The sequence below is a fragment of the Schistocerca piceifrons genome, chromosome 1, assembly GCF_021461385.2.
Source record: "Schistocerca piceifrons isolate TAMUIC-IGC-003096 chromosome 1, iqSchPice1.1, whole genome shotgun sequence".
In the NCBI taxonomy this organism is placed as follows: Eukaryota; Metazoa; Arthropoda; class Insecta; order Orthoptera; family Acrididae; genus Schistocerca; species Schistocerca piceifrons.
The window spans coordinates 668,843,418-668,965,313 of NC_060138.1; the positions used below are offsets into that span (position 1 = coordinate 668,843,418).

The following is a 121,896-nucleotide window of genomic DNA, read 5'->3' on the forward strand; positions in this document are numbered from 1 at the left end:
GTGAATTCCATAATTGCAAAACAAGCTTACTAGCGAGAAGGAGGGGATACGTCGCTGATCTAAGTGAGAAGCGTGCATACGAGTCTCGTGGGGTGCTGGGACTGCCTCTAGTGGGGTCACAGCCTGAGTGCTACTCACCGACAGTGGCGCAAAGGCGCTAAGAGTTCGCGTAGTGAATCCCAGTAAACAAGTGCCTTTTACACAGATTACAACACACTGTAGAGGAACTGAGAACAGGGAGCAAAAATTATAAACACTTCTTCAGCAATGTTACTTTAAAAACAGTTACCCTTGGAGGCGATTGGTTACTTCATTTTAGAAGTCATTTGAAATGTTTAACTCCGAAACTTAATGCAGTGTCAAAAATACAGTGTCTGCGTCACGTGATACAGAAACACAAACATTCGGGGTGGGAAACTAGTAAGATAAAGACACGCCATTGCACAGATCTGCACTCTTTTGAAAATTTAGATACCAGGCGGTTGTTCCATGTTTTAGACTCCCTGTTTATGAAATTATTTTTCAAAATGTGGCGTTTTCTCACATTATAACCGAAAGCACATGTATCAGGAAAGCGAGTAAAGAAGCTATTTAAACATTTGTCTATGATTTATGCTGCTCTGAAAAGAACTTCCAAGTGAACAGATGTGAATGTTTGAAACAACTGGTATCCTCGAACGACGATTAGAAATATTAAATGAAATGGTTCTTAAAGGCGCCTCTTCATAGTTTGAGTAAATGTAAGTTAATGTCACAGTTTATCTCGTTAGCAGTGAACTCATTATCAGACGAAAAGTTAGTGCATTTCTAGAAACTTGTCCCTTCCCGAGACGCGTGGAAACAGAGGTCACACACAGTATGGGACGCTCGCCGCTCAGGCTGAGCTGAGATAGGAAGGATCCGGGAGACGTACTGCGCCTGCTCTCCCATCAGGCCTCACCATGCCAGCCGGGGCGAGGCGGCGGCTAATGGAGCTGTCCGAGATAGCAGAGCAACGACTGCAGGCACGTAGACAGCCTCCGCAGCTGCCCGGGACCGGCCTCACGCACTAATTCAACCCGCAGTGTCTGGGACTCTAAGTCTTGCCCTACTCGATGATAACGAAGGGGCTACACCCAAAGGAATTACTGCAGTGGTCAAATCTCCCTGGAAATCTCGTCACCAGACCGAGTCGGCTTTATTTAGGCTCCGTCGCGATGGAAGAGGACGCGGCAAGGGTTAAAATTAATTTGTTACAGAAACGATTTAATTTGTGTAAGTAGTGTTCAGTACTAAAAGTGGTACGGACTCCTGAAGAGGACACTAAGGAAGCATTTCTAATTTCGTCTGAAAGAACCACGACTTTTCTACAAGACAGCATTGCGTTTAACGCTCTACTTTTCTAATTTCCTTCGCCCTCACACTTCACTCTTACATCAAACCGGTCATCCTTGGCGAATTAAAACTACAAGATGCATAGTACGTGAGCTTTACATATCTCCATTCAGTAAAGTTAGTTTTATAAACGGTGTATTAAATTTTTTCCACCATTAAGTTCCTTTCGAATGTGATTAATGACATACTGAGAGAAATGCACGGCCGCGGCGCAGAATGATGGAGATCTGTAGAACTTGTTTGCTCAAGGAAAGATGGAGACATAATAGGGTACAGTTATTTCATGAAATGTAAGAGAAAACAGTTTTCTATTATTTCCCTGAATTACTTGTAGTGACTGCTGTGATAATTGCTCCAATTCCTTATTCTCGTCGAAGTGACCCGTATTTCTTCGCTCTTCCTTTGTCTGTACAGCACATGCAACAAGTCAGTTTTTTTTAAAAAGTGGGATAATTCGATAAACGTAAGGCAGTTTGACACCGAAAGGGCATGGCTCCCTGTAAGAGTATATACCACTGCACTATTCTTCCTCAAACAGACAAATTCCCTTAAATCTTTTCCTGCACACGGTGAACAAACGCGTTCTGCAATATCCGTCACCTGCGGGCCACTACCATCAGTTAGCAAGAAACGAAGAGAGCCTGAAGATCGATGTCTGTTGTAGTAAGATTAACTAGCACAGCGTGTTACGCACACCTGGCTCAGAAGAATTCGAACGAGGAGAGTTAATGTATCATCGACGTGAAGAGCACTGGAGATAATTCATTAGTTATGCTCGAAGAGGTCAAAGAAAAGCCACATAGTAATGGCATTCTTGTCTGTGAATTACTCATAGTTTGCCTTTAGTGGCTCTGTTGATCAACGGGACACAATACTCAGAACTGATGATAGGAATTTTAATCCGTCTCTCGCCCGTTTGACTTCACGATCGTAACTAATGCGCTATCGCGCACTGTAAAATACTCTCCTCAACTGCACGGCGTAGAGCTATATTATCGATCTGGATATAAGGAGTACAAGAGAGTGTTGCCCCTTAGCCTCTGAAGACTGAAGCCGTTTCTACATTTCATTTTGTGAACTGTACAGATGAAGGTTGGCTGACAAATAAAAGCAATTAACTAGAAATCTGTTAGCTGGAAGGACTTGTCTCCTTGTCCTAAATAGATTAATTCCAGATAAACATGATATAAACAAAAGATTGTGGACGATTTGTGTGTCTACTGACTAGGGACCTTCAAATGGGTTCAAATAGCTCTGAGCACTATGGGATTTAACATCTGTGGTCATCAGTCCCCTAGAACTTAGAACTACTTAAACCTAACTAACCGAAGGACATCACACACATCCATGCCCGAGGCAGGATTCGAACCTGCGACCATAGCGGTCACGCGGTTCTAAACTGAAGCGCCTAGAACCGCACGGCCACACCGGCCGGCCTAGGGACCTTCTATGTGAACTTGACATACATGACAAATGATTGTATTGTGTGTGTGTGTGTGTGTGTGTGTGTGTGTGTGTGAGTGTGACTGTGTTATGTGGAGAAAGGAGATAGAGTCCCTTTCGTTAGTGTTATGTATATGCTGATTTTGTGCCGTTTTAGAGCTTACGGTTTTAAAGGTTTTTTTTTTTTTTTTAGTCGTTAGTCTTCTGACTAGTTTGATGCGGTCGGCAACGAATTCATCTTTTGTATTAACCTCTTCCTTAGAGTGTAGAACTTGGGCTTTACGTCCTCAATTATTTATTAGATGTATTCAAAACAATGTTTTCCCCTTCAATTTTTAGTCTCTACAGATCCCTCTAATACGATGGAAGTTATTTCCTGATGTCTTAGCATATGTCTTATCATCCTGTCCCTTCTCCTTGTCAGCGTTCTCCATAATATGTTCCTTTCTTCGCCTGTTCTGCGCTGAATGTCATTTTTTATCAGTCTACATAATTTGTGACATCCTTCTACAAAACGACATCTCAGACGGTTCATTTCTTTGTTTGCCAGTTTTCCCATCAACCAAGATTCACTATCATATAATGCTGTGTGTCAAACGTACGTTCTCAGAAACTATCTCCTAAAATTATGGCCAAAACATTTTGATAGTAGACTGCTTTCGGGCGGGAATGCCATCTTTGCCTGTGCTATTGTTTTTTAATGTCCTCTTTCCTTCGTCCGTCTCTGTTATTCGTTTCCAAAGGTAGAACAATGTCTTCGTCTACCTTTTAGCCCCGAATTATGATATTAAATTTATCGCTACTCCCATTTCCGATTCTTATTATTTTCGTCTTTCTTCCGTTAATTTAACCTATTGCGCTGTCCATTCCACATAACAGGTTCCTCAATTGTTCTTTACTTTCCAGTGACATCACCGAATCACGTCATAGATATTCTTTCATCCTGAATTTTCATCCCACTCTAGAGCATTTGTTTTATTTCCATCATCGATTCTTAGATATATAGATCGAACAGTAGGACCGAAAGATTGCATCCTTGTCTTACACCCTTTCTAATCCGAGTTCTGCTTTGTTGGTTTTCTATTCTAATTGTTCACTCTTGGTTTCTTGTACATATTGTATATTATCCATCTTTCACTATAGCTTGTTTCTAGGTATCTTCAGAATTTCGAGCTTTTGGTACCGTTTTACATTGCCGAGCACATTTTGAAGATCGAGTAATCCTACGACCTGAATCTTGTTTTCATTGTCAAGCGCAACGTCCGAACTGGTTCTCTAAATCCTTTACTTTCCCGAAAGCCAAACGGATGGCCATCTAACAGATCCTCAGTTTTCTTCTGAAACATTTATTGGCGACGTCCGCCTTCATATCTGAGTAGTCAGCGCAGCAGAACGGTATTCGATGGGATGGACCAGGGTTCGGTTCCTGTCCGGATCGGAGATTTTCGCTGCTCGGGGACTGGGTTTTGTGTTTTCTTTATCATCATTTAACTCTCATCGACGCGGAAGTCGCCGACATGGCGTCATCTAAAAGGACATGCACCAGACTATAGGCCCTAGCCACACGCACATTTCATCAGTGATGCATTAAGTAAAGCTTCTAGATATACTGCCGGTAGGTTTATACAACGCTGACAGGTCAAACAAGTTTTATGTAGGACGCATGAAGTAGCCAGCCTATGGTCGTCACCTGTTCCTTAACAGAAGCGCAGTACAGCTGTAGCTACACTACTGGCCATTCAATTTGCTACACCACGAAGATGACGTGCTACAGACTCGAAATTTAACCGACAGGAAGAAGATGCTGTGACACGCAAACGATTAGCTTTTCAGAGCATTCACACAATGTTGGCGCCGGTGGCGACACCTACAACCTGATGACATGAGGAAAGTTTCCAACCGATTTCGCATTCACAAACAGCAGTTGACCGCCGTTGCCTGGTGAAACGTTGTTGTGATGCCTCGTGTAAGGAGGAGAAATGCGTACCATCACGTTTCCGACTTTGATAAAGGTCGGATTGTAGCCTATCGCGATTGCCGTTTATAGTGTCGCGACATCGCTGCTCGCGTTGGTCGAGATCCAATGACTGTTAGCAGAATATGGAATCGGTGGGTTCAGGAGGGTAATATGGAACGCTGTGCCGGATCCCAACGGCCTCGTATCACTAGCAGTCGAGATGACAGGCATCTTATCCGCATGGCTGTAACGGATCGTGCAGTCATGCCTCGTTCCCTGAGTCAACAGGTGGAGACGTTTGCATGACAACAACCATCTGCAGCAGCATGGACTATCAGCTCGAAGACCATGGCTGCGGTTACCCTTGACGCTGCATCACAGACAGGAGCGCCTCCGACGATGTACTCAACGACGAACCTGGGTGCGCGAATGGCGAAACGTCATTGTTTCGGATGAATCCAGGTTCTCTTTACAATTTCGTGATGGTCGAATCCGTCTTTGGCGTCATCGCGGTGAACGCACATTGGAAGCGTGTATTCGTCATCATACTGGCGTATCACCAGGCGTGATGGTATCGGGTGCCATTGGTTACACGTCTCGGTCACCTCTTGTTCACATTGACGGCTCTTTGAACAGTGGACGTTACATTTCAGATGTGTTACGACCCGTGGCTCTTCCCTTCATTCGATCCCTGCGAAACCCTACATTTCAGCAGGATAATGCACGACCGCATGATGCAGGTCCTGTACGGGCCTTTCTGGATACAGAAAATGTTCGACTGCTGTTCTGGCCAGCACATTCTCCAAATCTCTCACCAATTGAAAACGTCTGGTCAATGGTGGCCGAGCAACTGGCTCGTCACAATACGCCAGTCACTACTCTTCATGAACTGTGGTATCGTGTTCAAGCTGCATGGGCAGCTGTACCTGTACACGCCATCCAAGCTCTGTTTGACTCAATGCCCAGGCGCATCAAGGCCGTTATTATGGCCGGAGGTGGTTGTTGTGGGTACTGATTTCTCAGGATCTATGCACCCAAACTGCGTGAAAACGTAATCAAATATCAGTTCTAGTATAATATATTTGTCCAATGGATACCCGTTTGTCATCTGCATTTCTTCTTGGTGTAGCAATTTTAATGGCCAGTAGTGTATATTAGACCCACAGAGCTCCCGGATACTTACTTGTATGTTACGTGCGCCTCGCCTTTGGGAAGGTCGGGCTGAACTGATGTGCTGACTGGTTTGTGTTGCAGCAGTAGCGGCGAGCACAGGCCGGCCGGCGAGCGCCGGCGCGCCGCGATGGGCAAGTGGAGAGGGCGGTACGGGCGCGGCGCCGCGGGCGCCGGCGGCGGCGACGGCCTGGGGGGCGGCGTGGGCGGCCTCGACGTGCTGACGCCGCTGGACGCGTCCGCCGCGCTCAAGGGCGCCATCGGCCGCACCGCGGACCTCTGGCAGGACGAGCCCGCCGCGGGCAAGGGCGGCGCCAACGGCAGCGCGCCCGACCTGCCGCCCCCGCCACACAACGGCGCCGCCAACGGGCACGCCCTCAAGCCCGCCGCCGAGCCTCTGGTGAGTCCTTCCGGCTCCTACAATACCCAGACAGTAAGTTCCACTAGGACGTAGAAGGTAAGAAGAGAATGGTGCCTGGAAACACTGAAAAGTTCCTTTCGTCTGTCCATGTAGCTTCGGTAGCATCGCGCGAAGTGCCACTTGTGGATGCGGCCAGCATTCCCACTATTAAGCATGTGCAAATAACGCGATGTTCTGCTGCATGCATTTCCTCCCGAAGTTTATCTGTGGATCACGGTCAAACCTCTACACTTCCACGCTATTAAAACTAGTGTAAAATGAGTGTCGCCAGCTTCATTTTTGACCTACGAAACATAATCTAACTTTTCACTACTCTGAAGTCAATAATAAATTCCCTGTACCTACCTAACTACCCTCAAGAAAATTTCTAGATCCTACCTCTTGACTGGACTACTCTGAACTGCCAAAGCAAGGGGATACCTCCTAATATGGTGTCGGGTTTTCTTTTGCCCAGCATAGTGCAGCAACTCGACATGGTCTCTGAAAGAAATTTTGAGTCATGCTTCTAACAACCCTACCACAACAAAGGTCAAAAATTAATTATGATTGTAGTGTTGCTCACGCTGCTAAATATTGCATTTTCGGGCAACAACAAAGTTATATGATGTGGCAGGTGTCATTAGAGCACAGTTAATAAAGTCATTTCTTGAAATAATGGATAAAATAGGCACTCATCTTTTCGTATTTCCCACTCTGGTCTCGTTGTGAACTCATGCCTCAATCGTCGAAAATCTAGGTAGTGACGATTCCAAGCTCGGATGCAAAGAGGCCTAGGTGTTATTCTGCGATATTCAAAAGTTTTATAGATGTGTTTCATAAACCATTCTTGAAGATTAAACTTTTCCAAGTTAGGACAACAGTGATGTAAAAAAAAGTAATCAGCACTCCGAATTTAAGTTACACTTCTTTATTATTACTTTTGTTGCAATATCACGTAACTCATTCCAGAACATCACTTCACAATATAAAACATACTTGAAAATATCTTCCTCACTGTTAAAGTTCACATTTCATGAACTGACTACAATTTCCGTCTTTTTAACATGACGACCAAAGCTTGACTCTCTAATAACCGCTTACGCGCCCAAAAATCAGAGTTACAAGTACGTCAGTGATCACAGGGACAAAAGAAAGAATACACATAAGAATAATATCATTAAAATATATACATATCGATGAGTCGAAGTACCTTTACATTAATGAAATCAAATCTGAATGTTATCACAGAAATATGTTAACTATTTTACAGAAACACAGTAGAATATTGATGGTATCGAGAAGTTGAGGTGAGGTGCCGTAATGGTTACGTAATTCAAGTACCATTCCATGCTGTCCCTATAGCCGTTGATCATTGCGAACGTGTTCCTGGTGCAGGAATTTGTGCACGAACTGACCTCTCGATTATATCCCATAAATGTTCGATGGTATTCGTGTCGGGCGATGTGGATGGCTAGATCATTCGCTCGAACTTTCTGGAATGGTCTTCAATCAATTGCGATTGATTGTGGCACTGTGTGACACGGTGCACTGTCATCCATAAAACTTTCATCGTTGTTTGGGAACATATGATCACCAAGTAGTCGAACAGAACCATCTCCAGTCAATGATCGGTTCAGTTGGGTCAAAAAGCCTAGTCCATCTCATGTAAACACAGCCCACACCACTATGGAGCCACCACCAGCTTGCAAGGTGCCTTGTTGACAACTTGCCTCCATGTCTTCATGTGGCATGCGTCACATTCGAACGCTGCCATCAGCTCTTACCAACTGAAATCGGGACTCATCTGACCAGGACAACATTTTCCAGTCATCTACGGTCCCATCGATATAGTCGCGAGCCTAGGAGAGGCGCTACTGATGATGCCGTGCTGTTAGCAAAGGCACTGTCGTCGGTCTCTGCTGCCGTAGTCCATTAATACCAAATTTCGCCACACTGTCCTACCGAACACGTTCGTCGTATGTACAGCTCATATTGATTTCTGTGGTTACTTCACGCATTGTTGCTTGTCTGTTAGCAGTGACAACTCCACGCAAACACCGCTGCTCTCGGTCGTTATGTGAAAGCCGTTGGCCCCTGCCTTGTCCGTGGTGAGAGGCAGTGCTCTTGACAATGTGGATCTCGGAATACTGAATTCCCTAACGACTTACGAAATGGTATGTCCCATGCGTCTAGCTACAGCTGCCATTCCGCATTCTAAGGCTGTTAAATCAGGTCCGAATTCTTTTCACAAAATCACCTGAGTACAAATGACAGCTCCCCCAATGCACTGCCCTTTTATACCTTCTGTACGTGATATTACTTCCATCTGTATATGTGCATATCGCTATTCCATGATTTTTGTCGCCTCAGTGCATGTACACAGCTGACACTTTATACACTGTCCCCGGCCGACTCCTTAGCAACTTCCGCCGATAATCTCCATAAAAGCAAAAACAGGGTAACAGTTCAAAGTCACCTCTCCTGAAATGTCCACAGAAACAAATGGGATGGCTTCAATTAAACCTTGCCAAGTCCATCACCTTTAAGCTACACTATTTCGAGTTAGCTGCTGACTCAGAGACCCGCTGTGACACATCTGCCTCCCGAACTCTTTCTTGCCACTAAATCGCACCACTCGCCCAAAGAACAGGAATTGGCTCTATCAGAATCCGACGTCTGCGCTCGGGACGCCGTTTCAGTCTTGCAGGCTTCCTGAATTACAAAAATAACTTGTATCACCAATGATCACTCGCTACTGACATTAGAAATACACCTCTATAACCTGCAAGGTCTGCTGACCAACTTTGCATATCAGTTTCGCGAGCCCTAAGAAGTTGCAGTGTCCCGAACAGAATTCAGGCATTTCCATTAGCCATTTACTGCTCTCTACAAACGAGTGTTTAGCAAAGATGTGCTTTCTGTCAGGACGTTTCGAAGTTTATTTTAAACATGTGGTGCAGAGCACCAGTTATCGTAAGAAAGTTACCCTGCCTTGAAATCAGGACAGCAGGCCCAAACCCCACAACCCATTTAGCCCAGCTCATGCAAACATCGGAAACTAGCTCTGGCGTACATAGTTTCCAAGGACAGAACCCACTGACACGGCCAGGAAATTGTATGTTACAACATTTATTACAAAAGAGGAGTTAGTCGTTGAACTACTTCTTAACACATTCACCACAGAAAAAGTATCACCTTTTGTAGTTCTGGGCAATGTAAGTCAGCTACCTGGATTTACTGACGTCTGCATCTCTTTCCTGCTGCAAAAATATTGTACCCAAAGGACATTCTTCGGATTCAAAAAAAAAAATCGATGGGAACAGTTCTATACTGAATGATTTAGCTCAATAGGAACAAATTGTGGAAACGATCCCTGAGAGAATGAGGGGAAAAAGTCATATGGGCATGTGGTCGAAAATGCGTTCCAAGGAAGGTACACCCACTTAAGCTGGAGATAAAACATCTTTATTATTGTACGTTTCAATGAGTGAAGGACACAAGAGAGCACACATGGAAAGTGGGGATGTTGTGCATGTATTATTGGTCTACCTCAACATTCAAGAGAGCACTGAGTTCGATTACCATCATGTAGTAGCCACATTACTCTTCGTACAACCAACGGCACGTCTTCCAGTAGGAATGCAGGGTCTCCCGCCGAAAGTGCAGATGCGACGCATATCTGCACTTCCTGCGGGAGTAGCACCGGTTCCTATCAGATCATCGAAGTTTAGAGCTGTCGAGCTTGGCTAGCACTTAGAAGGGTGACCGTCATGGTCTGCCGAGAGCTTTTGGCAAATAGGGTGTACTCAACCCTTGTGAGACAGGTTGAGGAGCTACTTGACTGAGAAGTAGCGGCTCCGGTCACGAAAACTAACAACGGCCGGGAGAGTTGTGTGCTGACCACACGCACCTCCATATCCGTATCCAGCGACGCTTATCGGCTGAGGGTGACATAGCGGTCGATTGGTACCGTTGGGCCTTCCGAGATCTGTTCAAACAGAGTTTAGTTTCTTAATTTAGTTTTATCTTTCAATTACAGTTATACGGGGAATGATAACTACTGTAAATGATACTACTAACAGTCACCATTGGCAGGCTTGTGTTACAATGTTTATTTTTACTTTCTATCTGTGTATTTTATTTTAAAAAATCTCATTTGGATTATTTAGTTATGTACATTCTACAGTAGACCCATTAATACTAGTATATAGAATAATAATCGATTGTACTGGAACTAGTGCCAACGTTACTCCAAAACACTTCCTCCCTCATCATTACCATATCACATTTTCTTCCGGTGTTACAGGTTTGTCCATGGCAAATATTTTCATGTACAACATAAAAAGCTGCTAAAAACTTTATTATGCTGGAAATAGTTCAGGTCATCATTTAGCAGATTTTAAACTTTGGACGTGAATACCCCATGTCCATTATTGTAAAATATGTTACATAACGTGTGAAATATAGCATAAAGAAGGTTTTATGTACGAGAAGGATACGCTCTAGTCAGAATAGATCTGCTTGTCACAAATTTTTAACCAGATTTTCATGGCGCTTATAAAGACAGGTTTGCTGCGGTACTCCACCTTTCCCTGTCTCGTTGTGTTTACTCTCTTCGTCTGTACTACTCTAAACGTTGTCTACTACAATTTCTCACTTCTAGTACACCTTCTGTTGCGAGTTTATTACTTATCGATACCTTAGCAAATCCCATTAACATATATCTTACTTTGTTGAAGGTTTCGCATAAACTTGTTTGGACAGAGTAGGATATCAGAAGACTGGCTCCCGAGTCATCTACTGCTGGCCCACTTGCGCGACGATGACAAAATCGCTGCGAGTTAGTGGCACTCGATTGTTCGAATCTTGGGTTTGGCAAAAATTTTAATTTCCAAGAACATGAGCGCCAAGGGGAGTAAACGTGATGTACACTTGCTGTCCACTACAGTATGCACTAATTATTTGGGCCAAAATTAATATTCGTCTCCTGCGTCTCGTAAAACAGAAATAGAAGCGCGTCGAAGGAGATACTTCTGGCGGCTGTGATACTCTCTGGGAAAAGCAGGCTACGTGCTGGCACTGAGCCCTGCCGCCTGCCTGCCTGTCAGTTTGTCAGTTCCTTACTCACGCGTAGCAACACGCAACCCACACTCTCGTTGCACTCAACCACGCTGCTCACTTGTACATATAATGCAGCGCACGCATTTCAAACACAAAAACCGAACAAATGTCTCCCATTGTAAAGTGGTGCATCAGTTCACGAGCACACGAAGGTGTTAATAAATTCTCCACACAGATGCCAAAACAATTCTTAAAAAACTACTCTATTTACAAGGTACAAATCGATGAAGTCATCGTCGCATCGAGAAGCTAGTTCCACTTATTGTAGCGCCGACTCTGTTGCTGCACGCGCTTCGTCGTTCGACATGCACCACGGTGCCGTTGAGGTCGTTCGGCGCACGCCGCGGCTACTCTTTCTGCATAAAAGGGAAAAGCGAGCCTGGCAGCGGGCGCGCCTCCTGCTGGCGGCGTGACAGAACAGTAGCCGTGGGCACTTTCTGCACGCTGAGATCATGAGCCGTACAGCACACTCAGCCAGTGTGTGCAGCGGCGGCACGAAACGCCGTCCGCCTCACGAATCAGGAACGCGCCTCAAACGCGAATGCTTCGCTTAGCGTTCCCTGCTTGACAAACAGCTCGAGCATTACGTTGCTGTTCGCAACAGTACACACAAGAACACACAAAAATCTGAAGACCTGAATGCCAGAAACGGACAATTTCCATTTTCGTGAAACTAGGTTTCTGCATTGATTCGTGTACACGGGTACTGTCTATCGTCCAATGCATGAATTTTCAACAAATGTTACGTACATTGCCTGATAAAAAAAAAGTGAGCACCCGGAAGACAAGGTCAGACCTGAAAGGAACTTTCCACATGTACACACCATCGGCGGGTATGTACACTACTGGCCGTTAAAATTGCTACACCACGAAGATGACGTGCTACAGATGCGAAATTTAACCGACAGGAAGAAGATGCTGTGATATGCAAATGATTAGCTTTTCAGAGCATTCACACAAGGTTGGCGCCGGTGGCGACACCTACAACGTGCTGACATGAGGAAAGTTTCCAGCCGATTTCTCATACACAAACAGCAGTTGACCGCCGTTGCCTGGTGAAACGTTGTTGCGATGCCTCGTGTAAGGGGGAGAAATGCGTACCATCACGTTTCCGACTTTGATAAAGGTCGGATTGTAGCCTATCGCGATTGCCGTTTATCGTGTCGCGACATCGCTGCTCGCGTTGGTCGAATCCAATGACTGTTAGCAGAAAATGGAATCGGTGGGTTCAGGAGGGTAATACGGAACGCCGTACTGGACCCCAACGGCCTCGTATCACTAGCAGTCGAGATGACAGGCATCTTATCCGCACGGCTGTAAGGGATCGTACTGCCACGTCTCGATCCCTGAGTCAACAGATGGAGACGTTCGCAAGGCAACAACCATCTGCACGAACAGTTCGACGACGTTTGCAGCAGTATGGACTATCAGCTCGGAGACCGTGGCTGCGGTTACCCTTGACGTTGCATCACAGGAGCGGCTGCGATGGTGTACTCAACGACGAACCTGGGTACACGAATGGCAAAACGTCATTGTTTCGGATGAATCCAGGTTCTCTTTACAGTTTCGTGATGGTCGCATCCGTGTTTGGCGTCATCGCGGTCAACACATATTGGAAGCGTGTATTCGTCATCGCCATTCTGGCGTATCACCCGGCGTGGTGGTATGGGGTGCCATTGGTTACACGTCTCGGCCACCTCTTGTTCGCATTGACGGAACTTTGAACAGTGGACGTTACATTTCAGATGTATTACGATCCGTGGCTCTACCCTTATTCGATCCCTACGAACCCCTACATTTCAGCAGGATAATACACGACCCCATGTTCCAGGTCCTGTACGGGCCTTTCTGGATACAGAAAATGTTCGACTACTGCCCTGGCCAGCATATTCTCCAAATCTCTCACCAATTGAAAACGTCTGTTCAATGGTGGTCGAGCAATACGCCAGTCACTACTCTTGATGAACTATGGTATCGTATTGAAGCTGCACGGGCAGCTGTACCTGTACACGCCATCCAACCTCTGTTTGACTCAATGCCCAGGCGTATCAAGGCCGTTATTACGGCCAGAGGTGGTTGTTCTCGGTAGTGACTTCTGAGGATCTATGCACCCAGACTGCGTGAAAATGTAATCACATGTCAGTTCTAGTATAATATATGTGTCCAATTAATAACCGTTTATCATCAACATTTCCTCTTGGTGTAGCAATTTTAATGGCCAGTAGTGTAAATGCTGCTGCAATTTCTTGTGACAGGCGTAACGACCACCAGAGAGCATTGCAGTTGTTCTTGTTTAGTGTTTGTACTACGCCTGCTGTGATATAAAAGGGGTGTAACACTGCGTCAGATCCTGAGAGATGACTGTGAATGACACGGAGATGCCACATACTCGTGTGAGAGAGCGTTATCAACACCTGACATAATTTGAAAGAGAACACTTAGTGCGTGTCCATTTGACCGGCTGCCCGGATTGTGCAGTGTCCAGATTCAAGAGGCATCAGGAAGTGGCACTGTCCCGATGCTGGACTATTATGTGAGCTCGAGGGAGGAAATACTCGTCGTCAATGTTCCGGTCGAACACATCTGACCACCGGAAGGAAGGATAGCCATACTGTGCCCCCCGCACATTGTAAACTCCTCATATCTGCGCCTTTTGTCCGAAGGTCTCCCAGTAGCAGTCTATGATATCCCGCACTTTTGGTCGGAGACTAGGAGCAGTCGGACTTGGGATTACTGTCCCATGAGTAGTCTGACGTTAGCACAACACAGACGGCTGAATTTGGAATGGGAAAGCATGAATTGCTGAAGAAAAGCGTCGCATTGTGTTCAGCGATGAATCGCAGTTCCGCACTACCCTGGGTGACCATCATCGTCGAGTGTGGTGTCCATCTGGATAGAGATCCCATTTTTCCACCGTTTCTGGAAGCCACAGCGGTATTACCTCTGGCGTCATGGTGCGGGGAACCATCGGATATGACTTCAGGTCCCGGCTAATGAGGGAATTCTTACTGCATAACGGTACGTCACGAGCATCGTGCTTGACGTGGTTTGTGGAATAGCGGTTACACTTACACCACCTTACGTATTCGGTTTCCGACTGCTGGGAACTTTGTCTATGTTCCAGCACCTCGCGACATAACGCTGTAGAGTGGACTTTAATATCAGATCTAAATAGCCTCATGTCTTCAGTTTTAACTCCAGCGTATGGTGATTCTTTGCTTTCAGAGTGCTTTGCAATGACAATATGTGGAAACTGCAATCGCGATAAATATTTTTAATTACCATGTGCTGAATGACTTCATTCGATAATTCTGTAAAATCTTTGTGTCGTAACTTCGCTTTTAGTTATTATCTGATTCTTGCGCTCAAGTCTTCCACTGAAGTCTGTAACTTGCCGATCAGTTTGGTTGTAGAAATAGAAACTGTTGACAAGCACAGAGGATGATGTACCTCCGGTTTTTACCGAGACCGGCACGGATCCAGCGTATGGTAGAGTTTATGTTAGAATTTTAAATATTCGTGAAGGTATCTACACATTATATTTGGAGTATAAATTGTAGATTTCTATCCTTTTTCAGTGATCAACCTTTTTTGTTTATTATGCGACACGTAAAATATCAAATTTCTAAACATAATACCATATACACTTATCTAACACCATTACGTGTTTATAAAACCTTCAGCAGGGAACCTGGGAACAGGTCAAGTAAACTGATAGCTTCAATAAATTAAATGAATACGGGAAATGTGAACACACTATAGAGTTCTGACATAACGCTTGATTCTTCAGTCTGGAACCGTGCGACCGCTACGGTCGCAGGTTCGAATCCTGCCTCGGGCATGGATGTATGTGATGTCGTTAGGTTAGTTAGGTTTAATTAGTTCTAAGATCTAGGGGACTGATGACCACAGATGTTAAGTCCCATTGTGCTCAGAGTCATTTGAACCATTTGAACCATAACGCTTGATTATGGAAGCAAGGCTCAAGAAAAACAAAGACTTTTGTTGACCTCAAAACCGTCAATTGGTGCAAGATGTTTGATATCCGCGTAAAAAAATGCAACTTCAACGCTTTTACTGAAGGATTGGTAAACAGAAAAAAAAGTGGGAACAATAAGACTAGAGGCAGAGATGCAACCTCTCTCATCCTTTGTTTAGCGTATATATCGAAGAATCAATGTCCGCAGCTCGTGGTCGTGCGATAGCGTTCTCGCTTCCCACGCCAGGGTTCCCGGGTTCGATTCCCGGCGGGGTCAGGGATTTTCTCTGCCTCGTGATGACTGGGTGTTGTGTGATGTCCTTAGGTTAGTCAGGTTTAATTAGTTCTAAGATCTAGGGGACTGATGACCATAGATGTTAAGTCCCATAGTGCTCAGAGCCATTTGAACCATTTGAAGAATCAATAATGCAAAGAAACACTCCCACCCTACCCTTTCATTTCACTTACATAATAAATAAATAGACACGAACATAATTAAAACTACATATTACACATATGACAAACCACAAAAGAAGAGAATATTTTTCGATAAAGTGAAAGTTTAAACTAGTTGTTAAGTTGGCAACACTACTCACACACACACACACACACACACACACACACACACACACACACACACACAATACAAAGTGATACGTTTAGTCAGTAGTCTCAAAACAAACACTCGTGATGATATATTGTGTGGTATTTCACTTCATAAGATGTGTAAAGTTGCAAATCAACGTGAGATTAGGCAAAAACCATCGATGTCAAACAAAGGATTACCTTAAAATGGGCGAAGAGACGACACACTTCCTGATCTAGGACAAAATCAGAAAAAGGAAACAGCACGAAAAAAATCACACCTCAGCGTATTTTTTAACGAATTGTTTTTAGATCTGAAAAACAAATTAAAATTGTCAACAAATAAACACAGCAGTCCATGTCTATGTTTTATATCAGTAAAACGAAGGTGTATAGTGATATAAATACGGATTTTGTAGTAGCTGCGCAGGCGGATTTAAATACCTTTCATAATTGTAAAGCAGCAGCTTCTGACACATTGGCCACACAAAGGAAGAATGAAAGAAACAGAAGTTTCAGGAGAAGAGAAATTCGGGAGAATGTACAACTGAATCACACCATTGAATGGAAGTGAATCATAGGTAGCTGGAAAACTAAAAAATAAGAGACTCTAAGTTTTATACATGTGGTTTTACGGAAGAATGCTGAAAATTAAGTGAATTGGTAAAATTAGGGGTTTTCTACAGAATCGGCGAAGAAAGAAAAGTGAATAGAACACGAACTAGGGGAAGAGATGGAATGATAGTACGTGTGCTAAGACATCAGAAAAAACACCGAAGCGCCAAAGAAACTGGTATACGCATACGTATTCAAATACAGAGATATGTAAGCAGGCAGAGTAGGGCTTTACGGTCGGCAACGCCCATACAAGACAACAAGTGTCTAGCGCAGTTGTTAGATCAGTTATTGCTGCTACAATTGCAGGTTATCAAGATTTAAGTGAGTTTGAACTTGCTGTTGTGGTCAACGCACGAGCGATGGAGCACATCTCCGAGGTAGCGATGAAATGGGGATTTTCCCGTATGGCCATTTCACAAGTGGACCGTGAATATTAGGAATCCGGTAAAACATCAAATCTCCAACATCGTTGCTGCCGGAGAAGGATCCTACAAGAACGGGACCAACGACGATTGAAGAGAATCGTTCAACGTGACACCAGTGCAACCCTTCCGCAAATTGCTGCAGATTTCAATGGTGGGCCGTCAACAAGTGTTAGTGTCCAAGCCATTCAACGAAACATCATCGATATCGGCTTTCGGATCCGAAGGCTCGCTCGAGTACCCTTGATTACTGCAAGACACGAAGCTTTACGCCTCGCCTGGGCCCGTCAAAATCGACATTGGACTGTTGATGACTGGAAAAACGTTACCTGGTCCGATGAGTCTCGTTTCAAATTGTATCGAGCGGATGGACGTGTACGGGTATGGAGACAACCTCATGAATTCATGGACCCTGCATGCCAGCAGGGGACTGTTCAAGCTGGTGGAGGCTCTTTAACGGTGTAGGGCGTGTGCAGTTAGAGTTGTATGGGACACCTGGTACGTCTAGCTATGACTGACAGGTGACACGTACCTAAGCTTCCTCTCTCATCACCTGCATCCATTCATGTCCATTGTGCATTCCGACACGTCCAGAATTGCTACGGGAACGCTTCTCTGAGTTTAAACACTTCCGCTGGCCACGAAACTCCGCAGACACGAACATTATTGAGCATATCTGGAATGTCTTGCAACGTGCTGTTCAGAAAGGATTTACACCCCACCCCCCTCCACCCCCGTATTCTTAACGGATTTATGTACAGCCCTGCTGGATTCATGGTGTCAGTTCCCTCCAGCACTACTTCGGACATTAGTCGAGTCCATGCCACGTCGTGATGCGGCACTTTTGCATGCTCGCGGGGCCCTATTAGATAATAGGCAGGTATACCAGTTTCTTTGGTTCTTCAATGTAATTTCCGTGGTACTGCAGATGAGAAACTGTAGTGAAGAAACTGATTCAGACGATTCCTGTATCAATTGCCGCTAATAGACTATGGCTTACTAACATGGACCTCACCTCGGTCAATGCAAACAATCTCCATACGAGGATACCTCCTACTATCTTCCTGCATACGACCGGAGTGGCATGGCTGTTTACTGGATGTTGTTGTTATCCAGTCTTGAATTCTGATGTGATTTTCTGCTCTGTGGTTCGCCTGTCCGCTGTTAATATCTGCTTTAATCACCAGTCAATCCCTGTCAACGTTGCTGCTCGTGGGAGTTGGGTCTGACGTGACAGTTTCCCCCTGATCTACGTACTCATGGTGCACCATAGGCACCTGAAAATCTCAGTTGCTGCTCTACTTCAGGAAGGGAATGTGTGATACGATGGATAGCTTATCTTCGGCCGCGATCAGATGCAGTCTCTCCCTTACATAATAGCTACCTCTGAGTCGACTGCTCGTGGTGGTTGCTCCGGTAAGTGACGTATTTATCAAAAAACACAAACAGAGCGATATTTAGGACCTATAGATCGCTAGGCTGAACCTGTGGTGCGGGCCGTAACTGAGGAAATTTTTAATAAACCCACAAAAACAGCGTTCTGGAGCAGTTTTCCAGTTAAAAATGTAAAAGTAGCATTTTAGCTTTCTTATTTAACTGTATAACCGAACTAACATGTTTGTTGGGCAAATGTAAGAAAATAAAAGGAATCTAACGCCAAACAAATTTTACTAGATACATTCAATTCAAATGTCCGAAGGAACTTTGTATCGTAATTCGAAATAACACTGGCACTGCAATAATGTATTTATCCGCCGACACCGAGCAGCCGACACCGAGCAAGCGACTTACAAGTACGGGAATGTTCAGAATGGATGTACGAATACAGGTTGTAGACACGTGGCTGAGGACGTATGGAAGTTTTGGTCTGGCCCTAACTCGTGTTCGGACAGCTAAAAGGGAAGGTGACCGCTCGTGACACTCGGGAAATCCGGGTTCGAGTCCCTGTTCTGCAAAATTTTCAGTATTGTTATTCCATTATGCAGCTGATGGTAATCCATATTCGCAACTGCGAATACATTTCATGTATATCGTAGTGGATTGTGGGAATGCATCGGTATATGTTACGAACTGTAGGTAAAATAGCTTCTCTGTAGTCCGTTGTCCAGCAGTGAGGTGTCATTTTGGTGTGGTGTTGTCGATGTGCGGCTTGCACATCCTCCTTTCGGTTTGCAACCAGCTGTGATTAGGAAAGTAACGCCTAACATCGATCACATGTGTTCTTAAGGTGCGTCTTAAGATGGGTTTGGAGTTCTCGAAATAGACGATGTAATAAAGAAAAGTATTAAAACCACGCTCACAGCCAAAGGCTATTTTATTTGTAATTACAATTGCCAGTGTTGTTTCCCGGGGGTAGAAGGCGATGGGTCCACCACAATCCCCCCTGTTAGAGCATCGGCGACGAATGGCTGTGCTCCATCTGCAGTCATGCCAACAGCCAGGTTACGGGCTTGTGCACAGACCTTACTTTACGTTTAATCCAAATACAATGCTTTCTCAAACAGTCAGGCTTGAAACGAAAGTTTCAAATAATCATAATGACTAATATTTCTGCGCATCTAGGCGCTCAATCCGGAACCGCGGGACTGCTACGGTCGCAGGTTCGAATCCTGCCTCGGGCATGGATGTGTGTGATGTCCTTAGGTTAGTTAGGTTTAATTAGTTCTAAGTTCTAGGCGACTGATGACCTCAGAAGTTAAGTCGCATAGTGCTCAGAGCCATTTGAACCATTTCTGCGCATGCACTTTATACAACGAAGCTACTTATATCATCTACATTTCACGAAGTCATTTGTTTCCAATTATTACCGAGTGAGGTGGCGCTGTGGTTAGCATACTGGACTCGCATTCAAGAGGATGATGGTTCAAACCCGCGTCCGGCCATCCTGGTTTAGATTTTCCGTGATTTCCCCAAATTGCTTCAGGAAAATGTCGGGATGGTTCCTCTGAAAGGGCACGGCCGATTTTCTTCGCTAATCCGATGGGACTGATTACCTCGCTGTTTTGTCGCCTCCCCCAAACCAACCAACCAACCACCCAATTATTGTTTCCTGTTATACCTTAGGAGGTACACGACCATTGCTGCAATTTTTCGTACATCTGAACCATTACATGTGGCTATGCGCCAAAAGCATGAAGCTTGTCATAACGTCTGATACACGTGAAGAGTTTATTGCTACAGTGGGACGGAGCACAGTAGCCTTCTGCGACTCTAGATCCTTAAAGCCCACCGGAAGTGTTGTTTCTAGCATCACCACAAGCAATCTTTTCTTCTTTGATCGAAGCCGGAGGTGGAGGACGCGTGGGACTGGGGAGCGTGGGTGTGCGACAGACAACGGTACAAGTGTTGTGGGTAGCAGTGTGATGGCCTTCATGCCGTTATACTGCGAGCTCTGCGGATCTGCACACGTAGCGCAGCCTTTGTTTCCGTCGAACGTTAATGCGGGCGACATCATATAGTAGACACGCAGATACATTCTTTCGTTAGAGATTCACTTTATATCGCCTAGTCACCAAGCTTTAGGCACCATAGTTTGTGATGAATCGTTCTTGGCCTTTTTAAAGCAACCATCCCTTTATTTTCCTGAAGGAGCTCGGTGACACTCCGTAACAGCAAATTTTTTGTACCCGTACAAGGATTTGAATGCGGTTCCTTTCGAATATACGTCCAGCGCATAAACCGAGACGTCATCTCAACCCATGTAGATTTCTCCTGCTGCTCCGTGGACAGGCATCGACCATCTCGTAGATTGTTTCAGTGCTTATTATTCCCACATATATTTTGAGGAAATGATGTAAAACATACTACGTTACATTGTTGTGTTACTTAGAAACGGATTAGACATGAGAAGGGCTGGGTAGTAAATGAGATACAATTTCATTAATCATGGTCTATAAAGGATGAAAGATAGCATTTTTTTATCCAGCACTTTCACCAGAAGCTAATGTTTGGCCGTAGTAACACGGCGGTCGTCGGTTTCAAGTTTGTGAAGTCATGACAACTCCCCTTACTATATCTCCAACGTCTTCTTCATGTCTTGCTATCGTATTACTGGTGTTGGTTGGCGTAATATATTACAAAATCAGCGACTATGACAATTTTATAATACAATGACATTATAAAAACTTATTTTAAGAATTACAAACATTTTTCTGGGATCTACACTCACATGTAACCTTAATGCCAAGTACTTACTATTTTAAGAGTATTGAAATTCGTAAAGATGTGTGAATTTTTGAACTCTGTCATTTCATTTAGGACGTCGTTTTCAAGTTAGGGCCGTGGATGAACGTTTCCATTTCTTTCAAGATGGCCATTCTCCAGCTTTTCTCCAAAGTATCTGTTTACACTTATGTCAAATGTTTTTCTTTTTTTAATGCCACTGTAGCCTGATGATGAGAAATCACCTCGAAACATGTCGCCAAATAAATAATTTAGTAGTCAACAAATCTTGTGACTGGTAGCGGTATTTCTGAACCTTTTCATATTTTTGAAACAGTCACTGTCGATTAATGGTCAATATGGCTTCAAATTATGACCCTTATTGCTTCACGTACTGCATTGGACTAAAGATTTTGTGTGTTAAAATTAATTTCATATTCCTTCGCAGTAGTTATCAATATATATTTATGTGTTATCACAGTTTTAGAACTTTACAGCAAATTTTTTGTAAAAGTGTGTTGAACGTTTCCTTTCTGTTGTGGACCTTATCTTACGCATCATTTAAAGAGATATGCTATTCAATTCATAGAGTAGAAACACTGTCTACATCGTTCTGTATTTCCTTATAATATCAGACACCAATAATCTCCTGAATATAATGTGAGACACCAATAATCCCCTGTAGAATAGAATATCACAAGGGAACATACTGAGAGCGCTACCTGACCTCATCCGTTAAAACTGTTGATACATATTGAGAACAACTGCTATTCTATTACGCCCAATGTTACATTCGCCGCTCAGTCCGGAACCGCGCGACTGCTACGGTCGCAGGTTCGAATCCTGCCTCGGGCATGGATGTGTGTGATGTCCTTAGGTTAGTTAGGTTTAAGTAGTTCTAAGTTCTAGGGGACTGATAACCACAGATGTTAAGTCCCATAGTGCTCAGAGCCATTTTTGTTACATTCGCCGTCCAGTAAACGTATTGTTCAGAGCTTTCTTCGACTGTCTACGTCTAACGCTAATTACGTGTGACAGATATTACCGCTACTGATAAAGTTCTTTTATTTTATTATTTGCTCGGGAATTGCTCAAACCGTGGTGTGCAAATTTTTGATGTCAGTCATTTCATTACAGTTACCCAGAAATTGCATACTGCTATTCGTCACCGTACGTACCATGGATTTCAGCTGAGTCATACTCCGTCGATCCGTGCCCAGGACGACGAAAACACCTTCTGTAAGCTGACCATATCTACTACGTTTTTGATTTCATGCCGATTTCGCAAGAAGCTAGTTGAGTAATACACGCGAAGCCGCGCAGTTTTGTACTATCCCACTTCCGACAAAATACGACCACAGATGCTTGATTAGTATCTTGGCAGACTCTGAAATACGGCCCCGGACTCGGAATTTCGATCTATACATGGTGTGGTTCAGGCAAGGTCATTTTTCTCTTCTCAGTTTCTGAGTAGAGACAGATCAGAGAGCTTCTTTTATTTCCGTATACCTGCGTCACAGGATAGGTGCTCTTGCTTGTCTTATTTCAGCTGTCCACGAAGTTCTTTGCTTGCTTTTGCCATCTTCTCTCGTGCACCATATGGTACAGAGGGTTTATCTTTAGATATTAAATATTCTTTTCGAGTTTCTTACGGGCGCCATCAGAAAGTAATACAGATGGGAACCCTCAAGAGGGGTATACATATTAAAAGACATCCACATCCTCCGCGGGAACTGTGCCCTTGGCAGGTCTCTTTATCTTCCACGTAGCTTTGGGACCACAGATTACTGAGCCAGCAGTTACTAAACGAAGAAAATAATTCCAATAGTAAAGAGTTTGTTATGCATGCAGGTTAGCAATAATGATTAACCTTTATAGGGTCACATTCAAACGGACATATCGATTCCGCCCGAGAGGGATTTTCCCGGGTTTTTCACGCCAACAAATTCGCCCCTTGGTCGCAGTAGTAACGACACACGACATAAATACAGGCAATTGATCCCCCATGAGTGAAGTGCGTCGCCCGTCAGTTCGCGGGATGTTTCTCCTGTTCTGCTAAGGCTGCCAGACATATCAATTGGTATCCGTCTGCATACCACTTATTCAGCGTCTGACTTGTGTCCGGCCTTTAAATCTAGCAAATCTGACGCTCATTGTCAGCTGTCACTGAGTTTTTGGGCGACCAAACAACGAATCGCTGACCGAATCCGTCATAAGCCGGCCGTTTCTACCAGCGTGCTGAAAAGTAATGCCTCCGAATTTTTTATTCTGTTCCAATATCAATTGAGGTATTACATATCATGCATGTCACTCGTTGACTTTCTCGTTTCGTTGACGCAAGTTGCAACACTCCTGCCATTAGAGAACTCCGAATCGTGGCGTGTAACATGGCACTGTGTAGCCTAACATAACTATGCCGGTGCGAGAGAAACAGCGAGCTGCAATCGAGTTTCTAACCGCAGAACAGTTTGTCCACACGTGGAGCATCCGCTCCTTGAGCATGGCAATGCCAGACCACATAGGAGCGCTGCGACATCTACAATAATCCGACGCCTTGAGTTCACTGTCATCGATCATCCAACATACAGTCCCGACTTGGCCCCATCCGGTTTTCATCTGTTTCTAAAGCATAAAGAACACCTTCGAGGACTTCACTTTGATAGTGATGAAGTGGTGCAAGCAGAGGTGAGGTTTTGGCTCCGTCAACAATGTGAAACAATCAACAGTGACGCTATCAACAAATTGATATGTCGTTGGAGAAATGTGTTCGTCACTAGGGTGACTATGTTGAGAAATTAATATGTAGACGTGAAAAATAAACATGTAGAAGTTAGTAAAATTTTATTTGTTTAAAAAGCTTTAAGTTTTTTTTCACAGAGAAAATTCGGAGGTATTAGTTTTCGGCACGTCCTCGTATTCTGCTCAAACTTGTAACCAACTAACATCTTTCGTTGGCAGTTTTAATCTAAAGGGAAAGGGCGCACATTTTTCTTGCCAAAGAAACGACCTTTGTGTAACGCTTTATCGAGATTCGTCAACGGAAGGTTGGAGGTGTGTCCCGTCGCCTGCTGCGACTCACGGGAGGAGGGGGGGAGGGGTCATGGTATGGTTGCCCTCGGTGGGTGGTGCGGTCTGGCTCGTGCCCTTCCCACCTTTTGACTCTTCTTACTCTTTCACATCTGTCGTTGGTTTCCTGTCTCGTCGCTGTTCTCTTAGTATGTGACATTGCAAGACAATTCCACTGTCATCATTGTCAACGTGGCGCAAGTCAGATTTGTCCAAGCTAGGGGCAGTGTGACTCAGTCACACCATGCTTCCGCACAGAGAGACTATGCACCACAAAGAGCCGATGGGTTGGAATGTGGTACGATTATTCATGAGCCGTCAGTTTGTTTCTCCTGCCTCAAGAATGCCCTGTAAGTGTGCACGTTGGGAATGGCAGCGGGTTTCAACTGCAAGTGGAGGGTCGAGTCCCCAACTGCTATGCACCACTACGTCCTCAGAATCTCGAACATATGCAGCTAAATGATTTAGATGGAAGAATGCCCTTCCATTCCTGTCTTTGCGGATTTCTCAGAAACATTCAGCGTGAGGGCAGTTGTGGAAGGCTGTTACAGTTCACCGTAGCACAGTAGCGAGGTTTTGACGACGGCTAATGCAAAGATAAAAGATCGCCCACTTTTTTTACTGTAGTTGGCCGTAGATCGTTAATATCCTCTACAGCAACAGCGGAACGGCAGAAACGGACATTGAACAACAAGAGATCGTGATGGCCCTGGTGACACAAACAGCAAAAACAGAAAAAAACTGTGGTAATAATCAAAAGAAGACAGCAGATACTAGCGGCGGATGGCTGACTGCTGGAATAAATGAGCCAGCCACTCTGTAACATACTGATGTCTACCTTGGTGTCTCCTGGAGGTGACAATTTTTTTTCTAGCGCGCTTTCATAGAGACTGGTGAATCAAAACATTATGACCACCTCCTTGCTAGAGTGGTGGTCCATCTCTGGAACACAGTACAGCAGCAATTCTGCTTGGTATGGATTCAATAAGTCCTAGGTAGATTTCCGGAGGTATGTGGCATCAGAAGTCTACACGCTTTCACGTAGTCCCGTAAACTACAGGCCGATATTTTGTGGAGGCGGGGATGGTACTCGATATCGTTCCAGATCTGTTCTTTTGGGTTCGGATCAGGTAAAGTTGGTGGGTGATACATAAACGAGAGTTCACTATTATGCTCCTCAAACCACAGTAGCACGATTCTGGCCTTATGGCATAGATAGTTATCCTGCTGGAACATGCCATCCCCGTCGGGGAGTACATTAAGCATGAAGGCATGCAGCAGGTCCTCAATAATGTTCACGTAGTCTACAGCTATTATGGTTCTTTCGATTAATATCACAGGTCCAGTGGAGCCGAGATGATACGATCCCGTGGGACAAAATTGCCCCTACCACCGGTAGCGTCTGTGGCGCGGTGCATGTTTCGAGCAGTCATGCTCCTGGATAACGGCGTATCTAGACACGATCATCGATCAGCTATAAGAACAAACATGATCAGGTGACAGGTTTCCATTGATCCACTGCCCAGTGTCCATGATCCCGCGCCCAGTGCATTCGCAACTGACGATATGCATGCTCTCGTCTGTAGCACGATAACAGCTGACCAGCTTGCCGTTTCCGAAGTGTTAGTTTTCAGGCACTGGGCCATAACAATCTGCGCTTTGTAAAAGCGGTTTGTCTTTGGATTTCAACAATTGCGGCCCACATCGTCACTATTCGTCTCTGCTCCGCTTTTATACCTTCCTTGCCATATCGAGTGCATGCGAGGCCATCAGGCGACATTCAATCTTCAGTATTTGAAATGTAAACTTTTTCAATATTTCCGCATCTAACTAAATTCAAATTTCACGCAAGGCCTGTGTTTGTTAGTACCGCCATTTACTTTAGTTTTCATTTACTTTAGTTTTGAGCAGCATATCCTGTTAATTCCGCGATGTTGTGCTCAGTAGCACCTTCCTTACGGGCATGCTCGCCTTCCTGTAGAATGCACATTGTCCTTGTGTGGAGTGTTCCTCCTGGACGGGCTCTGCTCTCGTGCGCAGATGAGCGACGACGACGAGACGGCGCTGGCGGCGGGCGCGGGCGACGGAGCGGCCGAGACGGCGGGCGACGACCTGCGCTGCGGCATCGGGCCGTGCGCGCCGCGCTGGATGCAGATCTTCGCCTCCAAGCAGGCCTTCCTCGTCACCTTCTGCATCACGTGGGTGCTGCAGGGCATGTACTACACCTACTTCGTGAGCGTCATCACCACCATCGAGAAACTCTTCCAGATACAGTCCAAGACAACGGGCATCATCATGAGCGCGACCGAGATCGGACAGATCGGCTCGTCGCTGCTGCTCACCTACTACGGCGGCCAGGGCCACCGCCCCAAGTGGATCGCCTGGGGGATGGTGCTCTTTGCCGTCTCCTCCTTCACCTGCTCGCTGCCGCACTTCCTCTTCGGCGACAAGCTCATAGAGGCCAACGACAGGTGGGTGCGCGTTTGGTTTTTAGCTGTAGTATATTTGCATCTATTATAAGATGCAATCCACCTGACGGTTTGTCGTTTGTGATGGTGGTGGGTACGTCTGAAGAACTACTTCAGATAAGACTTCGCTTTCATCCGTTTTCCGACTGATTTGATGAAGTCCTCCACGATTTCCCCTTCTGTGCCAACCTCTTTCCCTCACCGTAGCACTTTCATCCAGCGTTACCGAGCGTAGAGGGACAGTGCTTAGCGGACTAGATTTGGATTCGGGAGGGGGGGGGGGTTCAAACCCCCATCCGGCGATATAGATTTAGGGCAATTACCCTAAATGGCTTAAGGCAATGTCGGGATGGTTCCTTTGAAAGGGCATGGCCGATTTCCTTCGCTGTCTTCATGTTAAGTAACTATTGACCTCCCTGTCGATGAGACGCTGAACTCTAATCTTCCTTCTTCCTTTTGCATCTAACGTCCTCAATTATTTGTTTGTGTTACTGTCTCTGTTTCCCCTAACAGTTTCATCTTCTATAGCTCGCGCAAGTACATCTACATTTACATCTACATCCATACCCCGCAAGCCACCTGACGGTGCGTGGCGGAGAGTACCTTGAGTACATCTATCGGTTCTCCCTTCTATTCCAGTCTCGTATTGTTCGTGGAAAGAAAGATTGTCGGAATGCCTCTGTGTGGGCTCTAATCTCTCTGATTTTATCCTCATGGCCCCTTCGCGAGATATACGTAGGAGGGAGCAATATACAGCTTGACTCCCAGGTGAAGGTATGTTCTCGAAACTTCAACAAAAGCCCGTGCCGAGCTACAGAGCGTCTCTCTTGCAGCGTCTTCCACTGGACATTATCTATCATCTCCGCAACGCTTTCGCGATTACTAAATGATCCTGAAACGAAGCGCGATGTTCACCGTTGGATCTTCTCTATCTCTTCTATCAACCCTATCTGGTATGGATGCCACACCGGTGGGCACTATTCAAGCAATGTTACCATGGAAGTTATTCCTCGATGTCGTAACACACAGCCGCACGGGGTAGCCGCTTGGTCTCAGGCATCTTGCCACGGTTTCCGCCGCTACCCCCATCGGAGGTTCGAGTCATCCCTCGGGCATGAGTGTGTGTATTGTCTTTAGCGTAAGTTAGTTTAAGTAGTGTGTAAGTCTAGGAACGGATGACCTCAGCAGTTTGGCCCCATAGGAACTTGCCACAAATTTCCAAAATTTCATAACACACGTCCTGTAACCATGCCAGTCCCACATCTTCCTCTACACACCGATTCTGTGCAGAACCTACTCATTTTTCATCTTTCCAGTCCACCTAATATTTAACATCCCTCTATAGCACCACATCTCAAACGCTTCGATTTCTTCTTTTCCGATCTCTACATAGTCCATGGTTCACTTCCGTACAATGCTGTACTCCAAACGTAGGTTCTCAAATATTTCTTCCTCAAATTAAAGCCGATGTTTGATGTCAATTTCTTTTGGCGAGGGATGTACTCTCTGCATGCACTGGCACGTTTTTAATGTCTTTCTTGCTTTGTCCGTCATGTGTTATTTTGCTTACATAGTAGCAGAATTTCTTCGCTTTATCTAGTTTGTGATCCCCAATTTGAATGGCAAGTTTGTTGCTAATCTCATTCCTCCTACTCCTCTTTACTTTTATCTTTCTTCTGTTTATTCTCAATCCATAGTGTTTCCTCGTTAGACTGTTCTTTCAGTTTAACAGGTCCTGCAATTGTTCCTCACTTTCTCTGAAGATAGCAATGTCATAGGCGAATATTATCATTGGTATCCTTTCACTTCGCATTTTAATCCCGTTCTTCAACCTTTCTTTTATTTCCGTGATTGTTCGATGTACACTATGGAACACGAGGGAAGAGAGACTATATTCCTGTTTTATATTCTTTCTAATCCGAAACTTCTTTCTTGACTTTCCATCCTTGTTTTTCCTTCTTGATTTTTGTACATTTTATATATATTTATTTCAATTTCACTATAGCTCATACATATTTTCCTGAGAATTTCGAACGTCTTCCATGCCTTTACGTTCTTGACAAATTCTATGAGCGTTTGAGCTCTAATTTCTCTGATTTTCTCGCAGTGTTCATTTGTAACTGCAAGAAGGGTAGAACCTTCTTCCGCATAATATTGTAGAGCCCAAACGTATTTCATCCGATCCAGTTGCGTTTCGAATGTTCAGCGGTTTTCGTTGATTTTCTACTCTGCGATCGCCTACTTCAAAAATGGTTCAAATGGCTCTGAGCACTATGGGACTTAACTTCTGAGGTCATCAGTCCCCTAGAACTATTTAAACCTAACTAGCCTAAGAACATCACACACATCCACGCCCGAGGCAGGATTCGAACCTGCGACCGTAGTGGCTCAAATGGCTCTGAGCACTATGGGACTCAACTGCTGAGGTCATTAGTCCCCTAGAACTTAGAACTAGTTAAACCTAACTAACCTAAGGACATCACAAACATCCATGCCCGAGGCAGGATTCGAACCTGCGACCGTAGCGGTCTTGCGGTTCCAGACTGCAGCGCCTTTAACCGCGCGGCCACTTCGGCCGGCTCGACCGTAGTGGCCGCGCGGCTCCAGATTGTAGCGCCTAGAACCGCTCGACCACACCGGCCAGCTCGTCTACTTCAATACATGCTATTCCGGCGTTGGTGCGATGATTGGAAGCAACCATATTACGATCTTCCACGGTTAAACAGCTTCGGAAGGTCCGAATTCAGTATTTCGACCATCTCTTTGCCATTTTCCGTATCTGTGCCACTATGGTCAATAAGTGGTTCAGAAGATGATTTCAGTCCGTTTACTGTCTTTACGTACGACTAATACTTCCTACGATATCTAGGCAGATCATTTGAGAAGATATTACTTTTGAATTCTCTGAATGCTTTTCTAAGTGTATTCGTTACATTCATTTCTTCTTCTTCCAGCTTTTGTCTATTGACTGAGCTTTGACTTTGCTTAAATCTGTGACTAAGCTCTATTTGCTTTCGTAGCTACTTCCAGACGTGGCTATTGAGCTACAGCGGTTTTTCCCCATCCCTTACAACTTTGCCCTTTACTTACTGGTCCACGGCTGATTTAGCGAAACACTGTCTGTCCAGCAGTATTACTTTTTAGATTAAAGAAGTACGTGAGATCTGGATCCCACATGATTTTTGAGCAAAACTTCAGCCCACTGCATTCTACAGTTGTCAGTTCAACTAAAGGCCTACGTATTACAACTACGAACAACTTAAACTGGAAGGATCGCATAGAAAATGTTGCGAGAAAATGAACCAAAGACTGCATTTTACTGGCAGAACACTTAGAAGATGCAACAGGTGTACTAAAGACACTACCTACACGACGCATGTCCGACCTTTTCTGGAATACTGCTGTGTAGTATGGGATCCGTACCAAATAGGATAGACGGAGGACATCAAAAAAATTCAAAGAAGGGCAAATCGTTTTGTGTTATCGCGAAATAGGGGAGAGAGAGTCACAAATATGATACACGAGTTGGGATGGCAATCGTTAAAACAAAGGCATTTTTCGTTGAGACGAGATCTTACCACGAAATCTGAATCACCAACTTTCTCCTCTGAATGCAAAAACATTTGTTGACGCCCACCCTACACGTGGTGAAATGGTCATCGTAATAAAATAACAGAAAGCGGAGCTCGGACAGAAAGATTTAAGTTTTTGTTTTTCCTATGCACTGTTCGAGAAGGGAAAGATAAAGAAATAGTCTGAAACTGCTTCGATAAACCCTCTGCCAGGCACTTAAGCGTGAATTTCAGACTGGCATGTAGGTGTAAATTCATTTCCGTGGGCTTTTGTATTAGTTTTCTTTCATACAGCAGAAGAACAGGTACACGCGGGTTATGACTAAAACATACTGACGAACGTTGCAGGTTTGTAGAATCTTGAGAAACAAACTGAGGATAGGAATCCATGTCCACAAACATAATTCGACGGCACTACAGGGAATGGAAGTCAAAGAGGGAAACGCCTGCCGCTGGCCACCCCTTGGGCAACAATGTGAGTTTGTAATGCCGATGGAACGCAGGGCGAACACATAGCAATGGACCTGACAGTACTCAGGCCGTCAGACAGCAGCTAACTATATCCACACCTGTCTTGACAACGCTGTAAAGAACGCTACGAGCAGTGAGGGCGGAGGCGTCAGTGTTGCAACTCTACGTTTGCTGCCGATGGGATGGCCTAACGGCAGACGTTCCCTCCCGTAACTTCAGCGCTCTGTGGCGTCGTAGAATTATGTTTACGGACACTGATTCCTATCCTCAGTTCGTTCCTCAAGACTCGCTCTACAACACTTCGACGACTGTCTGTATATTTTTGTTACATTCTGTATAAAGCATAAACATGTAGAGTTACAATGGAGAGGCTTCGGCAAGAAGTTTACACCTGAGTAGCTGCAGCGACTTGAGTGTGAAGATGTGGCATCTACAGAGTCTTTAGAGTACTTTCACAGAGATCATTCTTGGATGTGAATGTAGGACACGTACGAATAATAAGATGAGAAAGAACAGAGATGAGATTTCTAAAGATGGTAGCGGCCTAGAGATTATTGGATAAGAAGAGAAATGAAGGTGTTGGGATACGATTAAACACAGTTGACTTAAATAAGAAATAGTGAAGTAATGTGAATAAATCGAAAGAGCTTACAACAAGATTGCAAGAAACCAGAATACCAAAGACGATGCTGAACTATAAGCCAAAACGAGCAAGAACAAATATTTGTGCACGAAACAGAAGATGTTCAGAGTAAAATACCTAAGAGCAGAATACATCAGTGGCTTAATGCTTGTCGTTGTTGTTGTTGTTGTTGTTGGTGGTGGTGGTGGTGGTGGTGGTGGTGGTGGTGGTGGTGTCGGCGGCATTGTTTGATTAAATGTTCCACAGCCTGTTCATGTTCTTCATAGCCACAGGCGAATGAGCTGTCGAGTCCTCTTTTATTCTTGAGGGCTTCCTGCACCCACAGCCCTCAGTCTATTCCACACCAAATTCAACAGCCCCTGTTCATCTGGGTGGCGTCATTTTTGCTACGTGTTTAAATTATGTTTCGTATCCTAAAATACTGAACTAGATTTCTGGACTTATGCCATTTCCTAGAAAGGTCGTTTAGAAATTCATGGGTTGGGAGACCCAGCAGATGGTTAACGAGTTGATGCTGTGGCATTTATGTCACGTAATATCCCAGTCAAACTTACTGGCAGATTAAAACTGTGTGCCGGAGCGAGACTCGAACTTGGGACTTTTGCCTTTCGCGGGCAAGTGCTCTACCATCTTAGCTACCCGAGCACGACTCACACCCCGTCCTCACAGCTTTGCTTCTGCCAGTATCTCGTCTCCTACCTTCCAAACTTTTATAAAGTATTCTTTCTTTCGGGAAAATATCCTTCCTTTCGGGAGTGCTAGCCGGCCTGTGTGACCGATCGGTTCTAGGCGCTTCACTGTGGAACCGCGCGACCGCTACGGTCGCAGGTTCGAATCCTGCCTCGGGCATGGATGTGTGTGATGTCCTTAGGTTAGTTAGGTTTAGCTAGTTCTACGTTCCAGGGGACAGATGACCTCACATGTTAAGTCCCATAGTGCTCTGAGCCACTTGAGCCATTTCGGGAGTGCTAGTTGTGCAAGGTTCGCAGGAGAGTTTCTGTAAAGTTTGGAAGGTAGGGGACGAGATACTGGCAGATGTAAAGCTGTGGGGACGGGGCGTGTGGAGTCGTGCTTGGATAACTCAGATGGTAGAGCATTTGCCCGCGAAAGGCAAAATGTTCCGAGTTCGAGGCTCGGTCCGGCACACAGTTTTAATATGCCAGGAAGTTTCATATCAGCGCACACTCCGCTGCAGAGTGAAAATTTCATTCTAATTGCACAGTGGTTAGTGAAAAATTCAGCTGACAAGAACGGCCATATCCATATACAGGAGAGCTTCTGTGCGATTTTAACATAGGAGAAGCTGGCAGAGTTGAATCTCTTGAGGGCGTGTCGTGGGTTGTGCCTCGAGAGCTTGGACGGGAACATCATCTCCCACGAATTCTAAAGTTCCGTATAACGTTCCGAACCAGTACAAAGTTTTACTCTACCAGGAATTTAAAACTTAATATTTATTAAATAAGTCTAACACTCCGTGTTCTGTTGAGTAGTGAAAGATGCCTCAGTTCCTTCGTGCCGTCTCACGCGAGATATGTCAGTGCCTTCTGCACACCACATTAGACACTGACACCACGCCATGTCTTGTTACGAGGCCAGCGTTAGCGATAACCAATTCATTACCTACCCTATGACGCATCCGCTTGGCGGACTGTTGCAATTTCATCTTCATGCAAGGCGTCATCGAACTGCGGTACAGTAATAGAATCCAGTACGTTGTCCTCGATGGTGAGTGTTCATCGGAGGTGAGGGTATCATTTGGAGTGCCCCAGGGAAGTGTGGTAGGTCCGCTGTTGTTTTCTATCTACATAAATGATCTTTTGGATAGGGTGGATAGCAATGTGCGGCTGTTTGCTGATGATGCTGTGGTGCACGGGAAGGTGTCGTCGTTGAGTGACTGTAGGAGGATACAAGATGACTTGGACAGGATTTGTGATTGGTGTAAAGAATGGCGGCAGCAAACTCTAAATATAGATAAACGTAAATTAATTCAGATGAATAGGAAAAAGAATCCCGTAATGTTTGAATACTCCATTAGTAATGTAGCGCTTGACACAGTCACGTCGATTAAATATTTGGGCGTAACATTGCAGAGCGATATGAAGTGGGACAAGCATGTAATGGCAGTTGTGGGGGAGGCAGATAGTCGTCTTCGGTTCATTGGTAGAATTTTGGGAAGATGTGGTTCATCTGTAAAGGAGACCGCTTATAAAACACTAATGCGACCTATTCTTGAGTACTGCTCGAGCGCTTGGGATCCCTATCAGGTCGGATTGAGGGAGGACATAGAAGTAATTCAGAGTCAGGCTGCTAGATTTGTTACTGGTAGGTTTGATCATCACGCGAGTGTTACGGAAATGATTCAGGATCCGGGTGAGAGTCTCTAGAGGAAAGGAGGCATTCTTTTCGTGAATCACTACTGGGGAAATTTAGAGAACCAGCATTTGAGGCTGACTGCAGTACACTTTTACTGCCGCTAACTTGTACAGAGATTCAGGGAGAGCATAAGGGAGCAATTGACAGGAATGGGGGAAATAAATACAGTAGAAGAAGAATGGGTAGCTTTGAGGGATGAAGTAGTGAAGGCAGCACAGGATCAAGTAGGTAAAAAGACGAGGGCTAGTAGAAATCCTTGGGTAACAGAAGAAATATTGAATTTAATTGATGAAAGGAGAAAATATAAAAATGCAGTAAGTGAAACAGGCAAAAAGGAATACAAACGTCTCAAAAATGAGATCGACAGGAAGTGCAAAATGGCTAAGCAGGGATGGCTAGAGGACAAATGTAAGGATGTAGAGGCCTATCTCACTAGGGGTAAGATAGATACCGCCTACAGGAAAATTAAAGAGACCTTTGGAGATAAGAGAACGACTTGTATGAATGTCAAGAGCTCAGATGGAAACCCAGTTCTAAGCAAAGAAGGGAAAGCAGAAAGGTGGAAGGAGTATATAGAGGGTCTATACAAGGGCGATGTACTTGAGGACAATATTATGGAAATGGAAGAGGATGTAGATGAAGATGAAATGGGAGATATGATACTGCGTGAAGAGTTTGACAGAGCACTGAAAGACCTGAGTCGAAACAAGGCCCCCGGAGTAGACAATATTCCATTGGAACTACTGACGGCCGTGGGAGAGCCAGTCCTGACAAAACTCTACCATCTGGTGAGCAAGATGTATGAAACAGGCGAAATACCCTCAGACTTCAAGAAGAATATAATAATTCCAATCCCAAAGAAAGCAGGTGTTGACAGATGTGAAAATTACCGAACTATCAGCTTAATAAGTCACAGCTGCAAAATACTAACACGAATTCTTTACAGACGAATGGAAAAACTAGTAGAAGCCAACCTCGGGGAAGATCAGTTTGGATTCCGTAGAAACACTGGAACACGTGAGGCAATACTGACCTTACGACTTATCTTAGAAGAAAGATTAAGGAAAGGCAAACCTACGTTTCTAGCATTTGTAGACTTAAAGAAAGCTTTTGACAATGTTGACTGGAATACTCTCTTTCAAATTCTAAAGGTGGCGGGGGTAAAATACAGGGAGCGAAAGGCTATTTACAATTTGTACAGAAACCAGATGGCAGTTATAAGAGTCGAGGGACATGAAAGGGAAGCAGTGGTTGGGAAGGGAGTAAGACAGGGTTGTAGCCTCTCCCCGATGTTGTTCAATCTGTATATTGAGGAAGCAGTAAAGGAAACAAAAGAAAAATTCGGAGTAGGTATTAAAATTCATGGAGAAGAAATAAAAACTTTGAGGTTCGCCGATGACATTGTAATTCTGTCAGAGACAGCAAAGGACTTGGAGGAGCAGTTGAATGGAATGGACAGTGTCTTGAAAGGAGGATATAAGATGAACATCAACAAAAGCAAAACAAGGATAATGGAATGTAGTCTAATTAAGTCGGGTGATGCTGAGGGAATTAGATTAGGAAATGAGGCACTTAAAGTAGTAAAGGAGTTTTGCTATTTGGGGAGCAAAATAACTGATGATGGTCGAAGTAGAGAGGATATAAAATGTAGGCTGGCAATGGCAAGGAAAGCGTTTCTGAAGAAGAGAAATTTGTTAACATCCAGTATTGATTTAAGTGTCAGGAAGTCATTTCTGAAAGTATTCGTATGGAGTGTAGCCATGTATGGAAGTGAAACATGGACGATAAATAGTTTGGACAAGAAGAGAATAGAAGCTTTCGAAATGTGGTGCTACAGAAGAATGCTGAAGATTAGATGGGTAGATCACATAACTAATGAGGAAGTATTGAATAGGATTGGGGAGAAGAGAAGTTTGTGGCACAACTTGACCAGAAGAAGGGATCGGTTGGTAGGACATGTTCTGAGGCATCAAGGGCTCACCAATTTAGTATTGGAGGGCAGCGTGGAGGGTAAAAATCGTAGAGGGAGACCAAGAGATGAATACACTAAGCAGATTCAGAAGGATGTAGGTTGCAGTAGGTACTGGGAGATGAAAAAGCTTGCACAGGATAGAGTAGCATGGAGAGCTGCATCAAACCAGTCTCAGGACTGAAGACCACAACAACAACAACAACAACTTACATTTCGCGGAAAGACCACAAAGATAAGATAAGAGAGATTAGGGCTCGTACAGAGGCATATATTCAGTCACTTTTCCCTCGTTCTGTTTGGGAGTGGAACAGGGAGAGAAGATGCTAGGTGTGGTACGGGGTACCCTCCGCCACGCACCGTATGGCGGATTGCGGAGTATGTATGTAGATGTAGATGTAGGAAGGACATGTAGTCCACATAGCAATTCACTGGTCGTAAGTCTCAGGTTTAAAAACTGAAGCTATTTTTTATTCTTCGAGTAATTCGACAGTTGTTCTGCGCAACTGACAGGGCCCCGTGACACTTTTTCCACGAGGGAAAATTGTTTACCGGCACCTAGGATCGCTCTCGGATCCTCCGACACCCAATCATTCGCGTCGATCGCTCGTCGACAGTGGCATATTAGATGAGGATCGATTCGAGCTTGCGACGCTTCGGTTCCGCAGGCTGTTCGCGGGCGTGGCGTCGACGAGCGTGGGCGACTTCGGGCGCAACAGCAGCGCGTCGGGCGCGCCGGTCGAGGTGTTCACGCCCAACGTGTGCCGCGCGCCCGACGCGGACGCCAACACGACGCTGCCGTTCGGCTACGACGCCGGCGGCCACAACGCGTGGACGGCGCTGCTCGCCTCCTCGCCCGCCAACGTCACGGCGTGCGAGCCCGAGGAGCGCATCCAGTCCAAGCACACCACCATCGTGCTCGCCATCTTCTTCGTCAGCCTGCTCGGTGTCGGCATGGGGCAGACGGCCGTCTACACGCTCGGCATCCCCTACATCGACGACAACGTCGCCAGCAGAGAGTCGCCGCTCTATTTCGGTGAGTAGCCGGCGATTCTGTCCCTCACCACTGCTACCTGTGCTGTAGTTGTCCTCTAGGGACAGACGTTTCTGAATCTACATATTAACTCTATAAGTCACCGTGAAGTGCATGTCAGAAGACACTGCCCACTGTACCACTTGTTTGGACTTCTTCCTGTCGTATGGTTGCTTAAACGTTTCTCTGCTTACTGATACTGGTGTAACCTTGTTTTCATGATGCTTACGGGAGCGATGCGTAGTGGTAGTGGTGTATTCTTAAATTTCTTGCTTAAAGCTGGTTTTTGAAATTTTGTGCGAATACTTTCATGAGTTTTCCTCTATCGTCAAGTGTCTACCAGTCTTTTTCAGCTTCTCCGTGGCGCAGTCCAGTGGGTCAAACAAATCTTCGAACATTCGTTCTAACCTTATTTTTATACGTTCAGTGTCCATGTTGGTCTCACGCACTTCTTTGTATGCAAATACAAGGTCTAGTAAACAGGTCACAGTGGTCTCCCAAACAATCTGCTGACTAACTGCTAGTCGGAAGTCTACAGAAAATCTTTCCACCTCGCAATTCGTGGGAAGAAAAAGAATACTACTATTGTGGATATTAGATCATATAAGTCCCTATAACTCTCCACTGTGGCACTCCCGAAATTACATTTACATCCGACTATTTGGACCTATTGACATCTGAGTTAAAGACATACTCATCTTTCGTGTCTACTGCCCCATTTTCCTGATTCATTGTGGTTTCTTTACCGAATTTAAAAAGTAAACAGTCTATTATGATTCACAAAATGAGAAAGAAAAAAATGGTATTCTGGAACAACGAGAGTCATTTCGTACCTAATGCCCTGCACTTATTGTCTTGGAAACTACAACAGATACAGAAAGTACAACAACACCGTTAAACAGAGAACATATGATGTACAAACCGTCAGCTTTCCACATATCACCACCATTAGTTATCCCGTGCTCGCAAAAAAAAAAAAAAAAAAAATGAAGCAGCTGAGGCCACACACTGTCTTATAGCTCTGACGATAGCATCTGAGTCTCGAAAATGTCGATCACGTAGTCCATCTCGTAGGCCAGAAGAGGTGGAAATCTGAAGGTACTGAATCATAAGTGATCTGGTAGGACAGTCTAATCAAATTTGTCCTTGAGTTCCGCGGTTACAAATCCGTTGGGGAGCCTAGCGTTACCGTGTTGCAGTCCTTGACGTCGATGGGACGTTAAACACTGAAGTCCCCTAAACTCCTTCGTGTCGCAAGCGCTAGTTCTTCTTCTTCTCTGGTTCGAATCCTGCCTCGGACATGGATGTGGGTGATGCCATTACGTTAGTTAGGTTTAAGTCCCATAGTGCCCAGGGCCATTTGAACCATTTGAATCTTCTTATCTGACCTGACTCTCGAAATTCGTGCTTTCAACCCATTCCGTGGTGGCTTCTAGTATTCTCAATTTACAGTTTCCTTTTACTTTAAGACATTCAATAGAACCACATCCTGTCAATCCGAGAAGACCGCGCACGTAACTTTGCTTGGAGGTCGCGGTATCGAACTACTTAGTTGGAGAATTCCCAGATCTCCACTCCATAGTCTATGCTTTTGATTCAGACTCGTAGTGGTGACACCACGTCTCATCTCTAGTGATGCTGGTGTTGAGAAAATTGGCGCCTTCAGCTGGTCCTCACATATTTCCATTCGCTGAATTTTTTGGTCTTTCGTAAGCATCTGCGGGCCTGTAATCATGTCACACGTAAATTGTATATTTCGCATGTTACATAACCACACATCTGCATTTATTACCACACACAGACATTTCTGCCGTGAGAGTAGTAAAGTGCTGCTAGCTGTAGCTAATATACTTATCTCTTCTGCCATGTACTTGTTTCCTTAGACGTTAGTTTCTAATCTTACAGCTTCTGTGGCTGCATAAATTACTAAATGTTCATTTTATTGTTCCCGACATCCATACGGTATGCGTTTCTCCATTGCCATGACTGCAGCTGTGACTATTGCTTGTCGTGCTGCTGGGACGCATTGTAACTTAACTATGTGGTTTTCTCTTGGCAGCTATAACGATCGGCGTGCGCATCCTGGGCCCGGCGCTGGGGTTCATTCTGGGGTCGCTGTGCACGCGGCTGTACGCCAACCTGAGCGTCACGCCGCACATCAAGCCCACCGACCCGCGCTGGGTCGGCGCCTGGTGGCTCGGTGAGTGCAGCGCCACAGCGGCTGCGTCTGCTCCTCTGCTATTGTCCCGTCCGACCCGCCAACGCTGCGCAGGCGCTATCTAACAGTTCCAAAACTCCGCGGATTAAAACTTGTTTCTTCAGAGGTTCATATCCCGAGTTGTATTTGTGATAGAAAGGTAGGGTCAAGTATTTTGGATAACTCTTGTGCAAGAGACCATTTGTATACCCGACAGAAGGATCATCTTACTCTAACTATCCTACAGTACAGGGTCAACATCTGAATGTTACACATTTCCCCCATCTTAGGCAAATGGAGCAAATGAGTTGGTTCTTTTCGAATTAGATGTAGTCTACCACGCGCCTTAAGGGGCTTATGGAAGCACCATTTAGTTCAAGGGCGGTTCCTGAGAAACCTTCAAAAACGTGGTTTCGGGTACCGAAACAGCCTCGCGGATTTCACGACGACTATTCAAAGCAAATGGCTGTAATTTTTACGTTATATTCCTAAGATCCGATCTCGAACAACCTAGAAAATTTTCTTGGTATTTTTGTCCGTATTCGAGACACAGAGTTTCAATGCTACCCTACTTGTACACGTAAAATATGCCCGTACAATCTGGTGTGTTGCGGAAATGTAGTTTATAAAGTGACATAGCACGGAGAAATATGCTGTAAAGCGTCTCCGTTATCATCAGAAGGGTTGATGGCAGCCCATATTGTTGTTGTTGTTCTACTGAATGCCAAATTTTTGTGCACATAAAATCCAAATAGTTGGGCGTTATTTCAGTTTCACATAAGTAAACGATCAGATTTTTCCTGCCCTATACAGTTCTTTTCATATGACTTACTTGTCCCACTGTAGCAGACACAAGAAGGGAACCAGCGGAAAAGTGCTCCTATTGGAGTACAAAAAAGGCGAATATGCTCTTGTCTATTAAAGGCACTCCGTCTTCAGGCTGCAAGTGACCCATCGGGACCATCCGACCGCCGTGTTATCCTCACTGAGGATGCGGATAGGAGGAGCGTGTGGTCAGCACACCGCTCTCCCGGTCGTTATGATGGTTTTTTGTGACCGGAGCCGCTACTATTCGGTCGAGTAGCTCCTCAATTGGCATCGCGAGGCTGAGTGCAACCCGAAAAATAGCAACAGCGCATGGCTGCCCGGATGGTCACCCATCCAAATGCCGGCCACGGCCGACAATGCTTAACTTCGGTGATCTGACGGGAACCGGTGGGTTCACTGCGGCAAGACCGTTGCCTCTTGTCTATTAAAAGCCTGTCGGAAAAGTGGGGTACCAGCTGCCTCTTTCTGCCTTCCTCAGCATCTTTAAAAATGTTCCCAAAAATTTTTGCATGCGAACGTATCCGCGCTTTTTTATGTTGACAGAGGAGACAGCGGTAGTGGAAAAGATATGAAAAAGTGATAAATACTGGAAGTTAGTAGGCAGTGGTTGTGGTGTAGAAAGAGCGAAGAAGACAACTGCCGCGTGAGAGAAAGAGAGGAACACAGTGGCAATAGAACATAGTTGAGAGCGAAAGAACAGTGCTAGGAAAAGAATGAAGGAGACAGTGCCAGTGAGAAAGGAGTAAAGTAGAGGAGAAGTCGTAAGTGGGTGAGAGCCAGTGATAATAAGAGAGTCTCCGATAGTAATACCGAGGAAGGGAGAGTTAACGATACTGAAAAGAGATAGCAGCGGTGGGAAGGAATGAACGAGACAGAAGCACTAAGAGAGAAAGAGGGAGGCAGTGACGGCGAGAGGAGACAGTATTAATAGAACAGAATTAATGAGACGGTTGCTGTGAGATATTTGATAGTGGCAGTTAGAGAGAGACAAACATATAATGACAATGCGTTGCGTTGAATGAGTGAGATAGAACGGGCAAGTGGAAGTGGATGGGTATGAACGATTTACAGTGATGGACTAGTGGGTGTAAGCGAGTTAGTTAGGGGAGATTATGGGAGAGGTAAGCTGCATGTTAAAAAGAGCGCGAATATGTTCGTATTCCGAAATTTTTGGGAAAATTTTAAAGGTGCTGATGAAGGTAGAGTGAGACAGCTGGTACCTCACTTTTCAGCCAGAATCTTTTATGAAAATGGCGTACATTCATCTTTTTTGTGCTCCGACAGGAGCATTTTTTCGGTGGTTCATATTACGGTGATAATGTTGCTGAGGCCAAAATAATATTGATAGAGAAGTGGACGGCAGGAGAGATAGCGGGCATTCCCTGTAATGGGAATGCTTCTAATTTAACTCTTGAGTCTTTCCTGAAGACAGCATGTCCACATAACGAAAGACTTTCGCCGATGTGCCAGTGTCTTACGTGGAATAAACGCGTGCCGGCCGGAGTAGCAGACCGGTTCTAGGCGCTACAGTCTGGAACTGAGATACCGCTACGGTCGCAGGTTCGAATCCTGCCTCGGGCATGCATGTCTACATCTACATCTACATTTACACTCCGCAAACCACCCAACGGTGTGTGGCGGAGGGCACTTTACGTGCCACTGTCATTACCTCCCTTTCCCGTTCCAGTCGCGTATGGTTCGCGGGAAGAACGACTGCCGGAAACCCTCCGTGCGCGCTCGAATCTCTCTAATTTTACATTCGTGATCTCCTCAGGAGGTATAAGTAGGGGGAAGCAATATATTCGATACCTCATCCAGAAACGCACCCTCTCGAAACCTGGACAGCAAGCTACACCGCGATGTAGAGCGCCTCTCTTGCAGGGTCTGCCACTTGAGTTTGCTAAACATCTACGTAGCCCTATCACGCTTACCAAATAACCCTGTGACGAAAGGCGCCGCTCTTCTTTGGATCTTCTCTATCTCCTCCGCCAACCCGACCTGGTACGGATCCCACACTGATGAGCAATACTCAAGTATATGTCGAACGAGTGTTTTGTAACCCACCTTCTTTGTTGATGGACTACATTTTCTAAGGACTCTCCCAATGAATCTCAACCTGGTATCCGCCTTACCAACAATTCTAGAGGACTGATGACCTCAGAAGTTGAGTCCCATAGTGCTCAGAGCCAATACACGCGTACCGGAAGTACCTCGCTAGAACCCATAAAACGCTTTGTAGACCGTTAAGCAATGTCAGGTGACTCCTGCCATGCTGCACAGAGAGCGTTACTGTCACCTCCATGGTTTGAAAACGTCGCCGTCGCTCGTAGCCACGATGTCGTCACTTCTTATAAGATTTGACTAGAAGACGCACATACCTCAGCAAAACTGATGGCGATCTGGCCATCGGAGCCACATGATGGAGCGCGCAAACTTAACAGTCGCTCATACACTGATCTTCCCATAGGCCTAGCTGATAGGCGTCCAGTATGAACTCATCCGTTCAAAAAACATTTTCTGCAAACATTGCTACACGGCATTAATGTACACTCCTGGAAATTGAAATAAGAACACCGTGAATTCTTTGTCCCAGGAAGGGGAAACTTTATTGACACATTCCTGGGGTCAGATACATCACGTGATCACACTGACAGAACCACAGGCACATAGACACAGGCAACAGAGCATGCACAATGTTGGCACTAGTACAGTGTATATCCACCTTTCGCAGCAATGCAGGCTGCTATTCTCCCATGGAGATGATCGTAGAGATGCTGGATGTAGTCCTGTGGAACGGTTTGCCATGCCATTTCCACCTGGCGCCTCAGTTGGACCAGCGTTCGTGCTGGACGTGCAGACCGCGTGAGACGACGCTTCATCCAGTCCCAAACATGCTCAATGGGGGACAGATCCGGAGATCTTGCTGGCCAGGGTAGTTGACTTACACCTTCTAGAGCACGTTGGGTGGCACGGGATACATGCGGACGTGCATTGTCCTGTTGGAACAGCAAGTTCCCTTGCCGGTCTAGGAATGGTAGAACGATGGGTTCGATGACGGTTTGGATGTACCGTGCACTATTCAGTGTCCCCTCGACGATCACCAGTGGTGTACGGCCAGTGTAGGAGATCGCTCCCCACACCATGATGCCGGGTGTTGGCCCTGTGTGCCTCGGTCGTATGCAGTCCTGATTGTGGCGCTCACTTGCACGGCGCCAAACACGCATACGACCATCATTGGCACCAAGGCAGAAGCGACTCTCATCGCTGAAGACGACACGTCTCCATTCGTCCCTCCATTCACGCCTGTCGCGACACCACTGGAGGCGGGCTGCACGATGTTGGGGCGTGAGCGGAAGACGGCCTAACGGTGTGCGGGACCGTAGCCCAGCTTCATGGAGACGGTTGCGAATGGTCCTCGCCGATACCCCAGGAGCAACAGTGTCCCTAATTTGCTGGGAAGTGGCGGTGCGGTCCCCTACGGCACTGCGTAGGATCCGACGGTCTTGGCGTGCATCCGTGCGTCGCTGCGGTCCGGTCCCAGGTCGACGGGCACGTGCACCTTCCGCCGACCACTGGCGACAACATCGATGTACTGTGGAGACCTCACGCCCCACGTGTTGAGTAATTCGGCGGTACGTCCACCCGGCCTCCCGCATGCCCACTATACGCCCTCGCTCAAAGTCCGTCAACTGCACATACGGTTCACGTCCACGCTGTCGCGGCATGCTACCAGTGTTAAAGACTGCGATGGAGCTCCGTATGCCACGGCAAACTGGCTGACACTGACGGCGGCGGTGCACAAATGCTGCGCAGCTAGCGCCATTCGACGGCCAACACCGCGGTTCCTGGTGTGTCCGCTGTGCCGTGCGTGTGATCATTGCTTGTACAGCCCTCTCGCAGTGTCCGGAGCAAGTATGGTGGGTCTGACACACCGGTGTCAATGTGTTCTTTTTTCCATTTCCAGGAGTGTATTTAAACCAAAAAGCTGCTGTTATGTATATTTATTCGCGGACAACCAGTTCTGGTCAATCCGACAGCCTTCAAGTCCCGGACGAACGCTACATCAAGTTAAAGGATGTTTCGTTGATGTTACATTACATACACATGCATCTAAGCTACAAGATAGTCGAGTCCTTGTTGATGAAGCCTGTTCCAGTCTTCGATGGCGTCCCTCTTGACGTCGTCCAGTATGTGAGGATCGTTCCTGCAACAATGTACTGAAAGTTTCAGTTGGTTCAAAGTATTCTTAACACATTCGAGGCTGACCCCAGTCACTCGGGATGGGAAAGTTGGACTGCTGCCATTATCACATTTTTTCGAAAATCAAAGCGTTTTAACTCTGAACAAAATAAATGTGTATCGTGTTCCATTTAAAATGATGAAACTTCGTTTATGTAACCATAAAGATCTCATTATGAAACATTAAAATTAGCAGACAAATAAAACATTTCTACACAAAGATCTTGAACGTTATTTGCCTATTGAGTATGGTATGTTTTGTAACATTCAGGCGCACAAAGGGCTGCTTCACAAATTGGACACCACCAGGATTTTTCTCTTCGGCACTTTTTCCGTTTTGGATCTTATTGACATCAGAATACGCTTTGCAGACACGTGTTGGGTGCGTCTCTTTTTACGCTTTACTGAGTTGTTTTACGAATGCTTATTTATGCGATACAAACGCTTAACTACATGTTTGTCTTTTACGTATTACACCTACATGGATACTCTGCAAATCACATTTAAATGCCTGGCAGACGGTTCATCGAACCATCTTCACATTTCTCTATTATTCCAATCTCGTATAGAGCGCGGAAAGAATGAACACCTATATCTTTCTGTACGAGCTCTGATTTGCCGTATTTTATCCTGGTGATCGTTTCTCCCTATTTAGGTCGGTGCCAACAAAATATTTTCGCATTCGGAGGAGAAAGTTGGTGATTGGAATTTCGTGAGAAGATTCCGTCCAACGAAAAACACCTTTCTCTGTGTCACTCTCTCCCATATTTCGCGATAATACAAAACATGCTGCCTTTCTTTGAACTTTTTAAATGTATTCCGTCAGTCCTATGTGGAAAGGATCCCACATCGCGCAACAGTATTCTAAAAGAGGACGGACAAGCGTAGTGTAGGCAGTCTCCTTAGTAGGTCTGTTACATTTTCTAGTGTCCTGCCAATAAAACGCAGTCTTTGGTTAGCCTTCCTCACAACGTTTTCTATGTGTTCTTTCCAGTTTAAGTTGTTCGTAATTGTAATACCTAGGTATTTAGTTGAATTTACGGTTTTTAGATTAGACTGATTTATCGTGTAACCGAAGTTTATCGAGTTCCTTTTAGCACTTACCTAAGCATTCAACCAGACAAAAATCTGGATCAATATAAGAATCATCAAATTCCCATTCTGAAATGGAATCACCCATTTCTTCTTCCGGGACATTGAAAACATAGGAATCATCGAAACTTCCAATGGTGTAAATCTGTAGCGCATGAGCAGTGCGCCAACAAAGATACCGGTAGAAGACGAGAGAAGTATGGGAGTCAACACAGAGCAGAAACAGACAAAGCGCTTTTGTGGAGTACAGGTTTTCAGCATTCGAAAACTACGTGCTATGACAATGCAGAGACCCCGCGTTGTTCAATATAGATGGCATCTTATAGAGTGCAGGAGGCACAATGTTAGCTACGAACTTTTGCGCATACCACGTGCAAGACACGGGCGCTGTCCGTCTGAATAACTGACGCTGCGAGAGTACTACTCGGGTTTATTCCGCAATCTGTTAATCGGGTTCATGCCAACAGAAGCCGCAGGCCATTCCTGTGCTACTAATTCCTGCTTTCTGGAAGATGAGCACTAGCTAGGTGCGATCTTGTCAAACACATCGCCGAAATGTTGACTGTCAGGATGAACAGTAAGTTGAAGGATACTGCTCCGATACTACAGAGCCCTCAAAATGCCCTTGGTAGCGATGAGACGCAGACGACACATGACAAAAACACAACGGACCCACCTCCCAGTTGAAACAGTACGATTGCATAGCTGAGATGTGCACTGGTATCTAGTCGTCTTCAGACTCTTCTGCGAAGATCAGCAGGCGTTAGACAAATCCTACACTAGTCTGTGAACAGAAACCGATGCCATTAGTTCCAGGAGTTCACTGGCCCACCTTCTTTGCACCCATGCCAAACTGATTGTGAGAAGATGCCAATGTACTGTATGAGTCCAATGTACTGTATGAGTCGACACATCCCTCTGTTGCCTCTCTACGTTGCATTCTCCTCGGGCTACCTACGAACCATTATTTTTTTGGTGTAGCCGTGCTGTGGTATATTTTCAGCAATTTTCCATGAGCTATTGACTGTAGCTGTGGCATGCAGAAAGTGATTACATTTACTTCTAGTTACGCACAAGTTCATTGCGAAATACTGTGATGAATCGCAGTAGGCTTATACCAACAACGCCGTTCAGGCTGCCCTTCGGCGCAAGTTTTGTTTACAGCGGGTGTTCGAGGTAGTTTATGCGGTCAGCCGACTCGCGGAGGGATCGCTCCCAAGTCAGGGGCGGTAGGCGGTGGTTTGCGAGAGACCCGAGGCCGGGCAGGCTGTGCGCGTCGATTTGTTTTCCGGCACGTAGGCGCCATTACGGCGGTAATGATACGGCGGCGACGCGACGCCCGGCGCCGTAATTTGCGTGTGCGAGGCGGGCGTCGCGGCGACGTGACCGCCGCGTGGCTCCGCGGCCTCGCCTGCCTTATAGGGACCCGGCTGCGATTCCACGGCCACGCCGCTTTTTTCTGATACACAGACGGCGCACCACGTCTGACACGTAGCCTTGGTTACCAGCAGGTGAGACGCCGCAAAAGCCACGCCACGCTCCAGCCACCTCACTGTAACCATCGGGTACAGCATTCGTATGCAGGATAAGGCACAGTAGCTTACACGAGGACCTTGCGTTGTCATAGAGAATTTCGTTTGCATCTTTGTGGCGACGAACACGCTGAACTCGTTTCTTCAGTTTCCTGAGGGTAGCATAATACGCTTCACAGTTAATCGTTACACCATGAGGGAACAGAATAAACGCTTCATAGTCGCAGAAGACTGCCGCCATGACTTTATTGGCTTAGGGTGCGACCACTCCATGGACTGCCGTTTTCTTTCCAGTTCTAAGTGATGAATCCATGGTTTATCGCCTGTGACGACGTTCGACAAAAGCTGTCATTATCAGCCTCGTAACGCCGTGTCGGAAGTTCCATGCAGCTTTTCGCGGACGATGCTGTAGTATACAGAGAAGTTGCAGCATTAGAAAATTGCAGCGAAATGCAGGAAGATCTGCAGCGGTTAGGCACTTGGTGCAGGGAGTGGCAACTGACCCTTAACATAGACAAATGTAATGTATTGCGAATACATAGAAAGAAGGATTCTTTACTGTATGATTATATGATAGCGGAACAAACACTGGTAGCAGTTACTTCTGTAAAATATCTGGGAGTATGCGTGCGGAACGATTTGAAGTGGAATTATCATATAAAATTAATTGTTGGTAAGGCGGGTGCCAGGTTGAGATTCATTGGGAGAGTCCTTGGAAAATGTAGTCCATCAACAAAGGAGGTGGCTTACAAAACACTCGTTCGACCTATATTTGAGTCTTGCTCATCAGTGTGGGATCCGTACCAGGTCGGGTTGACAGAGGAGATAGAGAAGATCCAAAGAAGAGCGGCGCCTTTCGTCACAGGGTTATTTGGTAAGCGTGATAGCGTTACGGAGATGTTTAGCAAACTCAAGTGGCAGACTCTGCAAGAGAGGTGCTCTGCATTGCGGTGTAGCTTGCTGTCCAGGTTTCGAGAGGGTGCGTTTCTGGATGAGGTATCGAATATATTGCTTCCCCCTACTTATACCTCCTGAGGAGATCACGAATGTAAAATTAGAGAGATTCGAGCGCGCACGGAGGCTTTCGAGCAGTCGTTCTTCCCGCGAACCATACGCGACTGGAACAGGAAAGGGAGGTAATGGCAGTGGCACGTAAAGTGCCCTCCGCCACACACCGCTGGGTGGCTTGCGGAGTATAAATGCAGATGTAGATGTAGAAGCAACCGTGGACAGATGGTCCTTTGGTGCTCTTTATGATCTTCTCTTCGGAGGTGAGGAACCATGCGGGACACACCTTTTACAACTCCATCTGGTGGACGAGTGTGTCAGCACTACTAACAGAGACGTCCCAGCTGAGCAGCGAGGTGTTAGTCTGCGTCCTCGAATGAGAGTGTCTGCACGTTCCAACACTGCAGGATTCATAGCTGTGTGCGGCCGGCCGGCATGTGAGAAACTGAATGTGATCCGTCGGTCACCTCGAATGAGTGTGTCTGCACGTTCCAACATTATACATGGCACAACCATGTGTGGCAAGCCGGCACGCGAGAGATCGAACAGGTTTGCGCGATCTTGCGGACGCCTCGCTCAACGACTCAACGTGCTTTTATTGCTGCCAGGTCTCCGTAGACGTTCCGCAAGCGCCTATGAATATCTGTGATGCTCTCGTTTTCCGCTACAGGATAGTCGGTGACAGCCCTCTGCTTGGAATGCACCTCCGTTACAAAAGCCATTTTGAAGGCTACTTACAGCGCTGCCATCTATCGCAACTTCATGAAACTATACGGGCTGAAGCTGCAATATGCCAATACGCCCCACAACAAATTCCGCATTTTCAATCGAAATTGACCTAGAAGAAAACAGTGTTGCATTACTTATTGAACGCCTCTCGTACACTATCACAAATTGGAGGTGAATGTAGATAATATCAAGAACGATTACCAGAGTTAACTAGATGGCTTGACCGATCCATTAATTGTTTCGGCCAGCGTGCAAACTGTAAATACTAACGTATGATGACACAGCGTGGGCAGCTGCCACAGCACCGCTCCACGGAAGGAAAGCACTCTTACTCCTGCCCGATGTGCCGCTTTTTGATTATGCAGTCACGTGGTACAATTGTATCGAGGTCCCACCGCTTGGGCGTATTGTTCTCCCGTGATGCAGCCATTGTTCTGTCCCAGTGCCTCTTACTATCCCTCGATCTCATTTGCTACGACACAGTTTGTGCTTCGGCCGCTGACAGAACACGTTCGTCGAATACTCAAGTGTACGGATTCCTGCATACGAAACCTTGAAAAATGAAATTTTCCCGCCCACATCCAGTGGACACTAAGATCATTCGAGACGGAGAAGCAACATATACTGTAACTTAAAGAGATTCTGAAGTGTGATCGAGGCGCTGAAGCAGCAGTCCGTCTGTTCACTGTTAAAGTCCGACTTAGCCTATGGCTGCCGTCGTCTACTTGATAACAGGATACTTGAATCCAACCATCTTGTAGAGATCATGGCAAGGCGGATCCAAGCATGTTCCAGTGCACTGGACGGAGCAACATAGTACTGAATGTTACCTAGCATCAGACTTTGATTTCACCGATGTACAAAGATGTCAAACTGCCTTCACTTTTGTTGTTGTTTTTTATAGTAAAGTAATTATCTCAGTTTCATAAGTCTTGTTCTTTCAATCCCAGATGCCCTTGCATATAAACTCACACATGTTCACAGATACAAAAAGATCCAAAAGTTTTTTGAACACTTTGTTACATAAGGTGCGATAGTGAAGTAGCTATTTAAAATATATGGGATACTTTCTGTACGCATATCACTCACTCCAAACTGCCCTCCCGGCTAGCCGCGCGGTCTAACGCGCTGCTTTCCGAGTGGGAAGGCGTGCCGGTCTCCTTCCTCCGTACTCTTTATGTTTCATTGAAGCATTTCATTGGGTAGGTTGACAAGACCTATACTTTGACCTCTAAATTATATGAGTTTAGCAAAATGCTGTAACTTAGTACATTTTGTACATATTTTTGATTTCCTTTTGTTCCCGCATGAAAAGAAATTTCCCTTTTATTTATATTGAAGTGTGCATAGTCGTTTTACAATTCTTATTCAAAAACATATCCTTGTTGGTTAGTAGGCTTCCGTGAGACAGAAACCATGCGTATTAGAGGACCGTAGGTCTTCGAAGAAAGCGTTCTTGACCGATTTGGTTACGAATCGTTCCTCTAGTGAGTTTTTTCGGCAAGATAATTCGTCTTGTCACAGAATTCAAATTGCCCGCAAGTGACTGGAACAGCACAAGTAACACTTCAAAATGAAACTTCCTGGCAGATTAAAACTGTGTGCCCGACCGAGACTCGAACCCGAGTTCGAGTCTCGGTCGGGCACATAGTTTTAATCTGACAGGAAATTTCATATCAGCGCACACTCCGCTGCAGAGTGAAAATCTCATTCTGGAAACATCCCCCAGGTTGTGGCTAAACCATGTCTCCGCAATATCCTTTCTTTCAGGAGTGCTAGTTCTGCTAGGATCGCAGGAGAGCTTCTGTAAAGTTTGGAAGGTAGGAGACGAGGTACTGGCAGAAGTAAAGCTGTGAGTACCGGGTGTGAGTCGTGCTTCGGTAGCTCAGTTGGTAGAGCACTTGCCCGCGAAAAGCAAAGGTCCCGAGTTCGAGTCTCGGTCGGGCACACAGTTTTAATCTGACAAGAAATTTCATATCAGCGCACACTCCGCTGCAGAGTGAAAATCTCATTCTGAACACTTCAAAGTGCTACACTTCAATGGCCCTTGAATTCCTCAGATCCTGACCCACCGAAACATCTGTGAGACCACGCTCACTGTGTTAATTTCCAGCCGGGGACCCGTAATCTGTCGTGAGTAGTGCTGCACATAGCATGGCCCCAGATACCTGTGGAGACCTATCGTATATTGGCTGACACACTTCCAACTCGTGAATCTGCTGTACTTACTGCAAAAGAATTCCTTTAGGATACAAGCAAGTGGTCTTAATAACGTTACTTGATGTTCGCGTAATCGGCGTGTGAACACAAATAAAACCTACATTTCATTATCACGTTTGTTGACCTAACGCTCTGTAACATGTAAATACTCTAGTGGTAGTGTTACCCAGAAGTATTCGTCTCTTGTCATACATCAAAATTTTGGACACAAAGTGACAACCTCCAACCATGATACTGAATAAACTAAAGGAAAGCGTAATGAAACCTCAACTATACAGTATACTAACTTTATTCGCGGTCACAGCCAAATCCTACAGGTTACGATATTTTAGTCATCTTTCGCTTCTGCCGACTTTTTCTTAAACCACCTGTCACTGCCACCGAGTTTCATCCTTGTCCAGGCACACAACACACCCAGCCATCCCCACCTTTCATCTTTGAAAAAATAGTGTTTGCATTCTGGAAGTTACTAAAGTATCTAACGCTACTCCTATGCCATCTGTTGCTAGGCGATGCTACGACAAACGTAAATACGTAACTACACTAAGGTCACAAAAGTCATGGTACAACCACATGGGCCGGCCGGAGTGGCCGTGAGGTTCTAGGCGCTACAGTCTGGAACCGAGAAACCGATACGGTCGCAGGTTCGAATCCTGCCTCGGGCATGGATGTGTGTGATGTCCTTAGGTTAGTTAGGTTTAATTAGTTCTAAGTGCTAGGCGACTGATGACCTCAGAAGTTAAGTCGCATAGTGCTCAGAGCCATTTTTTACAACCATATGCACGTATACAGACGGCGGTAGAATCGCGTACGCTAGATATAAAGGGCCAGATCACTGACGGAACTGTCATTTGTACTCAGGTGATCATGTGGAAAGTTTTCCGACGGGATTATGGCTGCACGACGGGAGTTAACAGACTTTGAACTCGGAATGGTTGTTGGAGCTAGATGTATGGGACATTGCATTTCGGAAATCGTTAGGGAATTCACTATACTGAGGTCCGCAGTGTGAAGTATGTGCCGAAAAAGCCAAATTTGACGCAGTGCCTCTCACAACGGACAACGCAGTGGCTGACGCACTTCACTTAACGACTGAGAGCAGTGGTATTTGCAGAGAGTTGTTAGTGCTAACAGACAAGCAACACTGCGTGAAACAACTTCAGAAATAAATGTGGCGCGTACGACGAACTTATCCGTTAGAACAGTGGGGCGAAATTTGACATTAATGGGCTATGGCAGCAGACGACCGACGAGAATGCCTTTGCTAGCAGCACGACATCGCCTGCAGCGCCTCCCCTGAGCTCGTGGCAATATCATTTGGACCCTAGACGATCAAAAATCAGTGACCTGGTCAGACGAGTCCCGATTTCAGTTGGTAAGAGCTGATTGTAGGATTAGACGGTGGCGTAGACTTCATCAAGCTGTGAATACAAGTGTTTAAAAAGACACTGTGGAAACTGGTAGTGACTCCATAATGGCATGGGCTGTGTTTACGTGGAATGGACTGGGTCCTCTGGTCCGACCGAAATGATCATTGACTGGAAATGGTTATGTTCGGCTTCTTGGATACCACTTACAGCCACTCATGAACTTCGTGTTATGGGTAACAGTGCACACAGTTGTTCACGATTTTTTTGAAGAACATTCTGGACATTTCGAGGGAATGATTTGGCCACCCGGATCGCCAGACATGAATCTCATCGAACATTTATGGGACGTTAGCGAGAGGTCATTTCGTGCTCAAAATTCGGCAACGCTGTCGCAATTATGGACGGCCATAGAGGCAGTATGGCTCAATATTTCTGCAGGAGACTTCAAACGATTTGTTGCGTTCATGCCACGTCGAGTTGCTGCACTACGCCGACACGAGGTCCGACACGATATTAGGAGACACCCCATGACTTTAGTCACCTCACATTTACAATGTATGTTGGAAAGACAGAAATAAGTGAATCATTTGTATTATTTGATGGCTGAGAGTAAGATACATGACGTTTACTGATAAACACCAGCTAAGAAAACTGCGGCGGCCGCTGTGGCCGTGCGGTTCTAGGCGCTTCAGTCCACAACCGCGCTGCTGCTACGGTCGCAGGTTCGAATCCTGCCTCGGGCATGGATGTGTGTGATGTCATTACGTTAGTTAGGTTTAAGTAGTTCTAAGTCTAGGGGACTGATGACCTCGGATGTTAAGTCCCATAGTGCTCAGAGCCATTTGAACCATAAGAAAACAGCTTCGTTTTCATCCAGTCCTTCATTATTATTTACAGAGTTAGGTATACAATCCCTAAAATCTAAAGTTTTGTATTTTCTTAAATTTTACCGGTTACTCATGTGCGGGAATACCTTGCATAAACTTCCAAGCGCATTTTCAACTATTCCAAGGCCTAACATGCCTAACTGAAATGTTGTCGTATGTTCCCACAATCATCATACTAAAGCGTTGACGGTGAATTCTTCCAGATCTGAAAGCAATTGAAATTCACTATCCCTTGAAATGATGTTCTTGCCTGAAGTTGTCTTGTTCTGATAAAAAGATACATGGTGTCCGATGTAATGTACGATTAAAGTGCACAGACACTACTAGAATCAGACTCTTTTCATACAAAGAGCGACTTTTTACGTTAAGCGACATTCTACAATAGAGTCAATCTAAAATCTCTGCTTGTATTTTATGTTTCAGGGTTGGTATTTGTATCTTCAATGCTGATGCTCGCTTCACAAGCGATGTTTGCGTTTCCTAAAAGACTGAGTTCCGGAAGGCCAACGCCCCGATCACTACGCAGGGGCAAGAAGAACCCTAGCCTAAGAGGTACGAGCTACCATCTTATTATATAAGACGTTACAGATTTACGGGAATGTAACAATCGACTTCTTGCTTTTAATGAAATTTTTTGCTTACACTTAGAGGATGATTTTGTTAGCTAGATGAGGAGAAAGTATTTGACTAAAAATTTGCAGCTGGGCCTTCATAGTACTACCGTTCTTATCAAAGGATAGAACTAGTGCAGAAGGATCAGGTATTTATTGCTTTCTGAAAATCTGCCCTCTTGAGTGTCTAAAATAGGGCGTGCAATACATTCAAAACATTGAACGGTTTACAAAAATACTTCTTTTCTAAAATTCTTAGTTCTTATAAGCATTACTAAAGACAGTGACTGTATACAATATAACTGAACCATAAAAATCCTAGTTAATTAGGCATTATTTGAAATGGTCTCAAACCACTATGGTACGATTCTGGCCTTGTGACATGGGTAGTTGTTCTGCTGGAATATGCCAACGCTGTCGGGAAAGACATCAAACACGAAAGGTTGCAGGTGGTCGCAATAATTTTCACGTAGTCTGTTGTAATATCCTGGGATGCAGAACATTTGAAAAGAGAATGCAGAAATAATTTTCTGAATTTCAGTTGCCTGTGTCCAGTTACTTCCTCTGGACAATAATATTCATAGAGGCAAAAAATCGTTACGTCGGGAGCAATGGCAATACCTTTAAGAGCTATTATGTCTAGAATAAATCCTGGATGCCGTGGTAATGTCCATTTATTTCCAGGATTTTTATTGATGTCAATTTTCAATCTTTGTTTTCTTTATTTAGAGACATAAACCTATCGAATGCCTGCACAGTGTAATATGAATGGTGCTTCTTGTGTATGCTAGACAAGTGCCATTTTTATCTGTTGCGTATATAAAGCAATAACATGTTTTAATTAAAATGGCTGAAAGTTGTTAGTTTTGAGAAATATAAATAACCTCCGTGTCATTAAATAATCACATACGGTACTTAAAATGACTGTGATGGAAGTTATCTTCTCGTAATGTCGTACAGAATGTTCAATCTCCACATGTAGCTTTCGTTTTTATTCAAGGTAAGTTGGCTTGAGACTGCAGCTACACATTCACCCACTGTCGAAATGCAGACAACATAGGTTACAAAAGCATTTTTCTAAGTATATCCTGAATTCCTATAAAAGAGAGTTTTAACATAGTCAGCATACCAATACAAGAGAACACGACATGGACATAAAATAACGCAAGCTGAAAATCTACGCTGTTGTAAATATTCTGGAAAGCGACGATGAGTTGTTGGTTCGAAACTATGACACTCTATAGAAAGACAATAAAATTTGACTGGCTACTTCTTGTTTTCTACACATTTACAGGTATTTACACAACCAAAGACCAGTTTGTAGCCCAAAATACATAGTTTTACACAGTACAAGCATTCCGCTCACCACATGCTTGCCACCTCCATTGAAATGAAATGAAAAGCGTCGAAATCGCTATCAACCATTCAACTATACCACTAAAACTGATTGTTAAGAGATGTGAACATTGTTCATGGCGTAGTGTAATATTACGTAGTTTCGAGTGTGGCGTGTGACATGGCAGCATGAAGTAGTGAACGCCCACTAGGTCAGACTTCAGCTTTGTATTCCCTGTTTAGAAACGTGATCAATTCCAGAATCTACCTCATGCTATGCCAAATCCTAACCCTCCCCCCTTTGTGATCTTACTCTCTTCACAGGACCTTATCTGTAGGTGACATATTAAACCCAGTAGCCGTCATTTTGTCCAAAAATCAACGAAATCGATGTTACTATACTCCACTTGGGTAACAAGTTGCATCAGGTTGCCAGTGAGTCCCACGGCAGGTGACATGCCTGTGTTTATTGTTGCTACCACAATTATTATTCGCGCTAATCTAATATTAACTGCATACTTGAGTGTGTTGCACCTGCTTTGCAACTCATGTGGATGAAATACGAAGCGAAATCATACTCTGTCGTTGTACGCCGAAACGAGCTAGTGGCAGAGAGACGGTCGTTACGGTTTGGTCGCAGTGAAGGTCGCGAGCCATGAGGCTGCTTCCCCACAGGAAGTACGTTGAGGCAGGCACCTGTTTCCGGTAACACATGCACAACTACAAAGCTCTCGTTACTATTTGTATTCCAACACTGCGAAAATTTAAGGTTTCTGTACGTACTTTTCCCACAAATTTTCAACTGAGCACTGCACGTTCAGTTTGAAACGCACTATATTATTATTATTATTATTATTATTGGTGATGGCCTCCGGATATCATCCACTCAGCCAACTCCCATACACGACATTCTAAAAAATATAATAATTATTTTAGAAAATAACACATATCTAATAACGCAAAAACATACACATACGCACCTACAAAGTTGTAAATAAACTAAATATGAAAATTTTTAAAGTGTTTCTATGAGATAAAAAGGAACACTTCGCTACTGACGTTCTGAGATGCCGTTCAAACTACCGTGTGAAGAATATCGTTTTAGAGATGTTGCTGAAAACAGCGTCTGTTTGCGTTAATGCAGAAAAGACATATATGTGGTAATGGCATTGCTCGCGACCATCTGATTGGGCTGTATCTCCTCCCTAACGCGTTCGGTGGAGGATTTACCGTATCTTATTAAATGAAATACTACTAAAAATGGTGGAGTGAGGCAAACCTCGTATCCGCACCTGTAGTGAAGTAATTGTTTTTCGCAGCCACAGAAGATTTTCTTCCACCCGAAAATGTTTGTTTCGACACACTACACTTCAGTCAACTTCACTGTGGAATTTAAGGTGGCTGCGTAATGGATACCCTCGTACCAATCCAGATCAGTGAAATTATTTTTTAACTTGTTTTAGGATTCCCAAATAAAATGTGGGGCTGCCCCATAGTGTTGTGGAGCTACCTAACTGCATTCCTTCTCGATATGAGTGAAAGATGACAGCAGCACTAGGTAGCATACGTTCTTAACGATTCTTGCTGCGAACGGAATTCTACACTGTCTATGCATCTCAGTTTACGTTAAACTTTTACACGAATCATCGAAAAATAAGTATTTTTTTCGTTTCCTTTGAACAGCAAATGTGGCAGCCGTCCTGAATTTACTCATTTCAGTGAAATGTTAAGTTGCTTCCCCATAAGAACTTATCGCGGTCCTATATGTTCCCAAGTGTAACATTAGCGAATGTCAAGCGGTTGGGACAATCTAAATCTATATTCCGCATGCCAACTTGCGGTGTATACAGGAAGGTACAATCAGTCGTTTTGATTCGATTCCATATTATTTTGGCTGTAGAATGTGTTTAATAACAATCTCCTTCACATAACACAGTGGGCAGCAGACACTGCAACACGTAAAGATTTCTTTGGACGTCGTACGCCTGACTATCTTGACATTCGATTACAATGGTGTGATCTAGTGGCCGATTTATGAACCTATCTCCCTAAGAATTACAAAACCTGCATTTTTCATTTTTTGTCTCTTTTGTTTTACTGCATTGTTTCCGTCTAAACCTGAGTCGATCTGCAACAGCAGACTTAAATTAGGCTACACGTATACCTTTCGATGCAGTGAAACAGATTCCGTTATGCTGTTGAATATGAACTGAGCAAGGGCGTGCCGAGCGACGAGTAGGAGGGGCCAGCTGCTGAATAATCCCTTCATCCCCCCCCCTTTTCTGCCCTTAAAGAAGAACCAAACTCCCATCCTGTCCCGTCAGATAGGCCGAAGCATCAGTTCCCTTGTCAGTCTGAAGAAACTGGAGCGTGTCATGGGTCAAATGTAACCAGTAGCAAATGTAATCAGAGGCATTTGTCGTGAAACCTCAAGACCGCGAAACTAACATGAGTTTCCTCCTCCTCCTCCTGCCCCCCCCCCCCCGCCCCATCCCCCAAAGTTTGCCCTTGCGTACACTGTTCGTTGTCAATGAAATGAACGTGCATGATGGGTTAACAGTCTATGTCGAGCCGGAACACGTAGATGGACGTATGCATTTCGCAAACATTATTCTTATGATCGAGCCACCAGACACAGCGCTTCAAGGACCGATGCGAACCAACGGCGATATGCACTTTTTCATGAAACATTTTAATAGTCATGGGGGAGGGGAGGGGAGGGTACGAGGACGGGGAAGAAAGGAGAAAGCTCTGTGCGTAGACTTCAAAGGAAAAGGATCTGAGTGGCGCCAAATGACGCAAGTCCGTTTCCCTCATGCAGGGTAGCCATAGAATAAATCATCCTTACGTTTTGTGCAGCACAAAAAAAAGAATATTGAAAATATATTAGATGATGATCAATTTGGCTTTAGAAGATGTGAAGGCGCGAGAGAGGTAGTTCTGACGTTCCGCTTGATGACTAAAGCAAGACTTATGAAAAATGAAGGCACGTTCGAAGGATTTGTCGACCTAGAAAAGTTTTTCGACAGTGTAAAATGACTGTAAAACCAGTAAAAGCTGATACAAATTCTCGGTAAAATAGGAGTAAGTTATAGGGAAAGGGAAGTAATATACAGTAGGTACAAAAACGAAGAAAGACAAATAAGACAAGAAGACAAAGAACGAAGCGTTCTGAGTAAAATGAGTATAAGACAAAAATGCAGGCTCTCGCCGGTATTGTTCAATCTATACATCGAAAAAGCAATAACGGAAATAGAATTCAGAAATGAGATTAAAATTTACCGTGAGAGAACACTAGTTACAAGATTCGACTGTTGAATGGAATGAACAGTCTATTGGATACAGTATATGGACTGAGAGTAAACCGAAGAAAGATAAAAGTATTGAGGATTAGTAGAAATAAAATTAGCCGGTAAACTTAGCTTCAAAATTGGTGATAACGAAGTAGACTGAATAACGAAATTCTGCTATCTTGGAAGCAAAACAGATGACGAACGGAGCAAGGAGGATGTAAAAAGTAGATTCACACAGCCAAAGCTTGCACTCGTTGCCAAAAAAGGTCTACTAGTATCAAGCACCGGTCTTAATTAGAGGAAGAAATCTCTAAGAACGTGGGTTTGCTGCACAGCATTTTATAGTAATGAATGTTGGGGTGTGGGAAAACCGGAAAATAAGAGAATCACTGAATTTGAGATGTGACGTTATAAAAGGACGTTGAAAATTAGATAGTCTCATAAGTAAGAAATGAGAAGGTTCTCCTCAGAAACGGCAAGGAGAGGAATATGTGGAAAACAATGGTAAGAAGCAAGGACAGGATTATAGGTCGTGTTAAGGCATCAGGCAATAGCTTCCATGATACCTGAGGAAGCTGTAGAGGGTTAATACTGTAAGCGAAGACAAAGATTGCAATATATGCAATAAATAATGGAGGACGTTGGGGTGCAAGTGCTACTCTGAGATGAGGAGATTGACACAGGAGAAGAACAGGTGTAACTCGTGGCGGCCTGCATCAAACCACTTAGAACACTGACTTAAAAAGAGAGAGAGAGGGGTTTTTCTTATCTCTTGGGGTCCAGCAGAGAACTTCCGTGGTCAGCCTATTATCGTTCTACCCAACTCCATTTTATTTTCATTATAGGTATCATTTCGTCTTCCACTCCTGTAGATTGGCTGATCCGTGTACCTGTTTCCCTGTCTCTCATAGTAGGTACCAGTATACATTTTCCCATGTCTTTCTGAAGAACGCTCAAAGGTTTTAAGTGGTTTTCGCACTAAAGTACGTCTCCTGCCGTCAGTAAAAATCAGTGCTACGAGTTTATTGTAATATTTCCCCTTCAGACGTATCGCAAGCTTTGTTTTCAAATCTTACTTACTTTATCAGCAGCACTCCCGACGACTCCCCCCGTTTTTTGCTGGCCGTCCAGTCGCTTTCTCCAACTTCTACGTAGGACACCTCGTCAGCTGGTTCTGTCAGGTCATTATTAATTCGTACTACTCAGATGTAAATGGAAAGAACCCATGAAACAGCAGTCCGATATTTATCAAATGCTTTGGAGATGTTCATCAGACCTGTTAAAAGATTAACGTTTCATCCGATTCGGAACTGATGTCCACCATCAACATCAGTATGACGTGTGGTCCCTGAAATTAAATTGAGGAATTTCTTTCCATGCTTACATAATGAAGATCGCTGACTAGACGCTGGTATGAACATTACCCGTCCCCACGGCATGCCACACATGATGAATGGGTGACAATTCAGGAGGCAGAATAGGCCAGTCAGCGATCCGTACACACATCGAGGCATTTTCGGTGTGAATTACAGTGTCGTGTTTTATATTAACCCGCTGGAATATGCCATTTGGTGCCACGGTCATGAACGGTATGACAACGGGATTTACAGTTCTTCCCGTGTACTGAAGAGAAGTCAGGCTCCCTTCAACAACCAAATCAGTCCTGTTGTCCCGTCTAATAGCTTCCTACACCATGATTCCAGGAGTCAGTACAAGACAACTCGAAACCTCAACACAGCTTCCAATAATCTGTTCCCTGCTACGGTCGCAGGTTCGAATCCTGCCTCGGGCATGGATGTGTGTGATGTCCTTAGGTTAGTTAGGTTTAAGTAGTTCTAAGTTCTAGGGGACTGATGACCACAGATGTTAAGTCCCATAGTGCTCAGAGCCATTTGAACCAATCTGTTCCCGACGATTCGTGGTGTCTCTGCCCGTATTTAATTTCTTGTAATCTGCCTGCTCGTCAGAGCCAGTGAAACACTCCTACGATCATATCGTATTTCCGTGACTCCGTTTCGCCTGCAGTCAGTGCTCTACAGCCTTCTGTCTGTGCGATCTGTCGGCGTGATGCTCCCATGTCCCTCATGCCAATGATTCGGTCATTCTCAAAGCCCGAATGATGACTACGAGCTAAGCGTACGAGTTACGATCTCCACCTGTAAAGTCCCAGGAATGTTAAGACACACCCAATAGCCATCGAGAACTTGCAATTCATCTGAAGCAATGGCTTTTTTTCTGTTATGAAAATAAGCACGCATAAGCATGAAATTTTCATCGACATATTCTACAAGCATGGACATACCGGAGAAGCAGTTTGATAGAGTTCCCTGAAAGTGTCTATGGTGTAACACTTTCCACTTCCGTCAGCGAATTTTGTGTTCCATGTGTTCGTTGTTTATCATTTTAATATTACTAAAACTGATTTTCAGGTCTACCTTTAAGCTTGCTATGTTAAGTTCCATTCGTTGTTGTAGATTAGCTACACTAGAGACTAACATCACAATATAAACAGCAAAACTAAGGTGTTTCAGACATGTTCCATCAACACTAATTTGTTTTTCCCATTTTTAGACTCTGAAAACTTCCTCTACGATGTATGTGGTTAGGTGATGTGGCATATCCATGCTCGATTATTTCTTTCAAATCGTAATTCCTCACTATTTCGATTAAATCTAAAACAATCTAGTGCACTAGCGTATGTATTCCTCAACACACTGACGTAGGTCGAATATCTCTCGTCAGATGTACCCAGAAAATCAAAACGCCGTTTCAAAAATTGTGGTTTGTAATTTCACTTTTCACATACAGTTAATGAGGCAGGAGACGAGTTACAATCACGAAATGGTATTAGCAGAAGAATTGGACGTTCACTGCTCTCGACTTCAGGACTCCAAAGTTTCCTTTCCATGTCTTAACCGCCCCTTACCCCAATCTGACGCACATTTTCTATTCGTACAGAATCAAGATGTCATATCTAGTGTATAAAACTCATCATTCACACTTTGAAGTTGTTCACTTGTAATACGGTGTAGTTATAATTCCGAAAATACCATGCTAAGACTTTTTTCAATCGTCTTAATTAATTCCATGTCAGTGTCTTCCAGAAACTACGTCTGCTATCTTGCCCCACACTCGCCAAAATTTAAATTCTTTTCACTCTCTTTATGGGATTGATATATTATATTGAGCCTCAAGTATTAACTAGAGACAAAGATATTTCAATGACAGAGAGTTCAAAATGATTTTTTTCTTTTGTAAATATTATCGGTTTCGATGAAGATCACTTAATCTTCAGGCACATCAGTGTCAACAGAAATTTATCCATAGGTTCAATGACTCTAAAATTGCCATTTTGGTCAGTTCAGTTTGGAGACGTGTCACGCCACAAGCACTGAATTTTTTAGGTGACTCTGCGATCAGCCACGTAATGCTGCAATTGGCTAAACGAGAGGTTTAGTGGAACCACGGAAAATTATTTCTAGAAGTGTATGAGTGTTCTGTAAGGAATAAATAATCTGTATTCCAGATTCCAGGGGTCGGCGGGGGGGGCGGCGGCAAGAGGGTCTTAAGGTCATCTGTGGGCATAATACATTTTGTTATTAGGCCGTCATAAGAGCTAATGGTGGTTTACTGGTGATTACTTGTATCACACAAGAAGAAGCAATTGTCGTGTATTTGAATGTTTTGTAAGTGAAGTTTTGTCATAGATCCCCCCCTCCCCTCCCGCCCTCCTACCTCTATAGCCACTTTTAGTATCCCCATGAAACTCTTTCGCTTTTAATCTATACAGAAATGAGAGTATCTGTTCTACAGTCCGATTTGAATTTCATTTACAGTTAAATGATTGTCTTTAGTTTACTAGAATATTTTGAACATAGCTCAAATCCATAGCTGAGGCCTGAACGCAAGGTCGTCGGTCGATGACCGTCGTTGTAAGACAAACAAACAAACAAACAAATAAACACACACACAACGCGTACACGCGCGCGTTTAACAAATAATATTCACCTTTGCGAATAAACAAAACATTTTCGAATTAGGGGCCTGAACACGAAAAGTGCCCAGTGGTTGCGAATAAACAAAACATTTCCCAATTACGGGCCTGAACACGTAGCAGGTCTCGTGGACGCATCTGAAACATAACATAGGTCTAGCTATTAGTACCTCAAAGTCCAGTAATTTAAAATTTGAATAGCTTGAATGACTTCTCGTTAAGGAGAGTTTTCGCCCTATAAACAGAATATCCGCTGGACTGCGTAAACCGAGAGCAGCCACCAGTTAAAAGCAGACTGCGGGTCTAGACAGGCGCAACACCTGGCCCCGCCCTCGCAAGCAGTTTCCGGCTGCTGGTCGGCTCTGGCCCACATCTCGGCCAGGAAGCCTCCACCAAGGTCGTATAGCGCGACTGACCTTGGCCTTGAGCGACGCATCACGTGACCGGTTCGTCGACGAGCGTCAGGCAGCGCCGCGCCGCATCGAAAAGTGAAATCTGAGCGAGCGTGTTTCGTCGGCTGCCGGTTTCCGCCCCTCCACATTTCTAAACTGATCTACAATTTTACTGCATCGCTGGATTCCGTACAACTTATTTGACACGTGCTGCAATAACTTTCTTCACAAGAGCTGCTGACAGAAAAGGATAACTCAGCTTTCGTCAGTATTTTCAATAATAAAATCAAACACAAGTTATGGCTAGTTTATTAAACGTCACAAGGTTGCGAAACTAAGTTTCGAAACTGTGCTACCCATTGCGAAGCGCGGTGCGCAGAATCGCTGTCGAAACCAGAGTTTCGGCTAGTTCCAACTTCGGTGACACGAAACTAGTAGGTTGCATGTGATTTGAGGCTTGATGTCGTGCCGCTAGCATGTCAGCAACGTTAAATATGAAGTGGGAAACTGAGCGAATTATTCGCTTCATGGACGTGTATTCTATGCGTAGGTGTTTGTGGAGTTACAGTCATGTTGACTACAAAAATAAACAGCGATGTCTCACTGCACTTGATGCCGTCCTATGCGATCTGAACATTGGTGCATTAACAATATCTGAACTGCAGACTAAAACTCATTCCATTAGCAACACACACACGAATAAAAAATAAAAAATACGAGCCAAGTAAAACATCTGGATGCCGAACAATCCACATCTCCAAGACAAAACTTCAGTGGTTAGATTTATGCAGATTTCTTTGCAAGGAAGATTGTGTACAGGACGAAAAGCTACACAAATCTGGTAAGTTGAATTCTTTATTGAATATCAATTTCTCTGTCCTCACAAGAACACATCACATTCACAAATTGTCTTGACATCACAAAAAATTGGAACAAACTTCTAAATTGTTGAATTTGGGACAGTCAAATGAGAAAGAGACAGATGGTAAAAAGTAAGTAAACTGTATATTATTTCGAAAGTAATCCCCTTACCAACGTGTGGGCCCACCCACACGTTGCCAAAATTGTTTTGACTACACTGCAGAAGTTTCGCTGGAAGGCCCTTACACACCCTCCCATCTATGCGATTTCCATATTTTCGTAGCCCTGAAAAAGACATTCGTGACTGTCGATTTGCTTCGGATGAAGAGGTTCACTCTTGGGCACAGTCATGGTTCCATAGACAACCGCAAACATTTTTCCCGGTAGGTACCGACCATCTTGTCTCATAGTTGGGTTATATACTAATAGTTAAGGCGATTACGTTTGAAACAGTAAACAGTTTACTTATTTTCTCTCCATCTGTCTCGTTTTCATGACAATGTATTAAAGCATATTTGTCGCACTGTTAACTCCATTAAGAAGAAGCGTGAACTGTACTGGTGACATTCTCAGTTGTTTGAAATAACTTCTCGGATGTCACACAATAATTTCTTTCAGCACGGTCGCTGAGCAACCCGAGCTGACGTCTTTTTTCACTGTCCAACCACAAATCCAGCCACCCATAAGAACATAGGCAATGAACGCATATATGCCAGGGAGACTTAAATCATACCTTTTAATAATATAAGGAAAACAAAGCTGACTTGTGGCTAGCAGTAGGAAAAAACTAACCTATGTCACTATACGCTCACCTCGTTTCATGACGCTGTTTAACAACTGATTCATATGAGTACACAGAGACACACAGTGCACCAATACATTTGTGAAATATTATGCAGGTGGTGAAGTTGATTTGAGTGCACACACACACACACACACACACACACACACACACACACACACACACAGTGTGCAAATACATCATGCTGTATATATAGGGTGATTTCGCTAAATGGGGACAAATGGCATAGAACCATCCCCTAAGGAGCAAAAAAAGTCATAGAAGAGCGATCCAAGGAAGGTACGCCCACTTCAAGTTTGGTTATAACAGATCTTTGACAGTGTCGGTTTCGATTATTGAAAGCACACCAGGCAAGTGGGAATGTTGTGTTGGTATTAGCATTTTAGCTCCACGCTCAAGAGGGCAGTAATGTTGTCCATGAGGGCAGCACCCACACCCATCAGAACTACAGGGCATCCACTTCACTGCTGTTTCCGATCCAGGCGTCGTCTTACATGAGTGAATAATTGCGGACACGACTGTTGGTGACTAGAAAGATGTTGCCTGGTTGGACGAGTCTCGTTTCAAATTGTATCGATCAGATGGATGTGTACGGATATGGAGACAACCTCATGAATCCATGGACCTGCATGTCAGCAGAAGACTGTTCAAGTTGGTGGATGCTCTGTATTGGAGTGGGACGTCTATAATTGGAGTGATACGGGGTCCTTGATACGTCTAGATACAATTCTGGCAGGGGACATGTACATAAGCATCCTGTCTGATCATCTGCATCCATTCATGTCCATTGTGCAACTTCAGCAGGGCAAAGCGACACCCCACATGTCTGGAATTGCTACAGGGTTGCTCCAAGAACATTGTTCTGAGATTAAACACTTCTGCTAGCCACCAAACAGAAATCGTAAATATTAATGTGTGCAATGCACTTCCACAACTCAATAGCTATATTTTATTCACTTTAATGTATAATTCAAAATGAGCCATAAATGAAGTTTATGCAAGGCGTTTTAACCTCTGCAGACTCTTAAAATTTCATGCTATGATTTACTTAATTGTATGCAGCACAGCAGGTATGACAAATGACAAAAATAAATTCAACCTGTTATTGAGCAAAGATACCAGGCTGTAAGATATGAAAGAATCAATTTTTTCACCAAACAGAGTTTCTTAAAATTGGATGAAAAATATTTCACAGCAGCTGGCACATCAACTCGACATTTCTCCCATGCCTGCACTGCACGCTGCACAACAGGGCACCCTTTCATGTTGGATCACTTGAAATGTTCATGCAGTCCTATGGCACGCCACTTTCACATCAAATTGCTTAAATAAGACCAAGTGTCAGTCTATTGTGGACATGTGTTGTGTAGTGTATGAATGAGAGATGATAGTCCAATATACTAACTAGGTACAGCATGACATGCTCTTTACATGTGGACAGGCAAATGGAGAAGGGCGCTCAACTATTCGGTACAAGTATCCTCACTGATCAGTAACCACACCATATACTCTTTTAAAATGTTTTCTCATTCGTGTGAGACAGACTTGTAAACAAGAATGGCTAAGGATGAAAGTTGGAAGTGCGCATACCTTGGAAGAACAGGTGTTGAACATTTCAGAATATGACCCTGGTACCAGCAGCAGGCACGTGGCCCCACCAACATGGGGTAAGCCAGAAAACAGTGTCCACGACAACAGCCATTATCTGTATCACTTACAAAGCCTTATAACCTAAGGACTTGCCTCTATAGAAACAATTTTGTCATACAGGCCACGATGGTGCTGTGATTTCGGTCATCCACGCTATTCACAGATAAGGCTATCTTTACAAGAGGCAGTACTGCCACTTTCACAACACATGACTGTGGGCTACGGATAATCCCCATAGGTGGTGGCAGCAGACTGCTAGCACTGATTCAACTTCAATGTGTGGACAGGGATTATTGGAGATTGCCTCATGGGATCAGCCATCCTTCCACAGCACCTCATAGGCGAGGCACATCACAGGTGACCCTGTCTCCTCTACCAGAAATGTGCCTTTGGTGGTAAGAAGGATAATGCAGCAACTACATGACGATGCTACAGCTCACTTCTGCTTTTCCATACAGAAGTATCTCGACAACATCTAAGCTGGGTGACACACACACACACACACACACACACACAACCTGCCTTTTAGCTCTCTTTGAAAAACAAATCATATAGACAAATTTTGTACGAGGGAATGCTGAAAAGTAACGCCACCTAATTTTTTATGTGACATCTCTTAAAGGTTTTTAAATAACACAAACTTTATTAAAATCCTAACGCTTTAATATTCATGCCTACATATTTATTTCCCAATATAATCACCCTGGTACTGAACACATTTCTCCTAACAGGAGACCAATTTGTTGATACTATCAGTGCAGAAAGTCTGATTTTGTTGACAGTGCCACAGCCTCACCTCTGCTTTTAATGCTTCATCACTATCAAAGTGGTCCTCGAAAGTGTTCTTTACACTTTGGAAACAGATGAAAATCGAGTGGTGCCAAGTCGTGACTGTATGGAGGATGATCAATTACAGTGAACCCAAAGTATCAGACTGTTACAGATGTTGCAGCACTCGTGTATGGTATGGCATTGTCATGCTGAGGAAGAGGGTGCTCTATACATGGACAAACTTTTCAAACTCATGCTTTCAGTTTTTTGAGGGTCTTGCAGTACCTTGCAGAGTTTATGTTGATGCCTTTAGGCTGGAATTCCAACACCTTGAATATCCCAGTACACTTTGAGTATAACTTTGCCTGTTGATAGCATAGTCTTGAACTTTTTTTGTGTTGGAGATTCTTTGTGGCAGAACTCCACTGATGCTTGTTTTTGGGATCAAAATTGTGAACCCAGCTTTCATGACCTGTTACAATGTTGTTAAGAAATCCATCACCCTCTTGTTCAAAATGCAAAGGAAATTGCTGACAGATGTCCAATCTCCTCTGTTTCATGATAGGAGTGAGCGTTCAAGGCACCCAACATTTACAGTTTTCTGTACTGCAGTTCTGCAATGATGGCTTGTATAAGCTCTCGTGATACACAAATACCTGAGAGCTGCATTTGTGTTACCTGATGATTTTTTTCTGATGGGTTCATTAATATGATTCCAATAAGTCTCATAGGCTGCTGTACACAGTTGTCCACTCTTTGAAGTTAGCACTGCTGTTTCCTTCATTATGTGCACAAACAACCCAACATCACACATTACTGATATTTACACAATCACCACCATACACAGCTTTCATTCTTCTATGGATTTCAGTTGGAGGAACTTTTTGTACTTTTAGAAGCTTGATTACAGCACGCTCTTCCTCATGCACAGATATAGTTATGTTACACCCCATCAAGTTAAACACTGCAATTTGGAGCCCTCAAGCAGCAGAGGTTCACAACTAGTGTCACAAAAGTGGAAAAGTTAACTGTGAAATATAGGTGATATGTAATACCTCAACCAATACTGAGAACAGAAAAAAATTTGGAGGCATTACTTTTCAGCTTGTCCTCGTATAAAAGTTCATGGGGGAGCACTTTGTACACCCTTAGCCAGCCTAAAAGTATCTGGCACCTGATTCTGTGCAGTGTGTGAAAATTTTAGTTTGTAGATCTACAGACTCCACAATCTATGACTAATTTGCCACATTTTCCATCAAACTGATAACATTATTAGCTAGCATTATGTCATATGGATTATCAGCTTCATATCTGAACTTGTTAAATGCTTCAAGATGACACCTTATCACTTCATATGGGTCACAGCTCTTCACCAAGTAATTGAAACTGTCTACATCCATACAATGCAACTTCAGGTCTTCAAAATGGCATTTTGCAAACTCAAAATGAAAATGGTACATGTGAAGCTTAACAGATCCAATAAACACATATCAACATGAACATGGTTCATAAAATGTATAAATATTTGTCATCTCCAGAGTGACAAATTCTTCATGGAAGATGATAGCTTATTTAAAATTTGACTTGGCAATCACTTTTTTTGCCTCCCTATGACCATCAGACAACTAATTTAATGTTATGATGTTTTCTAATATTCTCCATCTTTTCAAAAATCACATTAATCATTAACTTACAATAATCTTTCTCTGGTACCAATGGTAAGGATGGTTTTTAACAGTGTTTAAATCTGTATACTCTTTCCACCAGAGGCTCTAACTGAAATGGATAATATAGGTAACTGTAATCAGTTCCATACTCAAATGAGACATTGCCAGAGGTTTCTATAATGTATAATGTCTCTCTTTTCACCTACCAGAGTTGTTGGCAGCTTGAGGAGGGAACTATGTTGCAGAACTTCACCTTGACATAGCGATAAATCACTGTGTTTGTCATACAGCTCGTATTAGGATATGGAGTCTACCTACAACAGAATCATTCACCACAACTGAAAAATCTTTCTCTAAATTTCAAATGAGTCAGCCATGAACCATCAAAACCCACCAATTTGTGAAAATTGCTGCTAAGCAAGGTATATAAATTGTTAATGTCCAAGTTATGCAAGGAAATTAAAATTTTGCAGCACATTGGTATTCCCACCCAACCAGCTAGTCAAGCAAGACAGTACAAGCATTGAAATCACATCAGAGGCAGCATGTGCTGGCAAATAGTGGAGCCAATGTCATCACGATCTGAGCTGCAAAAGTGTGACAGGGAATATGTCAGGCTGCTATATGGAGAGGAAGTGGCAACACTGAATAGGAGAGTGCCAAGGAAGTGCAATAAGCATGAAATCAGAAGCAGGTTGTAACATGCACAATGTCAAATTAGGTGAAAGATAGCGTCATCTTGTCAGCTTCCAGGGAAAGACATCAGTGAGGAAATATAATTGAGACTTTCATTACAGCAATACAGTGCAGAACACAAAATGGCATATGCTTTCGCGGGCCACATTTGGTATTGGCAAGCAGTGGTAGTCGTCAACATTAGCCTAACTAGATCATAATGTGACAGTGTGCAGCAGAATAAGTGAAGTAGGTTTGTTGTTTCATGAAAGCATGATAAGGACGTTGAGTAGTATGATTGTACCAGGACTACTTCCAAGTGGTTTGCACAATGAGGCTGTGTTGGTATAGAGTGTAATATTTTGATTGTATAATTGTAAATATGGCAAGGCCACTGTTAGATGGCTGTGGACTAGCAATAAGTTATTGTGTCTTTTGCTTACTTAATTTTCTGTTATTGCATCTTTCACTTATCTGCATTTTATTGTAGTCGATGTAGTAGTTGTAGTTCTGTGTGGTTGTGTTTCTGTGGGAGCCAAGTTTTGATTGTATTAGATAGTAGATAATTACAGTGAACCAGCAGACTGTCCTGATTTATTTCAGTGTGCCCTTCTAAAGTTATTAATCGTCAGAAGCTGGTTCATTCTTTTGTTTGATACCCACTGGCAAAGTTAAGCAGGGGTGGAAACGAGTTGCCCTTTTATTCTGGAGCCCTCTTTTGCAGTCATTTGAGATGCAAACAAAATTATTGTATTTATATAATGAATGGAGATATTTTAGCATAAGTCCTGTTGTGTATTATTTTTGCTCATTGTGAGATAAGCTTATTGTATTTCTGTTGAGTTGGCATATTGTTTCAGTCTCTTGTGTCAGTAGATTCCTGAAATTATTATTCTTGAAATTGAATTGGAGTTCAGAGACTTGATATCCAAGTAATATATTGTTCAATAATGGAACTATGAATTATAAGCCCATGCTTGCACAACCCCAGCCAGGCTCATTCCACCTTAATCCTTCACCACAAAGTACAGGATGTAATGTAAATGGATGGATGTTTTGTCTAACAATACATACATTTGTGGGTTATTTTCTTTGGTGTGTCTATGAACACATTGCAAAAGTCCAGCATGAGCCCCACACTCCAAAAACAGCAAGTTGACATCAGTTAAAATCTGGATTTCAGCACATGTGGTTTTGAGCATTGCATCCCACAATAGCCAAGATGTGGTGTAGTAGTTGGCAACATCTAGCATATGTGTTGCCAGGACTATACCCTGGAATTGTTCAGACACATTTGCAAGGAGGTGTATGTCTGTGTCAGTGTAAAGCCTTGCATATTCCCCTAAGTTAGGGATATTAAATTCCTGCCAGAAACACATTGTAGGCTCATAATCTGGATCTTTTATGTCATCACCTGTAAGTTTCCTGGGGAATGCATTTATATCAGTCAGTGTGGTTTTATACCAAACAATCCTTTTCTTTTCTTTCACAAGCTGCACATCCTGTTGACTAAACATGACAGGACTTGAACCGAGAACATTCTAGATTGATTGCACTACAGGACTCTCATGGAAATGACATAGATGGAGTCCCTAGGACAAGTCGTCATCTTGGCTATGGAAGTGAGCTAGGAGTGGTGGTGTAAATCTGGCAAAGCTGCATGACATCATATGGGTGGGGGGGAAGGGGATGTAAATCTGGCTACAGTGCATCCCTTCTCTCCCTCATCCACCACAGCAACAAGCCTTCCATAATCAATGGTAGCAACAACGCATTCCTGTATTTCATGTTATAGGCAATGTTTTGTAAAATGTATCCAATGGAAGTCAGTAGCTTGCTTGAATAAATGTTATAACTCACCTTTGAGTTACTGAGACACAGAAATAGAGTACGGTACTGTTTATTATGACAGAAGCTCAAAAGGATATAAATCTGCTTGGAAGAGCAGAGAGAAGGTACTAGGAGAAAAAGTTAAGATGGAAAAGCTGGTATAGGAAAGAATATCAGTCTTATCACTAGTCATGACAAGCAAAAGGGACAAGAGTACAACCTTCTGTAATTCATTATCTGCCTTCTGTTACATTTCTTTTCTGCTTGGTAATAACGAACCTCACTTATCATGATCTGAGAATTATTAGCAGTATTATTATTATTATTATTACTACTACTATTATTACTATTATTATTCATTTTGTGATTTACTTCTGGATGCTACCATTACTCACATTTCAGAGTTCATTATTAGAAACTTTGCACACCTTTATTTTTGTTTGAGCTTTCAGTTTTGATTTATTTGTGTAAGTTTGTCATTGTACTATTATGTTTTAGTAAAGAAGTTTCATCACAATTACATGACAATTTTTTATTTCATAGTTTTGTTTCACAAGTACCATAAATAACTTGGGCAAATATATGAACCATCACCACTGCATTATTTCATTTTGCATACAGACTTTCCAAAGGCTGTGAAGCGACTGCTGAAGAATGATATACTGATGTTCCGCACAGCAAGTAGTGTGCTGCATATTTTGCCAATTGCTGGTCTCTACACCTTTCTCCCAAAATATCTTGAGAGCCAGTTCAGGTTAGCAGCACATACTGCAAACATGATATCAGGTAGGAAAATGATTAAGGTCTCAACTATGAATACTATAGTAGAGTCAGAGAAAGAAGATCCCTGACAATTGCAAATGGGGGCATGGCTTTCTCGTGCACCTGTCTCAACCACAGCTATAACTACTGTTTTCAAATGCAGTCATTTGTGCTTTGCAGTTGAAAGCCAGCAACGGTGCTGCTAGATGTTTGGAATCTTCTTTCGACAAATCTATAATAGTGTTACACATTTGTTTACTTTACTAATTTCAGTTTGCTGTACAATATACTTAATACAACTTTGATTTTTTATGTGGTTTTCCAGTGTATTAGAATATTGTATACTTAACAGTGCAATATGTTTTAGGTCTTGGAGGAATCCTTGTGATGGGGCTTGGTATCATCATCAGCGGTGTTTTCATACTTCGCATAAAGCCCAATGCAAGGTTCGTTGCTGCTTGGATAGCATTCACAGCCATTGTTTATGCCATAGGTAGGTATTAAAACGAGTAATGAAACAAATATAGTAATAGCTTTTTCTCTGTTTTAAATGCACTGCTGAAATCAGACACATTAGATTTACCTAAACAGGTAATGCACACTCCAACACCAGACATCAGTAAAAGAGAAGCAGTAACACTTCTACATATCACGGTACTTAAAAAAAAATACTAAAATAACTTCTAGCTGTGATGGGCTCTTTCTACTCTCTGCCAACAAACCAGTTGATGTACTGCCACTGTTCACACCATGAACAGCATTGAAGGTTCAGCATAGTGAACATCAATTTCTTACATTTGTGTATAATAATGATTACTTGGTATCCATATGACCACCACCTGGTGTCATAGAGGGGCCTCAAGCTAGGATAATGGAACACCAAAATCCATAGTAATGAAAATAAGACCTTAAATACAGCTGAAAGACTCATATCTACTACATATACATACAGTAACAGCTATCACCCCATGATCCATTGGAAGATGATTGTATGAAGTTTTTAACAAAGATTTGTGGACAGTTGCACAGACTCATATTCAGCGTGCTTGATAAATTACACTATCTGATCAAAAGTATCCAGACACCCGTATGTGATACAGAACTGGCCACCCACTGTCACAAGGGGCAGACCTGCCAATATAGGAGACAGGAAGTATTGTGATGTCAGTAGAGACACACTAACAGCAGAATGAGTTGCTCAGGAGACTTCAGTGACTTTAAATGTGGACTAGTCATCAAATGTTACCTTAGCAATAAATCCCTTAGGGATGTTTCAACCCTTCTAAAGCTGTCTGCCTGCCGATGTGATTGTGAAATAGAAATTTGAAGGAATTGCCACAGCTAAATCAAGATTTCATGTTTTGACAGACAGGGAGTGTCAAGCATTTGTGGGGGTGGGAGTTATTAAAAGCCACATGAAATCAGTAGAAGGAATCACTTGTGAGTTTCAAAGTGCTACCGGCAGTTCACTTCACACAATTAATATGTGTCGGAAGTTAAAAAGAATGTGGTACAATGGTCCAGCAGCATACTTCTTTAGTCAGTGCCAAGCAACACTTAAGGTGGTGTAAATAGTGACACCACTGGACAGTTAATGACTGGAAAACCATGATTTGAAGAAATGAGTTGTGCTATACCCTGTAGTAATCCCATGAGATAGTTTGGGTTTGGCAAATAGCTGAAGAATGTTGCCTGAAATCATTTGTAGTGCCGACAGTAAAGTGTGGAGGAGGTGGTGTTACGCTATGGGATGTTTCTCGTAATTATGGTGGGTCCCATTATTGTGCTTAAGGAGATGCTACAAGTGGAAGGATACAAACAAATTGTGCTACATTGTGTACTACATACAGTAATGGAACAGTTCAGATACGTTGACTGTATCTGTCAGCATGACAATGCAATCTGTCATACAGTAGCATCTGTGATGCAGTAGTGTGCAGACAACACTACTCCTAAAATGAAATGGCATGCCCAAAGTCCCAATCTGAACCCAGTAGAACACTTTTGGAATGAGTTAGAATTGATTTTGCTCTAGAACTCAGCACCCAACATCAGTGTCTTCCCTAGTTTCAGCTTTTGAGGAAGAAAGGGTTGCCATTCTTCCACAGACATTGACATCTTATTGAAATTATCCCCATCAGAGTTCACCCATCATAAAGGTGAGTCATGGATTAATGTTGACCAACAGGTGTTGTGTGAAACTCAGTTCACTCTTTTGGTTCAAAAGATGCACATGGCAACCCAGGGAATGGCTCGAGTTGGTTACTTTTTCCTGATTTCCAGAAACTTTTTACAATAGTTCCACACTGCTATCTGGTACACAGATGAAGTTCTTATTAAATGTTAGGCCAGATATATGATTTGCTTGGAGGCCTACGTATCGAACATAACTTGGTTCATTGTTTTCAAAGGGTATCTCTTAGATATGAGTCTAGTGTGAGGAAGTGTTGTAAAACCAATACTGGTAATAATGTACATACATGATTTGTTAGATAATGTAAGTATCTGTCTAAGATTACTCTTGGAGTATGTATGTATATAAAAAGTGGTTGCATTAGAATAATGAAGTGATATTCTCACTAAAATAGAACTGCCTAAAAATAAGTTACCTGTCTATCTCATTCTCGAGTATCAGTGAAAGATGTGGAATCCTTAACAAGTTGGGTTGATTCAATAATTAAAAAAGATTAATATAGCTCCCTGTATCAGCTATAGTTTGTTTTGGGAATGTAGAAACATCTGAGAAATGTTCAGCAGTATCCAGTGGCAGATGCAATAGAAAAGAATTGCTCAGCATATTCTTAGAGTCATGCAATAAGATGCGTTAACAATCTTTTACTTCCTCCCTTATACAACTCATGTAATTATTATGCCTGAAAAATTGGATAAATTTGAGCATACCCAGCAGTGTGTCAACAGTCTCATTTATACAACTCATGTAATTATTATGCCTGTAAAATTAGAGAAATTTGAACATATCCAGCAGAGTGTCACAGTTGCTCTTCCTAACATGATATACATCCTATATATCTTTGGCAATAAAATGTATAGTAGCTCTCATAGTATTGATTTCTACTTCAAGTGTAAAAGCTACTTGACTGTTTCAGTAAAAAGCAAAGTCGTGTGACATGGTTGGCTGGGGGACACCAAGTGAAGGTTCAGCCACCTAATCTACATCTAGATCACTATTCTGCAATTCATATCCAAGTGCCCACTACTCCCACACTATTTCTCAACTGTTCCACTCTTGTACAGCAGTGGGAAAAATAACACCTAAATCTTATCACACAAGATGTGATGTGCCCTAATTTCCTACTATTATGGTTTCTCCCTATGTATACTACGCGACCAAAAGTATCTGGACACCTGGTGGAAAATGACTTAGAAGTTCATGGTGCCCCCCATCAGTAATGCTGGAATTCAGTATGGTGTTGGCCCACCTTTAGCCTCGATGACTGCTTCCACTCTCATAGGCATACATTCAGTCACCTGCTGGAAGGTTTCTTGGGGAATGGCAACCCATTCTTCACAGAGTGCTGCACTGAGGAGAGGTATTGATGTCGGTTGGTGAGGCCTGACATGAAGTCAGCATTCCAAAACATCCCAAAGGTGTTCTATATGATTCAGGTCAGGACTCTGTGCAGGACAGTCCATTTCAGGGATGTTATTGTCATGTAACCACTCTGCCACAGGTCGTGCATTATGAACAGATGCTGGCTCATGTTGAAAGATGCAGTCACTATCCCCAAATTGCTCTTCAACAGTGGGAAGCAAGAAGGTGCTTAAGACATCAACATAGTCCTGTGCTGTGACAGTGTCATGCAAAACAACAAGGGTTGCAACCCCCTCCAGGAGAAACACGACCACACCATAACACCACTATCTGCGAATTTTACTGTTGGCACCACACCCACTGGCAGATGATGTTCACCCAGCATTCACCACACCCATTCCCTGCCATCAGATTGCCACATTGTGATTCGTCACTCCAAACAACATTTTGGAATTCAGTATGGTGTTGGACCACCTTAGCCTGTCAAATCATCCAGTATTAGCAGTCCTTACACCAAGCATTACACCTTTGGCATTTACTGGCATGATGTGTGGCTTATGAGCAGCCATTCGACCATAAAACCCTATTTTTCTGACCTCCTGCTGAACTATCATAGTACTTGCAGTGGATACTGATGCAGTTTGCAATTCCTGTGTGATGGCCTGTATAGATGTCAGCCTATTACACATTGTGACCCTCTACAACTGTTGGCAGTCTCTGTCAGTCAACAGATGAGGCTGGCCTGTATGCTTTTGTGCTGTATGTGTCCTTTCATGTTGCCACTGCACTATCACATCAGAAACAGTGGACCTAGGGATGTTTAGGAATGTGGAAATCTTGTGCACGGATGTATGACACAAGTGACACCCAATCACCTGACCACGTTCAAAGTCCATGAGTTCTGTGGAGCACCCAATTCTGCTCTCTCATGATGTCTAATGACTACTGAGGTCGCTGATATGGGGTACCTGACAGTAGGTGGCATCACAAGGCACCTAATATAAAAACATGTTTTTGGTGGTGTCCAGAAACTTTTGATCACATAGTGTAGGTGGGAGTGAATAACATATTTTTAAATTCAGAGGAGACAGATGATGTTTGCAATTATTTGAAAAGATATCAAAGCACCTTTGCTTAAATGATTGCCACTCCAAATCACATATCATGCCTGTAGCACTGCCTCCCCTATTTTGCAACAGTACAAAACGAGCAGCCCTTATTTTAACATTTTTGTTGTCCTCCATCGATCTTGTCTGGTAGGATATCATACCACACAGAAACATTAGCAGGGGATAGAAAAGTGTAGCTGTCTTTGGTTTGCTTTCCTCGAAACATCTTCTGTGTGATGATTCTGCATTGGAAAGGTTTTCCCTAACTTTCTGCACACTGGTACCTTTCCTTCATGAAGTGTGAGAGCTAAATGGTCAATTAGCGATCATTAATAGATTTACCTGACAGAAACACAGTATCGATACAGATTTAGACTGTTCAAAAGGAGAGGAAATTCGCAAATGCGGTTAGTAATATATTGTCAGTATTACAAACATAGCAGCTCTTATTAGAGAAGCAAAACTCAATCTCTGATGTTATATTTCTGTATAATTAATTAACTGTAAGATGGAGAAATGAATTTCTTATACTTATAATTATATACATGTTATCTATTTCTTTTTATTTCTAACAGGTATGGGGATATTAATGTTTATTGGCTGTCCAATGGATGATTTTGCTGGACTTGAAATAGGAAGGTAAGAAGGAAAATTTAATGGTATCCTAAGTGTTAACATTTATCTATGAATGTGTTACAACAGAAATTTTGATTTGTATTTCTCAGACTAATATTTAATTTGGTTTGGTTTTGTTTGTCAAAGAAACAGAGTAACATTGGTAAATATTTCTCTCTTTACCAACAACAGTAAAAATGCTGTATGATTGATCATACTAATGCATGGTTGATAGTAGTCAAAATGTTAATAGCAGATGTTCTGTACTAGACCTGGTGGGGAGCAAATAAGCAACTTTATCTAACCAAACAAAGCAAGACTTCAGTTTAGAATACAGATGTACACTGGAGAGCCAAAGAAACTGGTACACGCTTCCTAATATTGTGTATGGCCCCTGTGAGCACACATAAGTGCCACAGCACAACACGGCATGTATTCTGCTAATGTCTGAAGTAGTTCTGGAGGGAACTATGAATCCTGCAGGGCTGTCAATAAATCTGTCAGTATATGAGGGGGTGGAGATCTCTTCTGAACAACATGTTGCAAGGCATTCCATATGTTCCCAGTAGTGTTCGAGTCTGGGGATTTTGGTGGTCAGTGGAAGTGTTTAAACTCAGAACAATGTTCCTGGAGCCACTATGTAGCATTTCTGGATGTGTGGGGTGTTGCATTGTCCTGCTGGAATTGCCCATGTCTGTCAGAATGCACAATAGACATGAATGGATGCAGGTGATCCGACAGGATTCTTACATATGTGTCACCCATCAGAGTCATATCTAGACATATCAGGGCTCTCATATCACTACAATCACTACAACTGCACATGCCTCAGACCATTACAGAGCCTCCACCAGCTTGAACAGTCCCCTGCCGACATGCAGAGTCCATGAGGTTGTCTCCATACCGGTTCATGTCCATCCACTCTATACAATTTGTAACGAGACTCATCTGATCAGGCAACATATTTCCAGTCATCATCAGTCCCATGTCACTGATGGCAGACCCAGGCGAAGCATAAGGCATTGTGTTGTGTGGTCATCAAGGGCACACAAGTGGGCCTTTGGCTCTGATGGCCCATATCAATGATGTTTTGTTGAATGGTTCATACGCTGACACTTGATGATGGCCCAGCATTGAAATCCGCAGCAATTTGCAGAAGGGTTGCACTTCTGTCATGTTGAATGATTCTCTTCAATTGTCATTGGTCCCACTCTTGACGGATCTTTTTCCGGCTGCAGCTATTGAGAGATTTGATATATTAGCAAATTCCTGATATTCACGGTACTCTCATGAAATGGGCGTATGGCAAAATCCCCACTTCAAGGCTCCCTCAGAGAGGTTGTGTCCCATCGCTCATGTGCCGACTATAACACCACGTTCAAACTCACTTAAATCTTGATAGCCCCCCATTGTAGCAGCAGTAATCACTCTAACAACTGTGCCGACACTTGTCTTACACAGGCATTGCCGACCGCAGTGCTGTATTCTGCCAGTTTACATATCCATATTTGAAGGCCCATGTCTATACCATTTTCTTTGGCACTTCAGTGTAGGAGTGATATGCTTTAACAAGACAGGGGATAGAAATTAGTAGTGAGTTTATAGAGATCAACATATTCTAAAATTAAAACAGCTACCCTAAGGAAAGATTTTGTGGAGACGGAAAAGAAATCAAATATACAGTGATCAAAATCATTGGAACTTTTGATCTTGTATGAGATGAAAAAAAACATGTATGTCAATTGGATGATCACATTTTCACACTGTAAACAGTCTGCCGGTATGCACTTGCTTGTTACTTGAATAGTCAGAACGTATGTGTGAGGTGTAAAAGCACGATAGATGAGAAATGTTTGTGTTACTTGCTGTTAGAAATTTTACAAACAGTGGAGACTTGAATTAAAGAAAAAAAAATTTGTGGAAATGCTAATATTAGAAAATTTACACATCATTAATAATGTAATCAACAATGAGAAAGTACATTCTGATCCAAAAAACAATGCATCACAAAGGAGTTATGCAAAATCGTCGTAAACTGCTATTCATTCACATATCAATGCAAAATACAAAATTGTATACTGATGGATGAATGTGTGACACTGCAGTGCAATTTCACTGCGTAGGTTGGAAGGATGATAAACAGGGGATACGTTGATACCAGGGCATAAACTATTCATGAATTTCATTCTGTGTAGTCAGTTGTGCAGTAACTATGCCTCGCAGGCAGGTGCATGAACAATGTGAGCAGATGTCAGCATTTGTGAGAGGGCATGGAGCTGGGCTCAAAGAAGATGGTTAGAGTAAGTGGCTAATTGTTCGACATATGAATAGGTGCACTGCCACTAATCAATGATGTTGGCAGCAATGGGTGAACCACAACTGAACACAGGTTCAAGAAGTAAGCAGTTGACCTAGAGAGACAACAGAATGAGGAGGCCAAAGAGTCATCAGAGATGCACTTTGAGTGTTAGATTTATCATTACTATCAACCCGACATGCAAATGGTGCTTCAATGACAAGGACCATTAATAGATGGCTCACAGAATAGGGGCTGAGCTCACCTCGTGCTGACCATCATTGACCTCTGTACACCAATGAGACCGTTGGCAGTGACGTTGAGCACATACAGCCTGAATCTTATTGACTGGAGTAGAATTGTCTCCAGTGATGAGTCCCACTTTGAACTGAGCCCCAATGACTGGCAAAGACGTGTATGTAGATGCCCCAGACAGCAGTGGGATAACAACCTGACTGTCCCCTGCCACAACACGGCCTGACAACTGGAGTGATGGTCTGGGTGCCATTACATTTCATAGCATGACACTTCTTTGGTTATCATCTGCGGCACCCTTACAGCACAGTGGTATGTCGATGATATTCTACACCATGTTTTGCTGCCCTTCGTGGCAAGCCATACTGGGCTTATGTTTCAGCAAGATAAGCCCACCCACACAAAGTGAGAGTTTCTACTGCTTGTCTTCATGCTTGCCAAACCATACTTTGGCTAGTAAGGTCACGCCCTCCAACCAGCTCAGGATTTTAATGATCTAATGCACCAATTGGACAGAATTTGGCATGATATTCCTAAGGAGGACATTCACTAATTCTATCAAGAAATGCTACGCCAAATAATTGATTCTGTAAGTGGAAGAAGTGGACCAACACATTATTGACTTGCTCAGTTTATGAAGCTCTTTCTTTTGAATAAATCATCCACATTTAATCATTTATTTGTCTGTACATGTAAATCTCATCCACCACTTTCCTTTCCATCCAGTCACTCAGTTAATATAACACTGGAACTACCATTCGTCTACCATGAATATATATTTTTGTTCTTGGAGAGCACCAGTTTGTCACAAGCACTTCACAGAAAACAACAAAAAAGCAATATTTTTTACAGTTGCATTATTTTTTGGCACCACTGGCTGATACACGTGCTACTCACCTACAATAATTTATGTTGCTCCTTTTTTTTTTGGCACTCTGTCATACAGTCATCCTGATTATTTTACATTGCATCAGCATCTTTTATCCAAGTGCCTGGCCAAAAGTACATCTACTTCACATACATAATCAATAACAGAGTGGGTCATCCTATCATCAAAAGATACAGATGTTTTTGCTATTCATACTTATAATATAAAAGCATAAAATTTAAGCACCTAATTTTAGTGGTTTAGAAGTTACCATAAAACAAATTGCAATAAAAGTTTTTATTTGGCCTGGATCAAGCAATGAGTCAACAATTGAGAAATTGCTGCACTCTTATTGTCAGTGAAGTACTCTTTCAAGAAGGATAATGTTTCAAGATGATGTTAAAACAAGAGTGAACTTGTTTTTAGCACCTCTATCCTTTAATTTGTGCCGATGTTTCCAATTCATAGCTCAAATTCTCATCTGGCCATCCACAATTAGTTTTTCTGTAGTTTTTATATATCAATAAAAGCAATTTACTGGATGATTCCTTTGAAAAGACCGCTACCAGTTTCCTCCCTTCCCCTTTTCCATTTTGAATGTGGGCTTCATCTCTAATGACTTCAATGTTGAGACTTTAAATGTCATCATCATGAATCGAGTCACATGTGAAATGTGAAAAATGAAAATGGTGGTAAGTACCACCAAATATCACAGGCCATCTCTTGTGAGGCATGCTAACAAAACTGAGAAAAAATCTTGGATTTTGTCATATTGTGGCTCAGCATCAGGGAAGATTGACCAACTCCTGAAGATACATAGCACTGAATCAGTCATCTTCCAGCAAAAATACTGTGAAGGATGATATGCCTCACAATGTGTACATTTATAAGATAAGTTGTGACTGTGGCTACTGTTACACTGGGCAAACAATGTCCACTGCAGAACAAGGTGAGTTAAAACGTGAGAGGTGTTTACACCTACACAATACCAATAAATCAACAGAACACAACTTTCTAAAGGGATACTGAATTATGTTTGACAACACCTCTGTCTTTACAAAGACAAATGATTTCTATGAAGCAACTTAAATTTAAGCCCTAGTAAACTATCTTTATAAAGACAGCAGCCTGTAAATTAGTACAGTGTGTAGCTCATTCAGGATGAAGCAGGCACATGTTAATACTGTCTTACTTTTGGGTATGGGCAGAGCGGCCTGTGACATTACAGCCAGCAGCCAAGCCATACAAGCACAATGTCTTCAGTGACACAGCCCTCAGTTACTACTTGTCAGTGGCTAAGGAGTCTCAGCAGAAACCTGCCAGAAATTAAACCACTTGGCAGGCTGGAAGCCTAGGGAAATTTTATTATCTTTCCTCCTTTGTAGGAGTTTAATCTTAGAGCAGTTATTGTTGGGTAGTACACACTGAATCAGATAATATTTCATCCAAGAAATACTTTACTATATCAACAAAACAATGTGTTCCAGAATGCTAAAAAAATTCTCACATCTAGAAGCAGCAGTCACATACAGTGGTGTTTCTTCAGTGAAGGTACCATTTATAAAAGATGATGGCAAACCATAAAAGTAGCAAAATAAGATAAGATTCTGCAATCCAGAAACAGCCTCATCAAATATGTTACTATAGTTGCCAACAGTTACATTTTTCTGTAATACTGCTCACATTCACAGCACTCTGCTCTTTCATGTTTTTTCTAATAATATTGGTGTTGTATGGACATAACCACAGGCAGCAATGTTTCTTTGTCTGTAGTTCCAGTTTACTTCCTGTTGCTGTCTCACAGTCAAGAGTTTCCTTATGACAGTATAAGACAAAAAAGAACATTTCTTCTTTCTGTTCACCATATTTGATACATCTGATCAAGATACCCATATACTCATAAGCAAATTTAAATTATAAGACTTACTCTTCAATGCCTCTGTTGTCTAGAGCAAGAGTGAAAAAATTCATGCTGTCTTAGGAGAAGATTAAATGCAAATTTTGTATGAAAATGCTCCAAAAAAATTCTACACCAGCATGAAGACATGCAAGTATCAGTGCCCCAGAATGAACTAATACATCTCTCAGGAATGTCAGCTTGTCTCACAGATTTTCAGAACACAATCTTGTGCTGGTTTGCAATACAAAAAATTTCAATATCAACCACCTAAAAGTAATAAGTGCATTATTGAAATAACTGTATAGAATCATTCTGCTTTCAGGACACCAAGCTTTAAGCCAGTTTGTGAAACAAATTGCAAGTGTGATGAAAGTAAATTCAGCCCTATTTGTGGAAATGATGGTCGGACCTATTTCTCAGCATGCCATGCTGGTTGCCAGAATTACACCAAAGATCAAGAAGAAAACATAAATTCAGTACGTATTACTCCTTCAATCTTCTAACTTCTACACAGACAATCATGAACGAATTATGCACATAATTGAAATTATATGAATATTTGTTTTATTGCTTCTTTGGAGTACCTATTGGAGTGTGATATGTTTTTGAACTTTACTCATTACAAGAAATTCTCAAGTCCACATTTATAGTACTATGTAAACAGTCTCCCTAATTGCAATGACTGTAGTTGTGTATACTAATTATATATCACAAATGTATTAAATTGCCCATTCAGCAATAAAGGAATATATATGTGATTAGGAGAGAAGAACTGAATAGACTCATATAATTACAGTATAATAAAAAAATCGTTTACGAAACTGGAGGGTCCTCCACCACATATAAAATAAATAGCTGTGATACCAAATTTAAGCCCATTTGTAAAAGAATCAAAAAGAAATGCAGAAACTGAATAAAATTCACAAATTATAGTTAATGAACTTAGAACACAGTAAGTGGCCACTGCTTTCAAGTAGTAAAGAGAATTAACAACAGGAAGAAATGGAATCCAACACAATTTCCTGTACTATGCTGATCATCAGCATATCTTATACCATCAGAGCATGATCAGTTGTGAACGTAGTTCTACCATATATCATTTTTGTTGTAATCACTGTACAGCTCTATTAGCATAACCATCAACTAGGTGTCCAGTCACATGCACAGCCACCCTAAACTCTGCGCACTCAGAAGCCCTGTTGTGTAGCACTGTTGGTCAGGACAGCACAGTAGACTTGTACAGCTGCTTTACAATGAATTAATTTTTATCCTGTGCCAGTCCTCTTTTGTACCATAATAACTTTTCTGAAACATACAGGTGGGAATGTCAACATGTCGTGTGGTCCTGTCAACATCCTCCCCTTCCAGCCACAACCCCCATTAATTCATGTTCTGCAGCTATTCAGTCTCATTTCCATGCCTCTGTACTGGCCACCAATGTTTTCACCTCATTTCTCATTCCCTTACATTTTGGTAGCTTTATACTTCTTGTGTCACACTACTTTATGTTCAGCTTTGCATCTTACTTTGTCATTCTTCGGCCTCACTTCTTTCCCTGAATCCTTTACCCTTCCATTTATTTTTATCTTTCCAGCACCCCACCTAAGATTACCAATCAAACTATTTGTGCTGTACTTTGTATATGTTTTCCCTGACACTAAGTTCAGTAGAGAAACAATCATCACAGTTTTCTATTATTAGATTAAAATTTACTTTGTATGGGAAGTAACTGATCATTTCATATCCTTTTCCAGGATTTTCTATTGTCATTAAAATGTTACACCACCTGATATTTGTTTTTATGTGACTGATGCCGTTTTGAACAGAATGCTAAGACTGTATCCCACTTGACAGAAAACATTGTTTGCCATTTACCAAATGTAACATTGCACTGATGGCAATTTTTTCGAGAGATTAAGATATCTTTTTGTCAATTACCTGTAGTGCACTGTGACACAGTTAGTCTCCATCTCTTAGAAAATGGTATATATTTAGCAAACAGTTTGCATTTCCCAGTACTTTTTAAACTGACAAAATTCTAAAAAATAAAAGCGATTGGCACAAAATTTAGTCGCAATGAATGTTTAGTGTATTCGTACAAGTAATGCATTTGAAAATATAAAGCTAAATTTTATTTCAACAGTATGGAAAGAATAGATTGCTACTAACCACATGAGGAGTTGTTGGGTTACAGAACTGAAAAAGAATGCTCGAAATATTCAGCATTCTGACTACGTCCTTCTTCAGATGTAGAAAACTCCAACACAATCATGCAAGCACAACTCACACACACACACACACACACACACACACACACACACACACACACACACACACAGTCATCATCACCTCTGGCCACTAAGGCCTGACTGCAGTTTATCTGGTGTGAGTGGCAGTCTAACTGGGGTTGGTAGTGGGGGTACAGAAGATGCATGGGGCTAAGATGGGAAGAGATAGTAGGGTAGGGGTGGAGCATGCAGGGACATAGTGGGGGTGGGATGAGCTGCTAGGTGCGGTGCCATGATTTGGGGGGGTAAGGCTCTGAGAGTGAAGTAGAGAAGGGTACATTGTCAGGATAGAAGGCATGTGTTAACTGAAAGACGGCCGAGTTGTGAGGGGAGTGCGGGGAGAGGAGGAAGCAAGCACTGGCCGGTGAGGGGCGAGGGGAGAGGAGCCGTTGGGGGCGGGGGGGGGGGGGAGGACAAGGCATGCCTACCAGTTGCAGTGCTGGCACTACAAATTGTGCGTCATGCTTACACGAAAGCAGACGAAAGGCTTGGAAGTAAAACTCGCTTTAAATGTTGTTCGTAAACAAAACTGAAATCGTCATGTACATTAAAATTAATCCCTAGTATGCGCTCACAAACCATTCATCTGATTGCAATGAAACGAGATTGCCAGTGCACAATGTCTGGATGTTCTAACAATGCATTCCTCTTGTTTTCCACCTTACACCATATGAATCCCATAGACAAAAGTACTTTTCTCAGCGAGACAATACTCCACTTCCAGCCTATTTTGTCGTGCAAAACTGGAAGCAGTGTTGGTAGGCTCGGCACAATCTTCCGCACTGAATAAAATTCCTTTATCGTGTCGCAAATGACACGCTGGTTGAAATCATCGATCATTACTTTGATTTCTCCACTTCTTTTCCTAAGTTCAAAGTGAGAGAAAGATTTATAAGAAAATGCCTTCTGCACTGCATGTATTTTTTTGAATTTGGAAATGTACTGTAATATGAATGTGTTTCGAAATAATACAAAAACCAGTTTCAATACAAAGCAATACGGTAGCAAGGAAAAATGAAATATAAAGTAATTTTGACGAAATAGGGGGCTCCTTCAAAGTGATCGCGAACAAAATATCTGAAATGGAAATTCACCTTTTCTTGCCACACGTTTGTGGTGATACGCCAAGATGATTCTTGGAAAACTGTTTGAATCTTCCAATGCTACGCATGCTTTGTCCTGTGTATGTAGCAGCTCTCACTGACGATTTGTAAATGGGGTGAAGCAATTTTTTCTGCTCCCTTTCCCTTTCGCTGCATTAAATCACATGCAATATAATTTTGTGAGCATCGCTATGTGATACTGGTTTCCTTCTAACCGTAGGCCTACCCGTAGGGGTTGTTGGCGACTCCCGAGATGGGCCAGTAACTGCCTCTTCACTCATTTTGATAATGTTTAGCACAACTGCACAATAAAAACACGCAGGACAGTACAGCGCAAAACAATAACGAAGCAGACGACAATGGCTACCTTGTACAACACAGTCAGCTATGTAATGTTGGCAGCAGTCAAAACTGCGTGCCTACCGAAGCCTCCCGAAGTTTACCGACTTCTACCGATTCAGGACTAGGGAGAGGTCTGCCATCTAAAAGTTCACACACTGTAATACCAAAGTGGCATCAGGGAAGGGGATAGGCAGGTGGAGAACAGAGACTAGCAAAGACTGAGGCCAAGGGGATTATAGCGATGAAGAATATGTTGCAAGGAGAGTTCCCACCTGTGCAGTTCAGACAAGCTAGTGTTGGTGGGAACTCTCACTGAAATGTGTCCTTCATGCTCAACAAACCCCTAGTCTCAACCTTTGCTGCTCCCTGTTCACCGCCTGCCTATATTCTTCCCTGCTCCACTCCAGATCTACACATTCCTTATATACCACCAACACATCTGCATAGGCCTTTACCCTTCTTTACTTCTCTCTTCTACCCCTTCCCCCTCAGCCAGCACAGCCTACCAAGGGCTGCACCTAGTAGCCCATCCTGTCCCCATCATTTTACAGCATGCTCCCATAGACAGCACTACTGTATTTTCCCATCCCTGCCCTGCTATCCCACTCCCTTCCCACCCCATAAATTTTCCAGACACCCACTACCCATCGCAGCTACATTGCTGCTCACCTCAGAAAGGTCACAATTGGGCCTTAGCATCAGGAGATAACAGCGGCCTCATATTGTGTGTGTGTGTGTGTGTGTTTGACTGAATGTGTTTTCTCTACATCTAAAGGACGACTTAATCCAAAAGCTGAATATTTCCAGCAGCCTATCTGCAACTAACACCACCTCTGTGTGGTAATTAGCAATCTACCCTTTCCATACTGTTGTTACTATATCTTGAATTTTCCATTGTTCAGTTTCATTGCATTGCTGACAGACTACATTATATCAGACTAAACTTTTAGGTATTTAAATGAGGTGGGCCAAATAACTTCCAAAAAGAAATAACTTTAAATGAGAAGAAATCGTAAATATGTCCTAGTGGGTTCACCTGTGAGGACATTTTTCTCTCTGGTTTATCTGACATAGTTCTTTTCCAATGATGCAAATATCACAAATGATCCCAACAATCAGGTGTCAGTTGAGAACTCTTGACTTAAAAATACGATTATTTTCTGAAAATGGCCTCCTCTCTGAAATTGTGAAACAACACCCTCGTTTCTTAACAGCAAGGAAGTGTAACATCATTGCATTGTCAGTATTTTCGGTAGTATGCATGTGCAGATAATTAAACTGTAGTACATTGGAATGACCGCTAGTCAGACACAAGCACAGTGCATGTAGTACCAGTGAGGTTGCTGTCCGCATGTAGAATGGAGAAGACTTGTCATCTATCTGAGTTTGACCAAGGGCAAATTGTGATGGTCCAGAGGCACGGCATGAGCATTTCGGAAATTGCACGACTTGTTGGGTGTTTGCCAGTGTTGTGGTGTCTTCATCACATGAAGGCAAAACCAAGGTGAAACCATGTCCAGACATCATGGGATTGGGCAGCAACCCCTCATTACAGATGTCAGATGTTGTAGGATGGGCAGGCTGGTAAAACAGGACAGGTAGTGAACTGTGGCAGAACTAACGTCAGACTTTAATGATGGCAGAGTACACATGTATCTGAACACAGTGCACTGAAAACTCCTAAGGAATGGCTTCCGCAGTTGGCGACCCATGCGTGTGCATATGTTAACACGAAGACATTGGCAATTACTACTGAAATATGCACGTGACCATCAGCACTACATGTTAGTGCAGTGACAGAGCATTGCATGGTCTTCATCATGCTGATGGGAGGCCACACATCTGTCACCTTTCAGGGAAAGAGCTCCTTGACACCTGTACTGCGGGACACACACAAGCTGGCAGAAGCTTCATTATGCTCTGGGGATCATTCACATGGGCATCCATGGGTCCAGTGCAACTTGTGAAAGGCAGCATGATGGCCAAGGAGTATCGTATACTGGTCATAGACCATGTACACCCCTTCATGACAATCATGTTTCCAGACAGCAGTGGCATTTTTCTAGATAATGTGCCTTGTCACCAGGGCAGGAGTGTGATTTGAGAAACACAGTAGCGAGTTCCAATTGATATGCCGACTCACCAGATATGAACCTAATTGAACACACCTGGGATGTGATTGAATGTGGCATCAGAGTTCATCAGCTCCCTTCCCAGAATTTATGATAATTAGGTGACTTGTGTGTGCAGATGTGGTGCCAACTCCCTCCAGCAACCTACCGAGGCCTTATTTCTTCCATGCCATAATGCGTTGCTGCTGTTAGTCATGTCCAAGCTGGACATACCAGCTATTATGCAGGTAGTCATAATTTCTGGCTGATCTGTGTAAATGTATTTTAGTCTCTTTCAAAGATGCTTGTCCCATTGTTACAGTTGATAGTTATAAGCACAGCAAATCTTCCTTTTGAACATTACCATCATATGGTGTGCTGCTCCTTTCAGTTGTCACTCTCCTGCCTGAAAGTTACTCTAGCCAGGATGGAGCTCAGTTTTACATTAATAAACAATTCACTTGAAGGGGTTACTGAAACTTACAATAATTCATTCCAGTTTTAATCCAGTAGTGAAGCCAGCACTAACATATGACCAAATCTTCCTCTGTTCTTGAAATATTTAATTTTATTGCCACAAAACATTGTGACAACTTATCTAGTACACTCCTGGAAATGGAAAAAAGAACACATTGACACCGGTGTGTCAGACCCACCATACTTGCTCCGGACACTGCGAGAGGGCTGTACAAGCAATGATCACACGCACAGCACAGCGGACACACCAGGAACCGCGGTGTTGGCCGTCGAATGGCGCTAGCTGCGCAGCATTTGTGCACCGCCGCCGTCAGTGTCAGCCAGTTTGCTGTGGCATACGGAGCTCCATCGCAGTCTTTAACACTGGTAGCATGCCACGGCAGCGTGGACGTGAACCGTATGTGCAGTTGACGGACTTTGAGCGAGGGCGTATAGTGGGCATGCGGGAGGCCGGGTGCACGTACCGCCGAATTGCTCAACACGTGGGGCGTGAGGTCTCCACAGTACATCGATGTTGTCGCCAGTGGTCGGCGGAAGGTGCACGTGCCCGTCGACCTGGGACCGGACCGCAGCGACGCACGGATGCACGCCAAGACCGTAGGATCCTACGCAGTGCCGTAGGGGACCGCACCGCCACTTCCCAGCAAATTAGGGACACTGTTGCTCCTGGGGTATCGGCGAGGACCATTCGCAACCGTATCCATGAAGCTGGGCTACGGTCCCGCACACCGTTAGGCCGTCTTCCGCTCACGCTCCAACATCGTGCAGCCCGCCTCCAGTGGTGTCGCGACAGGCATGAATGGAGGGACGAATGGAGACGTTTCCTCTTCAGCGATGAGAGTCGCTTCTGCCTTGGTGCCAATGATGGTCGTATGCGTATTTGGCGCCGTGCAGGTGAGCGCCACAATCAGGACTGCATACGACCGAGGCACACAGGGCCAACACCCGGCATCATGGTGTGAGGAGCGATCTCCTACACTGGCCGTACACCACTGGTGATCGTCGAGGGGACACTGAATAGTGCACGGTACATCCAAACCGTCATCGAACCCATCGTTCTACCATTCCTAGACCGGCAAGGGAACTTGCTGTTCCAACAGGACAATGCACGTCCGCATGTATCCCGTGCCACCCAACGTGCCCTAGAAGGTGTAAGTCAACTACCCTGGCCAGCAAGATCTCCGGATCTGTCCCCCATTGAGCATGTTTGGGACTGGATGAAGCGTCGTCTCAGGCGGTCTGCACGTCCAGCACGAACGCTGGTCCAACTGAGGCGCCAGGTGGAAATGGCATGGCAAGCCATTCCACAGGACTACATCCAGCATCTCTACGATCGTCTCCATGGGAGAATAGCAGCCTGCATTGCTGCGAAAGGTGGATATACACTGTACTAGTGCCGACATTGTGCATGCTCTGTTGCCTGTGTCTATGTGCCTGTGGTTCTGTCAGTGTGATCATGTGATGTATCTGACCCCAGGAATGTGTCAATAAAGTTTCCCCTTCCTGGGACAATGAATTCACGGTGTTCTTATTTCAATTTCCAGGAGTGTAATAGAAAAAACTCTGTCATGTATCAACATAGCATGAAAAACAATTAATTTTGGATAAATTCCTATAGAAGTATATGGTGTGTATCAGGCAGGGACATCTGTAGTCACATCTTTTGTCGAGTTGCAGAACTGTATACAGTTTTGTGTACTAAATCACTTCCCAACAGTAATTCTAACATCAGCATAATGAATGTGTAATTGACTGTACTTTTTGTACATAATGTTTTACCTCATATAGGAGCTATGAAATGAGATTCCAACTAAAAATATGGACTCAATTTCAACTTTCTCATTATTGATTTTTTAATACTGTAGGATCTAACAAAATCTTTCTCTCTTTCAGTTTACAGATTGTATCTGTATGAAGCCAGAGGGAGACAACTACACATTAGCTGAACAAGATGCTTTATCCATGGCACACATCGGTTATTGTGATTTGAAGTGTGACAAATTTATAGTTTATATATTGTTATTCTCAATTTTTGTATTCATACACTCTACCTCTGAAGTTGGTAGCATGTTACTTATCTTACGCTGTGTTGACCCAAGAGACAAAGCAATGGCCTTGGGCCTCATACAATTTGCCATTGGCCTATTTGGTAAGTACATTTCAGATAACAGACTAAGCATTTCTATTACATACTTGTACCTTATTATTCATAACACATTGCTTTCACAAAAACTTATTCAACTGCAAACTGAAATGTATATTTCCAATGAAATAATGGTTTAAATTGTGCAACATATATAAATATTCCATAAAAATTTGTGCCAATAACTCAAGGACACTTTACACGGTGATTACTGATCCTGGTGAACACCTAGTTCTTGAAACCTGCCATTCATTTCTTAGCAAGATAATTAATACAAGCCCAGATAAAGGAAATAGTGTAGAAAAGCTATCAGAGAAAGGAAATAATCATATGAAACAACAGGTTGAGACTAAAGAGAACCACAACAGCACTCTGACTGTATGCTCTCATAGCCTTGAATTGGAATTGTTAATGATCCCCCTTTGTGATCACACTACGATGGAAAAAACAAGCGAAAATGAGGGAAGGCTTGAAGATATACACAACAGCTCAGAAAAATGGCACCAAAATTTTTCTGAACTCTGTTATATACCAAATGTCAGTCATTTCCAGGTAGATTGTATTCTTTCCTCATTTTTGTTTATTCTTTATTCTCTCTTGTACCTCGCACATTACTCTTTATTCATTCCTGTTAGCCAAGTCTTAGCTGCTGTACTTTTGTTGATGAGTAAGTTTCTGTGCCTCTCTCTGTATGAACTGTGTCTTCATTTTTGACATTTGTGTTTGATTGTTGACTCTACTGTTTATTTTTGCTTCAGGTAATGTGCCGTGTCCTATAGTGTATGGAGCAGTCGTAGACTCTGCTTGCCTAGTTTGGGAAACAGCTTGTGGTGAAAATGGTGCATGTCGGTTGTATGATGCCAATATCTTCAGAATGTTTTATCATGGCAAGTATTTGTAACTCAGTTATTTCATACTTTTGCCACTGTTTCCTCCACATAATATGTTTAACTGTACTTCATGTACTGAAAAGTGTTGGCTGAAGACAGGTTAGTAAAGAGATTTATAGATTAATGGTTGACTTATCTGATATGTTTTTTGAAGATGGAAGCACTTATTTTTCCTACACATTTACCTACAGATACATGCTTCATTAATATGTTTTCCTTTTTTAAGTTTCTTCTACATATGAAGACTCATACAAAGTTAACAGAAATGATCAATCTGTGAACAGCTGTAAACAATGTATTTGATTTTTTTGCTAAATGCATTGTATTAGATTGTGAGATAGGGAAGTGAGTTGGATCAAATCAACTACAGTTAGTAACTGTTGATTTATCTGTTTGTAAGCACGTGCCTCTTTTATCATCAAAGTCCTGCTACAATTTTCATACATAAATCATACTCTTCATTCTCCATTTTCTTTTCAAGTGTGGTCATTGTTCACGTCTTCCCATTTCATTGCAATTTTACTAAACTAAGGATTAAACTATAATTGCAAAAAGGTGAACACAAAATGTTTAATGATAAATAATATGAGTGAAGACTGGAGATGTGGCTGATATGGCATACAGAAGAACATAAAATTATAAAATAATTCAGTAAACTGCTTTTGTTGATGCGAAGGTGGACTACTTGGTATAACTAGAAGTCATTGCGATATCGTGATCTGAAATATGTTGGTCTATTCAATCCTCTCTTCTAAGACATTTTGACAAGGGGGTTGAATTGAGGAGAATAGAGAGGGTGTGGGGAATTGTGAATATCTATGTTAACTCTGTAACAGTTTGAATTTGCAAGCCGGCTGGTGTGACCGAGTGGTTCTAGGTGCTACAGTCTGGAACCGCGCCACCGCTATGGTCGCAGGTTCGAATCCTGCCTTGGGCATGAATGTGTGTGATGTCCTTAGGTTAGTTAGGTTTAAGTAGTTCTAAGTTCTAGGGGAGTTATGGCCTCAGCAGTTGAGTCCCATAGTGCTCAGAGCCATTTGAATTTGCAATCTATAATTTTGCACATTATGGCTTGTTTAATTTATTATGTACTATGCAAAATTTTCAGTGTTTCTTGGATTTTGATAGTGTGGACAAATGAAGAAAGTAACAACTCACTTCCTGAATTTGTTTAGTTTTACTTTTCTGAATTTATTTATTCTCAGTCAAATGAAATCATTTCTGGTAATTTACAGACTGCAACAGAGAGACTGCCCATCGGGGCAGATTCTTTGTTACCATGTCAGTATGTCAAAATGGTTGTAATATTCAGTTTTTCATACAGACAGCACTGAAACTGCATTGTGTCATACACGTTTCCACACTACTTTTACTGTTCAGATTTTTCCTCTTGTTGTAAAGGTAGTGTTCCAAATTTGCTAGAAGTCAGTGTGAAGGGAATGACTTATCAGAAACAACATACATATTAGATACAGATGGATTACAACCAAGTGGGTAGTTTAATTATGCTGTATTTTCAGCAATATTTTGTGTATAGAAAATATATAACTTTATCACCATCTCTGAAAATTTTACATCAATTTCAGATGCAATCTGAAATGTGCTCATAGGATAAACTATTAAGAGTTTTATGTTAGGAATATTTTATTGTTAGGCAATCAGACAGTCCCTGACCAATTATAAACAGTTGCTATGTCTGAGACATATTAGTACTTGTCAGATGACAAAAATGGTTCCAAAATCAAACTGCTCTTCAACTGAAGTTAATATTGGCAGAAATCAGACCAACTAATTGCATTTCACTAATCACATGCGGGAACCCTTAAATATAGTGATCACAGCAGGGGAGAATGTGTCATTGGTAAGTTGTGAGGGAGAAAAGCCCAAGGTTCTGATAAATTCAACCATAGATACTCAAGTTCTTAAATTAAATATGTAATGTGACTCCATGTGAAAAGTGTTTAGATTAGATTAATTTTCATTCCAATTGATTCATAGTCAGGAGGTCCTCCAGGATGTAGAACATGTCAGAAAAACAATACTACATGACAAATATTTACAACTGAAACAAATAAGCTAATGTACCTTCCAAAGGTCCCAGGTGGAAAGATTGTCATTTTTAAAAAAATTAACACTATATGAAAGAATCATTTTACAAACACTCATTTACTAAGATTGCATTAATGCACTGAATTTGAAATTTAATTTTTTTTTATTTATAAGGTAATAAACATATAATAGAACTACTACAACACTTATTTACAATGAACACAGTGGTGCAGAAGTTATATATACACACACACACACACACACACACACACACACACACACACACACACACACACACAGAGTCACACATGCATAATTCACACACACATAGCCACTGTCATCTACAGACACTGAAACAACTGTCTCTGAGGTGAGCAGCAATCTTTGCTAGAGTTAGTACAAAATAGGAGTGGGTTGTGGAGGGGAATGGATAGCAGGGTAGTGGTGGACAAAAATGCTAGTGATGCCTATTGTAGTAGGCAGGTATGTGGTTGAGACACAACAGTCGACTGCTAGTTGCAGTGTTCAAAGGCTGTGATGAAGCAAAGGAGGGAGTGGGAGGGAAGTGGCAAAGAGGAGAGAGGTAGAGAGATGGAAAGGACTATGCTGGTGTGCTAGAAGGTATGTGTAGGCTAGATTGGGATCAGGGATGGGAAGAGGTAGGTGGAGGGCAAGGCTCAGGGACTAGTGAAGGTTGAGATTTGGAGTGTTGCAGGAACAAATGATGTAACACAGGGAGAGTTTCTCAGTAGAACCAACTGATTTGTGTATAAACAAAGATGCTGTAACTTACCAAATGAAAGCATTGGTATGTTGTATTGGTATGTAGATAGGAGACAATAAAAAACACAAACACACACACACACACACACACACATACACACACACACATTTTGAGCTTTCACAACCCAAGGTTGCTTCATCAGGAAAGAGGGAAGGAGAGGGAAAGACAAAAGGATGTGGGTTTTAAGGGAGAGGATAAAGAGTCATTCCAATCCTGGGAGTGGGAAGACTTACCTTAGGGGGAAAAAAGGACAGGTATACACCCACACACACACACACACACACACACACACACACACACACACACACACACAATATAACTTCTGCACAATTTCAGTGCAGTAATGTGTTCATTGTAAATAAGTGTGTGTGTGTGTGTGTGTGTGTGTGTGTGTGTGTGTGTGTGTGTTTGTGTGTGTAAGTACAATCTAACTTCTGCACCATTTCAGTGCAGTAACGTGTTCATTGTAAATAAGTAGTATAGTAGTTGTATTACACATTTATTACCTTATAAATAAATTTAAAAAATTTTTTTTTATTTCAAATTCAGTGCATTAGTATTTGTAAAATGATTCTTTCATACAGTGTTCGTTAAAAAATGACGATCATTCCACTTGGGAGCTCTGGAATGGTACATTAGCTTATTTGTTTGAGTTGTAAATATTTGTCATGTATTGTTGTTTTTCTGACATGTTCTACATCCTGGAGGACCTTCTCACTATGGATCAATTGGAATGAAAGTAAATCTAATCTAATCTAATCTAAGCAACACGTTACCGTCCCCAACCCCTACCCTGCTATCCCTCCCCCTCCCCATCCCAGTCTCCTCCTGACCCCACCACCCAGTTTGCTTCTCCCATCATGCACTGCACTCCTGCTTGCAGTATGGCCTTGGCTTGTGTGGTCATGTGTGTGTGTGTGGGGGGGGGGGGGGGGGAGGGGTCACTAACTGATAGTTGTATTGTTAATATCATGTTGTTGTTGTTCTTATTGTCGGTTATATGTCTCATTGATACTCCTTTAACTCTAAAATTATGTGTAATATGTGTTTACCAAAATGTACTAAATATATATAAATTCATCACAAACAGTACATGTTAAAAGAACATGTGAAAGAACAACACATAATTCAATGTTTTAATTTTCTACATATTATATAATATTAATTTTGTGTGTTTTAATTTTCAACATAATGTTAATTTTGTTTGTTTGATAGAAATTCTATCTCTGCTCTCTCTGTACACATTCACTCAATCATGGGATATCTTTTGACAATATTGCAAGGCATTGCAATGTTCATTCAGTCAACACTAGAAGGAATAACTATTTGCACTTGAATAACACTTGTACAGAAAGGCGTACGCTATTCAGCATGTTTCATTATCAATAGGCTTCCAGCAGAACTAAAAATAATAAAAAAAAAAAGAGTGATAAATCCACACCACACAAATTCAATTTGAAAGGTTTCCATGTGGAACACTCCTATTCTGTACGGTTGTTTCCCACTGTAGTTGAGACCATTTCTCTGTTGTGTGTTATTTATACATTTACTCTTTTACAAGTTTTTTCTGTGTTTTATTTATTCTTTCATTTATAAATTTTCTAATCAGCCATTGGTAAACTATGTACTGGTTCATTCCATGTCCAAGTAGCTGTGGGTCACATGATTCCATGAAACCCGACAGATAAATGGAAAAATATATATATGAGCATCTGATGCTCCATGGTGTACTGCCACTCAGTGTCATAGAGTCTCACTTCTCTCTGCAGAACAAATTAACCTTTATAAAATTAGAGCAGATGTTCTCCGACTCTTCTCCATGACCCATGACTAAGGTACAAGTACCAATGTGAATAATTCATGAATCTTATAACTTTTTCCCTTACAATGGAGATATAAAATTTGAGATTGGTTAAAGCCAACACAAATTGGGTGTTTTTGCCCTGATCATGAGCAATAAGCTAGCTACATTTTTATGTATTACAAGTTTTACTTCATTTCATTGGTTTATATGTATTTTAAATAAAAACCTTGTTCTTTTTAGTACAGTATGTTAGAGAATTTCGGCATTTATGCCAATTCGTACATTTAACTAAATGCATTAGAAGGATATTGTGTCAAGTTTCAACTACAGCTCTTAGGAATAATTCTCATTCACTGATGTTATTTTCTTCCAATTTTTGTTGCTTCCATATTTCTTGAAATTGTTGTAACTTTGGCCATTATTTTTCAGGAACAACTGGAGCAATTCTATTATGTGCCTTCTTCGTAGATGTCATTGTGTGGTACAAAGCGGGCTCTATAAATTTTGTTGAGGAACATGAGAGAGAGATGTCGAATCAAGAAGAAGAATTAAACCCGATGACAGGAAACCCCAGATCAGAAACAAGTGTCTGACAAATGCATTTGTGAGAGGATTGAGAAAGAACTTTCCAGAGTCTTCCCTCATCCCTCCATGCTCCATGATTGTTACTCAAGTGACTTCTTGCTTTAAAAACTGTGAAAAATGTTAACAGACTTGGGAAGTGGCTCTGCTAGCACTTCACCATTATATCGACTGATGACAATGGCAGGGATCTAACATTTGTTAGAACTTTTTTTCAATCTTTTAGTGACTAAAATTTATATTCAAATATTGTCATAAACTGTTAACTGATAATTTTATATTTAATTTGTGTACTGAATGTAGCAAAAGTGACTTATGTATATGTTTGATCATTGCCCCTTTGAGGCAATTTTTTATGAATGTTTTGGTACATTGCTTTTTGTAGCAATTTTAATTAGTTAATACAGATAAATATATATTTTATCTATCAAACATTGCCTATTGTGCAAATATAGTCAATGTTAGCATTTCCTTTGAAAATTTATTGAAATGGTAATCATTCCTATCTCATCAGATACTGATGGCTCAGATCACATACATTAAATTGCTACAATTTTGTAGAAATGAAGACTGCTACAAACATTTTGTAATTTTGAAATTAATCAATATTATGACCAAATAGTACAAAATAAACTGCATGATATTTTTTAAAAAAAGCTACTATGTTTGTGAAGAATTTGTAGGTTACCTGCGAGACCTACTACATATGTAGGAAAATTTCTATCCATTGGAAAAATGGAAGAAGTCTTTGACTGCAGTGACCATAAGAAACTGTGAAACATGAATCTCTACACATCTACCATTTTATGTTTACATTCAGACAGTGACACATTGGTTCACTGTGTAGTGGTTATATATCCCATACACTTGGAGCAATGTGTGCAGTAGTCTGAAACTTATTAGTCGCAATCCCAAATTGTTAATGGCCTAATATGAAATGTTACAGACAAGCGACTGAAAGAGACTCATTTTTCATAGTTTCCTGTATCAGAACCTTCACCAACAATGTTACAACCATAAATATATGTACTGTTTTACTGTTGGTTCAGCAGAACAACTCTAGTCATAAGAAGTTCTGAAGTCTTAACTATTTAGAGATAAACTGCTATTCAACATGGAAGTGGAATCTGGAACTATTATTTAAATGCCAACACAATTTCATTTCGATGTGAAGAACATTCATTCCAGAATGCAGAATGTGTTTTCACTAAACCATTGTGTGTACAGGCTGAATGCAACCTGAGGCAGTAAAAATTGTGAGTGATTCATCAGTTGTATCAGACATAAACAACTGACATGATGTATGATTTACTTGTGGAAAGACTAACATATTGAAATGAACATTGGGAGATTTTCTTAATTATGTCATCAGTGTACGTTATGATTGCTGAAAATACCATATCCACCAGTTGTGGTAGGCTTATAAAATAGCAAGAAACATTGTAAGTTAGCAGTGAAGCTAATATTTTCAGATTTGTAGTTTTTTTTCCTTCTGTAGCAAATATGCAAAATGACAAAGAAGAAGATAAGTAGACACAGAAGAAATAGTGAAGTAGGACACAGCATGGTAAGTCTCTGCAAATAAGAAAGATTTGATGAGGGGGGAGGGGGGGGGGAGAGAGAGAGAGAGAGAGAGAGAGAAATTTTATTCATTCCTTCAACTGCACAAGGCTTTAAAGTAATCCTCATGTTTGCTGAGTTTGACAGTAGCAAGAATGCATTTTTTTCTCAGTATTTGATAAATAATCACACATGACGGAGTTATTGAAACAGTTTTCACTTTTATTAAGTTGCATCCGACAGTAAAAACAAATGGCAAAGACCTCATCAAATTTTGTTCACCTTAAATAACGTTACGTATTTGTTAAATAAAAGCTAGGCTGAGAATAGAAGAGCATAAAAAACCTTATCAGCACCACTTAAGGCATATCAAGCAATGAGTGGTAGTCAGGGGTTGTAATGTACAATATTAAGGATTAACAACAGATATTCATATGTTGGGATGTCTTTGTACTTCATGTAAGTTAGTTGCAAGCTAAAGGTATGTTACAAATCATTTTAATGAATTTAGCCCTACTCATTATTGTGTGTGTCCTTAACAGCAACTACTTTAATTTTTTATTTTTATTACATATTAAGAGATTTAAACAGAATATCTCTGAATTACTAAGACTTTGTAAATATCAAGGTTGTATTGGGCTACAGTTCTTTCGTACACTTACAGAGATCTATTATGTTTTTATTTGTTCTTGCCAAGCTTTTTGATGTTCTTGAAGCATATTTGTTAGCTTTCTTGGTGAAGATACTCAGTAGGATAGTTACTTTTATGAAAATAGTATGAATCAATGTTCAGTCTGAAACTTTGTTCCAACTCTAGTGATCTCATCATCAACAGGGTCTGAAACACAAAACTTTATCCTTTCCTGTTTGTGTGTAGAATTGCCTGTACAGAATAGACAGGTTATGATAGTCACAAACACAATATTTTTAAAACAGAGTCAAGGTACAGTTCTGATAGTTTATCATCAAGAAGAACAATAATTGCAACACACAGATTCAGAAGCAAAGAGAAATACGTGAACTATTAGAATTCCAGATTCCTTCATTCAAAGAAAGGGTAAAAATCAGAAACAAAATGTAACTGAAAAATGACAGATGGTAGAGCAACATTGCAAGCTCACGACTGAAACTGATACCAAGAGTTATGCATTTTACATATACCCTCTGGTATATGAGCTCTCAGGTTTTCATAGTATGAATGATTAATTGTGTGCTTACAGGTGTTTTTTGAAGAACCATCTGTCTTCTTCAGGTGCTCTGAGTTTTTCTGTTATCCGTACTCGCCGCCTGGACTCCAACGAGCCCATCGACAATTGTAGAGCTTGCACTGCTGTTTAATAGCCAAGTTAATTTCCTGATGCCTACTGTACCCCTTCATGATCTTTTGTTTTTCAGGGCTCACACTAATTTCCATGAAATGCAGATTTTCTCACCATTTTCCAGTTTTGGTGGATGTGATGGCCAGCCGGATCTTAATAAATTGTCAGACACCAGACCTTATTTATATTGATTTTTTTATTTGATTTTCTGGACATCTCTATTTTGGTAGACTCCTTAATTATGCTGTCCCAGAAACTTGGCATTTGCACCATGGTAATGGTCTCATCACATTTCATGATTATATTGAAGGCAGTGTCGAGCTATAATTTATTTGCTTGGTTGTTTAAATGGGTGTGTTGCTGATATTCCTTGCATCTCATCTCAATTGTTCTAATAGTCTGCCCCACATAAGACATGGCATATTTGCATGGAATGCAATACACAACCAGTTTTCAGAGACCTAGATCATCTTTAACATTACAGAAAATACTTATCTCTGCTGAAGGTAGGTGAAATACAGTGTATGCCATGTTTCTATAGGAATCTATCAACCTGCCTTTGCTTCAAACTGTTCCATGTATAGGTTTGCCATGACAGGTAATAATGGGCTAAGTGTCACCATGCCAACAATTTGTTTTTCCATACAACAGGAAATATGCTGATATCAGAATATGCCTAAAAAGTTTTGTGAAACAGTCATCACAGTTTTGTGTGGTTAGTTCCAAGGAATCAGAAATTCCAACTCTTAAATGGAGGGAGGCTACATGGAAACTGATGATAATATCTGCATCCTGGGGGTTTCAATTAACTGACAAAGTGTAAAAAGTCAGCAGAGTTACAAATGTGGTGTCTGCACTTACATATTCACTGAGAATGCCAGTTTGTATATAGGTGTGCCAATGTAATTATAACTACGTGTGTTAGAGGAATTCCTTCCTTGTGTACCTTAGGATGGCAACGTAGTTGTGGTACTACCTCTTGTGCTCTATGACCCTTAATGACTTACTCATTGAGAAGAGTTATTATCTTCCTCTCCCATTTTATTCATACAACAGACATCTGTCTGTCCATAGAAATCATTCACAAGGTTGAAACTGTTCTTATTGTAGTCCATAACTGACATTAGGACCCTAGCATTGCCTTTGTCTGGTGGCAGAACTAAAATTTCCTTGTCCTCCTGCAGATTTCTTAAAGCTATCTCATCTTTCTTGGGGACGTTGGATAGCACAAGTTTGATACTAAATACCTTCTGCTGCTTCTGAAGGAAGAGAAGCTAGCTCTGAAAAACAAAAGGGCATCAAAGGGCATAGTGGATGTCAGGAATCAAAATCAGCTGTAAATAACAGTATGAGCTCTGGTTGGAATCCATGCAGTGAGTACATGGAATAGCAAAATTCACAGCACTTAAAGAAGACAGCTGAGTCAGTCATAAAAATACTATGCATACAATGAGAACAACTCAGCAGAACACTCAAATGCATACTGTTAATGTTAATATATATATCTTTGCAAATGGAATTTATTGTTAGTACCCATTCAGTAATTAAAATTCACATCTTTCCTTTTCTGTTTCTCCAAGTAAAGTCCATCAGAAGTAAGTTTATGGCGTTACCTCTGAGACAACTAATACAAGCTTTTTGTTTCATTGTTGCAAATAGAAGTACCATCCATACAAGAACAAAAAAAGAAAAGCTAAAATTTTTAGTACACAATCATCTCAAGAATTTTGACTTCTATTATGATCAGTTGCAAAGGGACTGATTGGCAAGTCTGCAGAACTTCTCTAACTGCTCATTACTGCAAAGGCTTCAATAGTTCCACCTATATTCTAATAGGAAGCACATCCATTACTTTAGGGAGTATTTAGTCCATTACTGTAGTAAGTATTTAGTTCTTCTTTTGTTTTAAATTTTTTACAGTGCAATATGTACAAATTAAAATGCACCTTTTCCAGGAGTATGGCAATTCATTGAGTTAAATTTTTCTTAACAAAGATAAGTAAAGAGAAATTAATATTTCACGTTGCATTTTTCAATGCTTCTCATTAGAAATGATTTTTCATGAAACAATTCAGTTCCGATATGGCAGTATTTTCACAGACCATAAATAGAAATATATTCCTGATACAATAGGTTGAACTGAATGCACATGAGCTATCATTCTGCCATACTATCCTATTGTCCATTCTTACATGTAGTATTTTCAGGCAAAACTTAAGTTTTATATCATATTTTATCCCACTTTATTTTTGGTTCTCATACTTTCTGTTTTGGCCTTCTCTTTTCAGAGTTCACTAATTTCAGATCCTTCACATTTACTGAACATCTTTCTGGTGCATTTTATTTAGAATGTGTTAGTGTAAAAGCTATAATCTAGACAGTTAGAAATGACATCTTAGCTGTAGATTATTTGTTTGTGTAATGGAGTACAAGTCTCCATTCTGAACTCGGTTGGGGATGTAAAGTCTCTTTTTCTATTCATGTTTCCAGGATCATTTCTGTGTACTGTATTTTTATTGCTGTATACACAAATTTTTAATCATAAATGTGTTTAATGCACCACAAACCATAGCTTCTGGAGAACTACCTGTATAATCTTTGATTATTCACTGTGCTTAATACTACTATACCTTAATTGTGTTAAAGAAACACTACCGACTGCAACTGTATTCTACTGAAAAAGAATCCTATATGTAAGTGTTGAATGAAAATATGTAAAACAAAATAAATATAAAAATGAGGAAAGGCACTGAGCCATCCACAAATGTTTGCTGTGGATAGACATATGTAAGAAATCAGAAAGTGAGACTAGCTCTTGAGTTATTGCTCTTTATTTAGCTGCACGTCTCTCTCTCTCTCTCTCTCTCTCTCTCTCTCTCTCTCTCTCTCTCTTTCTTCTCCTAAAAAAGTGATAACATTCAGATTAGGTTTATATTTTGAGCTGTTCAATGTGTTTATGCAGTAATTTGAAAAATTGTTTACCACATTATATTGAGTAGCATACAGAGGGCATCTCTCCTGAGAGTTGTCAAGTTCATTTTCTCTGGTGCTTTGGCAGACATCTGCAATTTCATTTTTGCAATCTACATCTGGAGTCACCCCAAAAAAATGCTTCTCATCAAGTCTTTCACCTGCTACCCAGTGCGGATGGAAAGCATTGGCTTGTTTTCCATTATGAACAATATGATTTTTAAAGTAGAATTTTATGTGTCCATACGATTGAGCAATCCATTACCCTAGAGATATTTGTTTTATTGATATGTATTAACAGGAAGAATAAAACCTAAAAAGTAACCAGCACTCAGGCAGTGACTGAGCAGCACTACTGCACAGCAGTAGTAGCCAGTGAGGGCCTGGGCAGTGCTGTCACTGCAGGACTGCTGGTTACTGTTTGTGTTTTACTGTCCATGCGAATACATATTGATAAAATGAATATTACACTAAACTTGTTTCAGGCTGTTCATTCTAAAATGCACGTAAAATTCCACTTTGAAAATCATTTTGCTCATAATCGGAAACAAACAAACATTTTCCATCAACAATGGGCATCACATGAAAGACATAATGAACATTATTTGTTTGGGCTGACTCCAGCTACATACTGAAGAAACTGAAGTGCAAATATCTGCCAAAACAGCAGCAAAAATGCACCTGATGATCCGCAGGAGAAATGCCCTGTATATGTCCCAGTTCCATTTCAGTTTACCGGCTGCTCATGGTTCATGAGATGTGATCATGGCATTTTATTATTGTTGGTATTTCCTACACCGCTAAATTTTACATTATCTATAACAATCACATTTCATCATAACTCCACAATGTCACCCTTATTTCATCAGAGCAGACTTAGCAAGTGAGATATACCAAATTTATCTGTTAAGTGTAAGTCTTGTTACAAATCTATTTCCCCATCCCAGCTGGGCGAACATCTCTAGTGGCAACCACTGGTTCTTCTGCTTCTACACTAGCAGTTCAGTAGCTTTGAGATCCTAATTAAGAACTGGCTTATTCACAAAATTATGAGCATTATTTGTGTTCTGTGTTTCATTCAGATTGTAACCTGAAGAGATAATACAAGTGATCATAAATACCACTGAAGTTCCTCCTTCCTCCATCAGTACCTTGAAGAAGTTTCAAAAGTTAACTATCCATGTAGCATATGAAACACTTGTGTATTTCCTCAAAAAAAGCAAATATGACATTCTAAGTGCCAATAAACCTTTTCTTCTACTACCCCTTCATTAAATTTTGCACTTGTGCCTTCGATCCCCTCCCCACTTTCCCACCCATCAGAAATAGATAAGACAACTAAATATATCTTTAATTCTGTAACAATGCACTTGTTGTTTCCTTGCAGAGGAAAGCTTACAGTCAAAATTGTAGAAATTGACTTAAACAGAATGTTATCATTTTTCCTGTTTCTTAAAGAATATCTGTGAAAGTTCTGTATAATAAACATTTTGTTTTAATTAATATTCATACATATTATTACAGAAATGACTGTATGAAAAAGGAACTGCCTTAACTAAATTTTCTCTTTATTCCAATTAAATGTTCTCCAATAGGCCTCTTTTTAATAAATCATGAATCAATCAGTTCTACAAAATATTTTGGTGATCTTTTTCAGTAGTGTCTGATACAGGCTTTACTGTTTCCTGGTTATTGCCTGAACAGAGAGCTTTGTTTCGATATTTCGATGCTGTTATACATACTTCACATTTCTTAATTCTTTCTCTAACATAAGCTGAACAAAACCAAACAGATGATGAAAGTTCAAAATTAAATATATCTGTTTTAAGTGGCATAATGCTTTTATTAGTTTCTGTTTTTTCATCCATTAGTTAACAACTAAAGATTTTTAATATTATGAAATATTTCATACATTCTTTAGAGATCTTCCTGACTTGTATTTCTGCATGTTTTACAAAGGATGGATGAGAAATTTTATGAAGTTGTTTGTTAAACAGCAAGATATTAACATAGCCTTACTGCTATGTTAAAATAAGTTTTTGGATGTAGGCTGCCAAATATACTGTAACATAAGACTTTCATGGGTATAAGAAGAAATAAACTGTATTTTATACATCAACTGTAATAAGTGTTATGGACATGCCATTGTAAAGCATGGACATGCTAAACATTGGGAGGGGTAGGGTTCATAGATACATCTTAATTCTGGATTATGATGAAGCTTTAGTCATTAAGAAATTGGATGAAAGTCAAAAGGACTGGGCAAGATTTCCAAGCAATTAAACTAAATTCAAGAGAACTTTTGTAAAATCAAATTGTATGTCAAAGCAATTTGAGAGTGTAAAGGTCTCAATCAAAGAAGAAATGAAGACCAGAGAAACTGAACAAGGATGATTGCTTTACTAGTAAAGAGAATATTCTGATGAGAAATTGGAACATGTGTTTAAGAAGTCAGATGCTTCATCAAAACATTCCTTGACTGTTACTGGTTCGAATGGCAATTATAGTTGTGAGTTTAAATGAGGATAGACTGAAGGGCTCACATTTGGGTAATGTTATAAAGTTAGTTTTGTTTTTGTATATCATATGTACCTTAACGGTTATGTTTTGTGAGACCTAACAGAGCAACTTAGGATCAGTGTATATTATTCCAAAGTAAAGATACATTGTTTCTCATTCTGTAAAAGTTTTGTCAAATAAGCAAGACTATCACAATCAAATTATTTATATCCTTCCTGGTATTTGTTAAGTGTTGAAAGGAATAATATACAGAAACACTCCTAAAACAATATTAAATGCCTATTTAGGTTGTAAATTACTAAATGACTAAAAAAAGGCAAAGAAAATTTTCTTGTCTAGTATGAGCAAGCACTTTAATAGTTTACAAATTTATTAAGCAATGAGTGAGTATGTTATGATGGGAAGTGCAGAAACACAGTAATTCTGTAACTGTTTAATGTTCACCATGATTAACTTAACTGTTTAAAAACCACATGCAATGAGAGGCCATTTGAGGAAGGGTATTAGGTGAAGTGATGTTACATATAGCAAGGTATAACTTTTACTGAATAAGAAGACACTGAGGAAACAGAAAGTATATTATTTCTAGAGCACTTCTGTTGGGAATTATAATGATTCTCATAAAATTTTGATCATGTTATTATTTTTCTCAGTGTGTTACACTTCTGTACCATAATTCACAAGAAGAAATCTGAGCAAACAATTTAGAACAGCTCTGTATGGAAGCAATTTTCAGAATATTTCAGACATTAGAATAGAACTCAATGGATGTATTTCATTCTTCTGTGTAAATTACTGAAGAAAACGAGGTATGCTATGTTAATGAGGATTTATTGCTTCTGAACTGCCCTGTGGATTCATTTTCATACATTTGTTAAGATCTCATATTAGATCAAGATCTTCTGTCCTACAATCTGCAATGTAAAATACAGAGTTTCTAACTTTATCTACCACAAATGTACCCTATATCAATTACTTTAGAATAGATTTGTGAAACATGTATTTACATAAATAGAGACAAAATGTAAAGAAAAAGATATGTACATATAGCACTAGTGAAATTGTAAATATGTCTATTTGTAATGTTTGTTACCTGTTGCAAAGTGTTATCAAATTCATAAGACAAACTTGACATATTTTTTTGAGCAAAGAATGTGTTACAGATTAAATGACACTTTTTTTAAATATACATATAGTGGTCCAGTATAATATACAGTTTGAACATCTTGTCAAGGCTGGCATCAACATACATATTCTGTTGGAAATGCATAACACCAATGTTCACTTCACGACGATTTATTTACTAACCGGTTACAGCAACGTGAACAAGGTCCTGGACTGAAACCGATCGGTAAATAAACTGCATTAACATCAGCATTTGTATTAATGCATTTCCTACAGTAATATAAATTTGGTTTAATATATGATTAAAGTAACAAGATTAAATAATGTGCATGTTTTGGATACACAGAGTTAATTATTTCAGGGAAATACATTAAATGTTTCAAATAGTAACAACCATTCTGCAGTTCTTCTGACAATGAACTTAAAAGTTTGCTCTTGCATAAAATAAGATTGCTTTTGAGACCAATTTCACTTCCAAATACAGAAAAAGGTAAAGTTATTCTCAAGTGCAAACTGCACAACAAATGAGAAAAACACATTCTCAATAAAATAAGCAAAAGTATTTACATCGGTAGCATACAAAAATACCTTAATAATTCTCAGTTTACAATCTGACTGAAGAGAAAAAAAAATTGAGAAGTTGTGATAAGTACTGAAAACCAACAAAATAAAGGGTAAGTAAGATACATGATTAATATTGGAATATAAAGACTACCATTGGCAATGCAGGCAAATATCCCTTCCACAGTTAAGTCATTCCTTCACACAATGTGTTCCACAAAATCTGACTTTCCTTTTAGTAAAGCACATTACATCTGGGCTTTCACATCAATTTAGCAAGTATATGGTGCAGTACTCAATGACCTGGAAAGTGTTTTCTCTTTGTTTGTGATTTTTATCAGCATATGTGTGCAATAATGAAAACTTGTGTTCAAACATAAAATGTGTTCGGTTCACTCTCTATCATCTACTGCTTTACTTACAGACCCTGACTCTCTCTCTCTCTCTCTCTCTCTCTCTCTCTCTCTCTCACACACACTCACTCACTAGAAAACATTTACATGATTAGGTAGACACCGTTGAATGAAAGGCAGTGAACATAAAGTTGATGATCAAGGAGGTGGGGTAGTTTAGGAAAATTTACACACCAGAGGAATATTCACACTGAAGAAAACTGCACTTGATGGTCTGAAGAATGAAACACTCAATGTAAGAACTCACCAGAGGTGGAATTATTGGTAACTGTGGACATCATTTCACCAGTGAAGAATTTGTTTTACTCATACACTGAAAACTGAATGCTATTTCATTATTGATGCCAAATGGTAACCAGCTCACAACAAACCAGTTACAGTAATTAAAAACAGAAGCATGTTATGAAATCAATGCAATGAAAATTTCTTTGCACACTTTCTGTGGTATTACTACTATGCTGAATACCTCTTCTCTTCCATTGCCTGAGGAGTCTTGACTAAATCCACAAGACAGTTTCACTATTTTCTGATTTTACTGTTAATCTTTCATAAAACATGACATGTTGTACAGGAAATATGAATTAGAAAAGCAAAGAATCACTGATGTGCAAACACAGTTTAGATTCAGTTGCATTACTGTCATTCCATGCAAACATTTAATTGTACAGTTAATGACCAGTTTAGACAAGTAAATAAGTAGGAAAAAATTCACATACAATTAAAATGGGATATAATATATACCACACAAGATCCCTGTCACATGAACAGAAATGCTCAAAAGTTTATAAAAGGCGAGTTCATTACTATAAAATTTATCTATTTTTAATAGCTTTCCACATCGTCCCTATAGTTCTTTGTCATCAGTTACAGATGGAGATGCAATCTCCACTTGCAAACGCATATGGATGGGTGTTCCCATTCTGTTGTCCTCCAAATCATATCACGTAATATATTTTGTGTCTGGAGACTGTATTATTTATTTTCAGTAACATTAACTATTGATGTGGATGAAACACATTTACTGTGTGTCCTACTTTACTTTAGTTCTGAACACTCAAGGCTAGAATAGATAGAGGTCTGAAGTGTTAGGTCAATCTATCTACATGCCATATATAGGTTTCTTTTTATCATTTCTGAATAAACAAGGCAGTGACACTGAAACATCATTAAGCTATTAATCCTGAATGTTGTCTGATGTTTCATATTGTTGTGTTTGAATGTGCTGAGATAAAGTCAGTTTCAGTTTACATGATATTAGGTCAGCAGGCCAGTTTCAAACTATTAATTGCTGTGAGCAAAGAACATAGCACAGTTGAAGTTTCTTAGGTTGCCAGCATTTCAAAAGGGAAATATCTCCCCACACTTTCAGAATTAATTCTCCTTGCAGAATCAACAAATAGTACACTTTCAGTATAGAACTGATAATTTATCTTATATGTTGCCTTCCTGTACTCATGTTTGTTACTAGTGATGTATTTCATGAACATTTATTTCCAGTTCTGCATTTTTCTAAGCATATAAATAATTTTTAAAAGTCTGTATTTTGTGTACATACTTTTGAACTTCATGATGACTGTACTTGTTTATATAACACAATTGTAAAATTTTTATACAGAAGTATGTTTTATATGAAATCATGATGTGAAAATAAAAGATCCTAATACTATTTCATAAGTACCTACACAAACTGACTACTTTCATTGTTAAAATACTGGGACGACATTTATTTCTTCTGAAATATGAAAACATTATTTTCGAATATTTGTAACTTATTTTATTGTGCTGCAGTAAGTGCCTCTAAATTGGGAGCAATTATGTATTTTATTTACACAAATATAAATTGACTGTTTTCAGATATTATGGTCTGTAGAAAAACTCCACTTTATGTAGAAATTATTTCATAATTGGCCCTGAATCAATGTAGTGCTGTCTTTTAAAACTTAATATACTGAAATACCAAAACAAAACACTGAGTTGTGAATAATGGGTTAGTATCAGTTGTAAATTGCTTATTAAGAAATTGTTTTTGTTTAGAGCTAAAACAAAACTGCAGAAAATATTTTACAGATGGAAAGAAATTTTAGTATTATATATACCTAAATTTTATATCACAATGAAAAAGTAATGTAAGTATGTATGTAAATATATCACTTGACTGATATTGAAAATATTATACATCACTCCCAGATGCATTCTTAAATGGTATTTATTAATTACATCATACTTACTGAAATAATATAATGTGTACATTATTGCAGCACAAGCATTTGGTACAATTGTGCTAAAATACAAATTTAATAAAATGTTTTATTCAGAACTTGTAAAAAAATACATTGTATGAAATCATGCTTTTGTAGCATCTCATAAATAAAGTTGATTAAGTAATACACATAAAAACTCTCTTGTTGAAATCAACAAGAAACTCAACATTTGGACTACATGTGACATACAGTCCGCATAGCTGTCTTTCGCAGTCAGTGTTCTACCAATTGCGCTATCCAAGCACACTTCCTGTTTGAACTAGAAACTTCAACTTGTCATGAGCTTGAGTTTTGAAGGAAAGATGAGGTTCTTATGACAATTTCAAGCTTCGAATATATCCAAAAAGAGTGCTCAGAAAGGCAGGGGTCCAAGTTTGTATAGCAGCCTGGCACACTGTTTAAAATTACCAGATACCTTCGTCACAGAATTAATACTCTGCTTACAGTAAAAGAATTAAACCTCATTAAATATTTTCCGCATAAACAGATTATTGATATCAGTTTCACTTTTCAGGGAACAAGGTGGGCTTCAAAGCGGCATGATTTTCAAAACATTTTTGGAACAAAATAATAATAATAATAATAATAATAATAATAATAATAATAATGTAAGTCTGAATCCTACATTTCTTCTGTGCTAAAGGGCATTTTTTTATCAGAGCTGTACAAGAAATTATATTTTTATTTCAAGGCTACAGATTCACATTCAGCTGCAACTGACAGTCACATAGTCATCTACAAAAATGATTTGCTAATTTGTTCTATGACGAACACAATATGTGACTAACTTCTTTAATTTTTGAGTCATGGTTCACATTTTCAGTAATGTGAAGAAAGAACTCTTAGAGCTTAACATCTTATTGTCAGTGACTTCCTTAAGGACAAAAAAATAGCTAACTTAGAGAAGAATGATGGTAGGAAAGAAGCTGGGGTCTGTTTAAAGGAACTATCCCAGCCTTCTTTTTCAGGGTTTGGTTTCACTAATTTACTTAGAAAAACCATTGAATTAGGAATAGCTTGGTGGGGCTTTGAGCCCTGCTGCTCCTGAATTAGTGCTCACTGTCACTACACCTTGCTCACCTTCGTGATATAAGCAGTGGATATTACACTCATTCTGTGATACTAAGTATTCTGTTAAAATCTGTGCATTTCCTACTGATGCTATTTACATTTTCTTGTTACCTTTCCCACTTCTTCCATGTACTAATGCAATGTTGTAATTTTGAAATAAATAATGTAAAAAGCTCTGAAACAGGGCTAGTTAGTCTAGTTGTTAGTGCATCAATCAAGAAAGCATAGCACTGAGGGACAGAAGCAAAGGCTAGCACTACAGCAACAGATACAGAAGTTATTCATCTGAAATGTGAGTAGTGTATTCATGTACTAAGAACAAAAAGAAAAGCTGAAGAAGTTACAACAGCTATTAATCAGTTATAGATCTTCTTTCAATAATTTAATTGTACTCTTCCTTAACACATTCCTGAAAAAGAGCAACAGACCTATCAGCAGTTGCAGTGGCTTTAGTTGTAACTTATATGAACTGCTTATACATCTTCAATTGTCTCATAATCTAGCATTCAATTAATTTTTGCCTAAAATGGAGTTGAAAGGGTACCTGCATCTTCTGCTGTATGCTGTAGGTGATAACTGCATCATGTATGATGGGAAGTGGCTGACAGCGTTTGTATTTGATATGGAGAGTGGCAAGAAAATTTGATGTGCTGACAGACTGACCTACTGCGAAGCCCGAGGACAAGCTTAGGTTGGAATGTGACAATTTGATTGTGAGTTGGGAAATCCAATGAATATGAATGTCCAAGAAAACTAGATCTGGTGACAGACTGACCTGTAGCAAAGCCCAAGGCTGAGATTACTTTGGAATGTTACAACACGGTTGTGAGCTGGCAAAACCAATGAATGTGAAGGGAAGTAATGACAAACTGACTTCAAGCAAAGTCAGCAGCTGGATTTAGATTAGAATATGGCAGAATGAGATTTTCACTCTGCCGCAGAGTGTGCGCTGATATGAAACTTCCTGACAGATTAAAACTGTGTGCCCGACCGAGACTCAAACTCGGGACCTTTGCCTTTCGCGGGCAAGTGCTCTACCAACTGAGCTACCGAAGCACCACTCACGCCTGGTACTCACAGCTTTACTTCTGCCGGAATTCTTTAGAATATGGCAGTTTGGGAGCCGACAAAGCCAACAAATCTTGACATCAAAATACAGCCATTCAACGTTTCCAATTCTGATAATTCATTGCACAGTTACCAACTGTGGCACACAATGCAAGACACTTTTGTCCATATTTATTGGGACACAATCAAGCTTTTATGATGTTGAGCTTTTATAACAGTCAATATTCACAATATTTAAACCAGATCGGTAAGCTATAGTTATTATAAAGTTTAACATTTCTTTGGTGGTAAATTAGGTCGAAGTCAATAAATGTGATACACATAGAAACTTCAGGTCAACGGAGGCGTTCGATCCCACCCGTCGGCTTTGACCTGCGATGTAAGGGTGTTGTGGTGTGTGACGTCATGACGGAGCATAGTTTAGTTTATGAGTGTGTTGTGCTTGTAGATGTCATCTTGTTGTGGTTGGTGGTGTCCCCTGGTGGTGTGTGTATGGTTCGCGTGTTATATGGTGTATTGGGTTCATTTGGGTATTGCCACTTGAACTGTGCACTTACCGGTCATGACTGTTATAGATGAACAGAAACTGGTTTCAATGAGTTAAGAATTAAGTTTCTACTGTGTTTATGTTATTGTATTGTCATTTGCTGTTTGTCACGTGGTAAGTCATTTAACTTAATTTCTGGCTGCTTTTGTTAGTTATGGATTTGAGTTCTGAGTACAATAGTGTGCATCTGCAGGCTGAAATTGGGGATGATATGTTGTCACTCATTAAGTTTCTGCAACTATTTGGCCTTCTGACAGATATTGTGAAATGCGACATATGCAAACAGAATATGCAAAATGGCTATGAGCACTATGGGACTTAGCAGGCCGGGGTGGCCGTGCGGTTCTATGCGCTACAGTCTGGAACTGCGAGACTGTTATGGTCGCAGGTTTGAATCCTGCCTCGGACATGGATGTGTGTGATGTCCTTAGGATGGTTAGGTTTAAGTAGTTCTCAGTACTAGGGGACTGATGACCTCAGAAGTTGAGTCCCATAGTGCATCTGAACCATTTTGGACTATGAGACTTAACTTCTGAGGTCATCAGTCCCCTAGAACTTAGAATTACTTCAACCTAACTAACCTAAGGACATCACACACATCCATGCCCGAGGCAGGATTCAAACTTGCGACCGTACCGGTTGCGTGGTTCAAGACTGCAGCACCTAGAACCGCTTGGCCACCCCGTCCAGCGCAGAATATGCAGTTGGCCAGAGTTTCGGTGTCTCGGACCAGGGACTGCTACATGTGGTGGTGCCGAAGGGATAACCTTTTGCGCTCCATAAGGCATGACACCTGGTTCGAGAGATCTAGGTTGGGCATGAGAAAGATAGTTTTGATGTTGTATTTTTTTGGTTATAGATCCTCCAATAGTATTGTCTGCATGAGTCTGGTGTGAGCAAGAGAATGATGTTACACTGGTTTTTGTTTTGTAGGGAATTTTCTTCCGAATATATTAAGTACAGGGGTAAGTTGGGTGGGCCTGGGGTGGTGGCTGAGGTTGATGAGTCGCAGTTTGGGAAGAGGAAATATGGGAGGGGTTAGTCTCCAGTTGGTTTATGGGTGTGGGAGGCTGTTTTTCCTGGGGATCGGTACTCAGAGTGTGTTTTCAGGATTTTGGAGGGGCGTACGAAGAGGGTATTGGTGGAATTATTTGAGGAGTATATAGAGGAGGGGAATACAGCAGTTTCCGATGCTTTTTCATCTTATAGGGGGTTGGGCCAGAGGGGTTATGATCATTTAGCTGTTAACCACAGTTTAGAATTCAAAAATTATGAGACTGGGGCGTGCACTAATATGATAGAGGGGTTTTGGGGGGTGGCTAAGTCAGTCATTGGGAGGGGGAAGAGGCGCTCTTCTAACCTTCAGTCTCATTCAGATCAGTATTGTTGGTGGAAGAGCATCCCTCTGAACTATTGAATTTTTCACATTTTTTAAGGGCTATTAGAAAAATGTATAGGCCGAGGGTGGTTAGTTAAGGTTGTTTTGTGAGGGTGGGGGGCTCCAGCTCAGTCGGGGGGGGGGGGGGGGCGGGGATGGGAAGGTTGTTGGTAAAGTTTGTGGATGTAAATTGGTGGAGGTTGTTTTATGATTATGTTGTGGAGGATCTGATTTGTTGCAGATGTTTTTGAGCTGTAGTGTGTGATCGAGTTTCGTTTATTTTTTTGATTTTTATTTGTTGGTGGAGTTTTGTTTTGGGGGGAGGGTGAAGGTTTGGGGGGGAGGGGATTGTGGGTGGGTTGGAAGTTTGTTTTGGTTGTGTTTTTCTTTTTTGTGTGTGTGTGTGTGTGTGTGTGTGTGTGTGTGTGTGTGTGTGTGTGTGTGTGTGTGTTGGCTGACCTAGTGTGTAGCACTGGAACATTTTTGTGGTATGTAGTCGTTTTTTTGGGTATATTGTTCGCATGTTATGATGTTTGCTGGGGTTTCTCTGTGTTGTTGTGTCGGTGGTATTTACTGCATGTGATGGTGGTTGATGTTTTTGTATCGGCACTTGTGGTTGATGTATGTATCTTTGGGGAAGTACTCGATTTCAATTTTTTTGGAATCGTAAGTTGCATTTGAGCTACATAAGTCATGCGAAGTATCCGTTTCCATTTTGTCATCTTAGCTGTGTTTTGGTATCATGATCCGATGTTGATGTATATAGGTCAAGTGAAGTGACTGATCACAATGTGTCATCTTAGCTATGTGTGTCTTAGTATTTTGAGCTGCTGTTGACCTATATAGGTCAATGGAAGTGTCATATTACAATGTATTGTAGCTATGCGTGTTTTGGTATCATCCGATTCCATCGTGTCGTCGTAGCTATGTGTATTTTGGCATTGTGAGCTGCTGTTGACCTATGTAAATTACGCAAAGTGTCCAATTCCAATTTTTGTTGGTTTAGGTGTTGGTTTTGTGATATGGATATTTGTGGTGGTGTAATTTTTGGAGTTGTCGTTTTTTTCTTTTGTGGTATCGACAATTGCGGTTGAGCTATGTAGGCGAAGGGAAGTGACCGATTCCTGAGGATAATGTAAGTGAAGTGGAATTTGGGAATTTTGTGATGTCGACTTATGTCGTCGTTTTGTGTGGTTTGGTGTTGTGGTGTGTTTATATTTAGTTTGTGCCCACCCAAAAACCCCCAATTTCCCGCGCTGGGCCCATTAGTTTGATTATATTTTTGGAGGAAGATGTGTTTGTTGGTTTTTTTTAATGTATTTTCGTGTTTGTTGTTGTGTTTACGTATTGATGTCATAGGCGCCATATTGGAGTCGTTGTGAATGGTCGTTTCCGCCATGTTGGTGATGTCATTGGTCGAACCAGACAGACGGAAACAAACACTTCTGTAATCCTGAAACTTCTTCCACATACACTGGTTCATAATTACATGATGTTAGTGTAGTGCTTGATACCTACAGCATGACTGTAGTATATACCCTACTTTAAGTTTTTGCCTACTGCGCCTTGTTCACATAATGAATGTTGTTCTCTGACATGACAAATTCAATAACAGACTCAGGACTGAGTTTAATAGTGACACAAAAAAGCTGACAAAATGAATGTGAACTAAAGACCGGTGAAATTTTGACTGACCACGAAAAGAGATGTTATCAAGTTAGCACTGTTCTACACAACTACCCTTGCTGTCATTTCCCTAAGGAGTATCATTATTCACCATACTTTTGAAATGACAACAATCAATAAAGCCCTACACTTTTGCCTTTGTCACCTCTTTACACAGCCGTCAAAGTGAGTCTCACTGGCTCAGTTTCAGTTTTAGTTGAAGTCAGCGCCTCGAACCAGTTGTTTTGGATATGGATATAACACATTCTCTATATTGGGAACTGAGCCTTATGACCGACTCACCATTCACAGTCAAGGGTCACACAGTAATTATAGATCCTATACTTCCTGTAGAGGAGATAGAATTCACACAAGAGGGCAGTTTTTTGGAATATCTTTGGTATAACTGGTAAGTAACTCTCAGAAACACTCCCAGCACACCAGTTCCCAGAAGTTTACAATTAATTAAGAGTAGTCAGTGCACTTTCCAGCTGCTTACAAACGTCAAGTAACATACCCGTGTTCAGGAACAGTATTCCCAGCAAGACTACATTGTGGCTCGTACAATGTTTTACAGAACAGTAAACTAATAACTTTAAAATAAGCTTGCTAATTCTGTAAAAGTTAAGGTCAGGAACAGAGGCGCACTAGCTTCATGGAGCAATGTTGTCAGCACTCATCATGAGGTATGATGGAAAGGAAGGAGTCAACCACAGGCTCATAATTCAAGTTATATTCAGGAAAATGTGAAATATTTGTGGCAACCAAGTTTACAAATTTAACGCTGCTATTATATCCAACCCTAACCACAAGTGTTATTAGTGGCATATTCTGAAAAAAAGGGGGCAGTCAACTGGATGTGACAACAAGGATTAGAGAATATAATGTTTGCAAGTGCAACTCATATTACAACATAACCGAGGCCTTGGGCAAAGCCACTGATCAGTCTGTCACCACAATCAGGTATTTTAGTTTTCCCGTTCTTTGGGTGGAGCAGCCCACAACCAAATTGTCACATCCCATCCAAACCCAGACCTGGGGCTAGACTACAGAGCAGTCTATCACCACAACCAGCTTTTTAGCTTTGACGTTCTTTGTCTTCATCATCTCTCAACAAAAATGTTACATTCCACCCTAACTGGCAACCAGAAACGGATTTCCAGAATCGATTTTGAAGTACCAGTACAACAGGTATTGGGAAATCGGTTTATGATATCTAGTTTTGGGAGTCCCATGTAAAAACGGGGTTATATTAAATAAGTGATGTTTCAAGGCACATGGAAACAAAAGAGCACCGAGAAAATATTAAGTGAATGAATAACAACAAAAAACTGGAATTTAGTGTTAAAATGAGAGTGGTGGGGTTATAAATGCTGAATACAATTTGCCAATCAATTGCGCTGACCATACGAGTCGCCCGCTCAGATTATGAGAAATTTATAGATTACTTTAATGAAATAGTTTCACTGAAAATATGTAATATCAGCTACCTTTCAACATCCTGACGTATTATATGTGAACTTGTATGAGAAGGAAGTAGTTACTACCTCTGAAACTTGCAAAAGAAGCGGTTCTGGTAGTATTTCAAAATACGCCTTTGTCTGCAGTTTCCAAGTCTATGTCACAAACAGCATGGTGGGCACTGTTTTACGGCAATCGACTTTTTAAAATTTAAAATCAAGAAACTCTCACAACTTAGCACCGAATACCTGGGATATGCTACAGAGAAGGGGTATGGGGTCAACCTTTTGGTTAGTTCTAGAGTTTTCATCTGTTTTATAGCCATTATACAGGTTTGTGACGCAACAGCGAAAGGCTCATATCAGTAGTCTTTGACTATACCCTACTGAGAATAAGAAGTTCTTGAGCATTCTTACCTCCTGATTTTTAAAACTGAATCTCCTTATTTTTGGTTTGTGGAAGTTGGCGGTTGTGATTACGCCTTTGGCAAGTTTCAGCCACAACCATTCATTATTAAAAATTCGCTGGACTAGCATTCCACCAAAATTACAACAGAAGTGGCGATTTATTTTCCCAAACTTCTTGTTTCTTTTGTTTTCCTTCAGAGAAATATCGTCAGTACCGAGAGTTTAGTAACACCCACAGATCTCTTGTCGCTATGCCTGAATTTACTTCTTTTCTCAAAACTCAGCACAGTTTACTTCATTTCACTAACGTTCTAATGTCGATGAAATTGTGAAGGATTCCCGAAACTATGTAATGTTAAACCAGCAATTGACGGCAAGATAAAGTCAATAGTTAGTGAAAACGCCCGTTTTCGGTTTCAAAATAAACGTGTAATTTCGTCATATATGTTGCTGCAAAGGCCACCGCAAATCTTGTTGCGTCAACTGCCGATGATGCTTAAAAAAATCACATTATACTAATGAAAAAATATGTAGTTGCTTGTAGCCTATGCTGCAGTACCGTAACAATAAAAGGTTTACTTGTTAACCATATAGCAAAATAACCTCTGCACATTGTCATTAGCCAAAATCTTGTTTCGGTATCCCAAACTGTTTGTGAAATATAAGAGATGTTATGAAAATTTCATTCTTACTTAATCGTTTCAGAGCGCTAGCAGAACTGATTCCTTCATATACAACATATTTTCTTGAGAACTGAGAGAGATACAGATCTTCTCCAGAGTTGAAAGAATAATTCAATATGTTAGCTACGTTTCATATGCATTTTTAGCTGCCCCAGGCAGAAGACATGCTGTTTGGTACTCAACAATTTTCGCAATTTTGATAAGATAAACTGATACTGCAGTGTTCTTCTTATATATATGTATATATACTATCTCAATTAATGTATCGTGATATGTTATGAAATGTCGAACATTTGTAAGTACAGCAATAAACTTGTACTATTATCGGCAACTGTAGATCTAAACTTAAATTGCGCTCTTCTAGAAATTTTTGGCAACAGTAGGCCTATCCTCGTTCAGAAACAATCGATCCTTAAATTCATTCTATAACTATGCGAGAATAGGTTTATTTTTGAAAGCTTTTGAAACAAAATCATCTTCCTGAAAATTTTCGTCAGTTACCATTGCTGTGTATAATGTATTTGAAGAAAATCAGCGTTTGTGGTTTACAGTTACTGTCAAGAATACTTCATTCCGAATTCCAGTGTATATCAGAGTGAACAAAAGTAAGCCTACATGCTTTAAATATGCGGAAGTTATGATTGTTCTGTGCTATGCTTTTCGTAGTAAATCGACATTTGCGTTGCGATCTAGTTAAAGCAGCATATATTATAACATCTTGTAGTGGGACGCGAAATTGAAGTGTCGCCCATCCACCAGTGTCAGCCCAGTTAGCAGGTGAATATAAGTTTAATTTAGTGTTTTGTTTATGTATTTTGTAATATTTGTAATGGTTGTGAATTATCTAAAGTTTGTATTTATTTTTATGTACGGAGAGGGCGGCGCAACGAATGGAGACAGCATCTTCACTGCCGGGACCAGAGAGAAAATTTCTGGCCGCTATACAGCCAAAGAGCAACAGAAGATCCTGAAACCGAGTTGTTGCGTCGTGCTTCTAAAAACTGAAAAAAATAAGGATTTGTAATGTTTCTACAACAATGACGTCATAGAAAGTTTAATCATGTTGTAAATGTTCAGTCCTATCTTGTCAAGGCTCATGTTCACGTCTATATGTAGTATATATGAAGATAGTAAACTAGTGTATACTACAAAAGTTTTAATACGTGTTCCGAGAATTTATTTATGAAGAATTATATTAAGGAAGAAGTATTACTGATTTATTTGACAAGATTATTAATTTTTGACAACGTTCATCGCGAGTTTGAGTCTTAAAAGTTTATTCCATGTGGCTTTAATATTTATTAAAGCAGATAACTTGCATTAATACAATTTCTGAGAAGAAACAAACGACATATAAATTGAAAAAAATTTGCGCAAACCAATTGAACTGCGTGACGAAATTCTGCGCATACGACTCGAATGATGATGTTTTAATTACAGTTTCGTTCAAGAACCATTCAGAGACAACTTTAAAAAGAATTTAAATAATTTTGAAGTGTTTTGTAACTGACTTAGGTGACGAAGTCTCCACATGGTCATATGTCAAAAGAAAATCATTTATACAAAGCTTACGGCGTTACACTACACCGTGGCGACCTTATAAACAAGACTTGTGTGCAACTAAGGCACACAGGTACGAAACAATTAAAACATCAAGAGTCCTTCGGAAGTCAACGCGAGTCTTCGTGGAGCCTTCACCAACCAGCGGTGACTCCGCGGGTGTGGGCAGCTGACGGAGTGCAGCCAAGCAGTACGGTCACGCAGTTATTCCACGAGGCGCATCTGTTGGGCAGCAGCTGAACGCTGCAAACCCCGACAGCCTTTTCCTCCCTAAACTAACAGTCCCAGTACGTCAACTGGGGGGCGTTCCTCGGGCTGGTATTAGAGGTGTTGCTGAGGGCTTCGCCTGTCTACGGTGCGGCCGGGCGTAGTTGCAGCCAGTGACGTCTCCGGTGTTCGACTCAGCGTCCTGCCGGTTGCGGAAGCGGGGTGGCAGCATCTCAGCGGCTGCATCGACGGCTGTTACTTCTGCAGCCCATAGCAGCACACTGATTACCGACAAGTACAAAGTGCGATATTAGTGCCCGGTGAGTCTGTTTTAAGTTGGAAGTGGAGTGTTGTGCATAGGGAGTGTGCTTTTAATAGGATTGTTGATTACAAGTCTGCGTGTGTAACTAGTTAATATCTTACAATAATATTGGGAAGTGAAATGTCAGACGAAGAGCAATCTGTGTCCGATAGGAGCATGAAATCCCTTTTTAGGGCGATCGCTAAATTAAAACAATCTAACGAAGAATCTATGGCTAGATTAAAAGAGGAACTTAAAGGGGAGGTAACAAAATCTACAGACAGGTTAGCGGAACATCTTAATGAAACCAGTCGAGAATTAAGTGAGCTAACAAAATCTACAGACAGGTTACAGGAACATCTTAATGAAACCAGTTGAGAATTAAGTGATAAAATAGAGGCTTCTAAAGTTGAAATGCAGGAAAAACTAGTAGGACTTAGTAATAAGATTGCTGATAATTGTAAAAGGTTAGAAGACCATATCCAGGAATCGCGTGAGGAAAAAGCTCGCATGCTAAATGATATTACTGAATTAACCAAGAGACTATATAATGTCAATGTCTTAGTTGTAAATGAAATAGAGAAAAATAACGATAAGTTACGAGACGAATTTTCTATGCAAACAGAAACTGTTCGTAGAGAATTATTAGAATCTATTAAAGAGGTTTCTACCAAACCTGTAGAGATTTCTTCAATAGGTAATGTAGAATTAGAGACATTAACTCATCGAGTAGAAAAAGATCATAGTGAAATAGAAAACATGAAATTTTTAATTACTGAAATATGCAGTAACCTTGAGACTTCCGAAGATAATAACATTGACGAAGGTACAGAGCGTTCACATCGTGAACACAGTGAAGAATCGATATTAGCTAACCGTGTATCCAATACAGAAATGCGAATACAGCAAATTAATAACCGGTTATCGGAATTAGATAATAATGAAAACATTTCAAGTAGTAGAAGTAATAACGTAATCAGAGACAACAGTTGCATCGTGTTTGCTAGCTCGGACGACAACAATACAAATAAAGAAATCACTGCGATCAAATCCGACGCAACTCCGTCTCTGCAATCTAAACAAAATCCAACTATGTCTCTCGCAGAATGTTGGGATGATATAACGACAAATTCAAATGTAGTAAGTCGATTTCCTGTATTCAAACCAGGGGGCGAACTTCACCCTACAATCTTTATAAAAGCTTTTGAAACTTCATTATCTCCTAAATGGAGTAATGAAAAACGGATTCAATTTGTAATAGGACATTTAGAAGCAGAAGCTGCGGAATGGGCAGTACTGCATAGAACTGAATTTAGGGACTGGGATGATTTTGTTAAGAGGTTTAAACAAAATTACTGGTCAAGAGGAAAACAACAACACTTAACTTTAGAGTTGTCAGACCATCCTCCTTATTCTAAACGGTGGGGAGGTTATAGGAATTATTTCGAATGGCATTTAAACTGTGCTAAATTAATTGAAGAACCAATTATTGAAAGTCATCTAATACGAGTCCTAATTAGTACGTTACCATATTATGTAAAAGAAAGAATAATAGAAAGGGATTGTTCACATTAAAACCTTCATACCTGAATAAGTTAATATTTAGTATATGTTACATATGGACGAGCGTTCATAGTTTATTCATGTGAAGTTTTCGTGATAGTTACATGTTATTTTAAAGAAATGACAGGAAGCTTAAACAAGTGTTCTACAATAACCTACCGGTACTTCAAAAAGGGAATGATAACTAAAAGGGGATTTATATGGAAGAAATTTTTGTTATTAGGTCAGAAGGAATGTTGTATATTTTATATTTACTCGGATAGTAGGAACCAAAGGGAATGGTTAATAATTTTAGGGACCATGGGCGTCCAGAGCTATATGGCTCAAGAGAACATAGCAGAATGCCTTTAATAGAGATTTGTAATAGTGTTAATATAGAACACACCAAACGGGGCTCTCTCGCTTGTTTCTCCTAAATAAATTGCCATTACCCAACAAAGTGTCCGAAGGTAAAGAAAGACGTACCGAGATTCTAAAGAAAGTTTTGCTTGATTTCTTCTTGACCTCAGGCATAAAT

General features: G+C 41.6%; 1 protein-coding gene and 1 pseudogene across 1 annotated transcript; one reads left to right on the forward strand and one right to left on the reverse strand.

Annotated features, from left to right (window-relative positions):
- The first annotated feature begins 6,242 nt into the window (after nucleotides 1-6,242).
- Nucleotides 6,243-97,171, forward strand: LOC124708998 (solute carrier organic anion transporter family member 74D-like). Its single transcript, XM_047240634.1, has 12 exons — nucleotides 6,243-6,344; nucleotides 26,337-26,767; nucleotides 36,461-36,828; nucleotides 38,885-39,025; nucleotides 53,351-53,479; nucleotides 71,430-71,594; nucleotides 71,938-72,063; nucleotides 76,808-76,871; nucleotides 82,489-82,642; nucleotides 90,381-90,636; nucleotides 91,389-91,517; nucleotides 96,587-97,171. The coding sequence occupies exons 2-12, from the start codon at nucleotides 26,337-26,339 to the stop codon at nucleotides 96,748-96,750; spliced, it is 2,127 nt and encodes a 708-aa protein (XP_047096590.1). The 5' UTR covers nucleotides 6,243-6,344; the 3' UTR covers nucleotides 96,751-97,171.
- LOC124717280 lies at nucleotides 40,148-40,265 on the reverse strand (annotated as a pseudogene).
- Nucleotides 97,172-121,896: the final 24,725 nt, after the last annotated feature.

Excerpts from the sequence above, each read along its gene's own strand:
- LOC124708998 (XM_047240634.1), top strand. The coding sequence starts at position 26,337 with ATGAGCGACGACGACGAGACGGCGCTGGCGGCGGGCGCGGGCGACGGA. Across the intron at positions 36,829-38,884 it reads AGAGTCGCCGCTCTATTTCG|CTATAACGATCGGCGTGCGC; the intron begins GTGAGTAGCCGG and ends TTCTCTTGGCAG. Across the intron at positions 53,480-71,429 it reads GAAGAACCCTAGCCTAAGAG|ACTTTCCAAAGGCTGTGAAG; the intron begins GTACGAGCTACC and ends TTTTGCATACAG.